The sequence below is a fragment of the Betta splendens genome, chromosome 19 (assembly GCF_900634795.4).
Source record: "Betta splendens chromosome 19, fBetSpl5.4, whole genome shotgun sequence".
NCBI lineage: Eukaryota > Metazoa > Chordata > Actinopteri > Anabantiformes > Osphronemidae > Betta > Betta splendens.
In genome coordinates, this window is record NC_040898.2 from 6451589 (window position 1) to 6595767 (window position 144179).

At 44.1% G+C, this 144179-nt stretch overlaps 4 protein-coding genes, 1 long non-coding RNA gene and 1 pseudogene across 6 annotated transcripts; 3 read left to right on the plus strand and 3 right to left on the minus strand.

The window, feature by feature from the left end:
* Positions 1-10487: 10487 nt before the first annotated feature.
* Positions 10488-26308, plus strand: LOC129603349 (NLR family CARD domain-containing protein 3-like). Its single transcript, XM_055504137.1, has 5 exons — positions 10488-10572; positions 10709-10959; positions 11167-12997; positions 13524-13694; positions 26017-26308. The coding sequence occupies exons 2-5, from the start codon at positions 10755-10757 to the stop codon at positions 26252-26254; spliced, it is 2445 nt and encodes an 814-aa protein (XP_055360112.1). The 5' UTR covers positions 10488-10572; positions 10709-10754; the 3' UTR covers positions 26255-26308.
* Positions 14136-16679, plus strand: LOC129603353 (uncharacterized). The gene is made up of 3 exons (XR_008693136.1): positions 14136-15482; positions 16373-16419; positions 16539-16679. It is a non-coding gene; the product is annotated as an uncharacterized LOC129603353 (long non-coding RNA).
* On the plus strand, positions 20428-60564 carry LOC114846598 (protein NLRC3-like; annotated as a pseudogene).
* A 10435-nt stretch (positions 60565-70999) lies between these two features.
* LOC114846247 (cellular tumor antigen p53-like) lies at positions 71000-73630 on the minus strand. Of its 2 annotated transcripts, XM_055504142.1 has the most exons (8): positions 72903-73629; positions 72502-72677; positions 72292-72404; positions 72037-72146; positions 71672-71796; positions 71507-71589; positions 71351-71421; positions 71001-71145 (listed from the first exon to the last, which is right to left on the minus strand). In XM_055504142.1, the coding sequence occupies exons 2-8, from the start codon at positions 72641-72643 to the stop codon at positions 71058-71060; spliced, it is 732 nt and encodes a 243-aa protein (XP_055360117.1). In that variant the 5' UTR covers positions 72644-72677; positions 72903-73629; the 3' UTR covers positions 71001-71057. The 2 variants fall into 2 exon arrangements, with proteins under 2 accessions (XP_028990902.1, XP_055360117.1); XM_029135069.2 differs by having other exon boundaries at positions 71000-71145; positions 72502-73630.
* A 12195-nt stretch (positions 73631-85825) lies between these two features.
* On the minus strand, positions 85826-136500 carry LOC114846248 (protein NLRC3-like). Its single transcript, XM_055504135.1, has 12 exons — positions 136403-136500; positions 135129-135287; positions 102241-102360; positions 93072-93185; positions 92560-92638; positions 92173-92401; positions 90245-92036; positions 89888-90061; positions 87493-87666; positions 86954-87127; positions 86520-86566; positions 85826-86400 (listed from the first exon to the last, which is right to left on the minus strand). Exons 2-12 carry the CDS (start codon positions 135248-135250, stop codon positions 85874-85876), a joined length of 3552 nt encoding a protein of 1183 aa, XP_055360110.1. The 5' UTR covers positions 135251-135287; positions 136403-136500; the 3' UTR covers positions 85826-85873.
* A 724-nt stretch (positions 136501-137224) lies between these two features.
* LOC129603431 (stonustoxin subunit alpha-like) lies at positions 137225-139181 on the minus strand. Its single transcript, XM_055504626.1, has 5 exons — positions 139012-139181; positions 138653-138826; positions 138311-138484; positions 137931-137977; positions 137225-137811 (listed from the first exon to the last, which is right to left on the minus strand). The coding sequence occupies exons 1-5, from the start codon at positions 139047-139049 to the stop codon at positions 137225-137227; spliced, it is 1020 nt and encodes a 339-aa protein (XP_055360601.1). The 5' UTR covers positions 139050-139181.
* Between the last annotated feature and the right edge of the window lie 4998 nt (positions 139182-144179).

A 144179-nucleotide genomic window follows, 5' to 3' on the forward strand; every position in this document is an offset into this window, starting at 1 on the left:
AAACTTACTTTCTCTGTCTGTGTGAACTCAATTAATGTTCGAAGCACATAATAAAATTCTGCTGTTTAAGTATTTCTGGTTTTTTTGTTTTGTTGTTTTGTCACAATGTCAGTGTTGCATTTGCAATATATCATACTGTAGATAGACAGACAGATAGAACATATTGATATATATATGTAGGTAAACAACATTTGTCACAAATACATGAAAAATAAAATATACCATGTTTAATAATGACAATTTAGTAAATATTTTAGTAAATATTTGTAACACTAAAAAATGAGTTAAACATTACTCAAAAAGCATTTGGAGGGTAGAAAACAAAGACAAGTCTGACCCAGTCTCTGCATCAACAATAGAAATCTATGAACACAATATCAGGTCAGTTCACTCAACACACAACTCAAACAACTACTGCTACTGCAGATCATCAAGATGTTTCACACTTGGGATCAGTTCTCAGATCAAATTCCAGCTGTTCTGTGTTGACAGCTGAGACCAAATCATTTCTCTGTGTTTCATCATTTGTTTTATGTTTATCTTAATGATCACGTCTAAACACATGAAGTTGATCCAGAAGAACATGAACATCCTGGAAAATTATGGTCAGTTTATAAGGTCAGAGAATAAACTAAACAAAGATTCATATTAGTGGGCTTGGATCAGTTTCTACTTTGTGTCTGAGGCTCCAGGTTCAGGACTGATGATGGAGGTTCACATCTGGACCAGTCATTCTTCATAGACCACACATCTGGATCCTGGAGACTCTGCTCCGTCCTCTTCCTCCACACAAAAACTCATCTCTGAAAAAGCCACAGATCCAGAGCTAAAACACCTGCTGTGTGAAGTTGAATGAGTTCAGTCAATAGTTTTATGACCGTGTATGTAAGATGTTTTAGTAATTGATATTCCAAAATGATGCAGTAAAACTGGATGATATTTGCTGTGTTAGTAGTCTATGAATGTATTTGGTACAGTAGTAGTGTGAAGGAATGGTGTTCTAATAATTGAGGAACTCATTTATGAGAGGTCAAATTTCAGTCATTAGTTTCAAGACCGTTTAATTGTAAGAAGTTTTTAGTAATGGATATTTCAAAACGATGCAGTAAAATTGTATGATATTTGCTGAGGTAGTACTCCATAAAGTACTTAGTAGTACTGTGAAGAAATAATGTTCTAATAATTGGAGGAACTCATTTCTTTCAAAGCCAAGTTTTCGAATAGAGGCCATATGTGTTTTCATACATTTCATCAGTGAATATTTCCAAACATACAAAGTAATTCCACCACTTTCTGATATTTTGCAGTTCATAGTATTTTTCGTTTTTCTTGTTCACTGCTTCTCTGCGATCGCAACACTGTTACCGTATCAGTATCACAGTATCGCACGAATCGCGCACTTCACCATATCGACGCTTCATTTACCAGTGACAAACAACAACCACACCCTGAACACCATCAACTTCTCTTGGCAGACTGGACGTGTCTCTTTTCTCCTCTACTTAACAAACCGACTCAGTACAGTAAGCAGTTAAAACACTCACCTCCTCAACGTTTATTCCTCTTCCTTTTGGTGTTTATTTAACTTTTCCTCGTCTGCTCTGTTCCTCTAAATGGAGTTGAACTCACTGAAAACCTTCGGTTTCGCTCGTATAACCTGGATCACGTGATCACTGAGGCTCCCGCCCTCTCAGTTTATGAGAAACCGGCTCGGCCTGTCTGTCTCTGACAGACGTTGTGTCATTGAGCTTCCATGGTTGGTCACGCCGAGGCGATTCCCATAGTGAAACACCAGGCGAAGTTCAGAAAAGAACCAGAGATCTGAAGCAAGCAGAGTAATAAAGCAGCAATGCACAGGATGACAGAGATCCAAACTGTTTCCAATATGTTACGTATATTCTGTTTTCTAGTAACTTGGCTGCTGCTGGGACTAATCTAATAAAACTGTAATGTTTAACTCAATGTTATTTTATTTACCTAAAAGATGCTGTTTTATGTTCAATCAGAGGAAAAAAGTAGGATTTTCAACAAAGCATTTTTTTGGCTGTTCCAGTATTTCACTGTTTACATCAGTTACAGTGTCAGTAACGAGTTGAGCAGGTATGAAACTGTAAAAAAAGATTATACATAAGTAAATATGCGTTATGAGTTCAATTACTGTAGCTGTGAGAAAGTGTCTTCATAGATTGTGTACAGGTGGAGAAGGCAGCAGAGGTCAGGTTCCATCTAAACACAGCTGGTAGGGAGGTCGTCCTCTAACTACAAGTTTATACTGTAGGAGTGCAGCTCCATCACAGAGGGAAGAAGCAGAGGAGGAGTTCAACCTGTTCACTGATGCTGTTAACTGACTGTCTGTCTGTCGTCCAGGTGAATTTTACTATTCGTGTGTGTTTCAGAACAGATGTACAGCGATGGATGGAAAAGTAGAACTAAGCTGCCTGCGACCTGCACTGTCTGTGCTGCCTTTTGATATGTTTTCATTATGTCCGCACATAAATACTTATCGTAAGTAAAATAACTGTGTTACGGTCACTTTGAGTGACTTCAGGCATTGAGGAGCTTCACATGAAGGCCACGAGTGACATAGTGAAGTTAGACAAAGACATTATTCCACATTTCCTGCAGGATTTTAGCTCCGTCTTCATTAGTGTGATCATAACTCTGTGTGAACACAGACCACTCATTGTTTAACATCACTAATGGTTCAGTTTCTGCTTTTTTCCATAAACTGCATCATGTGAACGGACAACAACAGTCCCTGATGAATGTTTACAACATCTAGAGTTTACCATGGTTGTTTCTCATGATGTTGGTCTCATGTCCTGAGTTGAACACTCAGATTTCACACTTGACTTTACAGACTCAATGTGTGACGTGTGACGTTAGATGCAATAAAGATGGAAAACAAGGTGGAGAAGCTTCCTGTGTTTGTTCATGGAAATCCTCTGATACACACAGCTTCGAACTCAGTTTAGACCTAAAACCTTTGACTTTACTGACTAAATGAGAGGAAACTATCCAAACACACAGTGAGTGTAGTCAGTAATTAGTGACACTGGACTCTCTCTGCTCCTGAAGTCAAGTGCTGTGAACACACTGAGTGAGCACAGGTAGCATGTCCTTCACCACACAGAGCCAGACCACATTCCTCCTGTGGAGTCAAAAAGGCTCGACGTTACGACACTCATCAGTTCTCTGTGGAACCAGGTGTTAGTCCTGACAGAACATGAACCCAGTTCAGCCTGATGCGGTGGAACCACAACCCCAGAAACAGGTCCAACCCACAGTCTTTATTTCAACATAATCTAGAGCAGTGGCTCAACGACTATAGAGGCTGCTGCGAAGTAAGGTTGTTGGTTCAAGTCCTCCATACCTTAAAGTGTTTTTTTCCAAATAAACCTACAAATACAACTCGAACACATCACATCACCTAAACAGAGCAGTGGCCAGAGGTTAAGAGGTTGTCCTTGTGAAGTTAGGTTCAGCGTTCAATCTGGTTTGATTTTAGCAACTTTTAGGCCAGCTCTCAAGTGTAGCTTAAAAGCACGCCAGAAGCATCTTCAAGTGTGAAGGGTTCCTCAGTGGTGTAACTGGTTAGATGATGAGTGTGAACCTCAGGTGTGCAGACCTCATGATGGAATCCTGTGCACTGCTGGTTCCTGGACCACACAATGTCATTTTAATCAAAAACAGATTATTATAAATAAGTGACAATAGTTTAAATAAATAGTGCAACAAAAATGTCAACATAAATTAATAAAAACAACGAATATTTATAATACACAGTGTAGAACACAAGTCTAACAAACTGAATGAGGTGTACAGGTTGGAAGGAATCTAGCCAACTTTGATAGAAAATTTATATTATCCACAATCGTTTAATAACATTTATTATCTATTTCTAATCTCAGTGGGCGTATGGTCTGTTTCTGAAGATGCTCATCTCTCGCTATATTATAATGTTGGAGGTGATCTGTTGAGACTGCTATCTGTATGCGTTAAATACTGGAACAGGAGAAGGAGCTTTTTTAGAGCATCTTCAAGGACATCTCGTGTGCATGGACTGTGTCTCTCCCCCGGGGTGCCAAGGTTAACTGCAGAAATAAATTATTGACAACCTTTGGATTCTTCTCTTTTCTTGAGTCATCAGAACCCCGTGGTACTGTGTTTAAGATGAGATAAGAAAAATATTTTGAACCCATAGCGGGGAAATTACTTCACACAACACCGCAAATACAGGGCAGAGAATACAGCGACATAATCAAAAAACAGTTTAAAAAGACCACTTTGTGTTTGGCACAGTGCAACGCAGTACAGTACAGGCACAGTGAGTGAGGTCACTTGAAGGGTTATGCACAACAATAGATATAATCTTGTACCGGTTTGCACAACTGTTGCACAGAAATTGTTGCACATTGTGTAAATAGAACAGATATATAATAGCATCAAATTTGCACAAATATTGTACAGAGGGATTTCTACGTACCACTGATGCAGTGGGTGAGTGAATGTAGTGGGAGGTAGTTAGCAGTTCTGATTGTACAGCTCTCCTTCAACGCAGCGAGGGTGAATCAATCTGCTACTGAAGCTGCTCCAAGCAGCATGAGTCCTCCAGTGGGTGAGAGTCCTGGTCGGATGGATGTGAGTTTATTCAGGACCCTTCTCTCACACCACCTCCTGCACCGTGTCCAAGTGCAGCCCAGGACAGAGCTGGACTTTCTTGATGACCCTGTCTCTTCCTGTCCCTCACTGTGATGCTGCGCTGCCAGCAGACCACACGTACAGGATGGCTGATGCCACCACAGGTCTAGAAGGTCTTCAGGGTGGCTCCCTCACTCCAAAAGACTCAGTCTCCTTAATCGCAGAGTCATCAGAGAACTTCTACAAACACAGTTGTCCATGTTGTGTCTGAAGTCTGATGTGTAGAGGGTGAAAGGAAGGGCCAGTATCTGTGGTCCAAGTGTCAGACAGACAGTACCTAAGCCTCACAAACTGAGGCCTGCTTGTGCTGCGTGGTTACCTGAGATAAGGGTGTGTGTATGTGAGTGTGCGTGTGTGAAGTGGGTGTATGTGGGTGTGGTGAGAAAGAGAGGAAGAGAGAAAGGTGTGCCCCCCTTTAGGGGGGTGCTGAGACGCGTCCCTTATGAGTGTTCTCTGTTGGTTTAAGCACAAAACATAGATAAAACACATTGGCAGAAGAACGATCATGGTGTAGAATGGAGTTACAGTTTAAAATACCTTAATCATTGTTTATTAATTTATTTTAGGACCTTATAGAATGTGGTGAGACACAAATAAACGGCCACAGTACGTGGCGCTGATAACATGATTATTTCATAGACAAACAATTGAAGCGTATGACTAAGATTTGTGGTAATTGTGGTTTCTAACACCACACTGACAGTGGCGCCTCTGCCGGCTACAGTTTGTAAACAGGATCTACCTCTTGTCTATGTGTAAAAAATGTTTCTCTGTTTACATGTGTGACAATGCTACACTGATGGTTATATTGATGTGTGTGAAAAGGACACCAAAACAGGAACTCGGTGGGAACTTTAATATTGATTCATCGGACGAGCTCAAGCCAAGCGGAAAACGCAGCGCAACATTTCCCCATAATCCACCACATAAGCTGAAAGCGACCTGGAAAACTACAGGAACATCGACAGGAAAACAGAAAACCACCACACTTTCTTCACCTCAGTCAGTCTGAGCGGTCAGTACCACTGACTGTGAGCTCAGAACCAAGAATCACAAATAACAACCAGAACCCCACCTGAAAACAATCAACTCCTCACATCTGGTTTGTGGTCGTTTACCACGGGTGAAGTGAGTTTGACGTTGGACATTCAACAGACATTCGACCGAAGTACCTCCGGACAAGCGGTCCGTGTTGAACAAGTGATACGCATTTTGTGTTTGCTACACGGACACAGACAAGACCGCTCGGCACATGATACGGTTGACTAGGCACAGTCAGACATTAGTTTGGATTTTCAAGAAATTGATAATTCAATAGCTCCAAACCATATGACTACTGGTTCAAAGCCTGCTCCAAATGTGTGTCTAAATGTCCTTCACAGGGCACAACCATTTATATGAGGAATGGTCAGTTGCATGGTGCCTGGAAATTGGACCATCGTTGCTCGAAGAAGGCAGGCAGAAGGTTTGTGGAAGAGAGAGAAGAGGACAGGCAGGAGCATAGATTGAGCGTACTTTTAATTGGTTCAGTGATTTAGGGAAAGGGTGTGTATTCTACATGGTGTGGAATAGGAAGAAAACCAATAACGGTGGTGGTGAGTCCTGAAAGGGGAGGCCTGTGAACAATGTTTCTAGAGGTGAACAAGAGTCTCAGAGCAGCGTGATCAGCCAAAAGCTGAGAAATGGAAGGTGATGATGGTGAATGTAGGTCAGGGGGACACTCCACCAATTGGCATGTGAATTAGAAGAAAAGAGAGATTCTGGAGTGAGTTTGATGAGTCATAGAGAGTAATACCAGAGGAAAGAGGCGATTGATTGGAGCAAACTCTAAAGGCATGTTGGTGAGGGAAACATAGGGGCCATGGAGGAGAATGGCAGGTTTGTGTGTAAAGAAAGGAACCTACTAAGGCACGATGGGTGTGGACTTGCTAAGAGGATAAAGGGCTGTAGTCCACACATCTAACTTCAGGACTAAGAGGAACACAGAGTGACGTACAAGAGTGGAGGTAGGAGCAGGCACGGTGGTACTAATCCTATGTAGACAAGGTCATTGAGAGAGGTTAGTGCTGCAAAGTGGTGTAGTGGAGAGAGGTAGCCAGAAGCACCGCAGGGGTACAGTATGTAGATGACTCTGGTGGTCTTGGAAGAAAAAAGAGAGGAAGACCAGAATAGACGACAGAGGTGGTGGAGCGAAGAAACCTTGTGAAACAATCAGGCAGAAGCTGAGGCAGCGTGGGGTGGTTATGAAGAGCTCCAGATGAATGGGGTGAAACTACAGCAGACGGTTATCAGGAAACAGGTAGGAAAATGTGGTGGTGTCCTCTGGATGGAGGAACAAGAAGAAAAGACACTTGGTGTGGGACAATGGAGGAAGTACATTGAATGCACTAAAGAGGAAGAGGCTGGTTAAAAGGAAGTGGGTATAGAAAAGGACTGAGGAAAGTAAGGTACTACAAGAAGTTCGAGCAGAGTTACAGATGGTGGCAAAGGCAAACGACAGTCTTACGAGGAGCTGTATGAAGGTTAGATACGAAGGAAGGATAGAAGGACTTGTACAGTGCTAACAAAACGAGAGATAGCGATGGAAGGATGGTGAAACAGATAAGGGTGACTTAAAGACAGTGATGGAAAGGTGCTAACAACACCAGGATGATTGCAAGGAGGATTCCTGAGGATGCTGATGAATGAGGAGAATGAAAATGAAGGGAAAGAGGGGGAAGATGTGGAGGTTGTGGAGCAGAGATACAGAAAACAGACGAGTGGAGAACGCTCTGAGAGCTATGAAAAAGTGAAAGCTGTTGGTAGTTGACGAACGTACCGTAGAGGTTGAAAGTGTCCAGAAGAGACAGCGGTTGGAGTTTCCAACCTGTGTTTCAAAGTGGACGTGGCCGAAGAATGGAGAAAAGCGGTCTGGGTGTCGACGTTGGTTTCGTGCCCCATAGAGCCCACATGATGCCATGTAGGTAACAGAAGGGGCAGGGTTCACGTATTTGGGGTCCACAGTAAGTGTGATGGGGAGGGTGAAAAATGAAAGGTGCAGAGGGAGTGGCAGGGGGGTGAGCAGGTGGAGGAAGTCGTGTCAGTAGTGGGTGTGTGACGGAGGGTAGCAAGATCAAAAGAAAGGTTTTTTAAGACGTGGTTGGAGACACAGCTCTGCCTGTGAGTGAAGACGATAGCAGTGAGAAAGAGCACAGAGGCAGAGATGGGGTATTGGAATGAACAGTGCTAGGTGTTAGGAGTGTACAAGATGTGGACAGATCATGAACAAGCTCATCGAGGACAGCTTCACGTTGACAGGATAGGGCAACAGAGTCGAGATCCCAGGTGGATGGTGGCATATCGACAACATTTTGGGCAGCTTGCCCAGTATGTCACCATGGTTGGGGCGGTATGACATATTTACGAGGAATATTTATACAGAATATATAGATAGAAAAAATGATATGCACATGACTATTCCTAATATAAATGGTTGTGCCCTCGTGAAGATCGTGAACACAGTTTGGAGCAGTTTGAACCAGTAGGCATATGGTTTGGACGGTATGTCATATTAACAACAGACACAGTACCAGTATGTGTTGTTTAAACACTCCCTCCTCATCGTTTTTCTTTCTTCTCTTGTGTTTATTTAACTTTTCCTCCTTCTCGTCCCTCTAAACGGAGACTGCAACCTGCCTGTTTCCCACTGCTGAGGTTCAAACCTTGATTTGGAGGTTTTGAAACAATGATTTAGCTTATTGACTTGTTACTTGTTATTTCTATATATAATATATAAATATATATATATATAGATATTAATATATATATATATATAATATATTATATATATATAAAAATATATAGATAAAATAGAAGATATATATTATAAGATATATATATATATATATATATTATATATATATATATATATATAATATATATATATATAATATATATAATATTATATATTCTACGCAAATTTATTAGTAATATACCAACATAATTTCTTCAACAATTACAACTGATGACACACAGAGAAATGATTTGTTGGATCTTTTGTTAGTTTTTTCTGACTGATCCAAAGTGTGAAACGTCCTGATGATCTGCAGCAGCAGTAGTTTGTGTTTAGAGCCACAGAAATGACTTTGATCAGAGAATTGATCAGTGACTGATGTGATGAAAACATGTGTTTGCAGAGTCCAGAACCAGAGGCAAAAAGCAGAACCTCCAGGACCCAGCTGTCTGTCTATGAAGAGTGACAGGTCCATACCTGAGCGTCTAAACTTCAATAATGAACCTGGAGCCTCAGACACAAAGTAAGAGACAGTTTCTACTGTGAACTGACCTGATAGAGGATGAAGACAAAATGTTGCGTACATAGATTTCTATTGATGATGCAGAGACTTGTTCAGACTGAGAAAAACAGACTTTTTTTGTAAATCACTTAAATAACTTTACACCTGCTTAAAACTACCAAGTATTTAAACATTTACAGGATTTTAACCCCTTTTTAGCAAAACACACAGGTATTTTGTTTCAAATAAACTAAATAGTTGATTTGAATGATAGAATAATCGTATTGTTTGTTGTGTTATGGTATGCTAAGTCACAGACTGTCACAAACCGGCTCAGATGAATGTGACAAAGAGGGAGGACACAGATAGATTCAAGGGTTCAATGTAATATTTAATTAAAGGTAATCAATTAATTAAAGATGTGTAGGTGAGCAGATCAGTGTGTATGCAGTGCTTGGATGCCAGTGAAGTATAAATGAGTGCCTGGGAGGCAGCAACAGGCACATGGTGTGTGCAGCAGGTGAGATAGGAGGAGAGAGAGAGCGAGGAGAGGACTGCAGGGCCTTTAATACAGCTCCACCTCCAGCACAGGTGTGCTGCATTGATGCCAACACAGCTCCACCCATTTCTTCCTGCAAAACAAAACACACCCAAACCCAACACAAACCGATGTACAGGCGGAGGCTGTCACACAGACACATCATTAATTAGGTGGTGATGTAGATGTTACATCATATGGGTGTTTCTATATCAGGTCCCATCGGAGACAAAGATCTGCTGGATCTGAACTTGTACCTGGACCCAGATGTGTGTCCTTTAAGAGTGACCGGGCAAAGGGGGTTATTATTTATTTCCAAAGACCAACCTGTATCAGAGTCACAGGGAGTTGTTGTCACTTTAAATCATTCTGAACAATCTGATGTAAACTTCCTCTGATAAACATTTGTGTTGTTTCTGTTTCTTGATATGGTTGATTTGTGGTTGAAGTGTTGACGTGTAGGAGATGCTTTCTTCACTCTGATCATTGATCAAATCTCCATCCAGCAGTAGCTAAAGCTCTGATCCCGTAGAGGGTCTCAGGGGCTCTTCTTCTAATGAAGTGCTGACATCAAAGAAAGCAGCTGATCATCTCTGATCAAATCTGTTCACTTACTACTGGAGACTTGAAAGTTGTGATGTTCTTGCAATGGAGACGACCGGTGTCGGCACCAGAGCCGACGTCCAACAACGAATGAATGTAGGAAGTAGTTAGATGTTTTTAGTTCAACATATTCCCACTGGGAGCTGCCCAGTACAACCAGTCTGATCCCAGCAGACTCCTGGTTCCAACGCTTCAGCCTTGTTCAGGGGGAGGCAGAGATATATGTTGTTCAGAGCTGAGACTGAAGCAACTGACTGACAGTAAACCTTCACCACTACAGGGAGTCTCTGACTCACTGCTCACATCCAACATCACTTCATGGACCTTTACCTTGTGTGTGTTTCTGTGTGGACTCATTCTTCATGGTTCCTCCACAGAGTGGACCAACAGATCTCAGAGGTTCCCAGTGCTCAGTCTGTCCAGCAGCACCAAACACACCTGGACTCCATATTTATGGTCTGTACATGTACTGTACAACTACTACTGTTCATCTGTTCTGTTCAATCATCTCCATGCTGCACTTTTTAGACCAGTGGATTATCAGTGTGTCCAACAAGGATCTGATGTTTGGCCCTATGTTTTTTTGGATCAGGTCATTCATTTAGTTTCTGTTCCAGCTGCTGGAGGAAAGTATTGTCATGTTTGTGAAGAAGGAGCTGAAGAAGATCCAGAAGATTCTGAATCCAGATTACCCAGAATGCTTAGAGAGTCAGAGGGAGGATGAGGAGGAGTTGGATGGTGAGGATGAAGAGCAGAGGAGGAGCAGCAGAGACGCGTTTCTGAAGATCACAGTGAACTTCCTGAGGAGGATGAAGCAGGAGGAGCTGGCTGACTGTCTGCAGAGTAAGAGGATTTATCTCAACATTTAACATCAGAGACACAATCACACATTTACTGATGTGTTGGAGGTTAAGTTGGTTAAATGTGGAGCAGAATTTAATAATCAGATACAGCAAAGTTCTTCTCTTTAATAGTTCTACTGTTTCAGGCTGTTTCATTAACACAAAGAACTCCTCAGACTTCGTCTTTTTTGTGTTTTGTTGGACCCAGATCCGATGGTTCCAGTACCAGAGCCACGGCCCATCACATATTATCAGCAGATGCTTCAATCAAACCTCCAAGACCAGTTTGTGTGTGTGAAACCAGGCTGGTCAAAAGACGACCAACGTCTGGATGACATCTACACAGAGCTGTACATCACAGCTGGGTCGGATTCACACATCAACACACAGCATGAGGTCCAACAGGTTGAGACGACACAACAGAAGCAAAGATCAGCAGAGGAGCCAGTGAAGCCCAGTGACCTGTTCAAACATCCCCCTGGTAAATACAGACGCATCAGAACAGCGTTGACCAATGGAATCGCTGGAATTGGAAAAACAGTCCTTTTGAACAAGTTTGTGTTGGACTGGACCCAACAAAGGTCCAATCAAGACGTGCATCTGATTTTCCCCTTCACCTTCCGTCGGCTGAATCCACTGAAGGGACAGAAGTTCAGTTTGTCAGAGCTCATTCATGAATGTATCCCAGAAACTGAGTCCATCAGCCTGGAGGCTCTGAATTACATCTTTACACATCTACAGTCATCAGGAAACAGCAACTATGACAAGAGCAGCTTCAAACTTCTGTTTGTGTTTGATGGACTGGACGAGAGTCGCCTCCAACTGGACTGTAGCACCAGTGAGAAGGAGACGGGTCAACGTGATGTCACAGAGTCCACCTCAGTGGATGAGCTGCTGACAAACCTCATCAGAGGAAAACTACTACGCTCTGCTCGCATCTGGATCACCACACGACCTGCAGCAGCCAATCAGATTCATGGAGACTTTGTTGAGGTGGTGACGGAGGTCAGAGGGTTCACTGACCCACAGAAGGAGGAGTACTTCAGGAAGAGATTCAGAGATGAGGAGCAGAGCAAGAGAATCATATCCCACATCAAGACGTCGCGAAGCCTCCACATCATGTGCCACATCCCAGTCTTCTGCTGGATCACTGCTACGGTTCTGGAGGATCTGCTGGAAACCAGAGAGGGAGGAGAGCTGCCCAAGACGCTGACGGAGATGTACGCAGAGTTCCTGGGGTTTCAGATGGATCGGACTAAAGACAAGTACGGACCAGAACAGAGCAGCAACTACATCAAGTCATTAGCTAAACTGGCTTTTGAACAGCTGCTAAAGGGAAACTTGATCTTCTATGAGGAAGATCTGAAAGAGAGCGGCATCGATGTCAGTGGAGCCTCAGTGTGTTCAGGAGTGTTCACAGAGATCTTTAAACAGGAGCGAGGGAGGAAAACCAAGGACAAGATGTTCAGCTTTGTTCATCTGAGCGTTCAGGAGTTTCTGGCTGCTGTTCACATGATGCTCTGTTACACCAACGGGAAGATGGAGGAGCTGGAGGAGTTTCTGATATACTCCAATGCTGCTTTAGATGATGTCCTGATTGGAACCATGGAGAAATCCCTCCAGAGTCCAAGTGGCCACCTGGACCTGTTTGTTCGCTTCCTTCATGGCCTCTGTCTGGAGTCCAACCAGAGAATCTTAGGAGGTTTGCTGGGTCACACAGAGATCGGTCCAGAAACCATCCAGACAATTATCAACAAGCTGAAGAAGGTGAACAGTGATGGAATCTCTCCAGACAGAAGCATCAACATCTTCCACTGTCTGATGGAGATCAACGACCACTCAGTCCATCAGCAGATCCAAGAGTTCCTGAAGTCAGAGAACAGATCGTGGAGACTCTCTGAGATCCAGTGCTCAGCTCTGGCCTACATGCTGCAGATGTCAGAGGAGGTTCTGGATGAGTTGAACCTGAACCAGTACAACACATCAGAGGAGGGACGACAGAGACTGATCCCAGCTGTGAGGAACTGCAGAAAGGCTCAGTGAGTCCAACATTAATGTGATCATTAATATTCTACAGCAACATGAAGCTGAAGCCTCAGTGTTAAAAAGAAACACTTCACACACAGAATCTAAAAGTTCAGAGTGAAAACATCAATTACTGGTTCATAGAAAACGTCTTTGTTGAGGATCAGATCAAACCAGTTGTAAAGTTAGTGAACATCAGGATCTTCTGTTTTTCTTTGTTGGATTGACTTAAAGCTTCATCGACCAGAGAAACTTTAGCTCTGAAGAGTTTCTGCGAAAAGCTTTTGACAGTTGACATGTGATCAAAGCTGATGGTCGTTTCTTTCAGTGGATGAAGCGTCTGCAACAAGTTTCTATGATCTGTCTTTGGTTCTTCTGGTTCTGTCCAGACACACATTGGTTCTAATCTCTGGGATCTGGTGGAACCAACAGAGCTTCACACTTTGTGATGGATGAGACCAACTGAGCTACAGCTGCTTCAGCATCAACATTCATTAAGTCATTTTACATTTATAGACTTTATATGTTCTGTCATCACAGACTTTCTGGCTGTGGACTCACAGAGACTCACTGTGAAGTTGTGGCCTCAGCTCTGAAGTCCAACCCGTCACATCTGACACATCTGGACCTGAGTAACAACAACCTGCAGGACTCAGTGAAGGTTCTGTGTGCTGGACTGAAGAGTCCTCACTGTCGACTGGAGACTCTGAGGTCAGTGTTTTTCCTGGTTCATGTTTTTCAGCTCGTCACTTCAAACGTCTCCACTTGAAACTGAAAAAGAGACTCATATTGGGTCAGAAACCTGCAGGAATGGAATCTATAAAGTCTATGAAGCTCATGAACAGAAGTTTGTGACGTCTTTTTCTTTAAATGTGACACAGCAGCAGAGACTCAGAGCAAATCATGTCTCCACATGTTTGAAGGATCTTTAGTGGCGTCTGCTTCGTCTCCATCAACAGGCGACACTTCAACCTGTGTGTGATTCTTCCTGTCAGACAATGATGTCACTTTGTACCCAACCCTGTCTGGAGCTGTGTATGTGGGTCCGCCACCTTAAACGCACTTGACAATGTGCATGTTATGTTATATATATATATATATATATGTATATATATATATATATATATATATATATATATATATATATATATATATATATATATATAAATAAACTGATTTGTTACTTCTAGGCTGGACTACTGTAACTCCTTACTCGTAAAATGTCCTAACAGCTCCCTAAAAAGCCTACAGCTTATTCAAAATGCTGCAGCCAGAGCTCTGACAGGACTTAGAAAGTCCTTAGAAAGAGAGATCACATTTCTCCTACATTAGCTTCTCTGCACTGGCTGCCTGTAAAATGTAGGATAGAATTTAATTCTCCTACTCGCCTACAAAGCACTTAATGATTAAGCTCCTTATCTTAAAGACCTTATAGTTCCTTATGCTTCAAGCGGAACACTTCGTTCTCAGAGCACTGGGCTACTTGTGGTTCCTAGAGTCTTTATGTTTCCTTCTACCTCTTCTGTCCAACATCCTCCCATCATTGTTCTATGTTCAACTAACTAATGTTCTAAATCCAACCATCCTGCCTGTGCTCTGTTGTTGCTGTGCTTTTCTCTCTCTATTCCCTCACCCCAACTGGTCGAGGCAGATGGTCGCCCACATCCAGCCTGCTTCTGCTGGAGGGTTCTTCTTCGTTAGAGAGGGAGTTTTTCCCTCTCCACTGTTTCTATCAAATTGAAGGGCCTGCTGTATGTGGGATCTGTTGGGTTTAGTTGTGTAAGGTCTTAACCCTTATTTTGTAAAGTGCCTTGAGATAACTTTGTTGTGATTTGGCGCTATATAAATAAATAAAAATAAATAAATTGAAAAGAAAATCAAAATCCAGCTGGGGAGATCGGGACATACAGCAGAGGTTTAATGCAAAGATTACACAATCCTCAAGTTGCTTCTGCCTTGTGAGTTGATCTCTGTCATGGACAATAAAAATGTAGAGATAACACAAAGAAACACACACACCGGCACAGAGCTAAAAAGCAACACAGGCCAAGAAAGTTTTGAGCAGTAAAGCAGCTGAGTGTGATGAGGTCATAAAGATGGGAGTCGATAGCACAGGGAGAGGGGAAGTGTGAGGAGAAGCAGCATCCAAGGCGGATTAGAGATAAGAGAGTCCACACGCTTGCTGTATGTGGGATCTGTTGGGTTTAGTTGTGTAAGGTCTTAACCCTTACTTTGTAAAGTGCCTTGAGATAACTTTGTTGTGATTTGGCAATTTGTAAATGAAATTCAATTGAAAAAGTGTGCTTTAACATTGTGTGTGTTCAGGCTGTCAGGCTGTCTGCTCTCAGAGGAAGCTTGTGTCTCTCTGGCCTCAGCTCTGAGCTCCAACCCCTCCCATCTGAGAGAGCTGGACCTGAGCTACAATCATCCAGGAGACTCAGGAGTGGAGCTGCTGTCTGCTGGAGTCAAGGATCCACACTGGAGACTGGACACTCTCAGGTATGGACACAACTACACACAGTGTGTGATGGAGGAGCAAGTAGGGATGTGGACCTTTATGAACTTAGAACCCAACCTTGGAGTGTGTGATAATAAACACATTCAGGCTTTGCTTCCTGTGGTGTCACATTAGTTTGGTTGTGACAGAGTGAGACTGAAAGCAGGTGTCTGACACCAAAAGTGATGAAGTTAAAGCTTTTCTCCACGTCACCTCCTGCTCCATAGATTCCAAAATAAGGATCCAACTCTTTAGTGTTACAAGCAGGGGTCAAACTGGACCTGAACAGTATTCTGCTGGAAGGGAGGACACAAATGCACGACCCACAGACAGGACTAACAATAAATGATTTAATACATAAAACATACAGAGGACAATACCAACTCAGGACGCTGCGTATACAGGATAGGCCAGAAATAAACAATGCAAACTAACACATAACTCACAGGTTAACTGAAGATTACTGCAGAGCAGGAAACTAAATGACCATCCTAAAAACAGAAAACATGCAAATAACAGTACGTAACACAATCAGTAAACAAACACACAAACCTGGATGGCGCACGAGAGCATGATGACACGGTAACATGTAACACGTATAGACAACAAGGGATAGGGATAACGAACCAACAAAGACTGTACCCAAACCAGAAACTTAAATACTTACTAAAACAGGTGACTCTTATTAACCTAATAACAGGACGTGACACGACAGGAAATGAACCAGACAAGAGGGTCTTAATGCCACGGAAGCTGACTCGCAACACTTAGTTGTTGTTGAGTGTCCATCCCTACATACAAGCCTCCATCTGAACACAATCCTACAACAATGTGTGTGTGAGAGCCATGTAATGTCCATGTCTGCATGTCTCTGACCCCCTCCTCCTTTCAGGGTGGAGCCTGGTGGAGTCCGATGCTTGACACCAGGTCTGAGCAAGTGTAAGTGTGTTTGTACTGAGATCAGCAACATTCAACCATCTTCAAACTGTCATGAGTCGTCATCAAACTGATGATAGATCAATAACTGCAGCTGGATTGTGTCTTGTTCTCTCCATCAGATTTCTGTCAACTCACCATTGACACAAACACAGTGAACAGGAAACTACGACTGTCTGACAACAACAGGAAGATGACATATGTGGAAGAGGATCAGTCATATCCTGATCATCCAGACAGATTTGACCAGTGTCCTCAGCTGCTGTGTAGTAATGGTCTGACTGGTCGCTGTTACTGGGAGGTTGAGTGGAGAGGATACGTTGAAATATCAGTGAGTTACAGAGGAATCAGAAGGAAAGAATTGAGTATAGACTTTTTGTTTGGATGCAGTGGTGAATTTTGTTTGGACACAACAATCAGTCCTGGAGTCTGATCTGCTCTAATGATGGTTACTGTGTCAGACACAATAAAATAGTAACACCCATCTCCTCCTCTGTGTCTGACAGAGTATCAGTGTATGTGGACTGTCCTGCTGGTTCTCTGTCCTTCTACAGAGTCTCCTCTGACAAACTGATCCACCTTCACACCTTCAACACCACATTCACTGAACCTCTTTATCCTGGGTTTTGGATCTCATATGGTTCCTCAGTGTCTCTGTGTGATGTGTCATAGTGAGAGTTTGATCCTGTCAGAGAAACGTTGTCAGTTAGATGTATTAAAACAAACTATGGAGCAACTTGTGGATTGTCATTATCTTTCATTTTTCTCTTTTATTAAAATAAACTGCAAAACTGTCTCTCATCAGCTCCTTTATTACAGTTGATAAATAGTTGTGTTGCTCCCATTTCTTGATCAAACCTCCATCCAGCCAGTAGCTAAAGTTGATTCCAGATTGTGTGCTATAATATAATAAACATGCATGTAACCTTTAACTGTCAATTAATTTTTTTGCTTTTCTTCAAAATTCTAGTTAGTTTTACTTCTCAGTTTCATAAGGCCTCCTTTCCACCTCTCTGGAAACGCAGGGGGGACACGGCCCCCCCTGGAGTCCTTTCAGGACTGTTGTGTGATCCAGGAACCAGCAGTGCCCAGGATTCGATCATGAGGTCTGCACGCCTTGCGACTTACGCTCATCGTCTTACCCAGTGCACCACTGAGGAACCCTTCACACTTGGAGATGCTTCTGACGCACTTTTAAGCCTACACTTTGAGAGTCAAATCCAAAAGTTTCTAGAATCATGCAAGATTTGAACCCTCAACCTAACTTCACAAGAACAACCTCTTAAACTCTGAGCCACTGCTCTGTTCAGGTTGTGGCATGTTCAATGTTGTATTTATAGTTTATTTGGACAAAAAGGACTTGAAAGCATCTACAGGTATGGAGGACTTGAACCAACAACCTGTCTTTACAGCAGTAGCATCTTATCTCTCGGAATAATATGGTTAAGGTTGTATTTACAGTTTATTTGTAGTCAGCCTTACCAAAAATGTCTAAATTACCCTGTGGTCATTTTATAATAAACGTTGTCTCTTTTCTTTTTGATCTGATGTCTGTTACTCTACTAATGAGTCATGACAGTCAGTTTTAAGTTGCAGTCGCATTTGTCAAATAATACTATTACATGAGTGTTGTGCTTGCGTGTACTTTTATACCAGACGGTAATGTGTAATTCAGTGTGAGCAAAGCAGCTTTAAATGCTGAGTGCGATGTCGCGTCTGCCACTGTTTGCACCCAAATCAACAGCAGCACCTTGACCCGCTAGTTAACCTGTCTTTCCCTCCTCTACAGCACTGGTTGAGAAAAGCTGTCGGAGCGATGGCCAGACACGCTGACAGCAGCTGAAACAAGCAGGAGGGAAGCAAACGTCAGTTAACAGACGAACCGCAGATGAGACAGCGGACAGTATCCTTAAAGGTGCAGTACCGCCACCTATCGGTCACATAGTGAAACTCATCTTATCATACAACTTTTATCCGCTGACTTGAATGAAATATGAACGAAACAAAGCCATACCAAATATCCATATATTAAATACAAAACAGTCCTACACAACTGAGGCTAAGTTACTGTTGAATGTATGTAACAATAAATACATGCCCCAGATGGATAGCAGAACTTTATCTATTACAAGACAACAGCTCGCCTGTCAACAAAAAGCATAGAAAACGTTACAAGGGACATTCCGCGCACCCAGCCCTTCGACAGCAGCGCAACAGAGCCGTTTACCAGCCGTTACAGATCACTGCTCTATATTAACATGAAATACGATGGTGGCATATAAGATAGAGGGGGAAAATGAAAAGAACAGTGAGTAACTCTGTGTATCAAGGAGTTTGACCAGCATCTGAATTTATAACTATGAGATGGTTTGGATGTTTCACTATGCATATTTCTGCATGTGGTGTTTCTTAGCTGACATATTTTCAGGGGATTTATTTTATGAATCAATTTCTCATTATGATTAAATATGTTTATTCACCTTAACAACACAAATTTGTTCAGAACTGTTTTAGAGAAGTTAATTTATAATTAATTAAATTTATTATTAATTTATTTCAGGCACTGCATGCAGCCTGCTACACACATGAAGCTATCTATGAAGCCTAAGTGAAAGTAAGAAAAGGAAAAGGTAAATACTGTACTAACCAGTGTGATGTAACTGGTGGAGTCTTTTATTGTTATAACAATATGATTGATCTCACTGAGGTCAATATGCTTAAAATAGCGGCTCATAATGATTTTTGTAAATTTATATGCAACACACTACCCACCAACTCTATCCGCCCCAGTTAGCGCTGATCACCTCGAAGGTGAAAAAGCTGAGTGACACATCTGTTGAAGGTGATCAGCAGGGAGAGAAACCCTGCAGGACAGCGGCCCAGGACCAGGAATGCCCACCCCTGATCTACCTGCAGCATCGGGCCCTGTTTCACCTGGAGTCCTCTGGGAGCACTGAGAGAGTTGTGTTTTTGACTTCTCCAGTGCTTTCAACACCCTCCAGACATCACTGCTGAGGAGGAAGCTGGAGGTGGCAGGTGTGGACCAACATCTGGCTGCTTGGACCATCAACTCTCCCCTTACTCTCGGTGCTCTCTCCTTTTCTGTTCACACTGTACACATCAGATTTTAAACACAACTCCCACCACTGTCACCTCCAGAAGTTCTCAGATGACACCACCATTGCTGGATGTGTATTGGGGGACGAGCAGGAGTACAGGGGGGTCATCTTTGACTTTGTGGGCTAGTGTGACAACAACAACAACAACAACCTGACACTAAACACCGGCAAAACTAAAGAGTTAGTGCTTGACTTCAGGAGGTCCCCTCCACCACACAAACGACTGGTCAAACAACACAGATGCTAATGAACATCCAGGGCTCAGAAACTGAGACTGTGGACACATTTGAATACCTGAGTGTTGACCTCAACACACACACACACACACACACACACACACACACACACACACACACACACACACACACACACACACACGCGCGCGCACGCGGAAAAGACGAAAAAGACGAGAAAACAAGTCGCTTTATCAGCTCTTCTCCCATCTTTTAATCTGGTGGGAAAATTAGGCTGTTACAATGTAGTTTTAACAGTTTAATTTACAAACGTACTGTGATACTGCAAACTTTAGAGTCGATCCGATACCAAGTAAATACTGGACCAGTATCGCCGATTTAGATACCAATACCGATATCGGTGGTGTTGCCATTGTATTTAACACTATTTTTGTAGATTGTACAAATTGTCATTGTTTCATTTTTGGCTTGAAAATATGAGCACATTCTGCTACTCTTTTTTGCTTCCATCCTTCTTCTTCTTTGTCCTCCGCCTGTTCGTTTTTTCGCTGGCCCAAGTCGCTGAGTCACGTGACATCTCAAAGCAAGAGGCGGGGGCGTGTCTGCTTCGCTCTGACGTACAGGTGCAGACGCTCAGAGACGCAGACAGACGAGATAGTTAGTCTTTGAAAACACGGCAGCAGTGCGGAGGAGTAAAAGCTCAACCAAAGTATCGATCGATATCAATACTAGCGTCGGTATCGATATTATCGATATTAGGATCGATCCGTCCACACCTGCGGTTCAGTTATTGGTCGTTTTTGTTTGCGGAGTTCGTTCCTTTCGCCGTGACAAAAGCGAAAGTAACCAAACATAAGTTCAGAACCGAAGAAACTACAAACTACTAGAAGAAGAGACTCTGGTAAGAAACCACCACACGCCTGTCTGGGTGTTAGACGCTACGTTTCAGGGACGGATTCAACCTGTTGCTGGGAGTGAAACTACTTTTGCCACTGCTGCAGTTTTCATGTGTTGTCGGACATTAAAGCGTTAAAAATCAGGTCAAAGACACATAAAGTTTCTAGCTCTCTAACTAGTTTATCAGGTTATGAGGTTTATACACACCTCGGTTCTTTTTATTGACTTAGTTTTAAAACACAGGTTTTAAGTTATTTGACTTTTTTGCCACCACTCTGTTTAAATGAATCTTTTCTTGATATTGTAAACTGTGGATATAGTGGAGTTTTTGTTCCTGTGTGGTGTAGTGTAGTAAAACCTTCATAATATGTGTAAGGAAGAAGACAGAATATGTGTCCATGCATCACCTCAGCCTCTCCAACCAAAAACCCTGTTCAGCAGCCAGCCAGTCATAGCAGATCAGCTGACCACCCATGCAGCCACAGCCGCTCATTACAGTATGTTTTTATCATTCGTTAACAGGAGAGAGCATCAGTAGAACACATTTACACCCTTCAAGAGAGAAAGCCAGGTTCCTTTTGTAGTTCTGACCTCTTCTTCCTGTGACCAAAAGTACAAAGTCTGTGTGGGTGAGTATGCACTCTATTGCACTGATGACAAACCAGGACACAGCTCTCATGGACATAATCTCTATTGCCCTCTGTCTGTGTATCTATCTCTATATGTTTCAACTTGTGTTGTCATACAGCCAAGTTTAATTCTAAACCAGTAATTCTCATTGTTATATATAATTATAAGTTGTTTATTGTTTTTGGCAAATAGAAAAACTAAAGTTGTATGTTTCTCATTCTTTTTCTAAGAAAATATGTTTTTACTAAATTTGCTAAATGTATGTCTTATCAAAATGGAATGAATGTGCTAATTTTGTCAATGTGTTTAGATGTAGATTCATTCTGTCATAATTATAATTTTTTGTACAACTATGTTTGTAAGTCCATAAGTGGTAAGTGTGTGATAGCTGACCCAACCCTGGGTCCAAGGGATTTGTTTGTCATGTGCACTGCATCCAACATACACTTCACATATGTGTGTTTGGTGTAATGTTGGAGCCCTGCTTCATGTACTGCAAATTATTGTAGAGAGACATCCTCTCAATTTCAGTAGTGTGAGAGACCGAAAAAGAAGGTGATGGAAAAACAATGGATTTCAAAATAAACACTGACAATAGTTAGCCACAGCGATGTCTACCCTGCAGGCTGTGAATCAGACTTATGTGCCTAACTGCTGTTACTCACACTGACAAAGCATGCAAACCATAGATGCATTGTAAATGTATTTCAGTTCATTTCCAGATGAATGATTTGTTTTTCTTCTCCACCTGAAAGTGGAAAGTGTGAATTCATGAGTCAGTGTGAGGACAGAGAGGAGGGAGCCCTGCCCTCTGAAACCAGTCTGTGTGAAGACCATAAGAGCCAGAAAAAAGCTCAGAGGTGAGATGACTGAGGCCATCTGACTGATTCTGTCTGAAGTCACAGATACTAATTAATGTCATCATCGCATATTTAGTGTTATTGGTCATTTATGAAGCTAAATGTGGACTGAATATGTGACAGTCACCAAAGTTGTTTTTCTGTCAGGTTTCATCAGAGACAAGAATCTGCTGAACTTGGACGTGGACCTTAACCCAGCTGCATGTCCTTCCAGAGCGATAGGTCAAAGGACATTGTTGTTAATTTTAAAGACCAACATGCATTAGAGTCAAAGTGAGTTGTTCATTTAAATCAAGTTGAACAATACAATGCAACGTTTATATGATGATGATTTCATTTCTCAATCTTTCTGATGTGAGTTAGAGGTGTTGATGTGAACGAGAAGCTTTTTTTTAACTGTTTTTCCAGCAAACACTCAAATCTCTATTCAGCCAGTAGCTAAAGCTCTGATCCTATAGAGCGTCTCAGGAGCTGATCCTCTTTTAGGGAAGTGCTGACTTGCAGGCAGATGTCAATACAAATGTTCAACTCTAATAAAATCCGTTTACTGATGTTTCTACATTATTTTTTTGGCTAAGTGTCTTAAAGCATCTTCACTTCCAGCAATAAATTAAAGTTACTACTGGAGACTACTACTAGACAAATGTTTGTCCCCAGTGTCGGCACCAGGGCTGACGTCCAACAATAAATGAATGTAGGAAGTAGTAAAATGTTCCTAGTGTGAGCAGCAGCTCTGCTTCATACTCGCACAGTTTAACATATTCACACTGGGAGCTGCCTAGTAAAACCAGTCTGACCTCTGCAGCTTCCTTATTCCAACACTTGTTGAGAGATGAGGCAGAGATATGTTGAACAATAAACAGAGCTGCTTAGTCTGAGCCGACTGACTGTGACAGTAAACCTTCACCACTACAGGGAGTCTCTGACTCACTGCTCACATCAAACATCACTTCATGGACGTTTACCTCACGAGTTTGTTTCCAGTTGATCCCATCCTTGTGTGTGTCCTGAGCACACCCATGTGTGGCAGCTCACAGAAGGGGATGGATCAGAGAACACAATTTGTCTTATGTCTTGTCATGTGACTCGTTCTTCATGGTTCCTCCACAGAGTGGACCAGCAGAGCTCAGAGGTTCCTAGTGCTCAGTCTGTCCAGCAGCACCAAACACACCTGGACTCCATATTTATGGTCTGTACATGTAAAACTACTACTGTAAATATACTGTCAGTGTGTCCAATATGGATCTGATGTTTGGCTCCATGGTTTTAGTTGGATCAGGTCATTCATTTAGTTTCTGTTCCAGCTGCTGGAGGAAAACATTTTCACATTTGTGCAGAAGGAGCTAAAAAAGATCCAGAAGGGTCTGAGTCCAGATTACCCAGAATGCTTAGAGAGTCAGAGGGAGAATGAGGAGGAGTTGGATGGTGAGGATGAAGAGCAGAGGAGGAGCAGCAGAGACGCGTTTCTGAAGATCACAGTGAACTTCCTCAGGAGGATGAAGCAGGAGGAGCTGGCTGACTGTCTGCAGAGCAGTAAGAGGATTTATCTACATAATCAGAGAAGCAATCACATATTTACTGATTTGTTGAGTTTTTTCATATGTGGAACAAATTCTAATTCGTCTATCTTCATGAATCATAACCATTTTCTTGTTCATTCAGGATCTTCTGCTGCACTTTGTCAGGATCAACTTAAATCTCGCCTGAAGCAGAAGTTCCAGTGTGTCTTTGAAGGCATCGCTAAAGCAGGAAAGCCAACCCTTCTGAACCAGATCTACACAGAGCTCTACATCACAGAGGGAGGGACTGGAGAGGTCAACGATGAACATGAGGTCAGACAGATTGAAACAGCCTCCAGGAAACCAGACAGAGCAGAAACAAGCATCAGACCAGAAGATGTCTTTAAAGGCTCAGCTGGAAGAGATGGAGCCATCAGAACAGTGATGACAAAGGGAGTGGCTGGCATTGGGAAAACAGTCCTAACACAGAGAGCTGAACGTGCTGAAAGAGCAAAGGTTCAGCTTGGTGGAACTTGTTCATCACTTCTTCAGTGAAACCAAAGCATCAGGAATCTGCAGGTTTGATCAGTTTCAGGTTGTTTTCATCTTGGACGGTCTGGATGAGTGTCGACTTCCTCTGGACTTCAACAAGACTAAAACCCTGACTGATGTCACAGAGTCCACCTCAGTGGATGTGCTGCTGACAAACCTGATCAGGGGGAACCTGCTTCCCTCTGCTCACCTCTGGATCACCACACGACCTGCAGCAGCCAATCAGATCCCTCCTGGGTGTGTTGACATGGTGACAGAGGTCAGAGGGTTCACTGACCCACAGAAGGAGGAGTACTTCAGGAAGAGGTTCACAGATGAGCAGCAGGCCACAACAATCATGTCCCACATCAAGACGTCACGAAGCCTCCACATCATGTGCCACATCCCAGTCTTCTGCTGGATCACTGCTACGGTTCTGGAGGAGATGCTGAAAACCAGAGAGGGAGGAGAGCTGCCCAAGACCCTGACGGAGATGTACATCCACTTCCTGGTGGTTCAGACCAAAGTAAAGAACATCAAGTATGATGGAGGAGCTGAGACTGATCCACTCTGGAGTCCAGAGAGCAGGAAGATGTTTGAGTCTCTGGGAAAACTGGCTTTTGAGCAGCTGCAGAAAGGAATCCTGATCTTCTATGAGTCAGACCTGACAGAGTGTGGCATCGATGTCAGAGCAGCCTCAGTTTATTCAGGAGTGTTCACACAGGTCTTTAAAGAGGAAAAAGGGCTGTTTTAGGACAAGGTGTTCTGCTTCGTCCATCTGAGTGTTCAGGAGTTTCTGGCTGCTCTTCATGTCCATCTGACCTTTATCAACTCTGGAGTCAACCTGCTGTCACATCTTATGACGAAACATGAACATACACCGTTCTACCACGTTGCTGTGGACAAGGCTTTAGAGAGTCCAAATGGACACCTGGACCTGGTCCTTCGTTTCATCCTGGGATTTTCTCTTGAGAAAAAACAGTCATTCTTACAAGGTTTGATGACACGAATGAGAAGTAATTTACAAACCAATCAGAAAACAGTTCAGTACATCAAGAAGAAAATCACAGAGTTTCCTTCTGCAGAGAAAAGCATCAACCTCTTCCACTGTCTGAATGAACTGAATGATTGTTCTCTAGTAGAGGAGATCCAAGAGTATCTGAAATCAGGAAGTCTCTCCACACATAAACTGTCTCCTGCCCAGTGGTCAGCTCTGGTTTTCATCTTATTGTCTTCAGCAAATGATCTTGAAGTATTTGAGCTGAATAAATTCTCTGCTTCAGAGGAGGCTCTTCTGAGGTTGCTGCTTGTGGTCAAAGCTTCCAACACAGCTCTGTAAGTATTTTGTAAAGCTTCTAAATGTTGAATGTACTGTACCATTTATTTAATCAGTACTGTTTTAAATGAGAGACGTGAGTATAAATGTGGTTACCTTTCTCTGCTCGACTGAATTTGAGTAGCTTTTTTTTAGTGTTGTTCATGTTTCATTTTGATTACAATTTATGTTTATTACTGTCTCACCAGACTGAGTAGCTGTAACCTGTCAGAGAGAAGCTGTGAAGCTCTGTCCTCAGTTCTCAGCTCTCAGTCCTCTAGTTTGAGAAAACTGGACCTGAGTAACAACAACCTGCAGGACTCAGGAGTGAAGCTACTGTCTACTGGACTGAAGAGTCCTCACTGTCGACTGGAGACTCTCAGGTTTTATTCTTATTGTTTTAAATGCGAGTGTTTTCAGATGTCAAACCCTTAAAATAAGAGATTAAACAGTTTAAACTAACTTGTATCTTCCATCAGTTGCTTTTTCTAGCAGTTTTTTAAATAATGAAAAATAACATTGCATTGTTTATAATTTTGTCCACCTGTGTCTCAGACTGAGTGTGTGTGACCTGTCAGAGAGAAGCTGTGAAGCTCTGTCCTCAGTTCTCAGCTCTCAGTTCTCTAGTCTGAGAGAACTGGACCTGAGTAACAACAACCTGCAGGATTCAGGAGTGAAGCTACTGTCTGCTGGACTGAAGAGCCCTCATTGTCGACTTGAGACTCTCAGGTCAAGATATTTCAGTGTGTTCTTTCATTTGACAATCTTTTGTACTTCATATTTGATTTTTTAAACCAGAAATGTTTCTCATTTGATTGATTTTATTTTAGGTTTGTCAATATGTGTCTCCATCAGGAGTGGTTGTAGTGTGTGACTTAATGACAGTGTGTAACTGTGACCAAGTCTTTGTTGTTTTGTGCCAGCAGGCTGTCAGGCTGTCTGCTCTCAGAGGAAGCTTGTGTCTCTCTGGCCTCAGCTCTGAGCTCCAACCCCTCCCATCTGAGAGAGCTGGACCTGAGCTACAATCATCCAGGAGACTCAGGAGTGGAGCTGCTGTCTGCTGGAGTCAAGGATCCACAATGGAGACTGGACACTCTCAGGTATGGACACAATTACATAGAGTGTCTGATGGAGGAGCAAGTAGGGATGTGGGGCTTTATGAACTTAGAACCCAACCTTGGAGTGTGTGATAATAAACACATTCAGACTTTGCTTCCTGTGGTGTCACATTAGTTTGTCCATCCCTACATACAAGCCTCCATCTGAACACAATCCTACCACAATGTGTGTGTGAGAGCCATGTAATGTCCATGTCTGCATGTCTCTGACCCCCTCCTCCTTTCAGGGTGGAGCCTGGTGGAGTCCGATGGTTGAGACCAGGTCTGAGCAAGTGTAAGTGTGTTTTTACTGAGATCAGCAACATTCAACCATCTTCAAACTGTCATGAGTCATCATCAAACTGATGATAGATCAATAACTGCAGCTGGATTGTGTCTTGTTCTCTCCATCAGATTTCTGTCAACTCACTATCGACACAAACACAGTGAACAGAGACCTACAACTGTCTGACAACAACAGGAAGGTGACACGTGTGGAGGAGGATCAGTCATATCCTGATCATCCAGACAGATTTGACTGGTGGCCTCAGCTGCTGTGTAGTAATGGTCTGACTGGTTGCTGTTACTGGGAGGTTGAGTGGAGAGGATACATTGATATATCAGTGAGTTACAGAGGAATCGGAAGGAAAGGCGGCGGTTCAAACTGTTGGTTTGGATTCAGTGATCAGTCCTGGAGACTGTACTGCTCTGATAATGGTTACTCTGTCAGACACAATAACATAGTAACATCCATCTCCTCCTCTGTGTCTCACAGAGTATCAGTGTATGTGGACTGTCCTGCTGGTTCTCTGTCCTTCTACAGAGTCTCATTTGACAAACTGATCCACCTTCACACCTTCAACACCACATTCACTGAACCTCTTTATCCTGGGTTTGGGTTCTGGTCTCCTTGTTCCTCAGTGTCTCTGTGTGATATTTGGAACATACATTAGTTGTCATGTCAGCTAGATGTATTAAAACAAACTATGGAGCAACTTGTGGATTGTGTGATCTTTGCATTACACCTCTTGTCCCATTTCTTGATCTTTCCATGAATCATTTCATTTGAAGTTTTATTCACTGTTCTTTTGACAAACACTGATCATTTATCAAATCTCCAGATTGTGTGCTATAATAAACAAGTATGTAACCTTTAACTGTCCGTTTTAGTCAATTTAATTTTTTGCTTTTGTTCAAAATTTTAGTTAGTTTTACTTCTCAGTTTCATAAGGCCTCCTTTCCACCTCTCTGGAAACGCAGGGAGGACACGCCCCCCCTGGAGTGCCTTCAGGACTGTTGAGTGATCCAGGAACCAACAGTGCCCAGGATTCAATCATGAGGTCTGCACGCCTTGCGACTTAGGCTCATCGTCTTATCCACTACACCAGTGAGGAACCCTTCACACTTGGAGATGCCTCTGGTGTGCTTTTAAGCCTACACTTTGAGAGCAGCGTCTAAAAGTTTCTAGAATCATGCAAGATTTGAACCCTCAACCTAACTTCACAAGAACAACCTCTTAACCTCTGAGCCACTGCTCTGTTCAGGCTATGACATGTTCAGTGTTGTATTTATAGTTCATTTGGACAAAAAGGACTTGAAAGCATCTACAGGTATGGAGGACTTGAACCAACAACCTGTCTTTACAGCAGCAGCATCTTATCTCTCGGAATAATATGGTTAAGGTTGTATTTACCGTTTACTTCACAACAAGACCTTAAAAACATCTAGCATTATTTTGGGATTCAGGCCTTAAATAATAAACCTTGTCTCTATTCTTTTTGATCTGATGTCTGTTACTCTACTAATGAGTCATGACAGTCAGTTTTAAGTTGCAGTCGCATTTGTCAAATAATACTATTACATGAGTGGTGTGCTTGCGTGTACCGGTACTTTTATACCAGACGGTAATGTGTAATTCAGTGTGAGCAAAGCAGCTTTAAATGCTGAGTGCGATGTCGCGTCTGCCACTGTTTGCACCCAAATCAACAGCAGCACCTTGACCCGCTAGTTAACCTGTCTTTCCCTCCTCTACAGCACTGGTTGAGAAAAGCTGTCGGAGCGATGGCCAGACACGCTGACAGCAGCTGAAACAAGCAGGAGGGAAGCAAACGTCAGTTAACAGACGAACCGCAGATGAGACAGCGGACAGTATCCTTAAAGGTGCAGTACCGCCACCTATCGGTCACATAGTGAAACTCATCTTATCGTACAAATTTAATCCGCTCACTTGAATGGAATATGAATGAAACAAAGCCGTACCAAATATTCATGTACACAGAAAACATTCATATATCAATTACAAAACAGTCCTACTTAACTGAGGCTAAGTTACTGTCCGGCCACTCCATGCGACAACAACACATTCACTTGCTTAGTGCAAACATATACATTTCGATACCACAACATAGTGCAGTGTCTTATACAAATGTAACACTAAATACATGCCCCCGATGGAAGGCCGAACTTTATCTATAACAAGATAACAGGTGCTCGCCTTTCAACATACAGTAAAGCATGGAAAACTTTAGAATCTCCGACAGTATGGTGTCCGGCAAAGGGACAATCCGCGCTCACAGCCCTATTAAAGCAGCGTAACGGCGTCATCTAGTGGCCTTTACAGATCACTGCCCTATATTAACATGAAATACGATGGTGGCATGTAAGATAGAGGGAGAAAAAGAAAAGAACAGTGAGTAACTCAGTGTATCAAAGTGGTTGACCAGCATCTGAATTTATAACTAAGAGATGGTTCGGATGGTTCAGTGTGCATATTTCTGGAAGTGACGTATTTTGGCTGACATATTTGCTCTGAAGAGACTACATAAATGAAAGGGAATTTATTTTATGAATCAGTTACTATAATTAAATCTGTTTATTTACCTTAACAACACAGAAGTTAATTTATTGCACCACTGACTAGTATTAAAGCTTTATCAGTCCCTAACGCTTCTCTAGTCAATCATCCATATTATCATCATTACATGGGTTCTGTGACACTTCAGACAGATAGCTGCACGTTGTTACAGTACATAATAAACAAAGGGCAGCAAGTTTTACCTCAAATAGACTGTCTATGGCATCCACTAAACGAAGACATTTGACGATGGCATTGGCTTTATTCGACTTTGGGACGATGGAGTCTAAAGCCTAAAGCTCCCAGTGAATCCCTGTAGCCACTGGGGCTTAAAAGGAGCAGAGGTCCTGGTATTAGGAGAAGTTTGCATAATTTGTACCACAGGTACAGGTGTATTTATATTGCATTCACACCACTGATGATTCTGAGCATGTGGTGGTGTCAGAGTGTGGAACTGCCACTAGAAGGAGCCATTTATCTAAATATCAGAGTAAGCTGAACACTGCATGTAGTCAAATGAGTTGTCTCTAACTAAATCTTGTCTAAATTATGTTTTAAAATGCTTAAAGATCTGTTTTTCTGTCCCTTTTGTTTTGCATACCTTTCAATTTTTTATTGTCATGTGTTTATGAATTTGTGCTGCTCATGCTCAAAGACTTTTAAATAACAACAGGACAGAGTTACTGAGGAAAGAAGTGTTTATTAATAATAGCTGTGGTAGCAATAACTGTAACAATAGTTATGATAATCATATATAATAAACCATATTTGTTGAAGCAGATTGAGAGCATACAGAAACAATAACCAGGTAAAAATCTAAAAATACCTAGAACAAAACAAAAAAAACAAACAAAAAAACTATTTGATTAACTGAAGCTGCAATTAGACATCAGGATCTCTTTGTTTGTGTAATGTACAGTAATACAATGTTCCACTACTGATCAGGAAGAAGAAGGGAGGATACATAAAGAATAAAGCAACACTGGAGCCACAACCTGACGAATGAGAAAAAAAAAGCCCACAAATACAAACAGAATGGAAGAATTCAGTTTGTCTTTCGGTTTTTACTCAATAATCAGCATTCAGACGTTTTTGCTTCGGGGATCTGCATAGGACAGGGAGGCTGCTGAGGCTTGGGGAATGACATGGGTTTTAAAGGTAACAGTATACTTAATTGAAAGCGTCAGAGCATCCGAACGGACCAAGTTTTGCGAAGCTCAGATGAGCTGAAAACAACTGGAAACAGGAAAGACTGGCTCTTCCATCATCACAACAATGCTCCACATCCAGCTGTTGCAGCCTGTAGCTTCCCACATGTTCACGCCTTGTTTGAAGGCAGAACGTCTCGCCCACTTGTTCCTGTTTCCACACAGGCTGATAGTGCAGCTTATACACATATATATGTATATATCAATTATAAATATTTAAATGTTTTTTAACATTTATGCTTGATGCATAGTCTTTATGTTTGTGCTCACTGAGACAGATCTCACAGGAAATAAACACATAATCATAACCAACAAGTAAATTAATTTGCGTTTAATTTAAAACCAATTTGGAAGAAAGAACTGCATTTGTAGCCTCACTTCACACTGTTTACCAGAACTTTACTTAAAGAAATACAATAGCTGCAATGATAGATATAACCATTAAAGAAAACGTACCGCTGTGGCGTGAGCTTTAAGCTGATAATGCATAATCGGTCACACAGGGGAAGCGTTCATATGCAGCCTTTAGGTCGAACCCACACAAAAACTGTCTCTGCAGCAAGTATACTGTGGCCTTTATGGTGGAGGTAGGTGTGGTTTTGGCTGAACTGTAGCTGTAGTCAGGCTCTATAGGCTTTAGACTGGGAGTGGAGGATGGAGGGTCTGGTTGCCAGGAAGTGTCAGATAATAATAGCTGCTTTGGACTTTTATCTGAGGTATACACAATACAAAGAGGAAAACACACATACTGACTGTTTTGGTAGGAAGTGTAGGGAACATTAAGTCTGTGTACTGTAATGCAGGTAAAGGTTCGACGCCCTAGTTTTTCTGTGGGTGTTTTTGTTTAATTTAAGGCAGGGGTTTCTTGGAGAGGATGTGGATGGGAGGTGGGAGGCCTCGGGGGTCACAGTAAGGACAGCATGCTGGCTTAAACAGAAGGGTACAGTAATCAGCCGTAGAGAATACCAGAGCTAGAATGAATGCTGCTTCACACCGTTTAATCTCTCCAGTGGGTGATGGATAGAGAGCACTTACAGTACATGTAAACAGGACAAAGGTCTTAACTATTAAGTGAAAGAGCGGGGGGGAAATCAGAATCAAAAGAACATGTCAGAGATCAGAGGGGTCCTGAATCTCCAAAGATTGACATCGTTAGTTGCTTTTCATTTTTTGTTTGTTGTCCATAAAGTCTCGCTTCGGTTTCTCCCGCCGTGTTTATGCAACCAGTCCGTTCTGTATCCGTTAGTTCATCCCACCGCAGGGAGTTCTTCTGCCGAGCGATGGGGTGGAGAGAGTTTTTCAAAAAAAAAAAGTCCGTCCGCAGGATGCACCCGCAGTGGTTCAGTCCCAGTCTGTGATGCTTTAAGACGTTCCTCCAGGGGTTCGTCCACGACACTGAAAACAAAGCCGCCGGCCGCACACGCTCAGCTGAGAGAGAAATAAATGCATTTGCATACCTGGGATGTACGACTGAAAGGCCTCACACTGAGCCACAGCCGTCAAAAGAATAACACGAGAGTCCAAGTTTGTTTGCAAAGATAAACTGGACAAGAAAGAATAAAGACGATGATGAGGAGTAAACATCTGGTCATGACCCACTGCCTCATACGAAGGGCTCCAACATACAGTCAACTTGGATCATTTAAATATATCACACACAACAAATGAAGGGATTTCATTGGTTAAAGAGACAGCTGTCTGTATTCCTACACACATCTGAGCTGAGCCAACGGAAGCATCAACACAGTAAACGTTGGCACTTCTTTCATTGACTGCTATCTGAACACTGGCTTTCATTAGAAGACAGTATTAACAAGCTTTACACTGGATCTCTTTAATATATTGATTCTTCGAAAATCGGATTTTCTGTCAAAAACTAATTTCTAAGTGACTACAAAGTTTTGAAGGTTCGTATCCTCTCGCATGACTCTTGCATATATGTACGATCTGAAATGATAAACACTCACCGGCCACTTTATTAGGTACGTCTGCACAGTCTAAGTCCATTCAACACAACAACCCTGCTATTAATGGGACTGTTTTACACATCCATTGTCTTATTCTTACTGGTTATTGTGAACTCACACTGAAGTGTGTCATGTGCCACCATATAATGAAAACCTCCCTAATAGCAGGTGAACCTAATAAAATGCCAGTGAGTGGAACACATTGTAATATTATACATTCAACACAGACAATAACAATGTCACATTTTGTTTTTCACATTAAACAATGATCATGGGACAGGATTTATAATATTCTGAATCCGCACACACGTCACAAGAGGTAAAGAAGGTAGATCAGACTCTCCGTGGTTTTGACCTGCAGTAGGAAGCTCTACAGTGGTCCGCCTCTATTTTTCTTCTCATTTCCTTCCTCTCTTTTCTTCTCGTCTGGCCAAGGCATTACAGTCTGTTTGGGTCATCAGAAGAAGTCCAGCATAATTTCAGAAACATTTTGCTATATCATCTACATGTTTATAATTTACAGATTACTGTATGTATATAAAAACATCTACCTAAAAAGTTTAAGAGTTTTCGAAGTTACATTCAGTAGCTGAACTAAAGAAAAACAAAACCATAGAAATGTCAACAGAACTTCACACAAGTAGAAAACTGAACATACATTGACAGTGCATTGGATCCTGCATGACAATTAAAAACTAAGGGCAAGAATTGCAGACCACAAATAGATATATCTATATTTATATATAAATGTTTTTTACTGGTAATACAATAAATACAACATTAGTAAATGGCTACAACTGACTCTCCATCCATACCTGACAGCATGTTATTAGTACAATGTTTGAATACAGAAGGATGCCACTAAAGTAGAGATCCATACGAATAGAAAGGTTTAATTCCATCCCTCTTAGTTCTATTTGCACAGACAAATGTACAGTAAGAATATGTATTTTATTCATATGCTTCTTTTTTTCTGGGATCCACAAAATGCTGACTACTTGACAAAACTGTCGTGTATTTCTATTCTCTTCAACCACGACAGAGATTTCACAAGAACTCAACTTTGAAGTTTAAATCAATAGCATACAAATTTATTATACATTACAAATTAAAACAATCATATAATGATTACAAAAGAGTAATAACAAGAGAGGCAGAGACCGAATTCACCTGCTTGTTCCTCTGCAGAGAGAACCGAGAGGTCGGAAAAGGTCCGCTGTGTGCTACCAGCGGACCCTCTGCGAAGCGCTCTGAAAACCCCAGCCCGTGAAGGCCTGCTTTTAACCACCTCCTAAAATCTTTCCACATGTCCAAATAAGGACGTGTAGATGTTTTTCTCGGCTACTTGGAAAGTCCTGGCGCTGGGCCGTGTTATCTGTCCAGCTCCAGCTGCATCTGGCCCACTATCAACCTCCCAGTTCCTTTCCCAGGTCGGCGTGACATTTTGAATATTTCCTTAGGAACAGCTCGAATAAACAGTTTACGCAACAGATTCTGCGAACCCAGATTCTACGAACCCAGTTTAAGCAAACTCTTTCACCCCACCCCACACGAACCCATCTACTCTCTGTACTTCTCTCATAAGCAATGATCAATTTTACTGCTAAAAGTAAATGTAAATGTCTGTTTCCTGGAGTCTATCCCAGATGCTCCCCAGACAACGACCCTGCGAAACTGCAAGGGTTGAGGAACAGTCACTGCATCTTAACCTGACCCGAACAGATTGTTCACTACCTATATAATAATATATGATATGATACATAAATATACTACAAATCTAACCAGAAAAGTAGGAACTACACTACCGCAGTCAGTTAGTGGAAGACAGGCTCGAAACGCTTCGAATAAAGACTGCTCCGTTTTCCCATAACAATCACATAGTGACATGTCTGTTGGACCTGTTCCCCCTGGTCTGCCCACTCCCCATGGCTCCTGCCCCATCCAGCAGGGGGCGATGGGGGAGGGAGGTGGACAATCAAAGGACGAAGCAGAAGAAGGCATCATTTACCTCCTTCTTCTACATTGCAATAACAATTTTCCTTTTTTGTTAAACATACATACTAAATTACACACATATAATATGTATATACACACATTAGAGTTAGCTTTTTTGGATATCATAAACTTAAAAAAGTATACAAAAATAAAATGTTTTCATGATGATCTGAAAGGCAAACCACTAAGGCCAGAGATGTCGCCCGGTATGGCGTGTGGTGGAAATTTTGCAATAAAGGCAGATGAGAGAGAGTTGTCCTTTTGTGCGATTTATTGAAATAATAAAGAAAATAACAATAATGGGGAAAGCAAATCAAAAAGCCAGCTGGGGAGATCAGAACATACACCACGGAGGTATAATGCTGAGATCACACCGTTCTGAGGTTGTCTCTGCCTTTTAACCCCTCTCCCGGGACCTGGTGGAATCTTCCTATCACACTGTGGGTGAAGATGTTTACATTACACAGGGAATACACAAGGTCTACAGCCTTGGGTCTGGTGAGGCATCAGATAGAAAGGAGTCAGAGACCAGGGGTAAAAGGCAGACACAAGCCATAAACATTGGTCAGTGAAACACAACATTAGATGTCAGCACTTAATGTGCAACAGAACATTGAGAGGAAGATTGTTTGTCTAATAATGTTCAGTTCTGGGTCTAATCAACAAGTACAGAATGCATGGTTATTATACAGAGTCAGAAATGAACACAAGAAGCATTAAAGTACAATTTTTCCATTACAGGCGCAGCTGGGGCCCCACCCTGGAGCCAGGCCCCACCCTGTGCCCGACCGGGCCCCAGTCCGAAAGAGCGACGTGGGGCCATCCTCAAGTGGACCCACCATCCGCAGGAGGAACCGTAGGGGCCGGTGCAGAGTGGATTGGGCAGCAGTTGAAGGCGGGAGCCTAGGCAACCCAATCCCTGGATAACCAATCTGGCTATTGGGACATGGAATGTCACGTCACTGGGGGGAAAGGAGCCTGAGCTTGTGCAGGAGGTCGAACGGTACCGGCTAGAAATAGTCGGGCTCACCTCCACACACAGCCTCGGCTCTGGAACCCAACTCCTTGAGATGGGCTGGACCCTTTTCTACTCTGGAGTTGCCTGCAGTGAGAGGCAGCGGGCTGGTGTGGGCTTGCTCATAGCTCCCCAGCTTAGTCGCCATGTGTTGGAGTTTTCCCTGGTGGACGAGAGGGTCGCTTCCCTGCGCCTTCGGGTGGGGGATAGGGCACTCACCGTCATTTGTGCTTACGGGCCAAATGGCAGTGTGGAGTACCCGGCCTTCTTGGGGTCCCTGGAGGGAGTGTTGGAAAGCGCTCCAACTGGGGACCCCATCGTTCTTCTGGGAGATTTCAATGCCCACGTAGGTAACGACAGTGATACCTGGAGAGGCGTGATTGGGAGGAACGGCCTCCCTGATCTGAACCCGAATGGTGTTATGTTATTGGACTTCTGTGCTAGGCACAGTTTGGCCATAACAAACACCAAGTTCGAACATAAGTCTATCATCGACCTCCTAGGCCGGAGGTCGATGATAGACTTTGTAGTCGTTTCACCTGACCTTCGGCCATATGTTTTGGACACTCGGGTAAAGAGAGGGGCTGAGCTGTCAACTGATCACCACCTGGTGGTGAGTAGGATCCGCTGGCAGGGAAGGAGGCTGGAACGACTTGGCAGGCCCAAACGTATTGTGAGGGTCTGTTGGGAACGCCTGGCTGAACCCTCTGTTAGACGGACCTTTAACTCACACCTCTGGGAGAGCTTCGACCAGAGTGCGAGAGAGGTGGGAGACATAGAGTCCGAGTGGACCATGTTCTCTGTCTCCATCGTCAACGCGGCCGTACGGAGCTGTGGACGCAGGGTCTCCGGTGCCTTTCGTGGTGGTAATCCCTGAACCCGGTGGTGGACGCCGGAGGTAAGGGACGCCATCAAGCTGAAGAAGGAGTCCTACCAGGTATGGTTGACCTGTAGGACTCCTGAGGCAGCTGATGGGTACCGGCAGGCCAAGCGTGCTACAGCCCGTGCCGTTGCGGAGGCAAAAACCCGGGCTTGGGAGGAATTCGGGGAGGCCATGGAGGAGGACTATCGCTCGGCCTTTCAGTGGAGGTGGGGAGCTGTTGACCTCAACTGGGGATGTTATTGGACGGTGGAAGGAGTACTTTGAGGATCTCCTCAACCCCGCCGACATGCCTTCTGCTGAGGAAGCAGATCCGTCCTGAGTACCTCAAGTCTCTGGATGTTGTGGGGCTGTCTTGGGTGACACGCCTCTGCAACATCGCGTGGAGGAGGGGGACAGTTCCTCTGGACTAGACAACCGGGGTGGTTGTCCCTCTTTACAAAAAGGGGGACAGGAGAGTGTGTTCCAACTATAGGGGGATCACACTTCTCAGCCTCCCTGGGAAAGTCTATGCCAGGGTACTGGAGAGGAGAATTCGGCCGATAGTCGAACCTCGGATACAGGAGGAACAATGTGGTTTTCGGCCTGGTCGTGGAACGCTGGACCACCTTTATACCCTCAGCAGGGTGCTTGAGGGTTTGTGGGAGTTTGCCCAACCAGTCTACATGTGCTTTGTGTATCTGGAGAAGGCATTCGACCGCGTCCCTCGTGACATCCTGTGGGGGGTGCTCCGGGAGTATGGAGTCCAGGGCTCTTTGCTAAGGGCAGTTCGGTTTCTGTACAGTCGGTGCAGGAGCTTGGTTTGCATTGCCAGCAATAAGTCAGACCTGTTTCCGGTGCATGTTGGACTTCGGCAGGGCTGCCCTTTGTCACCGGTTCTGTTCATTATTTTTATGGACAGAATTTCTAGGTGCAGCCAGGGGCCGGAGGGGTCTGGTTTGGGGACCACAGGATAGCATCTCTGCTTTTTGCAGATGATGTTGTCCTGTTGGTTTCATCAGGCCAGGACCTCCAGCGTGCGCTGGTGCGGTTTGCAGCTGAGTGTGAAGCGGCTTGGATGAGAATCAGTTCCTCCAAATGTGAGGCCATGGTTCTCGACCGGAAAAAGGTGGTTTGCTCTCTCCAGGTTGGAGAAGAGTTCCTGCCCCAAGTGGAGGAATTTAAGTATCTTGGGGTCCTGTTCACGAGTGAGGGTAGGAGGGAGCCAAAAGGCAAAGCTCTCAATTTACCGGTCCATCTACGTCCCTACCCTCACCTATGGTCATGAGCTTTGGGTCATGACCGAAAGGTCACGGATACAAGCGGCTGAAATGAGCTTCCTCCGCAGGGTGGCTGGGCGCTCCCTTAGAGATAGGGTGAGGAGCTCTGTCACCCGGGAGGAGCTCGGAGTAGAGTCGCTGCTCCTCCACATCGAGAGGAGCCAGTTGAGGTGGCTCGGGCATCTGGTCCGGATGCCTCCTGGACGCCTCCCTGGGGAGGTGTTCCGGGCATGTCCCACCGGTAGGAGGCCCCAAGGAAAACCCAGGACTCGCTGGAGAGACTACGTCTCTCGGCTGGCCTGGGAACGTCTTGGGGTCCCACCGGAAGAGCTGGAGGAAGTGTCCGGGGAGAGGGATGTCTGGAACTCTCTGCTTAGACTGCTGCCCCCGCGACCCGGCCCCGGATAAGCGGATGAAAATAGATGGATGGATGGATGATCTTTCTAATTGTTCTCCTTCAGTCAGCAAGGCCTGATTTTTAGGGGTTAGAGCCAGAAGGGACTTGTCCCCATGGACTAGAAGCTCCGGCCTCGGAGCTCCAGTGAGTGTCCTCCTCGTCTCCTGTCACACCGCGAAAGGCTCCTTATGCAAATCTGCTCTTTTTGTGTCAGTTGCTCTGTTTTCTGTCCTTCTGTTTAATGCTCTCTTTTTTTTAGCTGATGTCCCGCTAGTGATTCGTTTATTTACTAAAAAAACAGAGAACAAGCGAGTCAGTGTAAAGAGGACAACGTTGTCAGATGGGAATTGGGACTTTGACTGAAAAAGGATGTACAGTAAATACATGGTTTGTTTTATTTTTTTACACTAAGGAAAGTGAAACATATGCCTTAAAAACACTGACATTAAAACTGCTTTGTTATTCTGTAAACAAATAGTGTTTCATCTCTGTTACACAAATGAAAAAAATCATAATATCACATTGTACATGGTGAAAAATGTGCCTTTAACAGCAGCTTGGATTAGGACAAATATTGTTGGTGACCGGTCTCAACGTGATGGGACCAAACGACAGCAAATCAACATCAGACTCATCTTATCGTAGTCTTAATTTTATTTGATCTTAAATGCTAAAACTATCTTGATCTAAACTATCTTATATTTCTTTTGTATTTAAACTGGACAAGGCCATGCTAAAAGGGGATTTTATGCAAAAAGTCAAGAAAATATTATCGGTAGTTAATGTTTTAATCATCTTTCATTTAAGCTTTTCATGATTTGATGGTTATATAGTTACTAATATGTTTTTCTATACTACACTATTTAAAAACGTTTCATCTTGTACTATAATTCCTGTGATCAAACAGATGTTACATCCTTTCAGCTTTTTACTTGTCCTAATGTACAAGGGCGGAGAAACATGAAAGTTATGTAGAAACATTGCTACAGACAGAGGAAACCCCTATAGTTTAATAAGACAAGTCTCACACACTGTGACCAAAGACACATAGAAACCATTAAATCAAATGTAAACAAGGTTAAGCCTGTACTGTCACAGTTCACATCACGTAGTCAGGTTTCTCACTCATTTCCGGTTTTATTTTGTACCACTTCCTGTTCAGTGCCCATGTTTTCAGTTCCAGTTTTACCTCCGGTTTTAGTTGACGCACCTGTGCCCTGTTAGTAATTACTCACCTGCTAACTATCCAGCCATCATCATCACTCAGTACTTAAGCACCACCCCTCACCCCAGCACCTTGCCAGATTGTCTCTTTGTGTTATTGCCAGCAGTCCAGCGTTAATTCCTGTCTTGTTTCGTGACCGACCCTGTTTTTCCTGACCATTGCCATCCGCCTCATCTGTGATACCGCCTTGCCGTAAGTCTGACCTAAGCCTGCGATCTGACCACCGACTGCCTAATCCCTGTCTGTACTGTAACCACCGCCTTTGTGTACCGACCCTTGCCTGCCTGACCACGAGTTCAAATAAACCCTTGTTATTCACTGAGCTTTGTCTCCGCTGTGCGTGTGGGTCCGCTACCTAGAGCGTCGTGACATGTAGGTGTTTTATGAAATATATCCAACCTGAACTACTCATATGTCGCTGTACAAAAACCCAAACATACCTGTTATGTTTTGATATATATTTTCATCTCGTTTAGTAAAAGAATCTAATGTAAGCGTCACTGTACAACAACAGGTATATATATATATATATCTTATATAACGTTTCTCCGTGATTCACAAATACAGGCAATTGGCTCTCATAGCCTTAAGACATACATACATTTCAAGGATGATGGAAAAAAGCACAAAAAGCAGTTTTTTATTGACATAAATCGTTTTAAGAGCAGATATCCAAGTGTGTGAACTCTCTTATCTCTAATCCGCCTTGGATGCTGCTTCTCCTCACACTTCCCCTCTCCCTGCGCTATTGACTCCCGTCTTTATGACCTCATCACACTCAGCTGCTTTACTGCTCAGATCTTTCTTGGCCTGTGTGGCTTTTTAGCTCTGTGCCTGTGTGTGTGTTTCTTTGTGTTATCTCTACATTTTTATTGTCCATGACAGAGATCGTCGTGACAACTCACAAGGCAGAAGCAACTTGAGGATTGTGTAATCTTTACATTAAACCTCTGCTGTATATCCTGATCTTCCCAGCTGGATTTTGATTTTCTTTTCAATTTATTTATTTTTATTTATTTATATAGCGCCAAATCATAACAAAGTTATTTCAAGGCACTTTACAAAGTAAGGTTTAAAACCTCACATCTAAACCCAACAAATCCAACATACAGCAAGCATTTAATTTGACAGCAACAGTGGAGAGGAAAAACTCCCTCTCTAACGAGGAAGAAACCTCCAGCAGAACCAGACTGGATGTGGGCGGCCATCTCGACCGGTTGGGGTGAGAGGATAGAGAGAGAGAAAAGCACAGCAACAAGCAACAACAAGCAACAACAGAGCACAGGCAGGATGGTTGGACCAGGGACTGGATGCAGGCAGGATGGTTGGATCCGCAGATGCCCATCACAGACACCAAACTTTGAGTCCAATGATACCTGTAGGTGAGGAGAGAGAGAGAGAGAGAGAGAGAGAGAGAGAGAGAGAGAGAGAGAGATTTGATTTTTCAACAAGACTTTATTGTCATGTGTAGCTGACCAATATTAAACAGACATCTAAAAAAAGGATATCATGTAAACAACCTATGCTTTAAGCCATAGATTATGATGATGAATAAATAAACATGTAGGAAGTTATAATACGTACTTGCTTTAAGAAATAAAAGAGACCAAAGCCTTACTTAAAACCATTACTAAAAACAAGGTCATCCTCCACCACAGAACAGATGACATCCTGGTGACACCATTGATGTTTAAAACAAGGTAGGTTACTGGTGAGCTTGCAAAATTTGAAATCCACCCACACTCTGGCCCTGACCAATGCACAGAACACAGCGACCACCACATGGTCCTTCACCTGTCTGGTTTTGTAAATGGCCAGCTTGGCTTGACCAGACAGGAAGTTTAACAATTGCCACTTCTCTGCATTTGTTCCGCTGTAGCCAGCACCGAGGATGAATCTATCAACACTCCACAGTTCATTAAATGCATTAAAGACATCAGATAGTAAGTTAAAAAGCTCAGCCAGTCATGTACAGTCCATAAAACAGTGGAAGACAGTCTCTGTTTCACGCGCAGGTGCGGGGACCCCTTGGGTTGATCTTCCCAGTGAAGGAGTTCATGGCGATGGCTCTATGTAGAATCCTCCACTGCAGGTCCCCAGTCCTTTTGTTCAGTGGTGGCTTGTAGAGGACTCTCCACACTGGCTGAGTCTTGGTGGACGCTGGCAGTCTCCTCCTCCAAACTGTGTCCACTCGGTCGCTGAGCTGTTTCCTATGTAGTACTTTAACACAGGAGTTGTACATTGTTTTGCCAGTTAGAGTGTGTAGATCATAAACATTGTCGGATCCCCTAAAAACCAAGCTAAAACCAAGCTCAGGAAAAGGATCCCTCTCATCCGGGCTCTCAGCACCGCCATAGTAGTCCTGCAGCATCTCACACTCATCAGCAGTCAATTTCTTTAGCAGCAGTTCCAGGAACTTCCCAACAACGCGAGTCGATCTGAAACACAAGGCAGAGGCCACAGCCTGTACGTCCCGCATATCAGAGCCAGCTACATCCACAAGGTGACGCAGCGTTGTCATCCCAGAAACACGAAGAGCATGTGTTATTCCAGGAATTCCGCTGTCTTGAACCTCCAAACGCGCCTTGTGAATCAGTGGCTCCACCAGCAGCCAGTGAAGTGAGGCTGAAGGCTCCAGCCTCCTCCACTAAAAGGGTCCCCAGGACCTAAAAACACTCTGATAAAAAGCAGGCAAAGCTGTAGTATTAAAAACACTATAATCCATTAAAAACAGGGCCGTGTCCAGGTTAAGGTCATCAGTCCTTTTAAGAATGGCAGAAGCCACAGGTCTCCAAACTAGGTCAGCTGGGCCACACAGGAACCTCTGGGCAAACTGTATCCTGAAGGCTGCCACCCTGCTAGACAGGTGAACTAACCCCTGGCCCCCCTGATCCTTAGGCAGGTACAAGACACACTGGGGCAGCCAGTGAAGCCGGTCCCAGAAGAAATCCACAATCTTAGACTGGAGCAGTTTCAGGAGGTCAGGAGGAGGCTCTACACAGGCCAGGCGATGCCAGAGTCCACTGGCCGCTAAGTTGTTGACAATAAGAGTTCTCCCTCTGTATGACATCTGTGGGACCAACCATCCCCACTTCTGAAGCCTTCCTTCCACCTTTTCTACAACACCATCCCAGTTCTTTCTAACGTGTTCTTCACTGCCAAGATGAACACCCAGGTATTTAAAACCCCCTGTTTTCCAAATGAGGCCCCCCGGGAGTCTGGGACGACCGTTTTTCCAGCTTCCAACTGCTAGGGCCTCACTCTTGTTCCAGTTCACCTTGGCAGAGGATACTTCATTGAAACGTTTAACAGTTTTTTCTAACATCTGTATGTCATGTTGTGTTCTGACAAGAACAACAACGTCATCTGCATAGGCCGATAAAACAAGGCGTAATGTGCAGTCAGGTAAAAACAAACCATCAACGGAGGACCGGATTTTACATAAAAGAGGCTCAATAGAGAGGGCGTACAGCATCCCTGAGAGGGAGCAGCCCTGTCTGATGCCTCGGCCCACTTTAAAAGGAGCACTCAGCCCATCATTGATCTTCAGTGCACTCTCAATACCTTGGTACAAAACCCCGATCATAGCAATAAGTCCAGAGCTGAGTCCAAACTTCTCTAGAGTTTTCCAAAGGAATGGGTGTTCAACTCGGTCAAAAGCTTTGTTTTGGTCAAGTGAAATCAAGCCCAAGTCTATGCCCGATGAACCAGAGAGATCCAGAATATCTCGAATTAATATGATGTTATCAGTGATTAGCCTACCAGGCACACAGTACGTCTGGTCCTGATGGACGATCTGGTCCATCACCTCCCGCAACCTGTTAGCCAGAGTCTTGGACAGGATTTTGTAGTCGGTACACAGCAGTGAAACAGGACGCCAGTTCCTGATATCCTGAAGGTCACCCTTCTTGGGCAGCAACGTCAGGACGGCCCGTCTGCAGCTGAGAGGCAGGAGGTTCCCTGCCAGACTCTCATGAACTACAGAGAGGAAGTCTGCTCCGAGGTCACACCAGAATGTCTTATAAAATTCCACGGTGAGGCCATCCAGCCCTGGAGCTCTCCCTCCCTTAATGCCCTGCAAGGCTGTAGACAGCTCTTGCAGAGTAATGTCCATGTCCAGGGCATTGTTGGTCTCCTCAGACACTTGGGGAAGATCCCCACAGAAGAAGTCTATGCCCTCCTCATCCTCAGTGTACTCACTCTGGAAAAGATCCCTGTAGAACTCCACCGCCCTCCTCCTGATGTCACCAGGCTCTTCCAGAATGACGCCAGCAGCGGATCGCAGGCTGTGGATTGACTTATTTTGACCATTACGTTTCTCCAGGCTGAAAAAAAATCTGGAAGGGGCATCCATATCAGTCACGCTCTGAAACCTAGATCGGACCAGCACCCCCTGTGCTCTGGTGCCCAATAGGTTGTCAAGAGTTGCCTTTTTGGATTTGAGGACTTTGATGCGCCTCTTGCTTCCTATGGACTCCACCATGTTTTGTAATTCCACAGTATCATTCCCTAGATCTTTCATTGACCTGGTAATGTCCCTTGTGATATTGAGAGTATACTGTAAACAAAACTGTTTTATCTCAACTTTTCCACAATCCCACCACTGTCTCAGATTTTCAAAATCAGACTGTCTGGTCCTAAAAATTTTAAACTTAAAAACCATCCTTAAAACACTGATCCAGCAGCAGTGAGTTGTTAAAATGCCAGTATGCACTGCTATGCTTTATGTTATTAATAGAAACATGAATTAAAACCATGGCATGATCACTAAAACCAACAGGTCTGATGAAGCAGGACCTAAAAACATTCAGATGGTGCTTAAAAGCATAAAACCGGTCAAGTCTTGCTAAAGAGACCGCGTTGTCTCTAATGTGAGACCATGTGTACTGTCTGTCCTGCCCATGAAGACTCCTCCATACATCCACCAGCTCGTGGGTCTTTAGGACTCGACTTAAAAGCTGCTTCGATGGAGAATGTGGCTCCATGTGGTTTCTATCCAGATTAGCGTTTTCAGTGCAGTTAAAATCACCGCCTAAAACCAGAAAATCCTCAGAGTTAAAATCCATTAAAACAGCATTTACTTTATTCAGCAGCAGGAGTCTCTCTGCGCCTATAGTGGGAGCATAAATATTCACTAAAACCAAACTGCTGTTAGAAAACATGGCTCGCACCACCAACAGTCTGCCAGGGACGATTTCAGACACAGTGAGGGACACTGGAGGACAGGATTGAGAGAACAAGATGCCCACACCAGCACTGGTGCTGCTGCCGTGACTCAGTACCACCTGCCCGGGCCACTCCCTGGTCCAGTCCACCTCATTGCTGCTATCACTGTGTGTCTCTTGAACAAACATCGCATCAATGTGGTTCAACTTCATCAGTTCGTACAAACTCATCCTTTTTTGTAATTCTCTGGCCCCATTCAGGTTTAAAGTGCCAACCTTAACGTGGACCATGATGAGAGATGGTAAAAAAACAGTGCAGAGCAGAAGCACAACTCTAAGGTCAAAAAAAGAGTAGTTAAAAGACACCATCATCATCATCTTCGTGACGAAGCTCCTGCTTCAGTTTAAAAGCAATCTTTTTCAGCCTGTAATACTCCTGGTCGGTGTATCCCCCTCTGCCTGTGCTCCTCATCTGTGTGTACACCGACCTAACGAACAGCTCCTTATCAGAAAAATAGTCCTCCAATTTCACACGCTTCATGTTCTTTGTTCTCAGTAAAAACTTCTTAACGCGTTCCACCGGGTACTCTTTTGATTTGTGAGACCGTGGCTGAGAGGAGTCGCAGTCTGAGATGTCAGCGTCACTACCAGGAGGAGACCCCTCGTCCTCACTGAGGTCTGCCTCCATGTTTGCTCTCCTCAGCCTCCCTCTGACCTTCTTCACAGACGCTTGTTGTTCTTGGGAGCCGCTCACAGTCGATTTACACTTTCTTTTTCCAGTTGTGGCCTTTTTACAGCTCTCAGTTTCACTAATCACTGACTCGGTGTCAACAAGCGTCTCAGTGACATCACAGCTTGTCGTCTGCTCAACCGTCACATCCTCCATTTCCACAACCTGTTCTTCAGGGACTGTTGCTTCATCGGCCCCCTGTGCCTGTTCACCATCGCGCTGTGGTTCTGATCCACCCTCCGCCTGCTTCTCAGCACCATCACTCTGCTCCTGTTCACCAGCATCCACACCATCCTCCGCCTGCTGCCCAGCACCACCTCCACCCTGCTCCTGTCCACCTGCTTCTGCTTCACCTTCAGCCTGTTTTGCTGCCTCCTCCTCCTCACCGTGTTCCCTTTGTTCATGCGTGAACTTCTCAGGAAGTTCGCGGACTTGATGCTTTGTGCACCGACTACAGCGGCCACAGCAACCGTACATTCGTTGACAGAAAAGCGAGAAGCAGCGGCGATCTTCAGGCCGTGCTTCCGCGTTAAGTCGGTGAACAGCATACCGACGCCGGGAAACCCGACCAGCGAAAACGCCGGTCGGTAAAAAAACTACACACTAACCCCCCTACCCGATCTATTTACACACCCCACTGATGAAACAAACTACAAAAAACACCACCGTGAAACAATATTGACAAAGTACAAGCAAAAAGTTTGAAAAAAAATGTCAGTCAGTCTGACAATCGCCCGACTCTCACTCACACGCCGCCTCACTCGGAGAGAGAGAGAGAGAGAGAGAGAGAGAGAGAGAGCGAGAGAGAGAGAGAGAGAGATTTTGATTTTTCACAAGACTTCATTATTCAGTTTTAAATAAACTCATGACAAGAATAGTTTAAAAACGTACAATGACAGCACAGGGTTAAAATGAAAAAAAGATAATCATTTTCAAAAAAAGCTCAAAAAAAGACAGAGGAACAAAACACACAAAAAAACATAGCAGCATGGTGACAAACTTGTTAAAAAACGCCATCATCCAGATCTCGGCTTATTTTGTGCAGTATTTTCTTTAACCTGACAACTTCCTGATTTGTGTAACCTCCTTTTCCTCTGCTTCCCATTTGGTCATAGACCGAGTTCACAAAACATTCGTCATCCGAAAAATAATCATCAATCTTCACACCCCTCTTATTTTTCGTGTGCTGTAAAAACAGTTTAACCCGATCAACCGAGTAGGTCTTGGGCTCCGGTGACTGAGACCTACAGTCAGACATTTCACTGTCAGAGCTGAGAGAAAACTCATCCTCACTGAGATCTGAGTCTGCAGGTCGTCTGTCTGGCTTTTGGCTACCTTTTTCCCAGTTCCTGACTGATCATCTGTGTCATCAACGGTAGTGTCGCTTTTTCTCTTTGTATGTTCTTTCCTAACATCACCCATCCCTGCCTTCTCTTCAGCTACAGCACTGTTCACATTTGGGTCCTGATTACACATTTCTATATCATTTCTGTTCTGCCTTCTCACAGTTGACATAGCAGCAACTTCACTTCCGTTTACAGTCTCAACTTCAGCCTGTTTAGACCGTTCGTTGTCAGTCTCGACCACAGTGTCTCCACTCACTACTTTTGTTTCACCACCACCACCGGCCTCCTCCTGCTTGTCTGCACCTTCTCCACCGTCCTCCCGTCCATCTGCACCTTCTCCACCAGCCTCCTGTCCAACCTCTCCTCCGTGCTGGGCCTCTCCTCCGTGCTGGGCCTCTCCTCCGTGCTGGGCCTCTCCTCCGCGCTGGGCCTCTCCTCCGTGCTGGGCCTCTCCTCCGCGCTGGGCCTCTCCTCCGCGCTGGGCCTCTCCTCCATAGGCGGCTGCACGGCCTCCTGCACCCGAGTGGAAGTCGCCCCCAGCTTTGTCTGGACAGGCTCTGACTAAATGTCCCTCTTTACCACATCCAAAGCATTTCATAGTCTCTGACGTTATGAACAGAACATAGTCGTAGTCATCAATTCTGAGCCTAAAGCCCAGATTCAGCTCTTCCTCCTTATTGTTAAGGACCATGTAGACCTGACGCCTGTGAGAAATCACGTGACGCAGTTCCCACTGTTTACAGCCCGATGGTAACTTTTTAATGGGAGAGACTATTTCTGGACAGTTCTTTTCTCAGCAGGTCGTCGCTGATGAAAGGTGGGACGTTGGACACTGTTACCTTTTTAGCAGGTTGCGTGAGAGGAGACACAGAGATGGAATCACCGTTGATAGTAATGCCGTGTTCGATGACTTTGTGGACTTTATCAACACTGTCCAGAAAAATCACCACCGCTCCGTTCATTCTTGCAGCTGATTTCAGGCTGAGCGGACCGACCACCGCAGCCACAGCGACCGCACACTCGTCCACAGAAAACCGAGAAGCAGCGGCGATCCTCAGGCCGTGCTTCCGCGTTAGCTCGGTCAACATCATGCTAGCACCGGCCGGAAGTCTGCACCTGCAGACGCCGGCGGCGAAAAAACACGGAAAAAACCCTCAAAAACACCCCCAACCCTCGATATGTACACACAAAAACAATAAACCAACCTTCACCGAAAAAACCCACATGAGCAAAAAAGTAAAATATAACTCGAATATACATCAAAAACCAGTTAATCGCTCCGTCGACACTCAAGACTCTCACACGCCACCTCACTCAGAGAGACAGAGAGAGAGAGAGAGAGAGAGAGAGAGAGAGAGAGAGACAGAGAGAGAGAGAGAGAGAGAGAGAGAGAGAGAGAAGCAAACTACTGGAGGGAGCTGGTTCCAGAGGAGAGGAGCTTGGTAGCTAAAAGCTATGCTCCCTGTTCTACATTTAAACACTCTAGGAACCACAAGTAGCCCAGCGCTCTGAGAACGAAGTGTTCTGCTGGGAGCATAAGGAACTATGAGGTCTTTAAGATAAGAAGGAGCTTTATCATTGAGTACTTTGTAGGTGAGTAGGAGAATTTTAAATTCTATCCTACATTTTACAGGCAGCCAGTGCAGAGAAGCTAATGTAGGAGAAATGTGATCTCTCTTTCTAAGTCCTGTCAGAACTCTGGCTGCAGCATTTTGAATAAACTGTAGGCTTTTTAAGGAGCTGTTAGGACATCCTATGAGTAAGGAGTTACAGTAGTCCAGCCTAGAGGTAACAAATGCATGGATCAGTTTCTCTGCATCGCTCTGAGAGAGGATGCTTCTGATTTTAACTATATTTCTAAGGTGGAAGTAGGTGGTTCTGGAGATTTGTTTAATGTTTGATGTAAAAGAGAGATCCTGGTCAAAGATGACACCAAGGTTCTTCACAGTAGAATCTGAAGCTAATGTTATGTCATCCAGGGTGGCTATCTGACTCAATAGTGTCTCTCTCAGATTTTTAGGCCCAACAATAAGAATCTCGGTTTTATCTGAGTTTAGTTGAAGGAAGTTTTGGGACATCCAGGATTTGATGTCTTTTAAACAACCCTGAATTTTAACTAGTTGATCTGTTTCATTTGGTTCCAAGGACATATATAGCTGAGTATCATCTTCGTAAAAATGAAAATTAATAGAATGCTTTCTAATAATCTCACCTAGAGGAGACATGTATAGGCTAAACAGAATTGGACCCAGCACAGAACCCTGTGGTACTCCATAGCTAATCCTTGTGCATGTGGAGAATTCATCATTAACATGAACAAACTGGAATCTGTTTAACAAATAGGATTTAAACCATCCCAATGCTGTTCCTTTAATTCCAATTCTATGTTCTAGTGTCTGTAATAGAATGTTATGATCAATTGTATCAAATGCAGCACTAAGATCTAACAGGACAAGGACAGAAACTAGACCATTGTCCGAAGCTAATAGAAGATCATTAGTGACTCTAACCAGAGCTGTTTCTGTGCTATGATGTTTTCTAAATCCTGACTGAAAATCTTCATACAGGTTATTCCCACTAAGGTGGTCAGATAATTGTTTAGCCACGATTTTTTCCAGAATCCTGGAAATAAAGGGTAAATTTGAAATGGGCCTATAGTTGGCTAGTTGTCCAGGGTCAAGGGTTGGATTTGACCAGAGCCACCTTAAAAGCCTGTGGTACATAGCCTAGTTGTAAAGATTGGTTGATTTGATTTAATATGGACGAGCTGATTAAAGGTAGAATTTCTTTGAGTAATCTGGTTGGGATTGGATCTAAAAGACAAGTGGACGACTTCCATCCATCCATTTTCTTAACCGCTTACTCCCTAGTGCGGGGTCACGGGGGTGCTGGAGCCTATCCCAGCTGGCTACGGGCGAGAGGCAGGGTACACCCTGGACGGGTCGCCAGTCCATCGCAGGGCAACACATACACAGACAACCATTCACTCACACACTCACACCTACGGGCAATGGAGAGAAGCCAATCAACCTAATGCACGTCTTTGGACTGTGGGAGGAAGCCGGAGAACCTGGAGAGAACCCACGCAAACACGGGGAGAACGTGCAAACTCCACACGGGATTCGAACCCAGAACCTTCTTGCTGTGAGGCGACAGTGCTACCCACCGCACCAAGTGGACGACTTGGAAGAGTTAATTATTGAGCTTAACTCCATATGAGTTATGGGGAAGAAGCTGTCTAGGTAAGACACAGGATTTAATAAATTTAAAGTTGATGGATATAGACAGTGCTTTCTGTCATTTGGAAGAAGTCGCTGCTGAATGTTTTTTACTAATTTTATTAGTAAAGTAGTTCATAAAGTCATTGCTGCTGAGATTTAAGGGGGATAGTAGACTCAATACAGCTATGACTCTTTGTCAGCCTGGCTACAGTGCTGAAAAGAAACCTGGGGTTGTTTTTGTTCTCCTCAATTAGGGAGGAATAATATGTTTTTCTAGCAGCACAAAGTGATTTTTTATATTTCATTAGACTGTCCTTCCATTTTCCCATTATCTTTTATCTTCCTCTGTTATTGCTGTTATTGCTCACATTTCTTGATCTTTCTGTAAATCATTTCATTTAATTTTATTTGAAGTGTTTATGTGAGGGAGATGCTTTTTTCACTGTTTTTCTTGCAAACACACTGATCATTGATCAAATCTCCATCCAGCCAATAGCTAAAGTTGATTCCAGATTGTGTGCTGTAATATAATAAGAATTTCTCTATTCTCAAGCATTAACTGACAAGCACCACATGCTATGTAACTTTTTCTTCCAAATGTCTTGCTACAGTATGCTAGTATGTTGGCTACTTTCCAACCTTTACAACTGTTTTAGTCATTCAATATCAAAATTCTAGTTGGTTTTACTTTTCAGTTTCATAACCTTTCCACCTCTCTGGAAACGCAGGGAGGACACAGCCCCCCCTGGAGTCCCTTCAGGACTCTTGTGTGGTCCAGGAACCAGCAGTGCCCAGGATTCAATCATGAGGTCTGCACGCCTTGCGACTTACGCTCATCATCTCACCCAGTACACCACTGAGGAACCCTTCACACCTGGAGATGCTTCTGGCGTGCTTTTAAGCCTACACTTTGAGAGCAGCATCTAAAAGCTTCTAGAATCATGCAAAATTTGAACTTTCAACTTCACAAGAACAACCTTTTAACCTCTGAGCCACTGCTCTGTTCAGGTTGTGACATGTTTAGTGTTGTATTTACAGTTTATTTGGACAAAAAGGACTTGAAAGCATCTTATCTTTCTGAGTAATATGTTTAAGGTTGTATTTACAGTTTACTTGACGACAAGGCTTTACAAAGGTTTAGCATTATTTTGTGATTTAGGCTTTAAAATAGGACACTTAAGGTAAAAGAAAGAAAGTAAAGAGTTCAAATCTTTAATGGCTTAGAGGTTATGAGCTCAATTAGACAGGGTGAGGTTTGACCTTTGGAAGGTTCCCACCTAGAATAGAGGTAAAATGTCTCCAAAGTCAATGGCTGTATCTGTGGCTGAAGGTGCAGGATCTCAGAACTCTTGGTCATGATGATGTAGGTTTTATTATTTGTTGTGTTCAGTGTTCAGAGGGAAACAAAACTAAATCAAAAACAAAACTCAGAATTATAAATAATATTATTAATGACATAATGACATCAACAAGCCCATTTTTATCAGTCTGGGAGCACAGACCATTGTTTAAAGCCACTGGGGCTTCATTCTCTGCTCAAGACTCTTAGTGTTACAGCCTCTCCACCACGACCTGTAACACAGACACGTACAGTAGTTTATTTGTAGTCAGTCCTACCAAAAATGTCTAAATTACCCTGTGGTCATCCTATTGTAAATGTCTCTATTCTTTTTCATCTGATGTGACAGTCACATTTCATCATTCACACTTAAATTAAATATAAATGAAACAAAACCATACCAAATATTCATAGACGCAGCAAATATTCATATATTAAACACAAAAGATTCCTACACAACTGCTGCGAAGTTACTGTCCGGCCACTCCGTGTGACAACAACACATTCACTTGCTTAGTGCAAACATACATTTCGATACCACAACATAGTGCAGTGTCTTATACTAATGTAACACTAAATACATGCCCCCGATGGAAGGCAGAACTTTATCTATTACAAGATAACAGGTGCTCGCCTTTCAACATTAAGCATAGAAAACGTTAGAATACCCGACAGTATGGTGTCCGGCAAGGGACAATCCGCGCTCACAGCCCTATTACAGGAGCGTAACGGCGCTATCTAGAGGCCGTTACAGATCCCTGTTTTATATTACCATGAAATACAATGGTGGCATTTAAGATGGAGGGAGAAAAGGAAAAGAACAGTGAGTTACTCAGTGTATCGAGCAGTTTGACCAGCATCTGAATTTATAACTAAGAGATGCTTCAGATGGTTCAGTGTGCATATTTCTGCATGTGGCGTATCTTGGCTGACATATTTCCTAAGAGACTACATAAATGACAGGGGATTTATTTTATGAATCAATTACTGATTATAATAAAATCTGTTTATTCACCTTTACAACAAAAATTTGTTCAGAACTGTTTTAGAGAAGTTAATTTATCGCACCACTGACTAGTATTAAAGCTTTATCAGTCCCTAACGCTCCTCTAGTCACTGATCCATATTATCATTATTACATGGGTTCTGTGATATCAGACAATGAGCTGCACGGTGTAACATAATAAACAAAGGGCAGCGAGTATTACCTCAAAAAGACTCTATGGGAAACATCAGCCATAATCATTTCTTTCTGTATCTGCTTAAAATGATCAAATTGAGCAGGAAACACACCAACATATTTTAGTAAAATAAAACCATCACCAACTCAGACATGAGGTTGAGTGAAGTCTTGAACTTACTGAAATCCACCTCTTTCTTTAGTTTTATTGATTTCAAGCTGACAATAACTTGGTTTACACTGTTCTTGTAAATGTAACTCTTTTCTAGAGTTTCCATTATCATTGTTTATTTGTAATAAATATATAATAAATTAGAAGGGCTGACTACTGTAGTCCATGGAACTCGTCCTGCATCCACTAAACGAAGACATTTAACGACGGCATTGGCTTTATTAGACTTTATTAGACTTTGTGATGATGGAGTCTAATAACTAAAGCTCCCAGTGAATCCCTGTATCCACTGGGGTGTAAAAGGAGCAGAGGTCCACTGCGTTGTCACTGTGTTGCCACTATTTAACACCGTTTTTGCAGATTGTACAGGTTGCCATTGTTTCATTTTTGGCTTGAAAATATGAGCACATGCTGCTACTCTTTCTTGCTTCCATCCTTCTTCTTCGTCTGTGTCGTCCGCCTGTTTTTTTTTCCCGCTGGCCCGAGTCGCTGAGTCACGTGACACCTCAAAGCAAGAGGTGGGGGCGTGTCTGCCTCGCTCTGACGTACAGGTGCAGACGCTCAGAGACGCAGACAGACGAGATAGTTAGTCTTTGAAAACACGACAGCAGTGCGGAGGACAGCAATACTAGCGTTGGTATCGATATTATCGATATTAGGATCGATCCGTCCACACCTGCGGTTCAGTTATTGGTCGTTTTTGTTTGCGGAGTTCATCCTTTCATCGCGACAAAAGCGAAAGTAACCAAACATAATTTCAGAACCGAAGAAACTACAAACTGCTAGAAGAAAAGACTCTGGTAAGAAACCACCACACGCCTGTCTGGGTGTGAGACGCTACGTTTCAGGGACGGATTCAACCTGTTGCTGGGAGTGAAACTACTTTTGCCACTGCTGCAGTTTTCATGTGGTGTTGGACATTAAAGCGTTAAAAATCAGCTCAAAGACACAACACATGACGTCTCTAACTAGTTTATCAGGTTATGAGGTGTACACACACCTCGGTTCTTTTTATTGACTTAGTTTTAAAACACAGGTTTTAAGTTTGTTGACTTTTTTGCCACCACTTTTTAAATGAATCTTTTCTTGATATTGTAAACTGTGGATATGGTGGAGTTTTTGTTCCTGTGTGGTGTAGTGTACTGTAGTAAAACCTTCATACTATTTGTAAAGAAGAAGACAGAATATGTGTCCATGCATCACCTCAGCCACCTCTGTTTAAACCCTGTTCAGCAGCCAGCCAGTCATAGCAGATCAGCTGACCACCCATGCAGCCACAGCCGCTCATTACAGTATGTTTTTATCATTCGTTAACAGGATAGAGCATCAGTAGAACACATTTACACCCTTCAAGGGAGAAAGCCAGGTTCCTTTTGTAGTTCTGACCTCTTTTTCCTGTGACCAAAAGTAAAAGTCTGTGTGGGTGAGTATACACTCTATTGCACTGATGGCAAACCAGGACACAGCTCTCTTGGACATAATCTCTATTGGCCTCTGTTTGTGTATTTATCTCTATATGTTTCAACTTGTTGTCATATAGCCAAGTTTAATTTTACACCAATACTTCATGTTATTATATATAATTATTAGTTGTATTTTGTTTTTTGGCAAATAGAAAAACTAAAGTTGTATATTTCTCATTCTTTCAGAAAATATATTTTTACATAATTGTAAAATGTATGTCTTATAAACGTTTAGTCTGTTGCTTTAGTTGTAGATTTATTCTATCCTAATTATAATTTTTTGTACTACTATGTTTGTAAGTTCATAAGTGGTAAGTGTGTGATATCTGACCCAACCTTGGGTCCAAGGGATTTTTTTGTCATGTGCACTGCATCCAACATACACTTCTCATATGTGTGTTTGGTGCAATGTTGGAGCTCTGCTTGATATGCTGCAAAACATTGGAGAGAGAAATCCTCTGAATTTCAGTTGTGTGAGAGCCCAAAAATTAAGGTAATGGAAAATCAGTGTATTTCAAAATGAACGCTACAGTTAGCAGTTAGCCACAGCGATGTGTACCCTGCAGGCTGAGAATCAGACATATGTGCCTAAATGCTGTTCCTCAGCATTGACAAAGCATGCAAACCATAGATGTACCAAGTGTTGTTAAATAAAATGGTGACCGCGATCTCTGAAGTGATTGCTCAACTGTCCTAGCTGTCAGTCCAACCAGAGGTCCGATCACCCTGGATCCGTCACCAGCCCATAACAGGGAAACAGACCAGTCATTCTGGCACCTACAGGCATTTCACTATATTCAATTCATTTAAAGTTTGTGAAAGTAAAAAGTAAGACATAAGTCAGATCAATAAATGCTCAAACAAAAAACCCTGTAATCTGCTCTGGCAAGTGTTGACATCTCTGATATTGTAGAGTGGAAGAAGGGTCAATCATTGAAGGAGGAGCTATGGGGTGAGATATCTTTAATCAAGAGCGTAGTTTTTCAATTTGAGAGCGCACTTTAGCGATTTAATGTAAAGATTTTGTCATGCTTGCTCTCAAAACCCTTTCTTCACTTTAAAAATGTCTCTGCTCTTGCTCAGATTCACTCTGCTCACGTTCAATCTTTATTCGCGCTCTCAGATTTCCAGCTCTCGCGCTCAAATCTTCCTCCTTGCTCTCGGTTCTTGCTGCTCACTCTCAAATGGTCTTTTGCGTGCTCTCGCTTCTACGACCCGAGACAATCCTATCAAAAGTCACCAGCCAATAGGAGGCCAGGGCTGCTGACCAATGACATGACGCTCACTTTTCCCATGCGGAAGAGAAGCAACGAGAACGTAAAAGGAACAAGTTGACGGTATTTTGGTTAAAACTCTAATTGAAAGCAGTAACATCATTTATTATGGAAATAAAGCTATTTTATATTTAATTATGTCGCTAACTGTGGTAATCAATTAAGCTAGCTTAACGCAATTGGATACAAAGCATTAACAGTCCAACATGATTTTCATTTTTTTAAAACAACGTATGTTTGTCCATCTACCTCTTATGTTGGTTTAAGCACAATGGAGGAATAAAGAGACATGACACCATCAGTAAAGCTGATTTTTGATATGTTTAAACCTATTTAGCAAAACTGTTCTTCATCAGAGCACAGGGCCTCAAGCAGCGCCCGTTTATTACACTGGAGGAAACCGATTCATTGTTTCAATGAATGTGGAAGGTAAAGGGGAGATTAGTGATGTCTGGAGTAAACTGGGAAATACAACATATTTTCTGAGCTGAGCAAAGTCCAAGGTGACTTGATTCTCCAGACAGATGTCAAACAAACGTTTCATTCGATTCCCCACACTAGCCGCAGAAAGAGGTGAGACGAAACGCGGAGAAATAAACAAATCAGTTGACGATATGCATAGAGAATCTACCGTTGTTGCCGTTGACTTCAGCTGGTGTCTGTCCTGATCCACTGCACCTGATGATCTACAGTAGCAACTGATTACTTTTTCAGTCTGACTGGTTAAATCAGTTTAGCCATCTAACCCTGGTGCTGATGTTGTTGGGCTTTACCTACAGTTTACAGGGTGACAGGTTCATTTCAATAAAATATATTATTATTCCATCTGTCTGTCAGACGTCAACAAGTCTAAAGGCAGCCACCTGACCCTGGATGAATTTATTTATTTTCTCTGTACCAAGGTAAAATTAGATTATGCAAAAACTCACCTTTTATGAAAAATAGAATGAACGCAACATAGCATCATACAATGTACTAGTAGTCCACTTTCTGTTTTGTTTTTTGGGGGGACGGGGGGTTTGATTTGTGGTCGGGTCTGTTCTGTGTTCTTACGTTGTTTTATACCGAGGGCCTGAGAGTAACGTAAATTTAATTTTCTGTAGATCCAAAACAAAACATATTGTAGAAATTGATGAACGATGAACTATGACAATGAACTAAATCGCGCAGCCGAGCTGCCTTTTACATGACGGCTACATGACAGCCCACACAGCCCCGTAGCTGAGCCACAGCTGTGACGTGACAAAAGAACGAACGAATGATCCATAAGAAACCGTAGGAACGAATCAGGAACGAACTAGAGCGCTTGCTGCTCTACAAAGCCTGCGCAGTCCGACTGTCACGTGACAAAAGAACTAATCCTTGAGGAACAATGCTCAGTTGAGTCAATCCTGAACGAATCATTTCTGTTTTTCCGGTCCTGCTGACTGAGCTTAAGCAAGTGCTGCCATGTGGCGAGAGAAGGTACTGCACGTACTGAACGAGTCGTTCACTGAGAGGACTCGTTCCTCCCGAGTCACATAAAAGATTAGTTCATATTGACCGAATCGTTCACGAACGACACATCACTAGAGAGCACGCGTGAGACAAATTGAGAGCGAGCAGCAATAACCGAGAGCAAGGAGGAAGATTTGAGCGCGAGCAGAGTGAATCTGAGCGCGAGCAGAGTGAATTTGGGCAAGAGCAGAGACATTTTTAAAGCGAAGGAAGGGTTTTGAGAGCAAGCATGACAAAATCTTACCATTAAATTGCTAAAATGCGCTCTCGAATTGAAAAACTAAGCTCTTGATTGAAAATAGAGATCTCACCCCATAAGGAGCTGATATTGTTACAGGACTACTGGTGGAAGAAGAACTTCAGATGTGCAGATGAATGATTTATTTTTCTTCCCCACCTGAAATTAGGAAGTGTGAATTCATGAGTCAGTGTGAGGGCAAAGAGGAGGGAGCCCTGCCCTCTAAAACCAGTCTGTGTGAAGACCATGAGAGCCAGAACAAAGCTCAGAGGTGAGATGACTGAGGCCATCTGACTGATTCTGTCTCCAAGTCACAGATACTAATTAATATGTCATCATCACATATTCAGTATTATTGGTCTTTTATGAGGGACTGAATATGTGAGAGTCACCAAAGTTGTTTTTCTTTCAGGTTCCATCAGAGACAAAAATCTACTGTACTTGGACCTGAACCTGAACCTGAACCCAGCTGCATGTCCTTCCAGAGCAATAGGTCAAAGGGAATTATTGTTCATTTTAAAGACCAACAGGCATTAGAGTCAAAGTGAGTTGTTCATTTGAATCAAGTTGAACAATACAGTGCAAAGTTTATATCATGATAAAAACTTGGGTTCCTTACATTTCTCAATCTTTCTGATGTGAGTTAGAGATGTTGATGTGGATGAGAAGCTTTTATTTTCTTTCAGCTAACACTTTGATCAAATCTCTATTCAGCCAGTAGCTAAACCTCTGATCTTATAGAGCATCTCCTTTAATGAAGTGCTGACTTGCAGGCAGATGTCAACACAAATTTTCAACTCTAATCAAATCTGTTTACTGGTTTCTACATTATTTTTTTGGCCAAATGTCTTCCGGCAATAAATTAAAGTTACCACTCGAGACTTAAATTGTGATGTTGTTATCAGTAAGTGTAGACGACTGTTTGTCCTCAGTGTTGGCAACCGAGCTGACGTCCAACAATGAATGAATGTAGGAAGTAGTAAAATGTTCCTAGTGTGAGCAGCAGCTCCGCTTCATACTCTCACAGTTCAACATATTCTCATTGGGAGATGCCTAGTAAAACCAGTCTGATCTCAGCAGGCTCCTTATTCCAACACTTCAGTCTTGTGCAGAGATGTATGTTGTTCAGAGCTGCTGAGTCTGAACCAGTGTCACATCCAACATCACTTCATGGACCTTTACCTTGTGTGTGTCTCTGTGTGGACTCGTTCTTCATGGTTCCTCCACAGAGTGGACCAGCAGAGCTCAGAGGTTCCCAGTGCTCAGTTTGTCCAACAGCACCAAACACACCTGGACTCCATATTTATGGTCTGTACATGTACAACTACTACTGTTCATCTGTTGTGTTCAATCATCTCCATGCTGCACTTTTTAGACCAGTGGATTGGCATTCATTTAGTTTCTGTTCCAGCTGCTGGAGGAAAACATTGTCACATTTGTGAAGAAGGAGTTGAAGAAGATCCAGAAGGCTCTGAGTCCAGATTACCCAGAATGCTTAGAGAGTCAGAGGAAGGATGAGGAGGAGTTGGATGGTGAGGATGAAGAGCAGAGGAGGAGCAGCAGAGACGCGTTTCTGAAGATCACAGTGAACTTCCTGAGGAGGATGAAGCAGGAGGAGCTGGCTGACTGTCTGCAGAGCAGTAAGAGGATTTATCTACATAATCAGAGACGCAATCACATATTTACAGATGTCTTAAGTTAATTTTGTTTTATATGTGGACCATACTTAAATTTTCATTCTTCGATCAAACTACATGAATCATAACCATTTTCTTGTTCATTCAGGATCTTCTGCTGCACTTTGTCAGGATCAACTTAAATCTCGCCTGAAGCAGAAGTTCCAGTGTGTCTTTGAAGGCATCGCTAAAGCAGGAAAGCCAACCCTTCTGAACCAGATCTACACAGAGCTCTACATCACAGAGGGAGGGACTGGAGAGGTCAACGATGAACATGAGGTCAGACAGATTGAAACAGCCTCCAGGAAACCAGACAGAGCAGAAACAAGCATCAGACCAGAAGACGTCTTTAAAGGCTCAGCTGGAAGAGATGGAGCCATCAGAACAGTGATGACAAAGGGAGTGGCTGGCATTGGGAAAACAGTCCTAACACAGAAGTTCACTCTGGACTGGGCTGAAGGCAAAGCCAACCAGGACATAAACTTCACATTTCCATTTACATTCAGAGAGCTGAATGTGCTGAAAGAGCAAAGGTTCAGCTTGGTGGAACTTGTTCATCACTTCTTCACTGAAACCAAAGCAGCAGGAATCTTCATTTTTAAACACTTTAAGGTTGTTTTCATCTTAGATGGTCTGGATGAGTGTCGACTTCCCCTGGACTTCAACAAGACTAAAACCCTGACTGATGTCACGGAGTCCACCTCAGTGGATGTGCTGCTAACAAACCTGATCAGGGGGAACCTGCTTCCCTCTGCTCACCTCTGGATCACCACACGACCTGCAGCAGCCAATCAGATCCCTCCTGGTTGTGTTGCCATGGTGACAGAGGTCAGAGGGTTCACTGACCCACAGAAGGACGAGTACTTCAGGAAGAGATTCAGAGATGAGCAGCAGGCCACAACAATCATGTCCCACATCAAGGTGTCACGAAGCCTCCACATCATGTGCCACATCCCAGTCTTCTGCTGAATCACTGCTACGGTTCTGGAGGATCTGCTGGAAACCAGAGAGGGAGGAGAGCTGCCCAAGACCCTGACGGAGATGTACATCCACTTCCTGGTGGTTCAGACCAAAGTGAAGAACATCAAGTATGATGGAGGAGTTGAGACAGATCCACTCTGGAGTCCAGAGAGCAGGAAGATGATTAAGTCTCTGGGAAAACTGGCTTTTGAGCAGCTGCAGAAAGGAAACCTGATCTTCTATGAGTCAGACCTGACAGAGTGTGGCATTGATGTCAGAGCAGCCTCAGTTTATTCAGGGGTGTTCACACAGGTCTTTAAAGAGGAAACAGGGCTGTATCAGGACAAGGTGTTCTGCTTCGTCCATCTAAGTGTTCAGGAGTTTCTGGCTGCTCTTCATGTCCATCTGACCTTCATCAACTCTGGAGTCAACCTGCTGTCGCAATTATCCTGGTTTAAACCTTTTATGATGAAACATAAAACTCCACAGTTCTACCACGTTGCTGTGGACAAGGCTTTAAAGAGTCCAAATGGACACCTGGACCTGGTCCTCCGCTTCCTCCTGGGATTTTCTCTTGAGAACAATCAGACATTCTTACAAGGTTTGATGACACGAATGAGAAGTAATTTACAAACCAATCAGAAAACAGTTCAATATATCAAGCAGAAAATCACAGAGTTTCCTTCTGCCGAGAAAAGCATCAACCTCTTCCACTGTCTGAATGAGCTGAATGATTGTTCTCTAGTAGAAGAGATCCAATCTTATCTGAAATCAGGAAGTCTCTCCACACATAAACTGTCTTCTGCCCAGTGGTCAGCTCTGGTTTTCATCTTATTGTCTTCAGCAAATGATCTTGAAGTATTTGAGCTGAATAAATTCTCTGCTTCAGAGGAGGCTCTTCTGAGGTTGCTGCCTGTGGTCAAAGCTTCCAACACAGCTCTGTAAGTATTTTGTAAAGTTTCTAAATGTTGAATGTACCATTTATTTAATCAGGACTGTTTTGAATGAGAGACATAAGTATAAATGTGATTACCTTTCTCTACTCGACTGAATTTGCATAGCTTTTTTTAATGTTGTTCATGTTTCATTTTGATTACAATTTATGTTCATTACTGTCTCACCAGACTGAGTAGCTGTAACCTGTCAGAGAGAAGCTGTGAAGCTCTGTCCTCAGTTCTCAGCTCTCAGTCCTCTAGTCTGAGAGAACTGGATCTGAGTAACAACAACCTGCATAATTCAGGAGTGAAGCTACTGTCTGCTGGACTGAAGAGTCCTCACTGTCGACTGGAGACTCTCAGGTCAAGATTTTTCATTTGACAATCTTTTGTACTGCATATTTGATGGTTTAAACCAGACATGTTTCTCATTTCATTGATTTTATTTTAGCTTTGTCAATACCTGTCTCCGTTGCCATCAGAAGTGGTTGTAGTGTGTGACTTGATGATGGTGTGTAACTGTGACCAAGTCTTTGTTGTTTTGTGCCAGCAGGCTGTCAGCCTGTCTGCTCTCAGAGGAAGCTTGTGTTTCTCTGGCCTCAGCTCTGAGCTCCAACCCCTCCCATCTGAGAGAGCTGGACCTGAGCTACAATCATCCAGGAGACTCAGGAGTGGAGCTGCTGTCTGCTGGAGTCAAGGATCCACACTGGAGACTGGACACTCTCAGGTATGGACACAACTACGCACAGTGTCTGATGGAGGAGCAAGTAGGGATGTGGCGCTTTATGATCTTATAACCCAACCTTGGAGTGTGTGATAATAAACACATTCAGACTTTGCTTCCTGAGGTGTCACATTAGTTTGGTGGTGACAGAGTGAGACTGAAAGCAGGTGTCTGACACCAAAAGTGAGGAAGTGAAATACAGCTTTTCTCCACGTCAGCTGCTCCGTAGATTCCAAGATAAGGATCCATCCTTAGTTGTTGCTGAATGTCCATCCCTACATACAAGCCTCCATCTGAACACAATCCTACAACAATGTGTGTGTGAGAGCCATGTAATGTCCATGTCTGCATGTCTCTGACCCCCTCCTCCTTTCAGGGTGGAGCCTGGTGGAGTCCAATGGTTGAGACCAGGTCTGAGCAAGTGTAAGTGTGTTTTTACTGAGATCAGCAACATTCAACTATCTTCAAACTGTCATAAGTCATCATCAAACTGATGATAGATCAATAACTGCAGCTGGATTGTGTCTTGTTCTCTCCATCAGATTTCTGTCAACTCACCATCAACACAAACACAGTGAACAGGAAACTACAACTGTCTGACAACAACAGGAAGGTGACACATGTGGAGGAGGATCAGTCATATCCTGATCATCCAGACAGATTTGACCGGTGTCCTCAGCTGCTGTGTAGTAATGGTCTGACTGGTCGATGTTACTGGGAGGTTGAGTGGAGAGGAGACGTTAAAATATCAGTGAGTTACAGAGGAATCAGAAGGAAAGAAAACAGTGATGACTGTTGGTTTGGATACAATGATCAGTCCTGGAGACTGTATTGCTCTAATGATGGTTACTCTGTCAGACACAATAACATAATAACATCCTTCTCTTCCTCTGTGTCTCACAAAGTATCAGTGTATGTGGACTGTCCTGCTGGTTCTCTGTCCTTCTACAGAGTCTCCTCTGACAAACTGATCCACCTTCACACCTTCAACACCACATTCACTGAACCTCTTTATCCTGGGTTTGGGTTCTTGTATACTGGTTCCTCAGTGTCTCTGTGTGATGTCGTAGTGAGAGTTTGATCCTGTCAGAGAAACGTTGTCACTGTTGAACATAGTCTGTTCATGTCTGTCCTGTTGTCATGTCAGATAGATGTATTAAAACAAACTATGGAGCAACTTGGGGATTGTGTCTCCTGATCTCCCCAGCTGGTTTTTGATTTTCTTTTCCCATTATCTTTCATATTACTCTTTTATTAAAATAAACTGCAAATTGTCTCTCATCAGCTCCTTTATTACAGTTGATAAATAGTTGCGTTGCTCACATTTCTTCATCTTTATTGACTGTTCTTCTTGCAAACACACTAATCATTGAAATCTCCAGATTGTGTGCTATAATAAACATGTATGTAACCTTTAACTGTCTGTTTTAGTCAATTAAATTTTAGTTTTATTCAAAATTCTAGTTAGTTTTACTTCTCAGTTTCATAAGGCCTCATTTCCACGTCTCTGGAAACGCAGGGGGGACACGGCCCCCCCTGGAGTCCCTTCAGGACTGTGGAGTGATCCAGGAACCAGCAGTGCCCAGGATTCAATCATGAGGTCTGCACACCTTGCGACTTACGCTCATCGTCTTACCCAGTACACCACTGAGGAACCCTTCACACTTGGAGATGCTTCTGGCGTGCTTTTAAGCCTACACTTTGAGAGCAGCATCTAAAAGTTTCTAGAATCATGCAAGATTTGAACCCTCAACCTAACTTCACAAGAACAACCTCTTAACCTCTGAGCCACTGCTCTGTTCAGGATGTGACATGTTCAGTGTTGTATTTATAGTTTATTTGGACAAAAAGGACTTGAAAGCATCTACAGGTATGGAGGACTTGAACCAACAACCTGTCTTTACAGCAGCAGCATCTAATCTCTCGGAATAATATGGTTAAGGTTGTATTTACCGTTTACTTCACAACAAGACCTTAAAAACATCTAGCATTATTTTGGGATTCAGGCCTTAAATAATAAACCTTGTCTCTATTCTTTTTGATCTGATGTCTGTTACTCTACTAATGAGTCATGGCAGTCAGTTTAAAGTTGCAGTCACTCAATGCTGAGTGCGATGTCACGTCTGCCACTGTTTGCACCCAAATCAACAGCAGCACCTTGACCCGCTAGTTAACCTGTCTTTCCCTCCTCTACAGCACTGGTTGTCAACAAAAAACATAGAAAACGTTAGAATCCATGACAGTATGGTGTCCGGCAAGGGACAATCCGCGCTCTCAGCCTTATTACAGCAGCGTAACGGCGTCATCTAGCGGCCGTTACAGATCCCTGCTTTATATTAACATGAAATACGATTGTGGCATGTAAGATAGAGGGAGAAAAGGAAAAGAACAGTGAGTTACTCAGTGTATTAAGGAGGTTGACCAGCATCTGAATTTATAACTAAGAGATGGTTCGGATGGTTCAGTGTGCATATGTCTGGAAGTGGCAATGAAAGGGAATTTATTTTATGAATCAATTACTCATTATAATTAAATCTGTTTATTTACCTTAACAATACAAATTTGTTCAGAACTGTTTTAGAGAAGTTAATTTATCGCACCACTGACTAGTATTAAAGCTTTATCAGTCCCTAACGCTCCTCTAGTCACTGATCCATATTATCATCATTACATGGGTTCTGTGATATCAGACAGTGAGCTGCACGTTGTTACATAATAAACAAAAGGCAACGAGTATTACCTCAAATAGACTGTCTATGTCATTCACTAAACGAAGACATTTGACGATGGCTTTATTCGACTTTGGGACGATGGAGTCTAATAACTAAGGCTCCTAGTGAATCCCTGTAGCCACTGGGGCGTAAAAGGAGCAGAGGTCCTGGTATTAGGAGAAGTGCTTTGCATACTTTGTACCACAGGTACAGGTGTATTTATATTGCATTCACACCACTGATGATTCTGAGCGTGTGGTGGTGTCAGAGTGTGGAACTGCCACTAGAAGGAGCCATTTATCTAAATATCAGATTAGCTGAACACTGCATGTAGTCAAATGAGTTGTCTCTAACTAAATCTAACTAAATCTAACTAAATTATGTCTTAAAAAGCTTAAAGATTTGTTAGATTTTTTTCTCAGTTTAGTTTTGGATATCTTTTAATTTTTTATTATCATGTGTGTATGAATTTGTGCTGCTCATGCTCAAAGACTTTTAAAATAACAACAGGACAGAGTTACTGAGGAAAGAAGTGTTTATTAATAACAGCTGTGGTAGCAATAACTGTAACAATAGTTATGATAATCATATATAATAAACCATATTTGTTGAAGCAGATTGAGAGCATACAGAAACAATAACCAGGTAAAAATCTAAAAATACCTAAAACAAAACAAAAACAACAAACAAAAAAACTATTTGATTAAGTGAAGCTGCAATTAGACATCAGGATCTCTTTGTTTGTGTAATGTACAGTAATACAATGTTCCACTACTGATCAGGAAGAAGAAGGGAGGATACATAAAGAATAAAGCAACACTGGACCCACAACCTGACGAATGAGACAAAAAAAAGCCCATGAATACAAACAGAATGGAAGAATTCAGTTTTTCTTTCAGTTTTTACTCAATAATCAGCATTCAGACGTTTTTGCTTCGGGGATCTGCATAGGACAGGGAGGCTGCTGAGGTTTGGGGAATGACATGGGTTTTAAAGGTAACAGTATACTTAATTGCAAGCGTCAGAGCATCCGAATGGACCAAGTTTTGGGAAGCTCAGATGAACTGAAAACAACTGGAAGCAGAAAAGACTGTCTTTTCCATCATCACAACAATGCTCCACATCCAGCTGTTGCAGCCTGTAGCTTCCCACATGTTCACGCCTTGTTTGAAGGCAGAACGTCTCGCCCACTTGTTCCTGTTTCCACACAGGCTGATAGTGCAGCTTATACACATATATATGTATATATCAGTTATCAATATTTAAATGTTTTTCAACATTTATGCTTGATGCATAGTCTTTACGTTTGTGCTCACTGAGACAGATCTCACAGAAAATAAACACATCATCATAACCAACAAGTAAATTAATTTGCGTTGACTTTAAAACCAATTTGGAAGAAAGAACTGCATTGTAGCCTCACTTCACACTGTTTACCAGAACTTTACTTAAAGAAATACAATAACTGCAATGATCTATATTACCATTTAAGGAAATGTACCGCTGTGGCGTGAGCTTTAAGATGATAATGCATAATCAGAGGTGGGAAGCGTTCATATGCAGCCTTTAGGTCGAGCCCACACAAAAACTGTCTCTGCAGCAAGTATACTGTGGCCTTTATGGTGGAGGTAGGTGTGGTTTTGGCTGAACTGTAGCTGTAGTCAGGCTCTATAGGCTATAGACTGGGAGTGGAGGATGGAGGGTCTGGTTGCCAGGAAGTGTCAGATAATAATAGCTGCTTTTGGACTTTTATCGTATACAAATTTATTGTATACACAATACAAAGAGGAAAACACACATAATGACTGTTTTGGTAGGAAGCGTAGGGAACATTGAGTCTGTGTACTGTAATGCAGGTAAAGGTTCGATGCCCTAGTTTTTCTGTGGGTGTTTTTGTTTAATTTAAGGCAGGGGTTTCTTGGAGAGGATGTGGATGGGAGGTGGGAGGCCTCGGGGGTCACAGTAAGGACAGCATGCTGGCTTAAACAGAAGGGTACAGTAATCAGCCATAGAGAATACCAGAGCTAGAATGAATGCTGCTTCACACCGTTTAATCTCTCCAGTGGGTGATGGATAGAGAGCACTTACAGTACATGTAAACAGGACAAAGGTCTTAACTATTAAGTGAAAGAGCGGGGGGGGGGGGATCAGAATCAAAAGAACATGTCAGAGATCAGAGGGGTCCTGAATCTCCGAAGATTGACATCGTTAGTTGCTTTTCATTTTTTGTTTGTTGTCCATAAAGTCTTGCTTCGGTTTCTCCCGCCGTGTTTATGCAACCAGTCCGTTCTGTATCCGTTAGTTCATCCCACCGCAGGGAGTTCTTCTGTCGAGCGATGGGGTGGAGAGAGTTTTAAAAAAAAAAAAGTCCGTCTGCAGGATGCACCCGCAGTGGTTCAGTCCCAGTCTGTGATGCTTTAAGACGTGCCTCCAGGGGTTCGTCCACGACACTGAAAACAAAGCCGCCGGCCGCACACGCTCAGCTGAGAGAGAAATAAATGCATTTGCATACCTGGGATGTACGACTGAAAGGCCTCACACTGAGCCACAGTCGTCAAAAGAATAACACGAGAGTCCAAGTTTGTTTGCAAAGATAAACTGGACAAGAAAGAATAAAGACGATGATGAGGAGTAAACATCTGGTCATGACCCACTGCCTCATACGAAGGGCTCCAACATACAGTCAACTAGGATCATTTCAATGTATCACACACAACAAACGAAGCGATTTCATTGGTTAAAAAGACAGCTGTCTGTATTCCTACACACATCTGAGCTGAGCCAACGGAAGCATCAACACAGTAAACGTTGGCACTTCTTTCATTGACTGCTATCTGAACACTGGCTTTCATTAGAAGACAGTATTAACAAGCTTTACACTGGATCTCTTTAATATAATGATTCTTCGAAAATCCGATTTTCTGTCAAAAACTAATTTCTAAGTGACTACAAAGTTTTGAAGGTTCATATCCTCTCGCATGACTCTTGCAAATATGTACGATCTGAAATGATAAATGTCTGTTATTTCCGCCATTTGAAATATATTTACTTTCCCCGTCTTTTTTTGCGCCACGTCTCCTTGCGTTTATACGTTTTTAAAACCCCTGGCTGACAAAGATTGGAACTGATCCCGTAGCATTTACATTGAAGTCTCTCCCTCCAGATCCCTAAGGCTGCAGAGAACTGGTGTTATTTTTAAATGCTTCCCTCGTCTGCCTCCATTTTTTTTTCTCATTTCCTTCCTCTCTTTTCTTATCGTCTGGCCAAGGCATTACAGTCTGTTTGGGTCATCAGAAGAAGAAGAAGTCCAGCATAAAGGGGGAAGATCTGGGCCTCGCCCGGCAGGGGGCTGGTGCATCTGTGTCGCGCGCGTGTTACACCGTGCGAGGGAATCGACTGCAGTCCCCGGAAAGAGTCGGGGGACGGGGTTGTTCTTTGGGGTGCAATCAAGACCGTGAGGGGTCTGAAATTTTTCTCTCTGGTGGTTTACGATGGAGTCTACCGGATCCTCTTCGAGCCAGTGGCTCGCGACGACACGGTCATGGACACCACCGCCCCAATTTGGTCCGACCCTTACGGGACGGCGTTGGACCCCATGAGGCTGATCGGCAAAGTTATCGCCAAGGACCGCGCCAGGCTTCTGAGTCCCCCCCAGGAAGACGGAGTGCGCTTTGAGGATCTGTCTGCCACAAGGTTGCTGAGTGAGGTGCGCGGCGCGATAACGACACTGGGCGACACCTGGTGGGGGCTGTACGCCGATCCGGAAAAGCTGCCCGAGGTGAAGCCGAACGCGGGGATAGTCTTTTGTTATATGGGCGGCTACGACGCGGGATACCTGTTTGACATCGCTACCGACGAGTGTACTCGGAGCGTTTTGTTTTGTTCGACCCCGCGCGGTTTCCAATACGTGCTCGTGGATGGCACTATGAGAGTCCCGTTCAAGTCTGTCTCTGAACTCTTGGCTCACATCGCTGGCTGTATCGAGCTTCTCCCCGCCACGCCAGCCTCTGTCGTTACGCGTGCCGATTAAGATGTCCGGACACCTTTGGATTATGAATACATGTGATGTGAATTCTAATATGAATATGAATATGAGTGCATATGAATGCATTGTGTACCCCTTTCTTTGATTACTGTTTTATATTCAATAAATATTTAGCATTTAATCAAAAGTTTTGCTTATTTGGCCTTTTTTTCCTCCTCATAATATAATATAATATATATATATATATATATATATATAATATATATATATATATAATAATCAATCAGTGTGTGTGTGTGTGTGTGTGTGTGTGTGTGTGTGTGTGCGGCGCATGGGGTCGTGTTGGACCTAGGGAGGACGTGAGGGTGGTGGTGAAATAATTTGCAGGTGAAAGCACACACACAAACACCAAGTTTCCAAGTTGGAGGAATCTTCACCACGTTGGAGGAATCCTTCCGGTGGGATAAACTGCCGCGTTGGAGGATTTTTCACGTTGGATAAAGTGGAGAACGGTTCCCGAGTTCTCTGGTGGTGAGATGATTTCGGTCTCTCTGAGGTTTTAATATGAATATGAATATGAGTGCATATGAATGCATTGTGTACCCCTTTCTTTGATTACAGTTTTATATTTAATAAATATTTGGTATTTAATCAAAAGTTTTGCTTATTTGGTCTTTATTTTCTCCCTCATAATATGATAATATTCAAATTATGTGTGTGTGTGTGTGTGTGTGTGTGTGTGTGTGTGTGTGTGTGTGTGTGTGTGTGTGTGTGTGAGTGAGTGTGTGTGTGTGTGTGTGTGTGTGTGTGTGTGTGTGTGTGTGCGCGCGCGCGTGGGGTCGCGTCAGACACCCCGGGAGGACGCGGTGTTCACGGGGTGGTGAAATATTTTTTTTTTTTACATGTATGGGGAGCGTGGCTGCTGCGGGCACGGAGGTCTGCGCTATTGTGTCAACGCTACTCCACCGGTCTCAATGTGAGGAGCGCTGCGGCGGAACCTATTGACCAGTCGCCGCCTCATTTCCAATTTTTACACAAGTTTACACAAGTTTTCCCTCGATTTCCCAGGTTTCCCAAGATTTTTCCGAGTTGGAGGATCCTCCTGGTGGGAATAAATTGCCCTGGTCGGAGGACTTTTTCCACGTTGGACAAAGTGGAGGACGGTTCAGGAGGAGTTGTCTGGCGGTGAGATGACGATGAGCCGATTGGAGGATCCCTCGCTGGTTCAGATTTTGGGTTGGGTGCCTGTGTGCGGGGGGGGAGGGAGGTGCGGCGAACCTTAAAAGTCGCAGAGAGAATACATCGCAGTACCACTTCACCTGACAAGCTTGGAACGAGCGTTTATCCACAGTCTCGTCGAAAGGTTCCAACGCTATGGCCTCTCAAGAAGAAGGTGACCTGCAAACCGACGGGTGCGCGGTGTTCGAGCCGCGGCTCGAGCGGACCACAGACTGTCTGCGCCTTCGTGTAGAAGAAGAGGGAACCCCGTGCCCATTGGATCATAGCGGATTCCCAGACCCGGAAGGAGGCCTAGACGAAGGTCTGGAGTGCGACTGTTTGTGTGGGAACGCTCTGGCCGCTGAGGGTGCCTTGAGGGACTTGTTGGACAAAAACATCCTGGCCAGCGACGGACGGTGTGCTCGTGTCAAGGCTCATTACAGACACCGCCACCTGCCACCGGATCAATTGGCCTTGGACCTGGGCGAACTCAGGTTCGCCCACGGCATGGTGGCGTTTCCGGACGCCCTCTTATTTGCCAGCGGTGGCAAATGTTACCTGCTAAACGTAAAGCGATGCGTCATCTGTGCCGGCGCGGGGAGACGACACCGCGACAGATGCAAAGAAGTTTGCGAGAGATTCACGGCGTACCTGACCGACACCCAGCTGGACGACGACTACGGGCGCAAGCCTCTGCTGTGCACGAAAAGGCCGAGCGAGAGGAGCGTGGTCGGCCCTCGCACTGCGGACAACCTGTTCAGGGAGCTGGGCAGCCGTGAGGGCATGTCGTATGAGCTGGACACCGTAGACAGTCACGTGTGTGATGCGTGCGGCGTCAGGCTTTCCCGTTTCGTAGCGGGTGACAACATGCTGAGAGAGCATGTGTATCACGTGCACGTTGCCGGAGTGGAGGAGTGCGACTTCCTGGCGAAAAAGTTCTCTGGCAGAGAAAGCGTCCGGAAAGCAATGATAGGCAAGGAGCGTTACAGAAGGGGCTACGTGGCGTTCCCCGAGTTGATGCTGAAGGAGGCCGTGGAAGGCCATGTCGGCTTTGGCTACGAGATGCCCTGCGTCGTGTGCGGCTCGCGGCGGAGCGAGAGCCACAACCAACGCTGCGGGATGCTGATGCTGGCGCTGCTGCGAAAGTTGCTTCGCGTCAAGTTTTGATGAGCTGAGAATCCCGTTGATGAAGATTAAAAAAAAAAGGGCCGTATTCAATTTCTTTCTACGCCTGCCTCTGTTGCTTTACGCGTACAAATTAAATTATACTGTACGGATTGCGCCTTGTACTCCTTTCTTTCATAACTGTTTTATATTATTAAATAAACTTTTGGCATTTAATCAAATGTTTTGCCTGTTTGGTCTGTTTTATTTGTCGTTTAAAATGGTCAGCCCTTGCACGCAGCTGTCTGCTTGCATCATCATCATCATCATCATCATCATCATCATCATCATCATGTTCGTCATCAGTGGGCCTGTGGCACGGGTGGAGGTAGAAGGGAGGAAAGGAGAAGGAAAAATAAAAAACAAAAAAAAATGGGGTCACGCCGGACCGGGAGGACGAGGGACGGGCCTGTGACGAAGAAGAAGGGAGGGGTGACCGAGCCGCCGCGGATCCTGCGACGCGTAGGTGCCTTGTGGCCAAAAAAAAAAGTAAAAAGAATCAAAAGTTTCATAGTTTGTCTCGTGGGGTCAGACTGACCCCCTCGAAGGCTGCGTGAGGGTTACATTAATGCTCAACGTATGCCCTCAGACTGATGGCAGGAATTAATGTAGAAACATCAAAGGGAGGTAAACAATGATTCATAATCATGATCGTAGATGTTCGTACTCGTACATGGCAGTTAAAAGAAGGCAGATTGCAACTAGTCGCTGTCGCTTCGTTCTGCTTTTTGCAAGACGCGCTTTCCACTGGACGGCAGCAGTACCTTAGAAGCCCTGGTTTTGTTTTTACTGTGGAGAGAGGAAACAAACAGTGACCATGCAGAACAGAGATGGGACACGTCTGGTTTAAGGGAAAAAAAGTATTTAACACTACAGCTATGCAATGCTGAAAGTCTCATGCAGCTGTTCCGTAGCAGCTAATGTTTATCAAAGTGACATCCGATCACAGTTTCTGTGTGTGTGTGTGTGTGTCTTGTAGTTTAAAGATACTTACGCCTCTTTTTCAGCCAGTTCTAATGCATCATTTATCTTTTTTAACATGTTATAGCGCTCACGGCCTTTAACCTACAGAAAAAAAAAAGGATTTAAATTGAGAGCTGCAATTCTGTGACAACACTAGTTTTTTTAAATACTTTGTGTGTGTACTAACTGGCAACATAAGTACTTCCTCCTCATCTGTGCTTGAGCTAGACTTCCTTTTGCACATATCAGGATCTGTTGCTGGGGCACTTTCTAGAAAAGCAAAACGTGATCCGTAAGATAGAAGACAGCCAAGGTGCAAAGACAAACCCAGCATTAATAAACAAACACATACTTCTTTTCTTCACTTGTTTGGCCCCTGTCTGCGGTTTGGCACTATTTGCCTCCTCTGTTTTACGATCCCTGCCGGGACACGCGCAGACACGCACCTCGAAGCATCTTCGACCTAAAAGTTGTCCGCTAAAGACAGTAGAAAAACATTTACTAAGGCTGCAAAAGCTATCTTTGAGGTGGGATAACAGTGATGCACAACTTCACTAAGTTACATTTAGAAACAAAATAAACAAAAAACAGGCAAATACATAAAGCAGGTGAGATCAAGTTACACCACGTCAACCCTTGGTTTCTATGTAACACTACTCTTTATCCAGCAAATACATTTCAGCTCACACCAATCCTGGTAGATGAAACCATACGTACTCTGAAGTCTCAAGGGTCAGGATGGTGAGGATGGGTCTGCGGTTCACGCCTCCCATGCAGGAGCTGTTGCACATGAAGCTGAGCAGGATGGTGGTGATCTCTGAGCCCGGCTGAAACACATGCAGGATAGTAGTCGTTTAGTGCACGGGTAATTTCAGGGATGACAAACCGTGAAAGCAGAACGAGAGGCACAACAGAATGATAACATTTAATTGCTATGTTAGGGGAAAGGTCAGAAGTGAGAGGCAGTGATACCTGGGGCGGCTCATAGGGAACAGTCACACTGTGCCTTTTTGTGTTGTAATCCTCAAGATACTGAGGCCTTTGGCTGCCCTCCACTCTGATCAAACGACTGCGATGGTCTGCAGCTGAAAAGGAAAAACAAAGCCAAAGCCTCTCTCTCGTTTTCTTTTAACCAAACATTTTAAAACAGAAGGTATTATTTCACTGAAACACTTTTCTTACCGTCTCCATTCTGGTGATGTGGACACCTGCGGACCACATCTGCCAGATGTTCCGTCTTCTTGTAGACAGCCATTACTCTGAGAACCGCACCATGTGGAGGTTCTTTAGTCACAAGAATCTCCACGGGGCTCGTTTTCTCCATTTGGCAGTAGAGTTTGTTGAGGTCCGGTGAATACTGACAAAGCAGAGTAAATGTATGTATGTTATCGTCTGTACAGCGGGGGGCAGGCAGAGCTATGAAATCAAAGGAAACTGGCCTGAGACCAGCAAGCACTACTCCAAGCATTAAAAACTTAAACGTGATGCTTAAATTCGACGAAGTTAGTCAAACTATTCTGACTTCCAGAATAAACTATTGAATTCTTAAACATTTGTTGTGTTAGAGAACTTTTACCTTTTTGTAAATTGTAACCCCTTCAGTGCTGGAGGAAGACGGCGCAGGAACATGTCCCGTCATGTCAGAGCTGTGCTTTACAACGAGGCTCAACTCCCCCACAGACCGGTGGACAAGTCGCAGGGGGGCGGGAGCTCCTCGACAGACCACCCTAACCTCAACTAAACCTGCAGCAGCGCGCTGATCAGTGACTCGCTGTGGAAACATCGATGCCATTGGCTCTTCACACGCAGCGACTCACTCTGGGCACAAAAATTTAGCAAATGGCCACAATGAACAAGGCTGCACACGAACGCCACAATGAGAGCTACGAAAGAATGGGTTTCTAACGCAGCGCCAAGACCCCGGCAGGACGCCTGACGGGGAGGTACAGGGGGCTGGGGTCGCGCAGGACCCCGGGAGGACGAGGGAAGGGCCTGTGACGAAGAAGAAGGGAGGGGTGACCGAGCCGCCGCGGATCCTGCGACGCGTAGGTGCCTTGTGGCCAAAAAAAGTAAAAAGAATCAAAAGTTTCATAGTTTGTCTCGTAGGGTCAGACTGACCCCCTCGAAGGCTGCGTGAGGGTTAAGGTGAATAAACAGATTTAATTATAATCAGTAATTGATTCAGAAAATAAATCCCCTGTCATTTATGTAGTGTCTTAGGAAATATGTCAGCCAAGATACGCCACATGCAGAAATATGCACACTGAACCATCTGAAGCATCTCTTAGTTATAAATTCAGATGCTGGTCAAACTCCTTGATACACTGAGTTACTCAGTGTTTTTTTCATTTTCTTCCTCTATCTTACTGTACATGCCATCATCGTATTTCATGTTAATATGGGGCAGTGATCTGTAACGGCTGTGAGCGCGGATTGTCCCTTGCCGGACACCGTACATAAGGTTCCACCGTTGTGGATTTTAATGTTTTCTATGCTTTACTGTATGTTGAAAGGCGAGCACCTGTTATCTTGTAATAGATAAAGTTCAGCCTTCCATCGGGGGCATGTATTTAGTGTTACATTTGTATAAGACACTACACTATGTTGTGGTATTGAAATGTATATGTTTGCAAGGTGTGAGTGTGTGAGTGAATGCTTGTCTGTCTATGTTGCCCTGCGATGGACTGGCGACCTGTCCAGGGTGTACCCTGCCTCTCGCCCGTAGCCAGCTGGGATAGGCTCCAGCACCCCGTGACCCCGCACTAGGGAGTAAGCGGTTAAGAAAATGGATGGATGGATGGATGTTTGCACTAAGCAAGTGAATTTGTTGTTTTCACATGGTGTGGCCGGACATTAACTTTGCATCAGTTGTGTATGACTGTTTTGTGTTTAATATATGAATATTTTGTTGTGTATATAAATATTTGGTATGGTTTTGTTTCATTTTTTTTTCATTTAAGTGTGAATGATGAAATGTGACTATCACATAAGATGAAAAACAATAGAGACATTTATAATAGGATGACCACAGGGTAATTTAGACATGTTTGGTAGGAGTGACTAAAAATAAACTACGTGTCTGTGTTACAGGTCGTGGTGGAGACGCTGTAGAACTAAGAGTCTTGCGCAGAGAATGAAGCCCCAGTGGCTTTAAACAACAATGGTTCGTACTCCAAGACTGATAAAAATGGGCTTGTTTATGTCATTATGTCATTAATAATATTATTTCTAATTTTGAGTTTTGTTTTGATTTTTTTTCCCTCTGAACACTGAACACAACTAATAATAAAACACACAGCCTCATGACCAAGAGTTCTGACATCCTGCACCTTCAGCCACAGATACAACCATTGACTTTAGAGACATTTTACCTTAATTCTAGGTGGGAACCTTTCAAAGATCAAATCTCACCCTGTCTAATTGAGCTCATAACCTCTAAGCCATTAAAGACTTGAACTCTTTACTTTCTTTCTTTTACCTTAAGTGTCCTATTTTAAAGCCTAAATCACAAAATAATGCTAAACCTTTTTAAGGCCTTGTCATCAAGTAAACTGTAAATACAACCTTAAACATATTACTCAGAAAGATAAGATGCTTTCAAGTCCTTTTTGTCCAAATAAACTGTAAATACAACACTGAACATGTCACAACCTGAACAGAGCAGTGGCTCAGAGGTTAAGAGGTTGTTATTGTGAAGTTGAAAGTTCAAATTTTGCATGATTCTAGAAGCTTTTAGACACTGCTCTCAAAGTGTAGGCTTAAAAGCACGCCAGAAGCATCTCTAAGTGTGAAGGGTTCCTCAGTGGTGCACTGGGTAAGACGATGAGCATAAGTCGCAAGGCGTGCAGACCTCATGATTGAATCCTGGGCACTGCTGGTTCCTGGACCACACAACAGTCCTGAAGGGACTCCAGGGGCGTGTCCCCCCTGCGTTTCCAGAGAGGTGGAAAGGTTATGAAACTGAAAGGTAAAACCAACTAGAATTTTGATTTTGAATGACTAAAACAGTTGTAAAGGTTGGAAGGAATCATAGCCAACATACTAACATAGCAAAACATTTGGAAGTAAAGGTTAAATAGTGTGTGGTGTTTGTCAGTTAATGCTTGAGAATAGAGAAATTCTTATTATATTAAAGCACACAATCTGGAATCAACTTTAGCTACTGGCTGGATGGAGATTTGATCAATGATCAGTGTGTTTGCAAGAAAAACAGTGAAAAAAGCTTCTCCCTCACATACACTTCAAATAAAATTAAATGAAATGATTCACAGAAAGATCAAAAAATGTGAGCAATAACAGCAATAACAGAGGACAATGAAAGAAAAGAAAAGAAAAGAAAATCAAAATCCAGCTGGGGAGATCAGGACATACAGCAGAGGTTTAATGCAAATATTACACAATCAAGTTGCTGCCTTGTGAGTTGTCGGTAGTGTAGTTTCTACTTTTCTGGTTAGTTTTGTCAAGTAGTCAGCATTTTGTGGATTCCAGAAAAAAAGAAGCATATGAATAAAATACATATTCTTACATTTGTCTGTGCAAATAGAACTAAGAGGGATGGAATTAAACCTTTCTATTCGTATGGATCTCTACTTTAGTGGCATCCTTCTGTATTCAAACATTGTACTAATAACATGCTGTCAGGTTTGGATGGAGAGTCAGTTGTAGCCATTTACTAATGTTGTATTTATTGTATTACCAATAAAAAACATTTATATATAAATATAGATATATCTATTTGTGGTCTGCAATTCTTGCCCTTAGTTTTTAATTGTCAAGCAGGATCCAATGCACTGTCAATGTTCAGTTTTCTACTTGTGTGAAGTTCTGTTGACATTTCTATGGTTTTGTTTTTCTTTAGTTCAGCTACTGAATGTAACTTCGAAAACTCTTAAACTTTTTAGGTAGATGTTTTTATATACATACAGTAATCTGTAAATTATAAACATGTAGATGATATAGCAAAATGTTTCTGACAATATGCTGGACTTCTTCTTCTTCTGATGACCCAAACAGACTGTAATGCCTTGGCCAGACGAGAAGAAAAGAGAGGAAGGAAATGAGAATTAAAAAAATGGAGGCGGACGAGGGAAGCATTTAAAAATAACACCAGTTCTCTGCAGCCTTAGGGATCTGAAGGGAGAAACTTCAATGTAAATGCTACGGGATCAGTCCCAATCTTTGTCAGCCAGTGTCACGGATCGGCAGATAAAGGACCCACATGCCGAGGCAGGATTATGTTCAAACACAGATTTATTGCTATAAGCGGAGTCAGACGGTCCAGGTCATACACTAAAGGCTCAGCAAAAAGGTACAAAGGGGAGCGGGCGATCTCGAGTCCAGTACGCAGGCGAGGTTCGATACGCGGAAGATCTTCGCTAAGGTACAGACAGGGATTAAGCGAACTCACGGTCAGTTGGTTAGTCTAGGTGCAGACAGTAAACGACGGTCAAGGCAAACAGGGAAAATACGCGACGAACACGGACACGAAACTCATGAAACTCGGAAACTAACGAAACTCAGGAGACACAAGAAACTCGGGATACTCAGGAAACACAAACGACGATCTGGCGGGGAACTGAGGACACAGGTGGTGGTTAAATACTACGTGACTTGATTACTGATACTAAACAGGTGTGTGTAATGAAGACCGGTACTGACAGGGAACAGCTGTGACAACGGGTAAACAGGAAGTAAAGCAGGAACAGAAACAGAAACCGGGAGTGCTACCAAAATAAAACCGGAAATGGAAACTGGAACCAAAATAAAACAAGGAACAGAGCCGGAACCTGACAGTACCCCTCCCCCTAGGGCGTCTTCCACGGCGCCCACGGAAGCCCCCCCCCCAAACCAGGGCGGGCGGAGGGCGGTCCCAGGAGGAGGGACCGAATCCCACCCCCTCAAGGCAACCAAGCAGGGTGGGTGGAGGGAGGACCGGAGGAGGGTCAAATCAAGAGTCCACAACACAAAAACAGAAAGTCCACGGCCAGGAAAACGCAGAGTCCAGGAATTCCCTCACGGAGGGTGGAGACGCGGCGAGATTCTGCACAGCCGTCGCTGAGGCAGGGGGCCACACCCAGTGCCCTTGGGCTGGGCCAGCGTCCACGGGGACCCCCCCGAGCGGCGATGTCCTCCAGGCGGACGCTGATCCAGGAGGCTGAGGAGTCGAGGCGGACGGCGCCGCAGGAGGCAGCGCCATCCAAGCAGCAGGGTGCGCCGAGGGTGAGGCCACCAGTCCGGCAGCAGAGACAGAGACGAGGCAGGAACCAGAGGCGAAGACAGACGTGGAGACGAGGCAGGAACCAGAGGCGAAGACAGACGTGGAGACGAGGCAGGAACCAGAGGCGAAGACAGACGTGGAGACGAGGCAGGAACCAGAGGCGAAGACAGACGTGGAGACGAGGCAGGAACCAGAGGCGAAGACAGACGTGGAGACGTCCTCCTTGGACCACCGCGACGAGAAACAGGAACCAGCGGCGTCCTCCTTGGACCACCGCGACGAGAAACAGGAACCAGCGGCGTCCTCCTTGGACCACCGCGACGAGAAACAGGAACCAGCGGCGTCCTCCTTGGACAACCGCGACGAGAAACAGGAACCAGCGGCGTCCTCCTTGGACCACCGCGACGAGACACAGGAACCAGCGGCGTCCACCCTGGACCACCGCGACGAGACACAGGAACCAGCGGCGTCCACCCTGGACCACCGCGACGAGACACAGGTGCAGATGCGGCCGGGGCCGGGCCGCCAGGAACCGATGCAGGTGCGGCCGGAGCCGAGCCGCCAGGAACCGATGCAGGTGCGGCCGGAGCCGAGCCGCCAGGAACCGATGCAGGTGCGGCCGGAGCCGAGCCGCCAGGAACCGATGGAGCTGCGACGGGCGCGACCCCCTCCTGGAGGTCCGCCGGGACTGCGGCGGGCGCGACCCCCTCCTGGAGGTGCGCAGGAACTGCAGCTGGCGCGACCCCGTCCTGGAGGTGCGCAGGAACTGCAGCTGGCGCGACCCCGTCCTGGAGGTGCGCAGGAACTGCAGCTGGCGCGACCCCGTCCTGGAGGTGCGCAGGAACTGCAGCTGGCGCGACCTCCTCCTGGAGGTGCGCAGGAACTGCAGCTGGCGCGACCTCCTCCTGGAGGTGCGCAGGAACTGCAGCTGGCGCAACCTCCTCCTGGAGGTGCGCAGGAGCTGCAGCAGGCGCAGCCTCCTCCTGGAGGCCGGCGGGCGCTGCGGCTCCGAGGGTGACAGGAACTGGAACGGCCGCAACATGGCCGACAGGGACTGGGACAGGAACTGGAACGGCCGCAACATGGCCGACAGGGACTGGAACAGGAACTGGAACGGCCGCAACATGGCCGACAGGGACTGGAACAGGGACTGGAACGGCCGCAACATGGCCGACAGGAACAGGAACGACCTCTACTTGGCCGACAGGAACAGGAACGACCTCTACTTGGCCGACAGGAACAGGAACGACCTCTACTTGGCCGACAGGAACAGGAGCGGCGTCCTTACTAGAGCCGGCGGCGCTGCTCTCAGGCTCCCCACTGGAGCCGGCGGCGCTGCTCTCAGGCTCCCCACTGGAGCCGGCGGCGCTGCTCTCAGGCTCCTCACTGGAGCCGGCCGCGCTGCTCTCAGGCTCCTCACTGGAGCCGGCAGCGACTGAGACGGCGTCTACTCCGGAGCCGGCTTGGCTGCTTGCAACCGCCGAGCTCGACGGAGCAGACGTCGGGCCTGATCGGGTGTGCCTAGCACCCGTTCGACAGGTGGTGTCCTCTGACTGGGACAAGACCTGTGCGTGACTGGACTGAACTGGGACAGGACTCGACTGTACTGGGACAGGACTCGACTGGACGGGGGCCTGGACTCGACTGGACTGGGCTCGACTGGGCTGAAACCTGGACTGGGCTCGACTGGGCTGAAACCTGGACTGGGCTCGACTGGGCTGAAACCTGGACTGGGCTCGACTGGGCTGAAACCTGGACTGGGCTCGACTGGGCTAGAACAAGAGCGTGGCGAGGCTGGACTGCGACTGGAGACTGGGCAAAACACGGCTGAACTGGAGACTGGGCAAAACACGGCTGAACTGGAGACTGGGCAAAACACGGCTGAACTGGAGACGGGGGACCGCATGAGAGCAGGAAATCCTCCCAGCGGGGCAAACATGGAGCTGGGCAGGTCGCTGCAGACACGATGGTCCGACGGGGCGGGGAGGAGGAAACCGAAACCATCGGCGGTGCGACCGGCGCTGGCGTGGTGCGGAGCGCGTCACTGAGCTCATCGAATCTTGTGCACAATCGCTCATAGAGGCGACGAACACTGGGGCGCTCTAACACGCTGTCCTCGTCCTCCAGCGTCAAAATCGCGACCTCCACGGCGCTGCGCTGGTTTTTCGGATCGAGCGCCCTTCGGTAATCCTCCGCGAGGATTTTAAAATAAACACGTAGGTCGCTGGGTAGCTCGGCGCAGGTGAACTCCATACTCCCTCGGGTGAATAATACGCGCCGTAAAAAAGAAACAGGAAAAAACAGTCACTGACCTAACCGGAGGCTGAGTGCTGGCTGGGTCCAAGTGTGGCCAGATCGTTCTGTCACGGATCGGCAGATAAAGGACCCACATGCACAGCACCGAGGCAGGATTATGTTCAAACACAGATTTATTGCTATAAGCGGAGTCAGACGGTCCAGGTCATACACTAAAGGCTCAGCAAAAAGGTACAAAGGGGAGCGGGCGATCTCAAGTCCAGTACGCAGGCGAGGTTCGATACACGGAAGATCTTGGCTAAGGTACAGACAGGGATTAAGCGAACTCACGGTCAGTTGGTTAGTCCAGGTGCAGACAGTAAACGACGGTCAAGGCAAACAGGGAAAATACGCGACGAACACGGACACGAAACTCATGAAACTCGGAAACTAACGAAACTCAGGAGACACAAGAAACTCGGGATACTCAGGAAACACAAACGACGATCTGGCGGGGAACTGAGGACACAGGTGGTGGTTAAATACTACGTGACTTGATTACTGATACTAAACAGGTGTGTGTAATGAAGACCGGTACTGACAGGGAACAGCTGTGACAACGGGTAAACAGGAAGTAAAGCAGGAACAGAAACAGAAACCGGGAGTGCTACCAAAATAAAACCGGAAATGGAAACTGGAACCAAAATAAAACAAGGAACAGAGCCGGAACCTGACAGCCAGGGGTTTTAAAAATGTATAAACGCAAGGAGACGTGGCGCAGAAAAAGATGGGGAAAGTAAATATATTTCAAATGGCGGAAATAACAGGCACTTCCATTTGTCTCTGAGAACAGACGCTGGGTCTCCACTGTAGAGCTTCCTACTGCAGGTCAAAACCACGGAGAGTCTGATCTACCTTCTTTACCTCTTGTGACGTGTGTGCGGATTCAGAATATTATAAATCATGTCCCATGATCATTGTTTAATGTGAAAAACAAAATGTGACATTGTTATTGTCTGTGTTCAATGTATAATGTTACAATATGTTCCACTCACTGGCATTTTATTAGGTTCACCTGCTATTGGGGAGGTTTCATTATGTGGTGGCACATGACACACTCCAGTGTGAGTTCACAATAATAACCAGTAAGAATGAGACGATGGACGTGTAAAACAGTCCCATTAATAGCAGGGTTGTCATGTTGAACGGACTTAGACTGTGCAGACGTACCTAATAAAGTGGCCGGTGAGTGTTTATCATTTCAGATCGTACATATATGCAAGAGTCATGCGAGAGGATATGAACCTTCAAAACTCTGTAGTCACTTAGAAATTAGTTTTTGACAGAAAATCGGATTTTCGATTAATCAATATATTAAAGAGATCCAGTGTAAAGCTTGTTAATACTGTCTTCTAATGAAAGCCAGTGTTCAGATAGCAGTCAATGAAAGAAGTGCCAACGTTTACTGTGTTGATGCTTCCGTTGGCTCAGCTCAGATGTGTGTAGGAATACAGACAGCTGTCTTTTTAACCAATGAAATCCCTTCATTTGTTGTGTGTGATATATTGAAATGATCCTAGTTGACTGTATGTTGGAGCCCTTCGTATGAGGCAGTGGGTCATGACCAGATGTTTACTCCTCATCATCGTCTTTATTCTTTCTTGTCCAGTTTATCTTTGCAAACAAACTTGGACTCTCGTGTTATTCTTTTGACGACTGTGGCTCAGTGTGAGGCCTTTCAGTCGTACATCCCAGGTATGCAAATGCATTTATTTCTCTCTCTCAGCTGAGCGTGTGCGGCCGGCGGCTTTGTTTTCAGTGTCGTGGACGAACCCCTGGAGGAACGTCTTAAAGCATCACAGACTGGGACTGAACCACTGCGGGTGCATCCTGCAGACGGACTTTTTTTTTTTTAAAAACTCTCTCCACCCCATCGCTCGGCAGAAGAACTCCCTGCGGTGGGATGAACTAACGGATACAGAACGGACTGGTTGCATAAACACGGCGGGAGAAACCGAAGCGAGACTTTATGGACAACAAACAAAAAATGAAAAGCAACTAACGATGTCAATCTTTGGAGATTCAGGACCCCTCTGATCTCTGACATGTTCTTTTGATTCTGATTTCCCCCCCGCTCTTTCACTTAATAGTTAAGACCTTTGTCCTGTTTACATGTACTGTAAGTGCTCTCTATCCATCACCCACTGGAGAGATTAAACGGTGTGAAGCAGCATTCATTCTAGCTCTGGTATTCTCTACGGCTGATTACTGTACCCTTCTGTTTAAGCCAGCATGCTGTCCTTACTGTGACCCCCGAGGCCTCCCACCTCCCATCCACATCCTCTCCAAGAAACCCCTGCCTTAAATTAAACAAAAACACCCACAGAAAAACTAGGGCGTCGAACCTTTACCTGCATTACAGTACACAGACTTAATGTTCCCTACACTTCCTACCAAAACAGTCAGTATGTGTGTTTTCCTCTTTGTATTGTGTATACCTCAGATAAAAGTCCAAAGCAGCTATTATTATCTGACACTTCCTGGCAACCAGACCCTCCATCCTCCACTCCCAGTCTAAAGCCTATAGAGCCTGACTACAGCTACAGTTCAGCCAAAACCACACCTACCTCCACCATAAAGGCCACAGTATACTTGCTGCAGAGACAGTTTTTGTGTGGGTTCGACCTAAAGGCTGCATATGAACGCTTCCCCTGTGTGACCGATTATGCATTATCAGCTTAAAGCTCACGCCACAGCGGTACGTTTTCTTTAATGGTTATATCTATCATTGCAGCTATTGTATTTCTTTAAGTAAAGTTCTGGTAAACAGTGTGAAGTGAGGCTACAAATGCAGTTCTTTCTTCCAAATTGGTTTTAAATTAAACGCAAATTAATTTACTTGTTGGTTATGATTATGTGTTTATTTCCTGTGAGATCTGTCTCAGTGAGCACAAACATAAAGACTATGCATCAAGCATAAATGTTAAAAAACATTTAAATATTTATAATTGATATATACATATATATGTGTATAAGCTGCACTATCAGCCTGTGTGGAAACAGGAACAAGTGGGCGAGACGTTCTGCCTTCAAACAAGGCGTGAACATGTGGGAAGCTACAGGCTGCAACAGCTGGATGTGGAGCATTGTTGTGATGATGGAAGAGCCAGTCTTTCCTGTTTCCAGTTGTTTTCAGCTCATCTGAGCTTCGCAAAACTTGGTCCGTTCGGATGCTCTGACGCTTTCAATTAAGTATACTGTTACCTTTAAAACCCATGTCATTCCCCAAGCCTCAGCAGCCTCCCTGTCCTATGCAGATCCCCGAAGCAAAAACGTCTGAATGCTGATTATTAAGTAAAAACTGAAAGAAAAACTGAATTCTTCCATTCTGTTTGTATTTGTGGGCTTTTTTTTTCTCATTCGTCAGGTTGTGGCTCCAGTGTTGCTTTATTCTTTATGTATCCTCCCTTCTTCTTCCTGATCAGTAGTGGAACATTGTATTACTGTACATTACACAAACAAAGAGATCCTGATGTCTAATTGCAGCTTCAGTTAATCAAATAGTTTTTTTGTTTGTTTTTTTTGTTTTGTTCTAGGTATTTTTAGATTTTTACCTGGTTATTGTTTCTGTATGCTCTCAATCTGCTTCAACAAATATGGTTTATTATATATGATTATCATAACTATTGTTACAGTTATTGCTACCACAGCTATTATTAATAAACACTTCTTTCCTCAGTAACTCTGTCCTGTTGTTATTTAAAGTCTTTGAGCATGAGCAGCACAAATTCATAACACATGACAATAAAAAATTGAAAGGTATGCAAAACAAAAGGGACAGAAAAACAGATCTTTAAGCATTTTAAAACATAATTTAGACAAGATTTAGTTAGAGACAACTCATTTGACTACATGCAGTGTTCAGCTTACTCTGATATTTAGATAAATGGCTCCTTCTAGTGGCAGTTCCACACTCTGACACCACCACATGCTCAGAATCATCAGTGGTGTGAATGCAATATAAATACACCTGTACCTGTGGTACAAATTATGCAAACTTCTCCTAATACCAGGACCTCTGCTCCTTTTAAGCCCCAGTGGCTACAGGGATTCACTGGGAGCTTTAGGCTTTAGACTCCATCGTCCCAAAGTCGAATAAAGCCAATGCCATCGTCAAATGTCTTCGTTTAGTGGATGCCATAGACAGTCTATTTGAGGTAAAACTTGCTGCCCTTTGTTTATTATGTACTGTAACAACGTGCAGCTATCTGTCTGAAGTGTCACAGAACCCATGTAATGATGATAATATGGATGATTGACTAGAGAAGCGTTAGGGACTGATAAAGCTTTAATACTAGTCAGTGGTGCAATAAATTAACTTCTGTGTTGTTAAGGTAAATAAACAGATTTAATTATAGTAACTGATTCATAAAATAAATTCCCTTTCATTTATGTAGTCTCTTCAGAGCAAATATGTCAGCCAAAATACGTCACTTCCAGAAATATGCACACTGAACCATCCGAACCATCTCTTAGTTATAAATTCAGATGCTGGTCAACCTCCTTAATACACTGAGTTACTCACTGTTCTTTTCTTTTTCTCCCTCTAACTTACATGCCACCATCGTATTTCATGTTAATATAAAACAGGGATCTGTAACGGCCGCTAGATGACGCTGTTACGCTGCTGTAATAGGGCTGTGAGCGCGGAATGTCCCTTGCCGGACACTGTACTGTCGTGGATTCTAACGTTTTCTATGTTTTTTGTTGACAGGCGAGCTGTTGTCTTGTAATAGATAAAGTTCTTCTATCCATCTGAGGCATGTATTTAGTGGTACATTTGTATAAGACACTGCACTATGTCGTGGTATAGAAATGTATATGTTTGCGCTAAGCAAATTAATGTGTTGTTGTCACATAGAGTCGCCTGACTGTAACTTAGCCTCAGTTAAGTAGGACTGTTTTGTAATTAATCTATGAATGTTTTCTGTGTACATGAATATTTTGTATGACTTTGTTTCGTTCATATTTCATTCAAGTGAGCGGATTAAAGTTGTACGATAAGATGAGTTTCACTCTATGACCGATAGGTGGCGGTACTGCACCTTTAAGGATACTGTCCGCTGTCTCATCTGCGGTTCGTCTGTTAACTGACGTTTGCTTCCCTCCTGCTTGTTTCAGCTGCTGTCAGCGTGTCTGGCCATCGCTCCGACAGCTTTTCTCAACCAGTGCTGTAGAGGAGGGAAAGACAGGTTAACTAGTGGGTCAAGGTGCTGTTGATTTGGGTGCAAACAGTGGCAGACGCGACATCGCACTCAGCATTTAAAGCTGCTCTGCTCATACTGAATTACACATTACCGTCTGGTATAAAAGTACACGCAAGCACACCACTCATGTAATAGTATTATTTGACAAATGCGACTGCAACTTAAAACTGACTGTCATGACTCATTAGTAGAGTAACAGACATCAGATCAAAAAGAATAGAGACAAGGTTTATTATTTAAGGCCTGAATCCCAAAATAATGCTAGATGTTTTTAAGGTCTTGTTGTGAAGTAAACGGTAAATACAACCTTAACCATATTATTCCGAGAGATAAGATGCTGCTGCTGTAAAGACAGGTTGTTGGTTCAAGTCCTCCATACCCGTAGATGCTTTCAAGTTCTTTTTGTCCAAATAAACTATAAATACAACATTGAACATGCCACAACTTGAACAGAGCAGTGGCTCAGAGGTTAAGAGGTTGTTCTTGTAAAGTTAGGTTGAGGGTTCAAATCTTGCATGATTCTAGAAACTTTTAGACGCTGCTCTCAAAGTGTAGGCTTAAAAGCACGCCAGAAGCATCTCCAAATGTGAAGGGTTCCTCAGTGGTTTAGTGGGTAAGACGATGAGCGTAAGTCGCAAGGCGTGCAGACCTCATGATCGAATCCTGGGCACTGCTGGTTCCTGGACCACACAACAGTCCTGAAGGGACTCCAGGGGGGGCCGTGTTACATACATGTTTATTATAGCACACAATCTGGAGATTTGATCAATCATGATTTAATGGACTGAACTATGTTCCACAGTGACAACGTTTCTCTGACAGGATCAAACTCTCACTAGGACACATCACACAGAGACACTGAGGAACCAGGATACAAGAACCCAAACCCAGGATAAAGAGGTTCAGTGAATGTGGTGTTGAAGGTGTGAAGGTGGATCAGTTTGTCAGAGGAGACTCTGTAGAAGGACAGAGAACCAGCAGGACAGTCCACATACACTGATACTCTGTCAGACACAGAGGAGGAGATGAATGTTACTATGTTATTGTGTCTGACATAGTAACCATCATCAGAGCAGCTCAGACTCCAGGACTGATCGTTGAATCCAAACCAACAGTCTTTACTGCGTCCTTTCCTTCTGATTCCTCTGTAACTCAATGATATATGAACTCTTCCTCTCCACTCAACCTCCCAGTAACAGCAACCAGTCAGACCATTACTACACAGCAGCTGAGGCCAGTCAAATCTGTCTGGATGATCAGGATATGACTGATCCTCCTCCACACGTGTCACCTTCCTGTTGTTGTCACACAGTTGTAAGTATCTGTTCACTGTGTTTGTGTCGATAGTGAGTTGACAGAAATCTGATGGAGAGAACAAGAGACAATCCAGCTGCAGTTATTGATCTATCATCAGTTTGATGATGACTCATGACAGTTTGAAGATGGTTGAATGTTGCTGATCTCAGTAAAAACACACTTACACTTGCTCAGACCTGGTGTCAACCATCGGACTCCACCAGGCTCCACCCTGAAAGGAGGAGGGGGTCAGAGACATGCAGACATGGACATTACATGGCTCTCACACACACATTGTTGTAGGATTGTGTTCAGATGGAGGCTTGTATGTAGGGATGGACATTCAGCAACAACTAAGGAGTTGGATTCTTGTCTTGGAATCTACGGAGCAGGAGGTGACGTGGAGTAAAGCTTTGACTTCTCTGTTTCACTTCATCACTTTTGGTGTCAGATACCTGCTTTCAGTCTCACTCTGTCACCACCAAACTAATGTGACACCACAGAAAGCAAAGTCTGAATGTGTTTATTATCACACACTCCAAGGTTGGGTTCTAAGTTCATAAAGCTCCACATCCCTACTTGCTCCTCCATCAGACACTGTGTGTAGTTGTGTCCATACCTGAGAGTGTCCAGTCTCCAGTGTGGATCCTTGACTCCAGCAGACAGCAGCTCCACTCCTGAGTCTCCTGGATGATTGTAGCTCAGGTCCAGCTCTCTCAGATGGGAGGGGTTGGAGCTCAGAGCTGAGGCCAGAGAGACACAAGCTTCCTCTGAGAGCAGACAGCCTGACAGCCTGAACACACACAATGTTAAAGCACACTTACATACTACAGTTTGGATTAGAGGCACATTTGATCATCTACAGTGGAGAGAAACACTAGGAACTGTTTAATAGGTTCCTGCTTGAAATGTGATCTGATCATCAGCAAAGTGGCAATGAGAGTCTGGAAATTGGAGTTAGATACTGAAAAACCTGGTGAACAAGCAGTAAAACAAAGATGGAGGAGTTGAAATCATTTCACATCTCATTTAAAACATGTGATTAAACAGAAATTTGAAGTTTTTTGACCCCTCCACAGTTTAGACTTCCTGCCTGTTTAATAACTTGGTTCTGTAGTTTGAGCTCATTAAATGACTTTACAGGACATGAATTCTGACCTGAGAGTCTCCAGTCGACAGTGAGGACTCTTCAGTCCAACAGACAGTAGCTTCACTCCTGAATTCTGCAGGTTGTTGTTACTCAGGTCCAGTTCTCTCAGACTAGAGGACTGAGAGCTGAGAACTGAGGACAGAGCTTCACAGCTTCTCTCTGACAGGTCACACACACTCAGTCTGAAAGATGAAGATGTGGGTTAAGATGGAAATGAAAACATTCAGTGTCTCATGGTGTCGTCATGATTTTCTCAGCAACATCTTTGTGTATTTGTTGTGATTTATTGGTTTGTTCCATGACGCCTTGATGGAGACAGAACCAACAATATGATCCTGACTGAAATGTTTCTGTCTAAACTCTGATAAACAAACTTTAAGGTCTCGTCTGCTCTTAATGGTCGAAGCTTCAACCTCCAGTTTCTCTGTGTCTGTGTTCAGTCACTGGACAGAGACAGAGGAGGAACTTTCTCATCACATGTTAAATGTGTGGTTAGTGGATCTCACAGCACAGATGCTGTCATTCACCTGGATGTGGCTTCATCTTCTCAGACCATGTAGTGATTTAAAGAGAAAGTTGGTGCAGCAACAGTTTGGTTCTGCTGAGCAGAGGTTTCTCCTTCTGCTCTGTCATGTGTCTCACACTCACTCTCTCTGAGAACATGTTGAACTCAACGATCATCTGAAGACAACTGTCAATAACATCAACACATTTAACTTTTAAGCTCACACAGAACTAAAAAATGGAGTCTGACCTCAGAGTCTCCAGTCGACAGTGACGACTCTCAATAAGACCACACAGATGCTTCACTGATGAATCCTGCAGGTTGTTGTTACTCAGCTCCAGTTGTGTCAGATGTGACGGGTTGGACTTCAGAGCTGAGACCAGAGAATCACAGCTGATCTCTGACAAATTGCAGCCACTCAATCTGAAAAAAGAATCAAAGATGAAACAGTAGAAAACAAAGAGCCAGTTGAAACCATTCAGTGTTTCATCATGTGTTTGGAGCTGAAGACGCTTCAGAAAGTAGACGTTTAGAACTTAGGAGGTCCAAACATCAGAACCAACAGGATGCAGGTTAAAACAGTAACAAAGACTCATTAATATTAATGACAACACGCTGCTGCTTCAGCTCAGATGTCATAACTCAGGTTCTGGACAGGTACTTCTTCTACTGACAAAACAACATCATAACAGAAACATTTTATACTGAGGGAACATTTAATAGAGTCAAACAAGCAGATCCAGAACTTCTGATTACAGGGTCTTGGGTTTGAATATTTGGGTCAGAACCAACATGATGAAGCCTTAGAAAAGTGTTGGAGCATCAGTTACTAATCATTCAACTTGGTTTTGTTTTCATTCTCAGGAATGAAATAAAATAATGAAACAAGGACTGAATCAAACTAAATCTAAACAGAACGGATGAAAGCACAGAAGCACAAAACAGACTTTACCATTAAAACTCTAAGTGTGGATCAGTAGAAAATTAGCCTCATGTTTCAGCACAACGTTGACATCAAGCTCACACAGAACTAAAACATGGCGTCTGACCTCAAAGTCTCCAGTCGACAGTGACGACTCTCCAGAAAACCACACAGATGCTTCACTGATGAATCCTGCAGGTTGTTGTTAGTCAGGTCCAGTCGTGTCAGATGTGATGGGTTGGACTTCAGAGCTGAGACCAGAGAATCACAGCTGATCTCTGACAAACTGCAGCCACCTAATCTGAATAAAGAATAAAATACGTGGATCAAAGCATTAATAATGAGTCATATTTGTCCTGATCACTGATGTTTAGGCTAAAATGAGCAGAGTGACTTTGTACTTGTGTTGTTGTGTTGTCATGATCTCAGCTTCTACACATCATCCACATGTCAGTACAACATTTATACACCTGTTGATGTCACCACTGATTCACAAGCTGCTGCTGGAACCAGTAGAAAACCAGGCATGTTCATCATTCATTCATTTCATTCATCGTCTTCTCTCTATATCTGAACTACTCTGTGTCATCTGATGGAAAATGTTCAGACTAATGTTTGGCTCAAATCCCAAATCATCTTTAGAACTGATCCCAGTCAGATGAATGTTCTCCCCTCAGCCTCATATTCATGCTCCTGTTTCCTGCTTGTGTCTCTATAAAGTGACATCATTATCTGACAGGAAGCATCACACACAGGTTCAAGTGTCGCCTGTTGTCAAATCAATCAAAGACTTCGGTTACAGGTACTGTACACGCCATCATAATGTCACACACTACAACCACTCCTGATGGCAAAGGAGATAGATATTGACAAACCTAGAAAAAAATCAATGAAATGAGAAACACGTCTGGTTTAAACCATTAAATATGAAGTACAAAAGATTGTCAAATGAAAGAACACACTGAAAAATCTTGACCTGAGAGTCTCCAGTCGACAGTGAGGACTCTTCAGTCCAGCAGACAGTAGCTTCACTCCTGAATCCTGCAGGTTGTTGTTACTCAGGTCCAGTTCTCTCAGACTAGAGGACTGAGAGCTGAGAACTGAGGACAGAGCTCCACAGCTTCTCTCTGACAGGTTACAGCGACTCAGTCTGGTGAGACAGTAATGAACATAAATTGTAATCAAAATGAAACATGAACAACACTAAAAAAAGCTACGCAAATTCAGTCGAGCAGAGAAAGGTAACCACATTTATACTCACGTCTCTCATTCAAAACAGTCCTGATTAAATAAATAGTACAGTCAACATTTAGAAGCTTTACAAAATACTTACAGTGCTGTGTTGGAAGCTTTGACCACAGGCAGCAACCTCAGAAGAGCCTCCTCTGAAGCAAAGAATTTATTCAGCTCAAATACTTCAAGATCATTTGCTGAAGACAATAAGATGAAAACCAGAGCTGACCACTGGGCAGGAGACAGTTTATCTGTGGAGAGACTTCCTGATTTCAGATAGTCTTGGATCTTCTCTACTAGAGAACAATCATTCAGCTCATTCAGACAGTGGAAGAGGTTGATGCTTTTCTCTGCAGAAGGAAACTCTGTGATTTTCTTCTTGATGTACTGAACTGTGTCCTGATTGGTTTGTAAATTACTTCTCATTCGTGTCATCAAACCTTGTAAGAATGACTGGTTTTTCTCAAGAGAAAATCCCAGGAGGAAGCGGAGGACCAGATCCAGGTGTCCATTTGGACTCTCTAAAGCCTTGTCCACAGCACCACGGTAGAACTGTGAAGTTCTATGTTTCATCATAAAATATTTAAACCAGGATATTTGTGACAGCAGGTTGACTCCAGAGTTGATGAAGGTCAGATGGACATGAAGAGCAGCCAGAAACTCCTGAACACTCAGATGGATGAAGCAGAACACCTTGTCCTGATACAGCCCTTTTTCCTCTTTAAACACCTGTGTGAACACCCCTGAATAAACTGAGGCTGCTCTGACATCGATGCCACACTCTGTCAGGTCTGACTCATAGAAGATCAGGTTTCCTTTCTGCAGCTGCTCAAAAGCCAGTTTTCCCAGAGACTTAATCATTTTCTTGCTCTTTTTATTCCAGAGTGGATCTGTCTCAGCTCCTCCATCATACTTGATGTTCTTCACTTTGGTCTGAACCACCAGGAAGTGGATGTACATCTCCGTCAGGGTCTTGGGCAGCTCTCCTCCCTCTCTGGTTTCCAGCAGATCCTCCAGAACCGTAGCAGTGATCCAGCAGAAGACTGGGATGTGGCACATGATGTGGAGGCTTCGTGACGTCTTGATGTGGGACATGATTGTTGTGGCCTGCTGCTCATTTCTGAACCTCTTCCTGAAGTACTCCTCCTTCTGTGGGTCAGTGAACCCTCTGACCTCTGTCACCATGGCAACACACCCAGGAGGGATCTGATTGGCTGCTGCAGGTCGTGTGGTGATCCAGAGGCGAGCAGAGGGAAGCAGGTTCCCCCTGATCAGGTTTGTCAGCAGCACATCCACTGAGGTGGATTCTGTGACATCAGTCAGGGTTTTAGTCTTGTTGAAGTCCAGGGGAAGTCGACGCTCATCCAGACCATCTAAGATGAAAACAACCTGGAAGTGTTCAAACCTGCAGATTCTTGCTGCTTTGGTTTCAGTGAAGAAGTGATGAACAAGTTCCACCAAGCTGAACTTTTGCTCTTTCAGCACATTCAGCTCTCTGAATGTAAATGGAAATGTGAAGTGTATGTCCTGGTTGGCTTTGCCTTCAGCCCAGTCCAGAGTGAACTTCTGTGTTAGGACTGTTTTCCCAATGCCAGCCACTCCCTTTGTCATCACTGTTCTGATGGCTCCAGCTCTTCCAGCTGAGCCTTTAAAGACGTCTTCTGGTCTGATGCTTGTTTCTGCTCTGTCTGGTTTCCTGGAGGCTGTTTCAATCTGTCTGACCTCATGTTCATCGTTGACCTCTCCAGTCCCTCCCTCTGTGATGTAGAGCTCTGTGTAGATCTGGTTCAGAAGGGTTGGCTTTCCTGCTTTAGCGATGCCTTCAAAGACACACTGGAACTTCTGCTTCAGGTGAGATTTAAGTTGATCCTGACAAACTGCAGCAGAAGATCCTGAATGAACAAACAAATGGTTATGATTCATGAAGATAGAAGAATGATAATTTGGTCCACATATGAAAAAAAAATTAACTCAAGACATCAGTAATTGTGTGATTGCTTCTCTGATTATGTAGATAAATCCTCTTACTGCTCTGCAGACAGTCAGCCAGCTCCTCCTGCTTCATCCTCCTCAGGAAGTTCACTGTGATCTTCAGAAACGCGTCTCTGCTGCTACTCCTCTGCTCTTCATCATCACCATCCAACTCCTCTTCATCCTCCCTCTGACTCTCTAAGCATTCTGGGTAATCTGGATTCAGGACCTTCTGCATCTGCTTCAGCTCCTTCTTCACAAACATGACAATGTTTTCCTCCAGCAGCTGGAACAGAAACTAAATGAATGACCTGATCCAACTAAAACCATGGAGCCAAATATCAGATCCATGTTGGACACACTGACAATCCACTGGTCTAAAAAGTGCAGCATGGAGATGATTGGACACAACAGATGAACAGTAGTAGTTGTACATGTACAGACCATAAATATGGAGTCCAGGTGTGTTTGGTGCTGCTGGACAGACTGAGCACTGGGAACCTCTGAGATCTGCTGGTCCACTCTGTGGAGGAACCATGAAGAATGAGTCCACATAGAGACACACACAAGGTAAAGGTCCATGAAGCGATGAAGTGAACATCACAAATGAAGTTTCCAGTAGTAACTTCAATTTACTGCTGCAAGTGAAGAAGCTTCAAGACATTGGACCAAAACCTTCATGTAGAGACGTCAATAAACAGATTTGATCAGAGATGATCAGCTACTTCCTTTGATGTCAGCACTTCATTAAAAGAGGAGCAGCCTCTGAGACCCTCTACAGGATCAGAGCTTTAGCTACTGCTGGATGGAGATTTGATCAATGATCAGAGTGAAGAAAGCGTCTCCTTCACATCAACACTTCAAACACAAATCAACCAGAACAAGAAACAAATGTTTATCATCAGAGAAAGTTCACATCAAATTGTTCAGAATGATTCAAAGTGAAAACAACTCACTGTGACTGTGAAACAGGTTGGTCATTGAAATTATTATCAGCATCCTTCGACCGGTCGCTCTTGAAGGACACACAGCTGGGTCCAGGTCCATCATATCTTTGTCTCTGATGGGACCTGATAGAAAAACACCTACATGATGTAACACCGGCATCTCCACCTAATCAATGACGTGTGTGACTTAGCATACCATTACATACAGAGGCAGCCGGTAAAAGTGTCTACCCCCACCGTGTTTGGGTTTCAAATCTGCCGCGTCAGTGGCGGGTTTGTACTGCGGTAGGAGTGTGTTTGTCACGATCTGGGTTTTGTTTCTTGTTGTTTCCTCGTCTTATTTTGGTTCCAGGTTCCATTTCCGGTTTTATTGTGGTAGCACTCCCGGTTTCTGTTTCTGCTTTACTTCCTGTTATCAGTTCTGTTCTCCCTAGCTCATTACCCACACCTGTCTGTAATCAGTTAATCACTCACCTGTGTATTTAGTCAGCTCCTGTGTCCTTAGTTCCCTGCCAGATCGTCGTTCGTGTTTCTTGTTCCTCGTGTTTTGTTCTGGTTTTGCCTTGTGTATCCTGCCTGACCCTGGACTAACTACTGACCGTGAGTTTTGCTTTATCCCTGCCTGTACTTTCGCTGAGCCTACTGGTGTACCGAACCCTGCCTAGACATTGTATCAGAGATTGCCTGCTCCCTTGTTTTCTGCTTACTGAACTCTTCCGTGTATGACCTGGACTGCCCGACCCTGCCTTGAGAAATAAACCTGCGTTTAATATTCATCTTGCCTCGGTGCTGTGCATGTGGGTCCTTTATCTGCCGTTCCGTGACAGAACGATCTGGCCAGACTTGGACCCAGCCAGCACTCAGCCTCCGGTCAGGTCAGTAACTGTTTTTCTCGCTCCTTTTTTTTTAACGGCGAGTATAATCCACCCGAGGGAGCATGGAGTTCACCTGTGCCGAGCTACCTAGCGAGCTACGAGTTTATTTTAAGATCCTCGCGGAGGATTACCGACGGGCGGTTACCCCGAAGAACCAGCGCAGCGCCGTGGAGGTGGCGATATTGACGCTGGAGGACGATGACAGTGTGTTAGAGCGTCCCAGTGTTCGTCGCCTCTATGAGCGACTGTGCGCTAGGTCTGATGAACTAAGCGACGCGCTCCGCACCACGCCAGCGCCGGTCGCACCGCCGAAGGTTTCGGTTTCCTTCTCCCCGCCCCGTCGGACCGTTGTGTCTGCATCAACCTGCCCAGCTCCATGTTTGTTCCGCTGGGAGGATTCCCTGCATTCATGCGGTCCCCCGTCTCCAGTTCAGACGCGAGCTGTTCAGTCTCCAGCCCAGTCGAGCCCAGTTCAGTCTCCAGCCCAGTCGAGCCCAGTTCAGTCTCCAGCCCAGTCGAGCCCAGTTCAGTCTCCAGCCCAGTCGAGCCCAGTTCAGTCTCCAGCCCAGTCGAGCCCAGTTCAGTCTCCAGCCCAGTCGAGCCCAGTTCAGTCTCCAGCCCAGTCGAGCCCAGTTCAGTCTCCAGCCCAGTCGAGCCCAGTTCAGTCTCCAGCCCAGTCGAGCCCAGTTCAGTCTCCAGTCCAGTCGAGCCCAGTTCAGTCTCCAGTCCAGTCGAGCCCAGTTCAGTCTCGTCACGTTCCGGTCCCAGTTCAGTCCAGTCACGTTCCGGTCCCAGTTCAGTCCAGTCACGTTCCGGTCCCAGTTCAGTCCAGTCACGCGCAGGTCTTGTCCCAGCCAGAGGGCACCACCTGTCGTACAGGTGCTATGCACACCCGATCAGGCCCGACGTCTGCTCCGTCGAGCTCGGCAGCGGCAAGTAGCCATGCCAGCTCCAGAGGAGACGCCGTTTCAGTCCCTGCCGGCTCTAGTGAGGAGCCTGAGAGCGGCGCCGCCGGCTCTAGTGAGGAGCCTGAGAGCGGCGCCGCCGGCTCTAGTGAGGAGCCTGAGAGCGGCGCCGCCGGCTCTAGTGAGGAGCCTGAGAGCGGCGCCGCCGGCTCTAGTGAGGAGCCTGAGAGCGGCGCCGCCGGCTCTAGTGAGGAGCCTGAGAGCGGCGCCGCCGGCTCTAGTGAGGAGCCTGAGAGCGGCGCCGCCGGCTCTAGTGAGGAGCCTGAGAGCGGCGCCGCCGGCTCTAGTGAGGAGCCTGAGAGCGGCGCCGCCGGCTCTAGTGAGGAGCCTGAGAGCGCGCCGCCGGCTCTAGTAAGGTCGCCGCCCCTGTCGGCCATGTTGAGGCCGTTCCAGTCGGCCATGTTGCGGCCGTTCCTGTCCCCGTCGGCCATGTTGCGGCCGTTCCATTTCCTGTTCCTGTCCCCGTCGGCCATGTTGCGGCCGTTCCTGTCTCTGGTCCCGTTCCCGTCGGCCAAGTAGAGGTCGCCCCTGTCTCTGGTCCCGTTCCCGTCGGCCAAGTAGAGGTCGCCCCAGGCCCCGTTCCTGTCGGCCCTGTAGCGGTCGTTCCAGTCCCTGTCACCCTCGGAGCCGCAGCGCCCGCTGGCCTCCAGGAGGAGGCAGCGCCTGCTGCAGTTCCTGCGCACCTCCAGGAGGAGGTCGCGCCAGCTGCAGTTCCTGCGCACCTCCAGGAGGAGGTCGCGCCAGCTGCAGTTCCTGCGCACCTCCAGGAGGAGGTCGCGCCAGCTGCAGTTCCTGCGCACCTCCAGGAGGAGGTCGCGCCAGCTGCAGTTCCTGCGCACCTCCAGGAGGAGGTCGCGCCAGCTGCAGTTCCTGCGCACCTCCAGGAGGAGGTCGCGCCAGCTGCAGTTCCTGCGCACCTCCAGGAGGAGGTCGCGCCAGCCGCAGTTCCTGCTCACCTCCAGGAGGAGGTCGCGCCAGCCGCAGTTCCTGCGCACCTCCAGGAGGAGGTCGCGCCAGCCGCAGTTCCTGCTCACCTCCAGGAGGGGGTCGCGCCAGCCGCAGTTCCTGCTCACCTCCAGGAGGGGGTCGCGCCAGCCGCAGTCCCGGCGGACCTCCAGGAGGGGGTCGCGCCAGCCGCAGTCCCGGCGGACCTCCAGGAGGGGGTCGCGCCCGCCGCAGTCCCGGCGGACCTCCAGGAGGGGGTCGCGCCCGCCGCAGTCCCGGCGGACCTCCAGGAGGGGGTCGCGCCCGTCGCAGTCCCGGCGGACCTCCAGGAGGGGGTCGCGCCCGTCGCAGTCCCGGCGGACCTCCAGGAGGGGGTCGCACCTGCATCGGTTCCTGGCGGTCCGGCCGCACCTGCATCGGTTCCTGGCGGTCCGGCCGCACCTGCATCGGTTCCTGGCGGTCCGGCCGCACCTGCATCGGTTCCTGGCGGTCCGGCTCCGGCCGCATCTGTACCTGTGTCTCGTCGCGGTGGTCCAAGGAGGACGCCGCTGGCCCCTGTTTCCCGTCGCGGAGGTCCAAGGAGGACGTCCCCATGTCTGTCTTCGCCTCTGGTTCCTGCCTCGTCCCCACGTCTGTCTTCGCCTCTGGTCCCTGCCTCGTCTCTGTCTCTGCTGCCGGACTGGTGGCCTCGCCCTCGACGCCTACTGCCGCCTGGATGGCGCTGCCTCCTGCGGCGACGCCCGCCTCGACTCCTCAGTCTCTTGGATCAGCGTCCACCTGGAGGACGTCGCCATGCGGGGTGGTCCCCGGGGACATCGGCCCAGCTCAAGGGCACTAAGAGTGCCACCCTGGCTCAGCGGCGGCTGAGCAGGATCTCGCCGCGCCTTCACCCTCCGTGAAGGAATCCCTGATCTTCATGTCTTCCCCGTTCATGGACTTATGTGGACTCTTGTTTTGGCCCTCCTCCGGTCCTCCCTCCGCCCACCCTGCTCGTGTGCCTTGAGGGGTAGGGATTCGGTCCCTCCGCCTGGGACCACCCTCCGCCCGCCCTGGTTTGGGGGGGGGGGGCTTCTGTGGGCGCCGTGGAAGGCGCCATAGGGGGGGGGTACTGTCACGATCTGGGTTTTGTTTCTTGTTGTTTCCTCGTCTTATTTTGGTTCCAGGTTCCATTTCCGGTTTTATTGTGGTAGCACTCCCGGTTTCTGTTTCTGCTTTACTTCCTGTTATCAGTTCTGTTCTCCCTAGCTCATTACCCACACCTGTCTGTAATCAGTTAATCACTCACCTGTGTATTTAGTCAGCTCCTGTGTCCTTAGTTCCCTGCCAGATCGTCGTTCGTGTTTCTTGTTCCTCGTGTTTTGTTCTGGTTTTGCCTTGTGTATCCTGCCTGACCCTGGACTAACTACTGACCGTGAGTTTTGCTTTATCCCTGCCTGTACTTTCGCTGAGCCTACCAGTGTACCGAACCCTGCCTAGACATTGTATCAGAGATTGCCTGCTCCCTTGTTTTCTGCTTACTGAACTCTTCCGTGTATGACCTGGACTGCCCGACCCTGCCTTGAGAAATAAACCTGCGTTTAATATTCATCTTGCCTCGGTGCTGTGCATGTGGGTCCTTTATCTGCCGTTCCGTGACAGTGTTACGTCCTTCTGGCCTGTAGGTGGCGATTAACTCCCACCTTTGGTCCTAAAACATCGTAGTTGCTTACGTCATATAGACTCTTGTAGAACAACCAATGATCAGGTCTTGGGTGGCCTAGTGGTTAACGTGCAAGGCCACAACGTTTTTTTTTTGTCCGGGGTTCGAGTCTGAGTGGAAGCAGTTTTTTTATTTTAATTATTGGAAAAACAGCGTCTCATCATCATCATGTGATCACGAGATGACAACGTTGTATTACTTAGTGCATTGATCACCAAGACCATGAACCGCTGGTCGCGTTATAGTATGAAGTTATGAACGTAAGTAAATTATGGCAAATTATGGCAGTTTAAAACCGAAAATAAGAAGCTGAACGGTGCGCCCTCCCGCGTGCAGCGTTCGATTTATGGCAGACAAGCTACTGTAACCCTGATTTCTCGCTGTTGGTACGGGCAATTTTCTTTACGTGGAATGCTTCTTTAATGCACCACACGGCAAGACAGTATGGCACATGTACACTTTTTTCTTTACGCCGCTCTTACCCAACGCGCGTCACCTTTTTCCTGTCCCCCGTCAACAAGGACAGGTAGGAACTAATGTTGATGACAAATAAAATCACAGTAGCTGAAATGTCACGTTTCCCAAACATAAAATAAAAAAAAATAAAAACGAATACTAACTAAGGTTACACTACTACAATTTAAAAAAGTGAATAAGGATGATCTAGACCAGAGGTCGGCCACCGGTAACACCCACGTTTTAAATGAAAAAAACAAACACTGGGAGCCGCGGAGGGCGGCAATATTATATTATTTGAGAACATTCAACATTTGTTTTTTAATCCAAAGAAGACATAACAGTCGGGGCTAAGAGATCTAGCCGATGATAAAACATTGTCAAGGCATCGTGGACGTGGATGGCCACGCCCACTTTCATTCAACAGACGGACATGAAAGAGGGAATCACGAAATAAACAGCTGGTTAACTTCGTAGGAACACGGCTGTAGCTCTGCAATGACTTTATGTGGTACAAGTGAAAGGAGTAATAACGAAATAAACAGCTGGTTAACTTCGTAGGAACACCTTGTAGTAGGAACTGGTATATTTAGAAAACCCAGTAGTCCTAGTTTTAAGGTGTGTGAACTGGGGAGGAGACGGCAGCAGCGACTGAAGAGCGACTGAAAAGAGTTGATGTCTTCCCCGCTGACAGGCGCATTCATTTGATAATGCACGACCTTGGCTGACAGTTCAGTTGAAAAACACACTGAATCTTTATTAAACCGTCCCTGAATAACGTCTATGAACTGCAGTTTCTTCCTTGATTATCCATGATTATTATGAAAGAAGCGCAAATCTTGGCCAGTCCAAATTGTGCAATTAATACTGTGTTTACAATAAAGGTAATAAATAATAATAATAATAGTATTTTCATTTTAAAATGCACTGCATATTTTAAACGAATGTCGAAGTGCTACAAATAACTTAGATCAGAAAGCTACGATAAATCCCTACATTTATTTTTGCAGAGTAAACATGTAGAACAAACTACTTGCTGCATTAATGAGTCTTAGACCTGCAGCTGATCACGCTGCCCGATGCTGCCCAGTCTCCCACGGAGCTTTGTCCCGGAGCTGAAGTATTTTTCACATGCTGATCGAGTAGTAGCAACACATTAGCATGTCTATGCGCCTCTACGGGGGAGGGGAGGGGTGTGTAGTTTTCCTTTGTGACTGTGAGCAAACATGAGACAAGCAAAAGCTTGGTCGAACTCAGATTCAAGTCATCTGAGTACGAAACACATCACATATCATTCGATCTCGTGTTTCAGTCAAGCGGCAGTCTGGAGCTCTGTGCTACGACTGCTGCCCCGCGACCCGTCCACGGATAAGCTTCGTGGTTTTTTGGTTTTTTGTTTTTCGTTTTTCTCTAAACGAAAAAACAGCTTAAAACTCAAGTCCGTGTGTTTTTGTTAAAAAATATTTTTGTTTGGTTTATTGGTTTGTAATGCGGTGCTTTTATTCAGGATAGATAGACGGATGGGAAATGAAAGTTTTGAAACATACACGGGCCGAATAAGTCACATCAGCCACTCATTCAGTTACAAGGACACGCACAGTCAAAACAAATTCTCGCTACATCTAGTGCGCCACTCCCCCGTTCCTCTCGTAGCCCGCATTTGCACATCCACACATTTGTGTATTGGTCACTCTCTGTCTGGACTCATGACTCCGAAACACGTCACGTGTTTGTGTAAGAGGTTGATGTCGCCACCAAATTATAAGCAGAGGTAACAATAGAACGACTTTTTGTTTTCCGTTTGTCTCTAAACAATAAAAACATATTAACTCCAATTTCGTGTCTTTTTGTAAAAAACAAATATTTTTGCCTGTTTTATTGGTTTGTAAGGCGGTGCTTTGATTAAAATCCCTTTGCAGCTCAACGAAAGAGAAACGAAAACGCCGTGAAAGTGGCTGGATGGATGGATGGGAAATGAAAATGTTGAAACGTACACGGGTCGAATAAGTCTCTCAGCCACTCAGTTACAATGACACGCACAGTCAAAACAAGTCAAACTGCAGTTCTGCAGACACAGAGTAAACACGTAGGAACAAACATGTTGCTGTAATGCGTCGCTGTAGATCTGCTGATTTCTGGCGTCCTGTCAAAATTACGACCGACAACTGCTGTAAAACAAATTCCTATGATTATTACGGTTATTTACGTAAAATCTACGACTATTGGAAAACATTAATTAACAAGTTGTGGAAGTTTAAAACCTAAATAAGCGGCTTTAGTCGCAGATGAACTGCGCTCTACGTCTTTACTTGCGCATTCAAATTATATTATTAAACCGCAACGCATAATCATGGTATTATGTGAAGTCAATGTGTTGTATCGGATGTTAGAGCGGTGGGTGTGTACATATTTTTAAGAGACGCCTTCTATTTAAAGACACGAAAAAGCTAAGGAGAATGAAAACAAGAATGTGTTGCTGCTGTGGCGCTGCCTGTTTTAAACGACACAGAACAATTATAACTTCGCAGTGAACAGAAAACAGCTAAGCCATCAACAAGTTGTTGCCCTTCATACTCCCTATGTTTTAGCACACAACAGATACTTAATAGTAAAATAGGTCTGGTGTAATATCCGTGTGACAGGTAGAAATGAACAGTAGGACCTCAGTTACGCTGTAGTGCTTTGGAGGCTTCTTCAACGCTGCGCCACCTGGTGGTTAAAACGAGACTAGCGTCCTGATTTTTTCCAGCCGGCTGCAGGATTAAAAATCTTTAGTCAGCGACGCACTCGCTGCGCCGTGGCGACGCGTCGGTACTGCAGTAAAAACCCTAGTCACTTTGAACCGCTGCCACTGTAACAAACACAGTGCGATTATTCTATCATTCAAATCAATATGAAGGTTAAGAATGATTAAACAACAAAATCAAATGCATGTGAATATCAAGGTTTCATAAGTAATTCTGAAAATGCCAATACAATTTAACTATTCTCACATGATAAATTGTTCTACTACCTAATAACACACTGTAAGAACACATTCCAATAACAATTAGGAGATCTGTCACGAATGAATCTGGACATTAGCGATCAAACTATTGTGGTGTTGAGCTCCTGTATGGGGTGCTGAATGTAAAAGAAGCACCTATAACTAGTTTTTTCACATTTAACTAAATGACACAACATGTTTTCTCACATTTAGTTAACTGTACAAAAGCCTAAATGTATGTAAATGTAAATGTTAAATGTAAATGTTAAATGTAAATGTTAAATAATCGCTATGTGTACTGTTCGAGGTGTTTGAGTCTGCGTCACCGATCTGGGATAATAGGGGGGAGGCTACTTAAATATTCAGTTTTACACCCGGCAATCATTTAACATTTTAATTTAACATTTAGATTTAACATTTGAATTTAGATTTAACATTTAACATTTAGATTTAACATTTATATTTAGACTTTTGCACATTTAACTAAATTTGAGAAAACATGTGTCATTTAGTTAAATGTGACAAAACTAGTTATAGGTGCTCCTTTTACATTCGGCACCCCATACTCCTGTAATACTAACACAATCATACGGTCTGAGTACCTTACTGAAGAACATATGTATGTATGCATGGCGTACAGGACTTACAGAAGAATATGACATCTTTATTTAACTTTCATGAGCAGGACAAAGGAACATAATGAAACGCACAAGGACACGTATTGCTTCCACCAGAGGATGGAAATGTTGCTCTGAGAGTTCAGGGTTAACGTTATCTCTATCCCAGCATAGGTGGATGCTACACAGTTATATACAGCTAACAGTTGTTTTGGTGTTGTGTACAACAAAGTCAGGTCACCATTTATTTACTCAAGCACCTCTTGAAAGACACAGCATCCCTAAGTCTTCAAACAAAATATGACCTTTTTCTGACCCTTTCTCTCTCTCACAACACACACACACACACACACACACACACACACACACACACACACACACACACACACACACACACACACACACACACACACACACACACACACACACACACCAGCCTTCAATAGCAAAGAGGCTGGATCTGGTGGAATACAATGAAAATGTCATATATCACTTCTTTTCTTCAAGATGAAATGCTGACATCACAGAATGTATGGTTCTATAGTGTAATGGCAGGGAGATTTAAAGATGTGGTTTACACATCATTTTGCCTTCATCCTCCATTAGGTCAGTTAACAGTAGAAACTGTCTCTTACTTTGTGTCTGAGGCTCCAGGTTCATTACTGAAGTTAATAGGCTCATCTTTGGACCGATCACTCTTCATAGACAGACAGCTGAGTCCTGGAGGTTCTGCTCTTTGTCTTTGGTTCTGGACTCTGCAAACACGTTTTCATTCATATCACATCAGTCACTGATCAATTCTCTGATCAAAGTCATTTCTGTGGCTCTAAACACAAACTACTGCTGCTGCAGATCATCAAAACGTTTCACACTTATATCATTTCTCAGATCAGATTCCAGCTGTTCTCTGTGTTTGACAGCTGTTAGAGACACTCAGACCAAACAAATCATTTCTCTGTTGTTTCATTATGTTTATCTTAATGATTATGTCTACACACATCAAGTTCATCCAGAAGAACATGAACATCCTGGAAATTCATACAGTCAATTTATAAGATCTGAGAATAAACTAACAATGATTCATATCAGTGAGTCTGGATCATTTCTTACTTTGTGTCTGAGGCTCCAGGTTCAGGACTGAATGATGGAGACTCACATTTGGACCAGTCATTCTTCATAGTCACACATCTGGATCCTGGAGACTCTGCTCCGTCCTCTTCCTCCACACAAAAATTGTTCATCTTCTGAAAAAAAACACAGATTCAGAGCTAAACACCTGCTGTGACTCCTATTAAAGTGAATCTGAGTCCAGATTCAGAGAGAACAAACGTGCTGTTTCCTGCCTTCAACAGGTAAATTAGGAGGGACCAGTCGGTCACCAGTTAATGTGGTCACTGGTGTGATCCATCCATCCATTTTCAACTGCTTATCCGGGGCCAGGTCACGGATATATTATATATATATTATATATTATTATATATATTTATATAATGTGTCTGCTGCACTTCTGAAGAATCAATGATCTGTTCTGGTCATGTTAACAGGTTGCAATGACTGTTCTATAACCCTTGTATTTTGGCAGAGTCATGGTCTAAGGAATATCTGGGATAGACTCCAGGATACAGACATTTACTTCTGAGTAAACACTTATTGTTGTCCACTGGTATCAGGTCAGAAGTTAGAACGAAACCAGATGTCTAGCTGACATAGGATCAGGGTCTTTAAGCTCGTGCCTCAGTCTTTTTTTTTTTTTTGTTCTGTCCAGCAGTTAAGCAAGCAGCATATATTACGCTGAATGCCATATTGTGATGGACAGCTTTGCTTTAACAAGAAGAGTATATATAGAATATATATACTCTTCCTGATTTATGGTTTATTTAATGGTTTATTTAGCTAATCCAAAATGTGTGTGATGTTGCTGTGTTGGTGGACAGGTTAGGTTTCTGCTTTAGGGTGTGTATGCGGGAGGGTGGGGGGGGAGGGGGGATAAGGGGTGCAACCAGCTGCTGAAACCAAGCAAATCTGTTAATTAAACAATCGGAGCAAAAAAATAAATAAATAAGAAGCATGGATGTACCTTAGGCTAACACATTCATAACTAAACAATTTTTGTACTGTGGTTTACCTTGGAGATTAATACTAATACCAATAATAGTGCTAAGGTATGTGCACATACTAATACAAACATATACATACAATATACATACATATGTGCATTATTATACATATCCCATACTACTTAATAAAAGTCATGACATACAACACCACAAATTCCATATTCACACATTATTCATATCGGTAGTGATAAGTATCAATAATACTTACAGTTGGATTTGGAAAGTGTCCCACTACAAGGTTAGTAAGGCTGTAGCTTAACATTATTCACCCAAAGGGTGAGGCAGACGTTGGTGCATGAACAATGCCACTTGTGGAAGCCAGGGTGACGTGAGGGGCTCCGCCACTACGCCCATCCAGCAAGCAGAGGAAAGAATCCTAGCAGCCAGGGAGCCCACACACCTTCAGTTCCAGGAGGGCAGGTGTTGCAACCCAAGCCGCCCACACAGAGCCCCCCAGGCAGAGCTGCAGCAGCCACAGAGACAGCACCCGAGGCCAGAGTGGGCCACCGGGGGTCAACGCTGTCCGCCCCATGAGAACCAGGGGCAAATACTCCCCCCGGCGGGAGGGTCGGCCTGAAAGAGTAGAGCCCGAGGACCCACGGTCCGTAGGGAGCCCGCCAGAAGATGCCCCCGCGCCCAGAGTGGGGCCCGCCCCCAGCCCACCACCCCCACACGGGCGGAGCGGGGCCTACCCCATCGGCCCGACCTCATCCCCTGGCGCTACAGCGGCCTGCAGCACAAGGCCAGCAATTGGTGGGGTCAGCAGAAAAGAGACCACCCAGGCAGACGATCATCGTACCCCGGGCGAAAAACCGGACCCCCCACACTTCAACCGCACCACACGCATACCAACTCACACAAACACAGACGCATACACCCATCCACATGTGCAACACACATCATCACATCAACACACACACACACCATAGACTCTCTCACAACAAACTAGTCAATCATACGTGAACCAATGCACTCTCAGATACATTCTCCCACCCACACCATTCGCTTGATCTCATTCGTGGGGAGGGTAGGTCTCCGGCCTGCCGTCCATGTGGCCCCAGGCAGGGACCGCAGCTCCTCCCGAGCCCCGACCAACCCCCCCAACCCGGGGGAGGCAGAGGGCAGTAGAAATAGGTACCCCAGAAACCTGCAACCCAGCTTGGACGTGAGTGTGTGGAACTAAAGTGCACTGAAGGTGGGTGACACCTCCAGGAGCACAACCGCTGGCTGACGGTGTGTCCCCCGGACAGTGCCCCCCCTCGCCCTAAATGTCTTTTTGCAGTTAAAACTGGGTGGTGATCTCTCCATCAGGGCCAGTGGCCGAGGCCACAACTGGCCTGAGCCCCAGGCCCCAGTGAAAGAGCCCACCCCCGGCCCTAAATGTATGTGTATGTAGCTAAGTATGAGGAACTTTGGGAGATACCCAATTCTCCGGGGGGTCCAGCAGACAGAGCCATCAATGGGAAGTCTACTGGCCCCCCCGGAAGGAGCCCCCAGATTCCTGGACAAGTGTGTATGACTAATGCAATTAAAACTGCAGAGCATCCCACTTGGAAGGGACGGAACCACTTCCCAGTAGCCCTGGTCCCTCCATCAGCAGGACGCCCCTTGCAGACCTAAGTGGATGAATGCGGAGAAAATGTAGTTGGGAAGCAGAGCACCAGGGTCCGCAGAGCCAGGTTCCCGACTGGCTCTGCTACCTATCCCACCACCCCCCACAACCCCCAGCCAGGAAGGGACAGCCGAGACCCAGGGACCGCAGTACTACTGCCCAGGCGCCACACGTAGCACAGCCAGAGCCATCCTCACCCTTCTTTCACACTTACCCATTCTCTCGCTCAAGTATGCCCATGCTCGCCCCGTGTAGTGTGACACTCAAACCCACACACATACTCTGCGGTTGTGCATTGAGGGCCAGCCTTGCATTGAGGGCCAGCCTTGCATTGAGGGCCGTGCCTCAGTCTTAAAGGGGCAGAGCCCCACAAACCGATGGATGACTTGATGATGTCTGGGACGATGGGGTTCTTAGGCTGATACTGTTGCAGGAGACCAGGTGACCTCCCACCGCTGCTCTGTCCTTTCTTCCTTGCTGATAATATTATGTCACCACTTGTAATAAATTGAAATGTATTTTTTGAAACGTTAACATAGTGGTGATTTAAGTGTGTCTATTTCAGTCTGGCAACTGCAAATATGCTACACTGGAAAACTACAGGAACATCAACAGGAAAGCAGAAAACCACCACATTTCTGGACCTCCGTCAGTCTGAGCGGTCAGTACCACCGACTGTGAGCTTAGAACCAGAATCAAGACAAATAACAACCAGAACCACACCCTGAAAAACATTAACTCCTCACATCTGGTTCGCGGTCGTTTACCGCGGTGAAGTTAGTTGTACCTCCGGACAAGTGGCCCGTATTTGAACAAGCGATCTGCGTTTTATGTTCGCTACGCGGACTCAGAACGAGACCGCTCGGCACATGAATACGTTGACTTAGGGACCGTCGATACATTAGTTTGGATTTTCAAGAAATGAATAATCCAATACCGTCCAAACCATATGTCCTACTGGTTCAAAGCCTGCTCCAAACTGTGTGTCTACATGTCCTTCACAGGGCACAACCATTTATATGAGGAAATGGTCATGTTGCATGGTGCCAGTGGAAATTGGACCACTGTTGGTCGAAGGAGAGCAGGCAGAAGGGTTTGTGGACAGAGAGAGAAGAGGAAAGGCAGGAGCATAGATCTGAGCTGAACTCTTAACGTTGGTGCAATGACAGGGAAAGTGGTGTATTCTACCCTGGTGTGTATAGGAAGAGAAACGAATAACGGGGTGATCCTGAAGGGGAGGCTGTGAACAATGTTCTAGAGGTGAAAAGAGTCTCAGACAGGGTGATGAGCTTAAAGCTAGAAATGGAAGGGATGATGGTGAATGTAGTCAGTGGGTTCACTCCACAAGTAGCTGTGAGTTAGAAGAAAAGGAGAGATTCTGGAGTGAGTTTGATGAGGTCATAGAGAGTATACCCAGAGGAGAGAGGGGATTGGTTGGAGCAGACTTTAATAGGCATGTTGGTGAGGGAAACAGAGGGGATGAGGAGGAGAATGGCAGGTTTGGTGTAAAGGAAAGGAACCTAGAAGGACCGATTGTGGTGGACTTTGCTAAGAGGATGGAAATGGCTGTAGTCAACGCTTACTTCAGGAAGAAAGAGAAACACAGAGTGACGCACAAGAGTGGAGGTAAGAGCATGCAGGTGGACTACATCCTGGTGGTAGGAGAGAGTGTAGCCAGAAAGCATGGCGGTATGTAAGATGACTCTGGTGGTCTGGAAGAAAAAGAGAGGAAAGACAGAATAGAAGACACAGTGGTGGAAGAATGAAGACACCTGTGAAGAATTCAGGCAGAAGCTGAGGCAGGCTGTGGGTGGTTATGAAGAGCTTCCAGATGACTGGGAAACTACAGCAGAGGTTATCAGGGAAACAGGTAGGAAAATGCTGGGTGTGTCATCTGGATGGAGGAAAGAAGATAAAGACACTTGGTGGTGGAATGAGGAAGTACATGAATCCATAAAGAGGAAGAGGCTGGTTAAAAGGAAGTGGGATATAGAAAGGACTGAGGAAAGTAGACAGGACTACAATGAAGCTTAGAGCAGAGTTAAGAGGTGGCAAAGGCCAAACAGAAAGCTTACTATGAGCTGTATGACAGGTTAGATACGAAGGAAGGAGAGAAGGACTTGTACAGGCTAGCCAGACAGAGATATAGCGATGGGAAGGATGTGCAACAGATAAGGGTGATTAAAGACAGTGATGGAAAGGTGCTAACAACCCAGGATGATGAAAGGAGGATTCTGAGGAGCTGATGACTGAGGAGAATGAAAGAATGAATGGAAACAAGGGAGGAAGATGTGGAGGTTGTGGAGCAGGAAATAGCAGAAACAGGTGAGGTGAGGAAAGCTCTGAGAAGGATGAAAAGTGAAAAGGATGTTGGTCCTGACGACGTACCTGTAGAGGTGTGAAAGTGTCCAGAAGAGACAGCGGTGGAGTTTCCAACCTTTGTTTCAAAGTGAGAAGATGCCTGAAGAATGGAGGAAAAGCGTTCTGGTGTCGAGTATGGTTTCATGCCCCATAAGAGCACCACTGATGCCATGAGGTAAAGAAGGTGCAGGGGTTCACGTACTTGGGGTCAACAGTTCAGTGTGATGGGGAGTGTTGAAAAGAGGTGCAGAGGAGAGTGCAGGCGGGTTGGAGCAGGTGGAGGAAAGTGTCAGGAGTGTGTGTGACAGGAGTGTCAGCAAGACTCAAAAGGTTTTCAAGACAGTGATGAGACCAGCTCTGCTCTGTGAGTTGAAGACGATAGCAGTGAGAAAGAGACCAGAGGCAGAGATGGAGGTAGTGGAAATGAAAGTGCTGAGGTTATGAGTGACAAGATTGGACAGAATCAGGAACAAGCTCATCAGAGGGACAGCTCACGTTGCAGGTATAGGCAACAGAGTCAGAGAGTCCAGGCTGAGATGGTGAGATATACACACAGATTTTGGAGCAGGTCTTGGACCAGTAGGTCACATGGTTTGGGCGGTATTGAAATATTACAGTAATATTTATACGAGAATATTATAGAAAAATATGCAACATGACTATTTCCTCATAAAAATGGGTGTGCCCTGTGAAGGAGACGTAGATGAACATTTTAGAGAAGGTTTTGAACCAGTAGTTCATATGGTCTGGACGGTATTGGATTATTAATTCCTTGAAAATCGACGGTCCCTAAGTCAACGTCTTCATGTGCCGAGCGGTACCGCGGTGAAGTTAGTTTGACGTTGGACATTCAACAGACATTCGACCGAAAGTACCTCCAGACAAGCGGTCCGTGTTTGAACAAGCGATCCGCATTTCGTGTTCGCTACGCGGACACAGAACGAGAACGCTCGGTACACGAAGACGTTGACTTAGGGACCGTCGATAAATTAATTGAATTTTCTAGAAATTAATAATTCAATAGCGTCCACACCATATGACCTAGTGGTTTAAAACTTTCTCTGAAATGTTCATCTACATCCCCTTCACAGGGCACAACCTTTTTTATGAGGATAAAATCCTCTTTCAAATTTTTCTATAATATTTTAGTATAAATATTACTGTAATTTTTCAATACCGTCCACACCATATGACCTACTGGTTCAAAACCTTCTCTGAAATGTTCATCTACATCTCCTTCACAGGGCACAACCATTTATATGAGGAAATAGTCATGTTGCATATTTTTCTATAATATTTTTGTGTAAATATTACTGTAAATTTTCAATACCATCCAACCCATATGACCTATTGGTTTAAAACCTCCTCTGAAATGTTCATCTACATCCCCTTCACAGGGCACAACCTTTTTTATGAGGATAAAATCATCTTTCATATTTTTCTATAATATTTTAGTATAAATATTACTGTAATTTTTCAATACCGTCCACACCATATGACCTATTGGTTTAAAACCTTCTCTGAAATGTTCATCTACATCCCCTTCACAAAGCACAACCTTTTTTCTGAGGAAATAGTCATGTTGCATATTTTTCTATAATATTTTTGTGTAAATATTACTGTAATTTTTCAATACCATCCACAGCATATGACCTACTGGTTCAAAACCTTCTCTGAAATGATCATCTACATCCTCCTCACAGGGCACAACCTTTTTTCTGAGGAAATTGTCATGTTGCATATTTTTCTATAATATTTTTGTGTAAATATTACTGTAAATTTTCAATACCGTCCAATCCATATGACCTATTGGTTTAAAACCTCCTCTGAAATGTTCATCTACATCCCCTTCACAGGGCACAACCTTTTTTATGAGGATAAAATCATCTTTCATATTTTTCTATAATATTTTAGTATAAATATTACTGTAATTTTTCAATACCGTCCACACCATATGACCTAGTGGTTTAAAACCTTCTCTGAAATGTTCATCTACATCTCCTTCACAGGGCACAACCATTTATATGAGGAAATTGTCATGTTGCATATTTGTCTATAATATTTTTGTGCAAATATTACTGTAATTTTTCAATACCATCCACACCATATGACCTACTGGTTCAAAACCTGCTCCAAACTGTGTGTCTACATCCTCCTCACAGGGCACAACCATTTTTTTGAGGAAATAGTCATGTTGCATATTTCTCTATAATATTTAGTATAAATATTACTGTAATTTTTCAATACCGTCCACACCATATGACCTACTGGTTCAAAACCTGCTCCAAACTGTGTGTCTACATCCTCCTCACAGGGCACAACCATTTTTTTGAGGAAATAGTCATGTTGCATATTTCTCTATAATATTTAGTATAAATATTACTGTAATTTTTCAATACCGTCCACACCATATGACCTACTGGTTCAAAACCTGCTCCAAACTGTGTGTCTACATCCCCTTCACAGGGCACAACCATTTATATGAGGAAATAGTCATGTTGCATATTTTTCTATAATATTTTAGTATAAATATTACTGTAATTTTTCAATACCGTCCACACCATATGACCTATTGGTTCAAAACCTTCTCTGAAATGTTCATCTACATCCCCTTCACAGGGCACAAGCATTTTTATGAGGATCAAATCATCTTTCATATGTTTTTATAATATTTTAGTATAAATATTACTGTAATATTTCAATACCGTCCACAGCATATGACCTACTGGTTCAAAACCCGCTCCAAACTGTGTGTCTACATCTCCTTGTTGGGGCACAACCATATTTGTTGTTTTAATACTAAAATATTATTGAAAAATAAGCAACATGACTATGTAATCTAGCCACAGGGATTGCAAGCCAGTGACCTTTGATCCTGTCCCAAGCCTGGATCAAAGGTGTTGCATTAAGAAGGGCATCCGGCTTGCCAATAACAACTATGTAAATCGTCCATAAGAATTTCATACTGGATGGGGTTAACAACGACAACCGATGCTGTTAACCTAAAGGTTGCTGGTGGAAATTGGACTACTGTTAGTCAAAGAAGGAGTGCAGACAGAAGGGGTTGTGGACAGAGAGAGAAGAGGAAAGGCAGGAGCATAGATCTGAGAATAGAGACTCTTTAACGTTGGTGCAATGACAGGGAAAGTGGTGTGTTCTACCATGGTGTGTATAGGAAGAGAAACGAGAAACGGGATAGGAGTGATCCTGAAGGGGAGGTTGTGAACAATGTTCTAGAGGTGAAGTGACAGGGTGATGAGCCTAAAGCTAGAAATTGAAGGGATGATGGTAAACGTAGTCAGTGGGTATGCTCCACTGGCTGTGAGTTGGAAGAGAAGGAGAGATTCTGGAGTGAGTTAGATGAGGTCATAGAGAGTGTACCCAGAGGAGAGAGGGTAGTGGTTGGAGCAGACTTCAATAGGCATGTTGGTGAGGCGAACAGAGGTGATGAGGAGGAGATGGGCAGGTTTGGTGTAAAGAAAAGGAATCTAGAAGGACAGATGGTGGACTTTGCTAAGAGGATGGAAATGGCTGTAGTCAACACTTACTTCCGGAATAGAGAGGAACACAGAGTGACGCACAAGAGTGGAGGGAAGAGCATGCAGGTAGACTACATCCTATGTAGACAAGGTCATTTGAGAGAGGTTAGTGACTGCAAAGTGGTGGTAGGAGAAAGTGTAGCCAGACAGCACCGCATGGTGGTGAGTAAGATGACAGAAAATAAGACCAAGTGGTGGAAGCTAAAGAATGAAGAAACCTGTGAATTAAGGCAGAAGTTGAGACAGGCTCTGGGTGGTCAGGAAGACCTTCCAGGTGACTGGGAAACTACAGCAGAGGTTATCAGGGAAACAGGTAGGAAAGTGCTTGGTATGTCATCTGGATGGAGGAAAGATAAAGACACTTGGTGGTGGAATGAGGAAGTACAGGAATGCATCCAGAGGAAGAGGTTGGATAAAAGGAAGTGGGATGTAGAAAGAACAGAGGAAAGTAGACAGGACAACAAATGAAGCTCAGAGTAAAGTTAAGAGGTGGCAAAGGCCAAACAGAAAGCTTACTATGAGCTGTATGACAGGTTAGATACAAAGGAAGAAGAGAAGGACTTGTACAGACTAGACAGACAGAGAGGTAGAGATGGGAAGGATGTGCAACAGATAAGGGTGATCAAAGACAGTGATGGAAAGGTGCTAACAACCCAGGAGAGTGTGCAGAGAAGCTAAAAGGAGGATTCTAGGGAGCTGATGAATGAGGAGAATGACAGGGAAAGAATGGAGGAAGATGTGGATGTTGTGGGGCAGGAAATAACAGAAACAGATGAGGTGAGCAAAGCTATTAGAATGATGAAGAGTGAAAAGGATGTTGGTCCTGACGACGTACCTGTAGAGGTGTGAAAGTGTCCAGAAGAGACAGCGGTGGAGTTTCCAACCAGTTTGTTTGGGAGAAGATGCCTGAAGAATGGAGGAGAAGCGTTCTGGTGTCGAGTATGGTTTGATGCCCCGTAAGAGCACCACTGATGCCATGAGGTAAAGAAGGTGCAGGGGTTCACGTACTTGGGGTCAACAGTTCAATGTGATGGGGAGTGTTGAAAAGAGGTTAGAGCAAGACTCAAAAGAAAGGTTTTCAAGACAGTGGTGAGAACAGCTCTGCTCTGTGGTTTGAAAATGATAGCAGTGAGAAAGAGACAAGAGGCAGAGATAGAGATAGAGGTAACGGAGATGAAAATGCTGAGCTTAGGAGTGACAAGATTTGACAGAATCAGGAACAAGCTCATCAGAGGGACAGCTTACGTTGCATGTATAAGCAACAGAGTCAAAGAATCCAGTCTGAGATGATGAGTTGTAGACACATATTTTGGAGCAGGTCTTGGACCAGTAGGTCACATGGTTTGGGCATTATTGAAATATTACAGTAATATTTATACTAAAATATTATAGAAAAATATGAAAGATGATTTGATCCTCATAACAAAGGTTGTGCACTGTGAAGGAGATGTAGATGAACATTTTAGAGAAGGTTTTTAGCCAGTAGTTCATATGGTGTGGTTGGTATTGAAATATTACAGTAATATTTATACTAAAATATTATAGAAAAATATGCAACATTACTATTTCCTCATATAAATGGTTGTGCCCTGTGAAGGACATGTAGACACATATATTGGAGCAGGTTTTGAACCAGTAGGTCATATGGTGTGGACGGTATTGAAAATTTACAGTAATATTTATACTAAAATATTATAGAAAAATACGCAACATAACTTTTTTCTCAAAGAAATGGTTGTGCCCTGTGAAGGGGATGTAGATGAACATTTCAGAGAAGGTTTTGAACCAGTAGGTCATATGCTGTGGATGGTATTGAATAATTACAGTAATATTTATACAAAAATATTATAGAAAAATATGCAACATTACTATTTCCTCATATAAATGGTTGTGCCCTGTGAAGGACATGTAGACACATATATTGGAGCAGGTTTTGAACCAGTAGGTCATATGGTGTGGACGGTATTGAAAATTTACAGTAATATTTATACTAAAATACCATAGAAAAATATGAAAGATGGTTTGATCCTCATAAAAAAGGTTGTGCCCTGTGAAGGGGATGTAGATGAACATTTCAGAGGAGGTTTTAAACCAATAGGTCATATGGGTTGGACGGTATTGAAAATTTACAGTAATATTTATACTAAATATTATAGAAAAATATGAAAGATGATTTGATCCTCATAAAAAAGGTTGTGCCCTGTGAAGGGGATGTAGATGAACATTTCAGAGGAGGTTTTAAACCAATAGGTCATATGGGTTGGACGGTATTGAAAATTTACAGTAATATTTACACAATTAATTATAGAAAAATATGCAACATGACAATTTCCTCAGAAAAAAGGTTGTGCCCTGTGAAGAGGATGTAGATGATCATTTCAGAGAAGGTTTTGAGCCAGTAGGTCATATGGTATGGACGGTATTGAAAAATTACAGTAATATTTATACTAAAATATTATAGAAAAATACGCAACATAACTATTTTCTCAAAAAAATGGTTGTGCCCTGTGAAGAGGATGTAGATGATCATTTCAGAGAAGGTTTTGAACCAGTAGGTCATATGCTGTGGATGGTATTGAAAAATTACAGTAATATTTACACAAAAATATTATAGAAAAATATGCAACATGACTATTTCCTCAGAAAAAAGGTTGTGCCCTGTGAAGGGGATGTAGATGAACATTTCAGAGGAGGTTTTAAACCAATAGGTAATTTGGTGTGGACGGTATTGAAAAATTACAGTAATATTTATACTAAAATATCATAGAAAAATATGAAAGATGATTTGATCCTCAAAAAAAATGGTTGTGCCCTGTGAAGGAGATGTAGACACACAGTTTGGAGCAGGTTTTGAACCAGTAGGTCATATGGTGCGGACGGTATTGAAAAATTACAGTAATATTTATACTAAAATATTATAGAAAAATATGAAAGATGATTTTATCCTCATAAAAAAGGTTGTGCCCTGTGAAGGGGATGTAGATGAACATTTCAGAGGAGGTTTTAAACCAATAGGTCTTATGGGTTGGACGGTATTGAAAATTTACAGTAATATTTACACAAAAATATTATAGAAAAATATGCAACATGACAATTTCCTCAGAAAAAAGGTTGTGCCCTGTGAGGAGGATGTAGATGATCATTTCAGAGAAGGTTTTGAACCAGTAGGTCATATGCTGTGGATGGTATTGAAAAATTACAGTAATATTTACACAAAAATATTATAGAAAAATATGCAACATGACAATTTCCTCAGAAAAAAGGTTGTGCCCTGTGAAGAGGATGTAGATGAACATTTCAGAGAAGGTTTTGAGCCAGTAGGTCATATGCTGTGGATGGTATTGAAAAATTACAGTAATATTTACACAAAAATATTATAGAAAAATATGCAACATGACAATTTCCTCAGAAAAAAGGTTGTGCCCTGTGAAGAGGATGTAGATGAACATTTCAGAGAAGGTTTTGAGCCAGTAGGTCATATAGTTTGGACGGTATTGAAAATTTACAGTAATATTTATACTAAATATTATAGAAAAATACGCAACATAACTATTTCCTCAGAAAAAAGGTTGTGCCCTGTGAAGGGGATGTAGATGAACATTTCAGAGGAGGTTTTAAACCAATAGGTAATTTGGTGTGGACGGTATTGAAAAATTACAGTAATATTTATACTAAAATATCATAGAAAAATATGAAAGATGATTTGATCCTCAAAAAAAAGGTTGTGCCCTGTGAAGGGGATGTAGATGAACATTTCAGAGGAGGTTTTAAACCAATAGGTCATATGGATTGGACGGTATTGAAAATTTACAGTAATATTTACACAAAAATATTATAGAAAAATATGCAACATGACAATTTCCTCAGAAAAAAGGTTGTGCCCTGTGAGGAGGATGTAGATGATCATTTCAGAGAAGGTTTTGAACCAGTAGGTCATATGCTGTGGATGGTATTGAAAAATTACAGTAATATTTACACAAAAATATTATAGAAAAATATGCAACATGACAATTTCCTCAGAAAAAAGGTTGTGCCCTGTGAAGGGGATGTAGATGAACATTTCAGAGGAGGTTTTAAACCAATAGGTCTTATGGGTTGGACGGTATTGAAAATTTACAGTAATATTTACACAAAAATATTATAGAAAAATATGCAACATGACAATTTCCTCAGAAAAAAGGTTGTGCCCTGTGAGGAGGATGTAGATGATCATTTCAGAGAAGGTTTTGAACCAGTAGGTCATATGCTGTGGATGGTATTGAAAAATTACAGTAATATTTACACAAAAATATTATAGAAAAATATGCAACATGACAATTTCCTCAGAAAAAAGGTTGTGCCCTGTGAAGAGGATGTAGATGAACATTTCAGAGAAGGTTTTGAGCCAGTAGGTCATATAGTTTGGACGGTATTGAAAATTTACAGTAATATTTATACTAAATATTATAGAAAAATACGCAACATAACTATTTCCTCAGAAAAAAGGTTGTGCCCTGTGAAGGGGATGTAGATGAACATTTCAGAGGAGGTTTTAAACCAATAGGTAATTTGGTGTGGACGGTATTGAAAAATTACAGTAATATTTATACTAAAATATCATAGAAAAATATGAAAGATGATTTGATCCTCAAAAAAAATGGTTGTGCCCTGTGAAGGAGATGTAGACACACACTTTGGAGCAGGTTTTGAACCAGTAGGTCATATGGTGTGGACGGTATTGAAATATTACAGTAATATTTACACAAAAATATTATAGAAAAATATGCAACATGACTATTTCCTCATATAAATGGGTTTGCCCTGTGAAGGACATGTGGACACATAGATTGGAGCAGGTTTTGGACCAGTAGGTCATACGGTTTGGACGATATTGAATTATTAATTTCTTGAAAATTCAAATATTTTATCGACGGTCCCTAAATCAACGTCTTCGTGTACCGAGCGTTCTCGTTCTGTGTCCGCGTAGCGAACGCGAAATGCGGATCGCTTGTTCAAACACGGACCGCTTGTCTGGAGGTTTTTTCGGTCGAATGTCTGTTGAATGTCCAACGTCAAACTAACTTCACCGCGGTCCGAGCGGTCTCGTTCTGTGTCCGCGTAGCGAACACGAAATGCGGATCGCTTGTTCAAACACGGACCGCTTGTCTGGAGGTTTTTTCGGTCGAATGTCTGTTGAATGTCCAACGTCAAACTAACTTCAACGCATTGTTTGACCGCCATAAGTAGATCGTGTCTCTTCTTCCTCTACATTAACAAACAGACACAGTACCAGTAATGTTGTTAAACACTCACCTCCTCATCGTTTCTTCTTTTTCTCGGTGTTTATTAAACTTTTCCTCCTTCTCTGTTCTCTTTAAACGGAGACTGAACTCACTGAACACGTTCGGTGTTCGCTCCTGGATCACGTGACCACTGAAGCTCCGCCACTCCGTTTACAGGAACCAGGAGTGCTGAAGCAGCAGAATGATGAGGAAGCAGCAAGCAGTAATGGGAAGTTTCCAGGAGACAAGCGTTCTGCCTTCAGACAAGGCGTGAACATGTGGGAAGCTACAGGCTGCAACAGCTGGATGTGGAGCATTGTTGTGATGATGGAAGAGCCAGTCTTTCCTGCTTCCAGTTGTTTTCAGCTCATCTGAGTGTCCCAAAACTTGGTCCATTCGGATGCTCTGACGCTTGCAATTAAGTATACTGTTACCTTTAAAACCCACGTCATTCCCAAAACCTCAGCAGCCTCCCTGTCCTATGCAGATCCCCGAAGCAAAAACGTCTGAATGCTGATTATTGCGTAAAAACTGAAAGAAAAACTGAATTCTTCCATTCTGTTTGTATTTGTGGGATTTTTTTCTCATTCGTCAGGTTGTGGCTCCAGTGTTGCTTTATTCTTTATGTATCCTCCCTTCTTCTTCCTGATCAGTAGTGGAACATTGTATTACTGTACATTACACAAAGAGCAAATACAAATAAAAAATTTAAAGGTCTGCAAAACAAAACATACATAAAAAAATCAGATCTTTAAGCATTTTAAAACATAATTTAGATCAGATTTAGTTAGAGACAACTCATTTGACTACATGCAGTGTTCAGCTTACTCTGATATTTAGATAAATGGCTCCTTCTAGTGGCAGTTCCACACTCTGACACCCCACATGCTAAGAATCATCAGGTGTGAATGCACCACAAATACACCTGTACTCGTGGTACAAAGTATGCAAAACACTTCTCCTAATACCAGGACCTCTGCTCCTTTTACACCCAAGTGGCTACAGGGGTTCACTGGGAGCCTCAGTTATTAGACTCCATCGTTCCAAAGTCGAATAAAGCCAATGCCGTCTTCAAATGTCTTTGTTTAGTGGATCCCATAAACAGTCTATTTGAGGTAATACTCGCTGCCCTTTGTTTATTATGTTACAATGTGCAGCAAATTGTACTTTAATGCTTCTTGTGTTAATTTCTGACTCTGCATAGTGACCATGCATTCTGTACTTGTTGATTAGACCCGGAACTGAACATTCTCAGACAGACAATCTATCTCCCTCTCAAGGTGACCGATTGTTCATGGCCTGAGTCTGCCTTTTAACCCTGGGCTCTGGCTCCTTTCTGTCTGATGCCTCACCAGACCCAAGGCTGTAGCCTTGTTTATTCCCTGTGTAATATGAACATCTTCACCCACAGTGTGATAAGGAGATTCCACCAGGTCCAGGGAAAAAGGTTAAAAGGCAGAAGCAACTTGAGGATCGTGGGCTCTTTGCATCACACCTTCGTGGTGTGTGCACTGATCTCCCCAGCTGGTGTTCTTTTTTTTTATTTGCTTTCCCCATTATTTTTATTTTTTTTCCTTTCTTTATTATTTCAATAAATCGCACAAAAGGACAACTCTCTCTCTCATCTGCTTCTTTATGGAAAATTTCCACCACAGAAATTGGCGTCTACGAACAGAGTCCCGCGGCAGATTGTCTGGACAGTGTGACCAGGGATGATACTCCTGAGGACTAGGGTCGCTCAGCCTCCAAACCTCTACAGCTGTTCTGAGTGGGAGGACTGCTCACACGTCTGGATCGCCTCTGACGAGATCCAATGAACACAAAATCCAACGAACACAAAATCCAACCTCTACTCGGCCCGGTGAGAGAGATTCCGTTTTGTTGCGACTTGTTGAAGAAAAAAAAAAAAAAAAAAAGGAAACAGGTTTGAAATTGGTTTCAGGTATTCGGGTTTACTTGGCTCTGATCTTTTGGTTTAGGGAAAGTAAGGCAAATAACAATTAATTCTAAAACATCCCCAACTAGACTAAAACAAACAACGACAAAAGAAAAATATAATTAGGACTAGAGATAATATTATTTCTAAAACGACTATTTGGCTGAAAACGTCCAAAAATAATATATATTTTTTTTTATTTTAAATTTAATATTCGGGTAGAAAAATTAATTAGGTCAAAGTCTGCCCTGGTGGCCGAGACGGTGGTTGCTAAGGGTTGACTTGTGGAACCGAGCTTGTTTTGTCTGTACTGAGGATACAGACCAGTGTGCAGATCTGAGCGCAGTCCAAAGGGTGTGGACAAGGAAATAAAAGACGGCTTCTGAAATACGGAGCGCGTTTGCAGGGGGAAGTGGTTTTGAGATACGAGGGACCCGGGTCTTAGAGGGGCCTGACGGTGAGGGAGCACTTCCGAGAACCCTGTCGCTGATCTGAGCGGTTCCCTTTCTACGGAGACGTCCGTGGAAGAGAAATTTCGAAAAAGGTTCCAGCCGGAACACAAAAAAGTCTAAGGCAGGAAACCGCCGGGACTCTGAAAGATGGGTTCGGGGCGATCTAAGTCTCCACCACCAGACTGCAGCATTACAAAATTAATGAGACGTAAATATGGTGATGAGTGCGTGTCATGTCTTCACGACTGGACAAAACATTATGGGTTTCAAGAAGGTGGATCACTCAGTGTGAAGGACATACAGGCTTTAAAAGAAAAATTAGAAGAGAAGGAGAAACAGCTCCGTAAAAGTAGAACGATCAAAGTTAAAACTTTAGAAGAAATTGAATTAAACAACAGATGCCTTGAGATTTGGGTTAAAGCAGGGAAAGACTGAAATGCCAAAAAGAACTAGGAGTGAGAAAGGACGAAAGTGGTGACGTAGCTGGCAGAAAAGATAACAACTCTGTGGAAGCTCGCACACTGCCACTATACACACATACACACACACAGCATGATGAGAAACAGAGCGCTCCCACTGTCTCTGCTTTGTATCCTTTTGCAGAGCTGAGCGCGGTCAAGGTGAATCCCGACCTGGACTCCTTCTACGTCAGCGGGAGGGCCGGGCAGGGTGGACAGCAGGACCAACAGCCTGACCAACGACAACAGCCTGACCAACGACAACAGCCTGACCAACAGCAACAGCCTGCACCGCATCAACAGCCTGCACCTCTGCAGCAGCCTGGCCCACATCAACAGCCTGGCCAACCTCTGTCATCAGGAGCTGTAACATCGGCTGCAGAGCAGTCAGAGCATGTGGAGGACAGTGTAAATGCCACACCAACTCCTGGAACGGAGGCACGGACGTTCTGGGCCAATTCACCTGTCGGCTGCATTCCTACATCATCCACTGCCACAAGCTGTGCCCATGCACCAACTGCCACTACGAGTGCTGCCTCTGCAACTACCAGCGTTCGTACCCTGAGGAGCAACACACCAGTAGCTCCAGAAATCAGCTTGCCCATGGTGGAAGTGGCCGGCCCTGAAGGAAGCATGTTAGTGCACAGACCATGGACTAGTGCTGACATAGCTTTCGGTGGCATTCGAAAGCAAAGGCATTCGGTGCCAACCTTCTGGCTTTCTGCCAGGAGTACAGACCCACTGGAGCTGAGATTCGTCGCATCCTGGCCAAACGTCTTGCACCTTGTGAATACCAAAAGCTGGCTAGACAATTGCCTGATGTGACACTTGCTCTCAAACACAAAGACTGGACAAACAACTTAAATGATGGATTCGTTACCGCAGTGAGGACGCTTGTTGCCCACCTCGAAACTGCATGCCCTGATAAAGTCTGTATGATTAAAGTCACTACATGCAAACAACACACACGGAGGAGCTCACCCTCCCCCGGAAGGAGTGGGAGGACTCATCTGTTCAACATACGAGAGTCACCTGTGTGAACTGGTGATGAAAGGCTTACTCCCTGAAGTTTTTGACGCCGTGAAGCAGTCATACATCGGATGGAAAGAAGAAGCGCGTCTGTCTGATCTCACAAGACGCCATGCTTATGACACTCTCCAGCAGAGGAAGATTGCAAAGAAGGAAAAACAACAGAGCGAATTGTATCTGCCATCCTTGGAGATGTTCTCTGCAATGCATAACAACAACAGAGGAGCGGGCAATAAAATCTTCCATGTTTTCCAATCCACCTAAAATGAGTGGACGATTTGTGCACACTATAGGTTTGTCTGGCTGGACAATAAAAGAAAAACTTACTGTGCCTCTGTCTTGCACAACATCAGAAGATCATTAGGAATCATCATTAGGAAGAGGTCTCATGTGTAGTTTAGGTATTTCACTGATTTCCACTGAGGGAGTGCAGGTCACAACCACGGACAATGTGAATAATTATTCCTTTGTTTGTGTTAATTTCAGCTCAGAGCCGCTGCTCTACTCTTATCAGTGGCTGCTGAAGGGAGGGGCTGTAACTGAGGCCCTCATACAGGCTGCTCGACAGCTTGTTTCCTCACAGAATACGACCTTTAGAGACGCATCTGACCTGTCTTGTACAGCACATGTGTCCACTGGTCCTGATGAGGAGTTTGAAAAATCATGGTTACGCACACATGCGGACAAACTGACCTCAACCTCTCTTTTTTGGGATGAACATAGGTCTGCGCTTGCGAATTCTCTCACTAACGAACAAGAGAGATTTGTTGATGCTTATTCTACAGATCCACATGTCCTTCTGTCAAAACATGACGGAGACTTTTGAAAGCAGGAGTCGTCGTCCCATGTGTCAACTCTCCAGTGAGGACTCCACTCTTCCCAGTTAAGAAAATCAGAGACAAAGGACAGCCAACAGAATGGAGGTTTGTCCAGGATCTGCAAGCAGTAAATGCGGCGGTCCAACCACGCGCGCCTACGCTACCGAACCCCTACACAGTTCTTTCTCAGGTTCCGCCCAAGGCTAATTTTTTTTTCAGTAATTGATTTGGCCAATGCTTTTTTCAGCATGCCCGTCCACAAAGACAGTCAATTCTGGTTTGCTTTTAAATTCAACGGAAAGTCATACACCTTTACCAGACTGTGCCAGGGGTATTCAGAAAGCCCTACAATCTACAATATGGCACTGAAAGACAGCCTGGATGATCTTGTCTTGTCCCCAGGCACTGCCCTGCTGCAGTACGTTGACGACTTGATGATCTGCAGTGAGGATCAGGAAACTTGCGCAGCAGATACGATCAAGCTGCTAAAATACCTGCATGCTGCTGGACACAGAGCAAGTCTGTCTAAATTACAGTTCGTTCAGACTGAAGTTACCTTCCTAGGTCACATCATTACCGCTGAAGGGAAATCCATTTCACCTAAAAGAGCTGAAGCTATTCAGAACCTGCCTAAACCGTGCACATACAAACAGCTTATGTCCTTTCTAGGCATGTGCTCTTATTGCAGGAATTTCATTCCTAACTGCGCCGTCTTGGAGGCTCCGCTTAGAGCTCTGATGCAGACATCTTCTGCATCCACGACCCGCCTCATGTGGACATCTGAGGCTGAACAGGCATTCACCGACCTCAAACTTGCTCTTCAGTCGGCTCCTACTTTGGGTCTGCCTGACCCTACGCGACCTTTCACCCAAACAGTGGATGAGAAATCAGGTTGTATGACTTCTGTCCTTTTACAGGATCACGGAGGGCGTCCACACCCTGTAGCCTATTTCTCTGCTAAGCTTGACCCAGTCGCTGCGGGGCTCCCACAATGCCTCCAAGCAGTGGCTGCGGCAGAGAAAGCCGTGCTGGCATCATGTGACATTGTTGGCTATTCTGATGTCACCCTGCTGGTTCCTCATGCCGTGTCTTTGATCCTTTTGGAACAAAAAACATCACATCTTTCTACAGCCCGATGGCTTAGATACAACTGTCACGATTTACACAGCGAGCGGGTCACGCTCGAATAAGGACTCCAAGAATAAAGTGCAGAATCGACTCGTTTTCTCTTTAAACAATTTATTTCACGGGTTACGAAATCAAAAGAGCGGCGCGAGGACGTCCACACCGCCGCGTCTCCGCTAAGGAGAAAAAAGGGATACGTGGTTAATTACTATCGGACGGCAGGCAGATGAAGTAACACAATAATGTCACTTACGGAAACTGAAGCACAAGTTAGTAGGCGGGTGGCGGTAATAAGGCTTGTCGGCGTAGAATGAGCGGAATGAAACCGTGGAGGAGGTTATGGTGAAGGAGTGTGCGTTCCGGTGAATGGAGCTGTAAGATGATTCAGGTTGAGGCCGCAGCTGGGTAGCACCCAGCAGGGTAACAACAGATGACTTGGTGTCCAGGTTTTCCTTCGTAGAACAACAGCTGACGAACGGACTCCACACTTGGCTCTATGGATAAAACACAGTATGCGACGCTCCCGGCAAACGCTGTAACACAGTCTCAAATAAACTTTCGCCTGTGCGATCTTCTTCATACAGTCCTGGGCATTTGGCATCCAGATCACAAATAATCAAATCGAGGAATCCCACCAACATTAATCCACAAAGGTCTCCGTGACAAAAGCGCATTGGCAACCGTGACCGCTGGTCACACGATGAATCAAAAAACAAAACTCACGGCCAACTCGTCGATCTCTAACCTCATGAACCGAAACGACGGTAGGGCAGCCCTGGTCAGTGATCCCGTGGTTAACGACGACGATCCGACGAGGGATCAGGGGAAAACTGAGAGAATAAATACCCACTCATAACAGGTGAAAACAATCCCAACAATCAAAACTCTGCCCCAACCGGAACTAACCCCATCAAAACAAAACCCCAACCGGAACTAAACCTGCCGTCATCACAACAACACCATCTTACTAGAAATGCCAAACATCACTGTCAAAAGGTGCAATGTGCTTAACCCAGCCACTTTGTTTCCAGGCCCTGACGATGGCGAGCCTCACAACTGTGTTTCGGTCTTGAACCAGGTCTGCACTCCGCGCCCAGATCTATCGGAGGTGCCAATTCCTAACTGTGACCTCGTTCTCTTTGTTGATGGCTCCGCCTCTAGAGACCCTGCTTCGGGCCACTGTCAGGTTGGATATGCAGTCTGCACCTCTCATACTGTTTTACAGTCTGGCCCTTTGTCAGGACATTACTCTGCTCAGGCTGCGGAGTTGATCGCACTGACCGAAGCATGTAATTGGCTGAAGGGAAGTCTGCTACTATCTACACAGACTCCAGATACGCTTTTGGCGTCACAACATGACTTTGGTGCTCTGTGGAAACACAGAAAGTTTTTGAAATCTGATGGCAAACCTATCTTGCATCATGATAAGGTTGCTGATCTGCTCGACGCAATTCTGTTACCAGCTGCAATTGCTGTATGTAAGTGCCCTGCACACACTGGGGGCACTGATCCCATTTCTGCTGGAAACGCGCGCGCTGATGCTGCTGCAAAGACAGCTGCCCGACTCCCCCTTTCTTTTGTTCCCTGCCTCTTATCCTCCACCTCTACCCAACCTCCCTCTCCTCCCTCTGCTCTCCCTGATCTTCAGACATTCTCTACCTCACAGGAACGCAAGCTCTGGCTGACGAATGTTAGATGCTCTTACAAAACATTGGTACACTAAGGGATTTTCAATCTATGCGCAAAAATACTGTGAAGCATGTATGACATGCGCCCAACACAACCCAGGTAAGACGACTGCCAAACCACTGGCAGCTCACCCACCACCGGAACAGGCGTTTGACCATTTAATGCTGGACTTCATCGAACTAACGCCAGCAGAAGAATCAGCAGTGACAACGGCTCACACTTTGCAAACCAAGCCCTTGAGGAAGTGGGAAAGTTTCTGAACATTGACATCAGAAAGCACTGCTCTTACCACCCTCAAAGCGGAGGGGCGGTAGAGAGAGAGAATGGCACTTTGAAAAACAAACTGGCTAAATGCTGCTCAGAGACTGGTCTCAAGTGTACTCAGGCTCTTCCCATTGTGTCTCATACATGAGAATGAGGAGAAGGATGAGAACAAACCTCAGCCCGTATGAGATCCTATTTGGTAGACCTCCTATGATGGGACTCCACCCTGAGACCGAGACTAGGATTTTTCCACCTACTGAAATGTGCGAAGACGCAATGCTACAGTACTGTAAGAACTTATCCTCTGTTCTGTCTCAAATCTCCAAACAGGTGAAAGCGGCTCTGCCCAAACAGGCGACAGAACCACTGCACATCATTCAACCAGGAGACTGGGTGATCATTAAGGAGCTTCGCAGGAAGCACTGGAACTCAAAGCGGTGGCAAGGTCCCTTCCAAGTCTTTCTGACGACCAACACGGCTGTGAAGATCGCAGAAAGAGCGACTTGGATCCACTCCAGCCACTGCAGAAAGGTCCCGGATCCGACAGACGACCCTTCATCTACATCTACACCACATGAGAAAACCACCACTGACGAAAAGAACTGTGAAGGACGACCCTCGCTGTGCTCACACACGCACTGAGGCGAGGCTGCGTTGACCATTCAGCTAAAGGTGTGAGCCAAGCGCCGCCTGAAGCTGCGCGGGTGAATCACACTATCAGACCATACATCTACACACACGTTCCTGAGAAAACACACACACGAGCAGCCTTGAGTTGCCGACGCTGGACGACGTGTAGACTCTTCACATCACGGGGAGTGACAGTGACTCAGACGACATTGGGAGGAAACCTGGCGGTGATAACGAATCCCAAGTGTCTCTGTGATCAGCTGATCACAACCTGAAGAACCCCAACGAACTGTCAAGGTGTCAACAAACGATTGGAAACAATCTAACGCTACTGTTCAACAGGAAGAAGAAGACATTGATTGTGACCCTGTTGTTTTTGATATGTTACTCTAATATTTGCTCTAAATTATGTGGTTGATTTACATGTATACCTCTTTGTGATTTCATCCACTATTCCTAAACAAAGCATTTTATGCTTCCACTTGATTCACACTTACACACAAATTTTTATCTTCCACTGACACAAAATGACATTCACCAGACGAAACAAGATAAAAGTGATTGTCAACATATAACCCTTTTCCCATTTTTGCTTGACTGAACATGATCTGATCGATTATAGGCTTATGTCCCTGTCTTTCCAAAGCTCATACACAAGGGTTATTTTAGTATAACTACCCACAAAAACAGCTCATAATCTTTTATCCCTACGCCATTTACATTTTTATAAGCAATACATTTAACGAATCATTTTTAAAGAATGCTTTATTACTATAGAATGAATGCCACGATTGACAATTTTTACTCTTTTAATGTTTGATTAATGTGTAATCAAAAGGGGGGAAATGTAATTGTACTTTAATGCTTTTGTGTTTGTGTTTATGGAAAATTTCCACCACAGCAGCTCACTGTCTGATATCACAGAACCCATGTAATGATGATAATATGGATCAGTGACTAGAGGAGCGGTAGGGACTGATAAAGCTTTAATACTAGTCAGTCAAATAAATTCCCTGTCATTTATGTAGTCTCTTCAGAGGAAATATGTCAGCCAAGATACGCCACTTCCAGACATGCACACTGAACCATCCGAACCATCTCTTAGTTATAAATTCAGATGCTGGTCAACCTCCTTGATACACTGAGTTACTCACTGTTCTTTTCATTTTTTCCCTCAATCTGTCGTGTTACTATGGAGCAGTGATCTGTAACGACCGCTAGATGGCGCCGGAACGCTGCTGTAATAAGGCTGTGAGCGCGGATTGTCCCTTGCCGGACACCGTACTGTCGTGGATTCTAACGTTTTCTATGTTTTTTGTTAGCAGGCGAGCTGTTGTCTTGTAATAGATAAAGTTCTGCTATCCATCTGGGGCATGTATTTACTGGTACATTTGTATAAGACACTGCACCATGTTGTGGTATAGAAATGTATATGTTTGCGCTAAGCAAATTAATGTGTTGTTGTCACATAGAGTCGCCTGACTGTAACTTAGCCTCAGTTAAGTAGGACTGTTTTGTAATTGATATATGAATGTACATGAATATTTGGTATGGCTTTGTTTCGTTCATATTTCATTCAAGTGAGCGGATTAAATTTGTACGATAATATGAGTTTCACTATATGACCGATAGGTGGCGGTACTGCACCTTTAAGGATACTGTCCGCTGTCTCATCTGCGGTTCGTCTGTTAACTGAGGTTTGCTTCCCTCCTGCTTGTTTCAGCTGCTGTCAGCGTGTCTGGCCATCGCTCCGACAGCTTTTCTCAACCAGTGCTGTAGAGGAGGGAAAGACAGGTTAACTAGCGGGTCAAGGTGCTGCTGTTGATTTGGGTGCAAACAGTGGCAGACGCGACATCGAACTCAGCATTTAAAGCTGCTCTGCTCATACTGAATTACACATTACCGTCTGGTATAAAAGTACACGCAAGCACACCACTCATGTAATAGTATTATTTGACAAATGCGACTGCAACTTAAAACTGACTGTCATGACTCATTAGTAGAGTAACAGACGTCAGCTCAAAAAGAATAGAGACAAGGTTTATTATTTAAGGCCTGAATCCCAAAGTAATGCTAGATGTTTTTAAGGTCTTGTTGTGAAGTAAACGGTAAATAAAACCTTAACCATATTATTCCGAGATAAGATGCTGCTGCTGTAAAGACAGGTTGTTGGTACAAGTCCTCTATACCTGTAGATGCTTTCAAGTCCTTTTTGTCCAAATAAACTATAAATACAACATGAAACATGCCACAACCTGAGCAGAGCAGTGGCTCAGAGGTTAAGAGGTTGTTCTTGTGAAGTTAGGTTGAGGGTTCAAATCTTGCATGATTCTAGAAACTTTTGGATGCAGCTCTAAAAGTATAAGCTTAAAAGCACGCCAGAAGCATCTCCAAATGTGAAGGGTTCCTCAGTGGTGTAGTGGGTCAGACGATGAGCGTAAGTCGCAAGGCGTACAGACCCCCCCTGCGTTTCCAGAGAGGTGGAAAGGAGGCCTTATGAAACTGAGAAGTAAAACTAACTAGAATTTTGAACAAAAGCAAAAAATTTAATTGACTAAAACAGACAGTTAAAGGTTACATTTATTATATTATAGCACACAATCTGGAATCAACTTTGGCTGGCTGGAGATTTCAACAATTAGTGTGTTTGCAAGAAGAACAGTGAATAAAATTCATGGAAAGATCAGGAAATGGGAGCAACACAACTATTTATCAACTGTAATAAAGGAGCTGATGAGAGACATTTTTGCAGTTTATTTTAATAACAGAGGAAAATGAAAGATAATGGGAAAAGAGGTGTAATGCAAAGATCACACAATCGACAAGTTGCTCCAGTTTGTTTTAATACATCTATCTGACAACGTTTCTCTGACAGGATCAAGCTCTCACTACCACACATCACACAGAGACACTGAGGAACCAGGATACAAGAACCCAAACCCAGGATAAAGAGGTTCAGTGAATGTGGTGTTGAAGGTGTAAAGGTGGATCAGTTTGTCAGAGGAGACTCTGTAGAAGGACAGAGACCCAGCTGGACAGTCCACATACACTGACACTCTGTCAGACACAGAGGAGGAGATGGATGTTACTATGTTATTGTGATTGACGCAGTAACCATAATTAGAGCAGCTCAGACTCCAGGACTGATTGTTGTGTCCAAACACACAGTCATCACTGCGTCCTTTCCTTCTGATTCCTCCGTAACTCACTGATATATGAACCCATCCTCTCCACTCAACCTCCCAGTAACAGCGACCAGTCAGACCAGTACTACACAGCAGCTGAGACCAGTAGTCAAATCTGTCTGGATGATCAGGATATGACTGATACTCCCACACACGTGTCACCTTCCTGTTGTTGTCAGACAGTTGTAGTTCTCTGTTCACTGTGTTTGTGTCAATGGTGAGTTGACAGAAATCTGATGGAGAGAACAAGACACAATCCAGCTGCAGTTATTGATCTATCATCAGTTTGATGACATCTCATGACAGCTTGAAGATGGTTGAATGTTGCTGATCTCAGTACAAACACACTTACACTTGCTCAGACCTGGTGTCAAGTATCGGACTCCACCAGGCTCCACCCTGAAAGGAGGAGGGGGTCAGAGACATGCAGACATGGACATTACATGGCTCTCACACACAAATTGTTGTAGGTTTGTGTTCAGATGGAGGCTTGTATGTAGGATGGACATTCAGCAACAACTAAGGAGTTGGATCCTCATCTTGGAATCTACGGAGCAGGAGGTGACGTGGAGAAAAGCTTTAACTTCTCTATTTCACTTCATCACTTTTGGTGTCAGACACCTGCTTTCAGTCTCACTCTGTCACCACCAAACTAATGTGACACCAAAGGAAGCAAAGTCTGAATGTGTTTATTATCACACACTCCAAGGTTGGGTTCTAAGTTCATAAAGCTCCACATCCCTACTTGCTCCTCCATCAGACACTGTGTGTAGTTGTGTCCATACCTGAGAGTGTCCAGTCTCCAGTGTGGATCCTTGACTCCAGCAGACAGCAGCTCCACTCCTGAGTCTCCTGGATCATTGTAGCTCAGGTCCAGCTCTCTCAGATGGGAGGGGTTGGAGCTCAGAGCTGAGGCCAGAGAGACACAAGCTTCCTCTGAGAGCAGACAGCCTGACAGCCTGAACACACACAATGTTAAAGCACACTTACATACTACAGTTTGGATTAGAGGCACATTTGATCATCTACAGTGGAGAGAAACACTAAGAACTGTTTAATAGGTTCAGCTAGGGAGCCCACATACCTTCAGTTCCATGAGAACCAGGGGCAAACACTCCCCCCGGTGGGAGGGTCGGCCTGAAAGAGTGAGCCAGAAGATGCTCTGGCACAGGACCGCCGGTCTCAGCAGCCACCACACCCATTCTCTCCTGTTTCTATTTGCCCCAAGCTGATGCTTTGTAGCTTTATTCGTCATTTAAAGATTCTTCATTTAAAACATGAGTCTCTTTTTCAGTTTCAAGTTTTTTCAGTTTCAAGTGGAGACGTTTGAAGTGACGAAAAACACTGACCTCAGAGTCTCCAGTCGACAGTGAGGACTTTTCAGTCCAGCACACAGAACCTTCACTGATGAGTCCTGCAGGTTGTTATTACTCAGGTCCAGATGTGTCAGATGTGACGGGTTGGACTTCAGAGCTGAGGCCACAACTTCACAGTGAGTCTCTATGAGTCCACAGCCAGAAAGTCTGTGATGACAGAAAATATAAAGTCTATGAATGTGAAGTGACTTAATGAATGTTGATGGTGAAGCAGCTGTAGCTCAGTTGGTCTCATCCATCACAAAGTGTGAAGCTCTGTTGGTTCCACCAAATCCCAGAGATTAGAACCAAAGTGCCTCTGGACAGAACAAGAAGAACCAAAAACAGATCATAGATACTTGTTGCAGACGCTTCATCCACTGAAAGAAACAACCGTCAGCTGTGATCACATGTCAACTGTCAAAAGCTTTTAGCAGAAAATCTTCCGAGCTAAAGTTTCTCTGTTGGATTTGACTTAAAGCTCCATCAAAGCAAAGAAAGACAGAGGATCCTGATGTTCACTAACTTTACAGCTGCTTTGATCTGATCCTCAACAAAGACGTTTTCTAGGAACCAGTAGTTGATGTTTTTACTCTGAACATTTATATTCTGTGTGTGAAGGGTTCTCTTTAACATTGCTTCAGCTTCATGTTGCTGTAGAAGATTAATGATCACATTAATGTTAGACTTACTGAGCCTTTCTGCAGTTTCTCACAGCTGGGATCAGTCTCCATCGTCCCTCCTCTGATGTGTTGTACTGCTTCGGGTCCAACTCATCCAGAACCTCCTCTGACATCTGCAGCATGTAGGCCAGAGCTGAACACTGGATCAAGGAGAGTTCCTTCTCTGATCTGTTCTCTGACTTCAGGAACTCTTGGATCTGCTGATGGACTGAGTGGTCGTTCATCTCCATCAAACAGTGGAAGATGTTGATGCTTCTGTCTGGGGAGATTTCATCACTGTTCATCTCTTTCAGGTTGTTGATGATTGTCTGGATGGTTTCTGGACTGATCTCTGTGTGACCCAGCAAACCTCCCAAGATTCTCTGGTTGGACACCAGACAGAGGCCATGAAGGAAGCGAACAAACAGGTCCAGGTGGCCACTTGGACTGTAGAGGGATTTAAACATGGTTCTAATCAGGACATCATTTAAAGCAGCATTAGAGTATACGCAAAACTCCTCCAGTTCCTCCATCTCCCTGTTTGTGTAACAGAGCTTCATGTGAACAGCAGCCAGAAACTCCTGAACGCTCAGATGAACAAAGCTAAACATCTTGTCCTTGGCTTTCCTCCCTCGCTCCTGTTTAAAGATCTCTGTGAACACTCCTGAACACACTGAGGCTCCACTGACATTGATGCCGCTCTCTTTCAGATCTTCCTCATAGAAGATCAAGTTTCCCTTTTGCAGCTGCCTAAAAGCCAGTTTAGCTAATGACTTGATGTAGTTGCTGCTCTGTTCTGATCCGTACTTGTCTTTAGTCCGATCCATCTGAAACCCCAGGAACTCTGCGTACATCTCTGTCAGGGTCTTGGGCAGCTCTCCTCCCTCTCTGGTTTCCAGCAGATCCTCCAGAACCGTAGCAGTGATCCAGCAGAAGACTGGGATGTGGCACATGATGTGGAGGCTTCGTGCCGTCTTGATGTGGGACATGATTCTGTTGCTCTGCTCCTCGTCTGTGAATCTCTTCCTGAAGTACTCCTCCTTCTGTGGGTCAGTGAACCCTCTGACCTCCGTCACCACCTCAACGAAGTCTGCATGAATCTGATTGGCTGCTGCAGGTCGTGTGGTGATCCAGATGCGAGCAGAGCGTAGTAGTTTTCCTCTGATGAGGTTTGTCAGCAGCTCATCCACTGAGGTGGACTCTGTGACGTCACGTTGACCCATCTCCTTCTCACTGGTGCTACAGTCCAGTTGGAGGCGACTCTCGTCCAGTCCATCAAACACAAACAGAAGTTTGAACCTGCTCTTGTCATAGTTGCTGTTTCCTGATGACTGTACATGTGTAAAGATGTAATTCAGAGCCTCCAGGCTGATGGACTCAGTTTCTGGGATACATTCATGAATGAGCTCTGACAAAGTAAACTTCTGTCCCTTCAGTGGATTCAGCCGACGGAAGGTGAAGGGGAAAATCAGATGCACGTCTTGATTGGACCTTTGTTGGGTCCAGTCCAACACAAACTTGTTCACAAGGACTGTTTTTCCAATCCCAGCGATTCCATTGGTCAACACTGTTCTGATGCGTCTGTATTTACCAGGGGGGTGTTTGAACAGGTCACTGGGCTTCACTGGCTCCTCTGCTGATCTTTGCTTCTGCTGTGTCGTCTCAAGCTGTTGGACCTCATGCTGTGTGTTGATGTGTGAATCCGGCCCAGCTGTGATGTACAACTCTGCATAGATGTCATCCAGACGTTGGTCGTCTTCTGACCAGCCTGGTTTCACAAACACAAACTGGTCTTGGAGGTTTGATTGAAGCATCTGCTGGTAATATGTGATGGGCCGTGGCTCTGGTACTGGAACCATTGGATTTGGTTCTAACATAGCACATAGAAGACAAAGTGTGAGGAGTCAACAAATGTCTGGTTCTTTGATTCAGGTTTTTGTGGTAATAAACATAATGAAACAGCCTGAAACACTAGAACTATTGATAAGAAGAACTTTGCTGTATCTGATTATTAGATTTTGCTCCACATTTAACCAACTGAACCTCTAACACATCAGTAAATGTGTGATTGTGTCCCTGATGTTAAATTGTCAGATAAATGCTCTTACTGCTCTGCAGACAGTCAGCCAGCTCCTCCTGCTTCATCCTCCTCAGGAAGTTCACTGTGATCTTCAGAAACGCATCTCTGCTGCTCCTCCTCTGCTCTTCATCCTCACCATCCAACTCCTCCTCATCCTCCCTCTGACTCTCTAAGCATTCTGGGTAATCTGGTCTTAGAACCTTCTGGATCTTCTTCAGCTCCTTCTTCACAAATGTGACAGTGTTGTCCTCCAACAGCTGGAACAGAAACTAAATGAATGACCTGATCCAACTAAAACCATGGAGCCAAACATCAGATCTATGTTGGACACACTGACAATTCACTGGTCTAAAAAGTGCAGCATGGAGATGATTGAACACAACAGATGAACAGTAGTAGTTGTACATGTACAGACCATAAATATGGAGTCCAGGTGTGTTTGGTGCTGCTGGACAGACTGAGCACTGGGAACCTCTGAGATCTGTTGGTCCACTCTGTGGAGGAACCATGAAGAATGAGTCCATATAGAGAGATACACAAGGTAAAGGTCCATGAAGTGATGTTGGATGTGAGTAGTGAGTCAGAGACTCCCTGTAGTGAAGGTTTACTGTCAGTCAGTTGCTTCAGTCTCAGCTCTGAACAACATATATCTTTGCCTCCCACTGAACAAGGCTGAAGTAGTGGAACCAGGAGTCTGCTGGGATCAGACTGGTTGTACTGGGCAGCTCCCAGTGGGAATATGTTGAACTAGAAACATCTAACTACTTCCTAGATTCATTCGTTGTTGGACGTCGGCTCTGGTGCCGACACTGGTCATCTCCATTGCAACAACATCACAACTCTCAAGTCTCCAGTAGTAACTGAACAGATTTGATCAGAGATGATCAGCTGCTTCCTTTGATGTCAGCACTTCATTAGAAGAGGAGCAGCCCCTGACCTGACCGGTCACTCTTGAAGGACACACAGCTGGGTCCAGGTCCAGGTCCAGCAGATCTTTGTCTCTGATGGGACCTAATATAGAAACACCCATATGATGTAACACCTACATCACCACCTAATCAATGATGTGTCTGTGTGACTGTCTCCGCATGTATATCAGTGTGTGGTGGGTTTGGGTGTGTTTTGTTTTGCAGGGACAAAGGGGTGGAGCTGTGTTGGCATCAATGCTGGAGGTGGAGCTGTATTAAAGGCCCTGCAGTCCTCTCCTTACTCTCTCTCTCCTCGTATCTTAATGTTAATGTTAGTGGGACTAATAAAGGCATTCTATTCTATCTTGCCTGCTACACACACCATGTGCCTGTTGCTGACTCCCAGGCACTCATTTATACTTCACTGGCATCCAAGCACTGCATACACACTGATCTACTCACCTACACATCTTTAATTAATTGATTACCTTTAATTAAATATTACATTGAACCTATCTATGAATCTATGTGTCCTCCCTCTTTGTCACATTCATCTGAGCCAGTTTGTGACAGTCTGTGACTTAGCATGCCATAACACAACAAACAATACGATTATTCTATCATTCAAATCAATGTGAAGGTTAAGAATGATGAAACAACAAAATCTAATCTTCCTACTATTTAGTTTATTTGAAAAAAATCGTGTTTTTTTGCTAAAAAGGGTAACAATCCTGTAAATGATTAAATGCCTGGTAGTTTTGAGCAGGTGTAAAATTATTTAAGTGATTTACAAAAAGAGTCTGTCTTTCGCAGTCTGAACCAGTCTCTGCATCATCAATAGAAATCTATGAACACAACATTTTGACTTCACCCTCCATCAGGTCAGTTCACAATAGAAACTGTCTCTTACTTTGTGTCTGAGGCTCCAGGTTCATTACTGAAGATTGGAGGATCATCTTTGGACCGGTCACTCTTCATAGACAGACAGCTGGGTCCTGAAGGTTCTGTTCTTTGTCTCTGGTCCTGGACTCTGCAAACACATGTTTTCATTTATATCACATCAGTCACTGATCTTTTCTCTGATTAAAGTAATTTCTGTGGCTCTAAACACAAACTACTGCTACTGCAGATCATCAGGATGTTTCACACTTTGGATCAGTCAGAAAAACCCAACAAAAGACCCAACAAATCATTTCTTTGTATGTCATCAGTTGTAATTGTTGAAGAAATTGGTATGTTGGTATATTTACTTCAAAATGTTGCGTAGAATATTCCATAATATTATATATGGTAATTAGGTATTATAATTTGTCAAAGTAAACTTTAAAAATAAATAACAAGTACCAAGTCAATAAGCTAAATCATTGTTTTAAAAACCTCTAAAATCAAGGTTTGAATCTCAGCAGCAGCATTTAGACAGTGTGCCTCATCTCCGTACATAAACCATCTATAATCAGCACATTAAAAAAACAAAACTATTTATTTTTATGGGATTTGTGGTATTATTTAATGTCAGAACTGCATTCTTTCTGACCAAGTGTTAAACTTGTTAATCTTAAGTACGTTTAAATGTATGTTTAAAGCACATAATAAAATTCTGCTGTGTTAAGTATTTCTTGTGTTTTTTGTTTTAGTGTTTTGTCAACAATGTCAGTGTTGCATTTTGCAATTTATCATAGATAGATAGATAGATAGATAGATAGATAGATAGATAGATAGATAGATAGATAGATAGATAGATAGATAGATAGATAGATAGATAGATAGATAGATAGATAGTCTGATAGTCTTTATCCTCCATCAGGTCAGTTCACAACTACAACAACTACTGCTACTGCAGATCATCAGGACATTTCACAATTGGGATCAGTTGGGATCAAACAAATTATTTCTCTGTGTATCATCAGTTGTTTCATTGTTTATCTTAATCAAATCTACACACATGAAGTTGATGAACATCCTAGAAATTCATATGGTCAGTTTATAAGATCGGAGAATAAACTAACAATGATTCATATCAGTGAGTTTGGATCAATTCTTACTTTGTGTCTGAGGCTCCAGGTTCAGGACTGAATGATGGAGGCTCACATCTGTCATTCTTCATAATCACACATCTGGATCCTGGAGACTCTGTTCTGTCCTCTTCCTCCACATAAACACTCATCTTCTGAAAAAGCCACAGATCCAGAGCTAAACACCTGCTGTGTGAAGTTTAGAGTTCAGTCAATAGTTTTACGACCGTGTACTGTAGGATGTTTTAGTAATTGATTATTCCAAAATGATGCAGTGAAATTGTATGATATTTGCTGTGTTAGTAGTCTATGAAGTACTAGGTAGTACTTTGAAGAAACAGTGTTCTAATTATTTGAGGAACTCATTTCATTCAAAGCCAAGTTTTAGAATAGAAGCCAGTTATGTATGAACTATGCACCAAAGTCAAGTTATTAATCATCAAAGTTGACTGTATTACAGTATGGTATGGTAGTTTTGAATACTAATAAATCCTAAACTACAGTAAAAGTACACAAATCTTTGTGGGCTGATAGTACACTTCTAGTAGAATAAGGAGAAAGTGGTCTAGACCTGGAATTATGCACCAACGTCAAGTTATTAATAATCTGAATTTTACAGTATGAAATGGTAGTTTTAAATACTAATAAATGCTAAATTGTACAGTAAAAGTACACTTTTTTGTGAAGTTATAGTGTAAAACCTCTAGTACAAGGACATACTGGTGTGAGTCTGGCATTATGGACCAAAATCATTGTAAAGAAAGCCAAACTAATACTGCTTTTTAGCATTAGATGTCAGTTTAAGCTAAAAAAATATTAAAATACACAGTACACGTACACAGATCTTTATTGGGCGATAGTTTTTCTATTTATGCAATATTTATATATTATAATATTATATGTTTCGTAGTTTTCTATATTTTGAACAGACCAGACGTCTCGTTATGAAAAAAGTCGCGACGAGCGTGTTTTGTGCTCTGCTGTAAAGCGCGTGATACGGGCGCAAAACGTGCGGCTCGCTGAACGACGGATGAACGAACGACGGCTCACTTCACCGCAGAAGTGAGTCTCTCGGTGCTTCTATGCGATTGCAACACTGTTACCGTAAGTATCGCACGAATCGCGCACTTCAACCATATCGACGGCTCATTTGATCTCAGTGACAAACAACAACCAGAGCCTGAACACCATCAACTCCTCACATCCGGTTCTTGTCAGTGTTCGTTTGACAGAAGTGGACCGTGTCTCTTCTTCCTCTACATTAACAAACATGCGCAGTAACACTAATGTTGTTAAACACTCACCTCCTCAACGTTTCTTCTTCTTCTTCCTGGTGTTTATTTAACTTTTTTCTCCTTCTGCTCTGTTCCCGCAAAATGGAGAACTCACTGGAGACGGTTCGGTTTCGCTACTGGATCACGTTATCACCGAGGCTCCGCCCCCTCTTTGTTTACAGGAAACCAGGAGAGTTGAAGCAGCATAGTAATGAGGAAGCAGCAAGCAGCAATGCTAATGGATGAAAGAGATCCAAACTATCAATTGTTTTATATTCTGTTCTTAGTTAACTTAGCTGCTGGGACTAATTTATTAAAACTGTAATGTTCAAGTCAACGTTTTCTTATTTACCTAAAAGATGCTGTTTTATGTTCAATCAGAGCAAAGAACAAGGATTTTCAAGGAAGCGTTTGTCTGGCTGTTCCAGTATTTCATGTTTACATCAGTTACAGTGTCAGGTAACGAGTTAAGCAGGGTATTGATACTGTAAAATAAAGGATTATACAATAAGTAAATACACGTTATGAGTTCAATGAGCTGTGATAAAGTGTCTCAACTTTAGCTACTGGCTGGATGGAGATTTCAATGATTAGTGTGTTTGCAAGAAGAACAGTGAATAAAATTCATGGAAAGATCAAGAAATGTGAGCAACACAACTATTTATTATTTAATAAAGGAGCTGATGAGAGACATTTTTGCAATTTATTTTAATAACAGAGAAAAATGAAAGACAATGGGAAAAAAAATCAAAAACCAGCTGGGGAGATCAGGACATCTACATCTATCTGACATGACAAGACAGGCTGAACAATGTTCCACAAAGACAACGTTTCTCTGAAAAGATCAAACTCTCACCATGACACATCACACAGAGACACTGAACCAGGAGAATGGAACAATGAACCAAGAGAATGGAACCCAAACCCAGGAGAATGGAACCCAGGAGAATGGAACCCAAACCCAGGATAAAGAGGTTCAGTGAATGTGGTGTTGAAGGTGTGAAGGTGGATCAGTTTGTCAGAGGAGACTCTGTAGAAGGACAGAGAACCAGCAGGACAGTCCACATACACTGATACTCTGTCAGACACAGAGGAGGAGATGGATGTTACTATGTTATTGTGATTGACGCAGTAACCATAATTAGAGCAGCTCAGACTCCAGGACTGATTGTTGTGTCCAAACACACAGTCATCACTGCGTCCTTTCCTTCTGATTCCTCTGTAACTCACTGATAAATGAACCCATCCTCTCCACTCAACCTCCCAGTAACAGCGACCAGTCAGACCAGTACTACACAGCAGCTGAGGGCACCAGTCAAATCTGTCTGGATGATCAGGATATGACTGATCCTCCCACACACGTGTCACCTTCCCGTTGCTGTCAGACAGTTGTAGTTTCCTGTTCACTGTGTTTGTGTCGATGGTGAGTTGACAGAAATCTGATGGACAGAACAAGACACAATCCAGCTGTAGTTATTGATCTATCATCAGTTTGATGATGACTCATGACAGTTTGAAGATGGTTGAATGTTGCTGATCTCAGTAAAAACACACTTACACTTGCTCAGACCTAGTCTCAACCATCGGACTCCACCAGGCTCCACCCTGAAAGGAGGAGGGGGTCAGAGACATGCAGACATGAACATTACATGGCTCTCATACACACATTGTTATAGGATTGTGTTCAGATGGAGGCTTGTATGTAGGGATGAACATTCAGCAACAACTAAGGAGTTGGATCCTTATGTAGGAATCTACGGAGCATGAGGTGACGTGGAGAAAAGCTTTGACTCTGTTTCACTTCATGACTTTGTCACCACGAAAAGCAAAGTCAGAATGTGTTTATTATCACACACTCCAAGGTTGGGTTCTAAGTTCATAAAGCTCCACATCCCTACTTGCTCCTCCATCAGACACTGTGTGTAGTTGTGTCCATACCTGAGAGTGTCCAGTCTCCAGTGTGGATCCTTGACTCCAGCAGACAGCAGCTCCACTCCTGAGTCTCCTGGATCATTGTAGCTCAGGTCCAGCTCTCTCAGATGGGAGGGGTTGGAGCTCAGAGCTGAGGCCAGAGAGACACAAGCTTCCTCTGAGAGCAGACAGCCTGACAGCCTGCTGGCACAAAACAACACTTGGTCACAGTTACACACCATGGCAAAGGAGACAGATATTGACAAACCTAAAATAAAATCAATGAAATGAGAAACATTTCTGGTTTAAACCATCAAATATGAAGTACAAAAGATTGTCAAATGAAAGAACACACTGAAAAATCTTGACCTGAGAGTCTCTAGTCGACAGTGAGGACTCTTCAGTCCAGCGCACAGAACATTCACTCCTGAATTCTGCAGGTTGTTGTTACTCAGGTCCAGTTCTCTCAGACTAGAGGACTGAGAGCTGAGAACTGAGGACAGAGCTTCACAGCTTCTCTCTGACAGGTCACACACACTCAGTCTGGTGAGAAAGTAATGGACATGAATTGTAATCAAATGAAACATGAACAACAATAAAAAAAAAACCTATGCAAATTCAGTCGAGCAGAAAAAGGTAACCACATTTATACTTGTGTCTCTCATTTAAAACAGTCCTGATTAAATAAATAGTACAGTCAACATTTAGAAACTTTACAAAATACTTACAGAGCTGTGTTGGAAGCTTTGACCACAGGCAGCAACATCAGAAGAGCCTCCTCTGAAGCAGAGAATTTATTCAGCTCAAATACTTCAAGATCATTTGCTGAAGACAATAAGATGAAAACCAGAGCTGACCACTGGGCAGGAGACAGTTTATCTGTGGAAAGACTTCCGGATTTCAGATTTAATGAAGAAAGAAGTGTTTATTAATAATAGCTGTGGTAGCAATAACTTTAACAATAGTTATGATAATCATATATAATAAACCATATTTGTTGAAGCAGATTCAGAGCATACAGAAACAATAACCAGGTAAAAATCTAAAAATACCTAAAACAAAACAAAAACAACAAACAAAAAACTATTTGATTAAGTGAAGCTGCAATTAGAAATCAGGATCTCTTTGTTTGTGTAATGTACAGTAATACAATGTTCCACTAGTGATCAGGAAGAAGAAGGGAGGATACATAAAGAATAAAGCAACACTGGAGCCACAACCTGACGAATGAGACAAAAAAAGCCCACGAATACAAACAGAATGGAATAATTCAGTTTTTCTTTCAGTTTTTACTCAATAATCAGCATTCAGACGTTTTTGCTTCAGGGATCTGCATAGGACAGGACGGCTGCTGAGGTTTGGGGAATGACATGGGTTTTAAAGGTAACAGTATACTTAATTGTGTCACGATCTGGGTTTTGTTTCTTGTTGTTTCCTCGTCTTATTTTGGTTCCAGGTTCCATTTCCGGTTTTATTGTGGTAGCACTCCCGGTTTCTGTTTCTGTTTCTGCTTTACTTCCTGTTATCAGTTCTGTTCTCCCTAGCTCATTACCCACACCTGTCTGTAATCAGTTAATCACTCACCTGTGTATTTAGTCAGCTCCTGTGTCCTTAGTTCCCTGCCAGATCGTCGTTCGTGTTGCTTGTTCCTCGTGTTTTGTTCTGGTTTTGCCTTGTGTATCCTGCCTGACCCTGGACTAACTACTGACCGTGAGTTTTGCTTTATCCCTGCCTGTACTTTCGCTGAGCCTACTTGTGTACCGAACCCTGCCTGGACATTGTATCAGAGATTGCCTGCTCCCTTGTTTTCTGCTTACTGAACTCTTCCGTGTATGACCTGGACTGCCCGACCCTGCCTTGAGAAATAAACCTGCGTTTAATATTCATCTTGCCTCGGTGCTGTGCATGTGGGTCCTTTATCTGCCGTTCCGTGACAAATTGCAAGCGTCAGAGCATCCCAATGGACCAAGTTTTGGGAAGCTCAGATGAGCTGAAAACAACTGGAAGCAGGAAAGACTGGCTCTTCCATCATCACAACAATGCTCCACATCCAGCTGTTGCAGCCTGTAGCTTCCCACATGTTCACGCCTTGTTTGAAGGCAGAACACTTGTCCTCTGGAAACTTCCCATTACTGCTTGCTGCTTCCTCATCATTCTGCTGCTTCAGCACTCCTGGTTCCTGTAAACGGAGTGGCGGAGCTTCAGTGATCACGCGATCCAGGAGCGAACACCGAATGTGTTCAGTGAGTTCAGTCTCCGTTTAGAGAGAACAGAGAAGGAGGAAAAGTTAAATAAACACCAAGAAGAAGAAGAAACGATGAGGTGAGTGTTTAACAACATTACTGGTACTGTGTCTGTTTGTTAATAATGCAATACCGTCCAAACCATATGACCTACTGGTTCAAATCTGCTCCAAACTGTGTGTCTACATGTTCTTCACAGGGCACAACCATTTATATGAGGAAATAGTCATGTTGCATATTTTTCTATAATATTCTCGTATAAATATTACTGTAATATTTCAATACCGCCCAAACCATGTGACCTACTGGTCCAAGACCTGCTCCAAAATCTGTGTGTATATCTCACCATCTCAGCCTGGACTCTCTGACTCTGTTGCCTATACCTGCAACGTGAGCTGTCCCTCTGATGAGCTTGTTCCTGATTCTGTCCAATCTTGTCACTCCTAACCTCAGCACTTTCATTTCCACTACCTCCATCTCTGCCTCTGGTCTCTTTCTCACTGCTATCATCTTCAACTCACAGAGCAGAGCTGGTCTCACCACTGTCTTGAAAACCTTTCTTTTGAGTCTTGCTGACACTCCTGTCACACACACTCCTGACACTTTCCTCCACCTGCTCCAACCCGCCTGCACTCTCCTCTGCACCTCTTTTCAACACTCCCCATCACACTGAACTGTTGACCCCAAGTACGTGAACCCCTGCACCTTCTTTACCTCATGGCATCAGTGGTGCTCTTATGGGGCATGAAACCGTACTCGACACCAGAACGCTTTTCCTCCATTCTTCAGGCATCGTCTCACTTTGAAACAAAGGTTGGAAACTCCACCGTTGTCTCTTCTGGACACTTTCACACCTCTACAGGTACGTCGTCACGACCAACATCCTTTTCACTTTTCATCCTTCTCAGAGCTTTCCTCACCTCGTCTGTTTCTGCTATTTCCTGCTCCACAACCTCCACATCTTCCTCCCTTCTTTCCCTTCATTCTTTCATTCTCCTCATTCATCAGCTCATCAGTATCCTCCTTTCATCATCCTGAGTTGTTAGCACCTTTCCATCACTGTCTTTAATCACCCTTATCTGTTTCACATCCTTCCCATCTCTATCTCTCTGTCTGGCTAGCCTGTACGAGCCCCTCTCTCCTTCCTTCGTATCTAACCTGTCATACAGCTCATCGTAAGCTTTCTGTTTGGCCTTTGCCACCCCCTAACTCTGCTCTAAGCTTCATTGTAGTCCTGTCTACTTTCCTCAGTCCTTTCTATATCCCACTTCCTTTTAACCAGCCTCTTCCTCTTTATGCATTCATGTACTTCCTCATTCCACCACCAAGTGTCTTTATCGTCTTTCCTCCATCCAGATGACACACCCAGCATTTTCCTACCTGTTTCCCTGATAACCTCTGCTGTAGTTTCCCAGTCATCTGGAAGCTCTTCATAACCACCCACAGCCTGCCTCAGCTTCTGCCTGAATTCTTCACAGGTTTCTTCATTCTTCCACCACTCTGTCTTCTATTCTGTCTTTCCTCTCTTTTTCTTTCAGATCACCAGAGTCATCTTACATACCGCCATGCTCCCTGGCTACACTCTCTCCTACCACCAGGATGTAGTCCACCTGCATGCTCCTACCTCCACTCTTGTGCGTCACTCTGTGTTTCTCTTTCTTCCTGAAGTAAGCGTTGACTACAGCCATTTTCATCCTCTTAGCAAAGTCCACCACCATCGGTCCTTCTAGGTTCCTTTCCTTTACACCAAACCTGCCAATCTCCTCCTCATCCCCTCTGTTTCCCTCATCAAACTCACTCCAGAATCTCTCCTTTTCTTCTAACTCACAGGTACTTGTGGAGTGTACCCACGGACTACATTCACCATCATCCCTTCAATTTCTAGCTTTAGGCTCATTACCCTGTCTGAGACTCTTTTCACCTCTAGAACATTGTTCACAACCTCCCCTTCAGGATCACCCCGTTATTCGTTTCTCTTCCTATACACACCATGGTAGAATACACCACTTTCCCTGTCATTGCACCAAGGTTAAGAGTTCAGCTCAGATCTATGCTCCTGCCTTTCATCTTCTCTCCCTGTCCACAAACCCTTTTGCCTGCTCTCCTTCGACCAACAGTGGTCCAATTTCCACTGGCACCATGCAACATAACCATTTCCTCATATAAATGGTTGTGCCCTGTGAAGGACATGTAGACACACAGTTTGGAGCAGGCTTTGAACCAGTAGGTCATATGGTTTGGACGCTATTGAATTATCAATTTCTTGAAAATCCAAACTAATGTATCGACGGTCCCTAAGTCAACGTCTTCATGTGCCGAGCGGTCTTGTTCTGTGTCCGTGTAGCAAACACAAAACGCGGATCCCTTGTTCAAACACGGACCGCTTGTCTGGAGGAACTTTCGGTCGAATGTCTGTTGAATGTCCAACGTCAAACTAACTTCACCGCGGTAAACGACCACAAACCAGATTTGAGGAGTTGATGTTTTTCAGGGTGTGGTTCTGGTTGTTATTTGTGATTCTGGTTCTGAGCTCACAGTCGGTGGTACTGACCGCTCAGACTGACTGAGGTGAAGAAATGTGGTGGTTTTCTGTTTTCCTGTCGATGTTCCTGTAGTTTTCCAGTGTCGCTTTCAGCTTATCGTGGTGGATTATGGGAAAATGTTGCCTGCTTCCGTTTCCGCTTGGCCTGAGCTCGTCCGATGAATCAATTACTAAAGTTCATCCACCGAGTTCATGTTTTTGTGTAGCATTGTCCTTTTTCACACATCACATAACAAACAGTGTAGCATTGTCACACATGTAAAAACGGAGACACATTTTTTACACATAGACAAGCAGGTAGATCCTGTTTACAACTACAGCCGGCAGAGGGCGCCACTGTCACGTGTTGTATTAGAAACCACAATTACCACAAATCTTAGTCTACGCTTCAATTGTTTTGCTATGAAATAATCATTTATCAGCGCCACAGTACTGTGGCCAGTTTATTTTGTGTCTCACCACATTTCTATAAGGTCCTAAAAATAATATTAATAACAATGATTAAGGTATTTTAAACTGTAACTCCATTCTACACCATGATTCGTTCTTCCTGCCAAATGTGTTTATCTATGTTTTTGTGCTAAAACCAACAGAGAAAACTCATAAGGGACGCGTCTCAGCACGCCCCTAAAGGGGGGCACACTTTCTCTCTTCCTCTTTCTCACACACCCACATACACCCACTCACACACGCACACTCACATACACACACACCCTTTTATCTCAGTGTGGTCTGCTGGAGCAGCAGCATCACAGTGAGGGACAGGAAGAGACTGGACAGGGTCATCAACAAGTCCAGCTCTGTCCTGGGCTCTGGACACGGTGCAGGAGGTGGGTGGGGGAAGGGTCCTGGATAAACTCACATCCATCCTGGACCAGGACTCTCACCCACTGGAGGACTCACTGTCTGCTCTGGAGCAGCTTCAGTAGCAGACTGATCCACCCTCGCTGTGTGAAGGAGAGATGTACAATCAGAACTGCTAACTACCTCCCACTACATTCACTCACCCACTGCATCAGTGGTTACGTAGAAATCTCCTCTGTACAATATTTGTGCAAATTTGTGCATTATTATATATCTGTTCTATATTTACACAATGTGCAACAATTCT

Excerpts from the sequence above, each read along its gene's own strand:
- LOC114846247 (XM_029135069.2), bottom strand. The coding sequence starts at position 72,787 with ATGCTTGGAGTAGTGCTTGCTGGTCTCAGGCCAGTTTCCTTTGATTTC. Across the intron at positions 72,405-72,501 it reads ACATCACCAGAATGGAGACG|CTGCAGACCATCGCAGTCGT; the intron begins GTAAGAAAAGTG and ends TTTCCTTTTCAG. Across the intron at positions 71,422-71,506 it reads AGGAAGTACTTATGTTGCCA|GTTAAAGGCCGTGAGCGCTA; the intron begins GTTAGTACACAC and ends TTTTTTCTGTAG.
- LOC129603431 (XM_055504626.1), bottom strand. The coding sequence starts at position 139,049 with ATGTTGCTGCCTGTGGTCAAAGCTTCCAACACAGCTCT. Across the intron at positions 138,827-139,011 it reads AAAGCTTCCAACACAGCTCT|ACTGAGTGTGTGTGACCTGT; the intron begins GTAAGTATTTTG and ends CTTTCTCACCAG. Across the intron at positions 138,485-138,652 it reads TGTCGACTAGAGACTCTCAG|GCTGTCAGGCTGTCTGCTCT; the intron begins GTCAAGATTTTT and ends TTGTGCCAGCAG.
- LOC129603349 (XM_055504137.1), top strand. The coding sequence starts at position 10,755 with ATGTTTGTGAAGAAGGAGCTGAAGAAGATCCAGAAGATTCTGAATCCA. Across the intron at positions 10,960-11,166 it reads GCTGGCTGACTGTCTGCAGA|ATCCGATGGTTCCAGTACCA; the intron begins GTAAGAGGATTT and ends TGTTGGACCCAG. Across the intron at positions 12,998-13,523 it reads AGGAACTGCAGAAAGGCTCA|ACTTTCTGGCTGTGGACTCA; the intron begins GTGAGTCCAACA and ends CTGTCATCACAG.
- LOC114846248 (XM_055504135.1), bottom strand. The coding sequence starts at position 135,250 with ATGAGTGTTTATGTGGAGGAAGAGGACAGAACAGAGTCTCCAGGATCC. Across the intron at positions 90,062-90,244 it reads AAAGCTTCCAACACAGCACT|ACTGAGTCGCTGTAACCTGT; the intron begins GTAAGTATTTTG and ends CTGTCTCACCAG. Across the intron at positions 87,128-87,492 it reads TGTCGACTGGAGACTCTCAG|GCTGTCAGGCTGTCTGCTCT; the intron begins GTCAGAATTCAT and ends GTGTGTGTTCAG.